This window comes from Schistocerca gregaria, chromosome 1, assembly GCF_023897955.1.
Source record: "Schistocerca gregaria isolate iqSchGreg1 chromosome 1, iqSchGreg1.2, whole genome shotgun sequence".
Taxonomy (NCBI): Eukaryota; Metazoa; Arthropoda; class Insecta; order Orthoptera; family Acrididae; genus Schistocerca; species Schistocerca gregaria.
The window spans coordinates 209,180,740-209,324,918 of NC_064920.1; positions in this window are offsets into that span (position 1 = coordinate 209,180,740).

Sequence of the window (144,179 nt, forward strand, 5' to 3'; positions counted from 1 at the left end):
CTCAAAGCTTTAAATGTAATTTACTGTTTCAGTCAGTGGAAGAGATACCAATTTATCATTTACTTGTTTCTTCAGTCGACCTGTTTTATTATAATAACTCCGAGTTCAAATTCCTCTTCCTTCTTTGACAGATCATTGTATGCACAGCAGTTCTAAAACAGCTGCATTTTAACAACAATTCATTAACATCTGTACCTGAGTTCAACTGATGTTGAATTACGATGGGGGGGAGGGGGTTAGTCAACCATTAACCTCAATTAGGAAGAAGAGTTAGACTGTCTTTAATAAGACTGCAATGAACCAGTGAGAGTAAGTTATCCAGTTTATTATTTGTATTATTTTCCTTGAAATTTGTAGACAAATAAGTAGTATGACTGTGCCGACTCTGGTACACTTTTCACTGTAATGCAGTATAGAACTATGCAATACCACTGATGTAACAATGCCAAATGGCGGTCACTTATTAAGCATAGTGAATTATCTGCTCCCTGTGTCATCGCAAACATGACAGTAATGAGCGGAAATTTAGAAAATGCAAGATGATGACTGTGTGAAAGTTTAAAAAACTGCAAGATTTCTTTGAGCAGCCAATAAAATAAAAAAAGTCAATCATACCTCACTGGTTGACAGTGAGCCGTTAAAACGAAACACTCTCTCGTTGTATAGCCTGAATGCTCAAACGTATCTTAATGTTTTTGCATCATGTTCAAAAGTATTCAATGTTGCCAAAAAATTCCATAATCACAGACAGCATTATGTTCCACATCGATATTTTATCTCTCTCTTTCACTCCCTCTCGCACTCTGCTTTCTGTTTCTCTGCTTCACTATAAAAATGTGCATGTCAAATATTGTACCATCTTGGCATTAAATAACAGCTCACATATTAACAATAGTATTTCCATATATATTTCATTGTCAGTAAATTCATTTATCTGTGTTTTATACTGCCTCATCAGTATGTTTATCTCTCTCCCTCTAATGATAGCTTAAATGAGGCATCAGCAATATAGTATATTACAGAAGGGATTGGAAAAAATCAAACAATAATACTGTAGTTATAAACCCATACATACTATAAAAGTACATGTGTATGGGTGTATGTGTGTTCCACATTTTCTCCTAAAGCACTGGACCAATTTCAACCAAACTTGGTAAACATACACCTTAATATCGGGCAACAATCGTTGTGGGGGTAAGAACCACCTACCTATCAAAGCGATTGGGGTGGTGTTGGCGTGAGAAAGATGTGCTGCCAGTGATGCGTAAATTCCCAGACTTTATTCACCCAGTATTTGATAATCAGAGCAAGCAGCAAATGTAATTACAAACCTATAAGAAACATTTTCTCACTGATAAACCTAGAAGTTAACTAAAGGAAAAATAAATGTCGGTTACTACTTTTCTGCAGTTATTTCAATAAAAGGATCATGTGAGGCATGACAATATAATGTATTACTTCACTACTAGCTGTATTCATGACACATTTGGGGGAAGTATGCACATATAGGACTTATTTAACTGAAAAATTATGTAATTCTACGACAGCTAATTCTCTGAATGTACATACAATATTACATAATTTTACAACACACAGTACAGGAAATATGACGTCATGAACAGTGAAATTCGTGAAAAACAGCAGCATCGTGTTTGACGTTTTAATTAATTACTTCGTTGCTACTAATTCCATTTGCAAAACTTCTTGACACGAAGTATCCACATTTGCCGCTGAAAGTACCTACAAAATGATATCGTCATACAACACATAGTTCAGGACATATGACATCATAAAACGTTAAGCTCAATACTAGAAGCTACGTTGTATGGGTGTGTTCTCACTGTTATAAATAAATACCTGGGCAACTCCTTGTTTGCTATTAGTTTTATTGCAAAGAAGTTTATATTCCAAAGAAAAATTTGATCCTTGACTGCTACAGTTAAAGTCAATCCTGATGTAATAGAATTACAGACACTATACGCTGTAACCTACAATGTATAATGTCGCCATGACGAAGTTTATATATTTTCACACAATCGCTAAATTCAGGCTACAAATCACATTTAACGGTTTCATGCACACATTAAAAGAAGTTTTGCATCACCTAGTTTCGAAGAGTTCCGGAAACTATACAGAAAATTGGAGTAGAGATCAATACAATCAGTATTCCCACCCTTTTTATTGCTCATGAAAACCACACATTGCATGTTGTACCACCATACAACGAGACCTTCAGAGGCGGTGGTCCAGATTGCTGTACACACCGGTACCTCTAATACCCAGTAGCATGTCTTCTTGCATTGAAGCATGCCTGTATTCGTCGTGACATACAATCCACAAGTTCTTCAAGGCACTGTTGGTCCAGATTGTCTCACTCCTCGGCGGCGATTAGATGTAGAACCATCAGAGTAGTTCGTACGTCACGTCATCTATAAACAGGCCTTTACAATCTATCCCAGGCATTTTCGATAGGGTTTATGTCTGGAGAATATACTGACCACTCTAGTCGAGCAATGTCGTTATCCTGAAGGAAGTCATTCACAAGATGTGCTCGATGGAGGCGCGAATTGTCGCCCATGAAGACGAATACCTCGCCAACATGCTGCCGATTTGATTGCACAGGGTGGCATTACGTGTCATACAGCAGTTACGGCGCCTTCCATGATCACCAGTGGCGTAGGTTGGCCCCACATAATAACACCCCAAAACAGCAGGGAACCACCACTTGCTGCAGTCGCTGGACAGTGCGTCTAGGGCATTGAGCCTGACCGGGTTGCCTCCAAACACGTCTCCGACTATTGCCTGAAGGCAAATGCGACACTCATCGGTGAAGAGAATGTGATGCCAATCCTGAGCGGTCCATTCGCCATGTTGTTGGGCCATCTGTACTGCGCTGCATGGTGTCGTTCAAAATGGTTCAAATGGCTCTGAGCACTATGCGACTTAACTTCTGAGGTCATCAGTCGCCTAGAACTTAGAACTAACTAAACCCAACTAATCTAAGGACAGCACACACATCCACGCCCGAGGCAGGATTCGAACCTGCGACCGTAGCAGTCGCCTGGTTCCAGACTGTAGCGCCTCATGGTGTCGTGGTTGCCATGGAAGTCGGGAGTAAAGTTGGGCATCATGCAGCCTATTGCACACAGTTTGAGTCGTAACACCACGTCCTGTGGCTGCACGAAAAACATTATTCAAAAGAGTGGCGTTGCTACCAGGTTTCCTCAGAGCTATAATCCGTAGAGAGCGGTCATCCACTACAGTAATAGCCCTTGGGCGTCCTGCGTGAGGCATGTCATCGAGAGTTCCTGTCTAGAACAACATCACTTTGTTTCACTCAGATCATGATGAGTGATTCATATCAGTTAAATTTTTAAAACTTCTGCAGTAAAATCACACTGAATGTATTTACATATTTCAAGCAGTGGTGACCTTAGGTTCAGGTATTCAAGTCCATTGTAGTTCTTATCAGTTAAATATCTCACATATATATTTAAATCTGCCAGAGATTAAATATTTTCACATTTTTCAGGCAGTAGTGTCCCCAAGCTAACGTATCCTCACCTGTTACTGGAAACTAATATTGGTTGTGTCCACCCTTTGATTTTATGATGGCTTCAGGACACTTTCAATGTTTATGAATATGTGTGGTGGAATGGAATCCCATTCTTCCTCAAGAGAAGAGGTAGTCATATTGGACGCTGTGATCTGGAGCGAACTCGACATTCTACCTTACCCCAATAATGTTTCATTGTGTTCACGTCTTATGGACAGGCTAGTCCATTTTTTTAGTATCATTGTCCACTAACCAGCATTTACCACATAAACTAACACCGTTCCATAACACCACTTCCTCCACATTTCGCTGTTGGCAGTGACAGGTAACGTTACACTGGAAGTCGCCAAATACAAACCCTCCCATCGGAATGACGATAAATAGTGATTCGTCACTGCAGATCACTCACGCACTGTCCAGTGACGTCGTTCTTTACACCATAGCAATAACTGCAGAAAAGTGTGGCTAGTGAGCAGCTGCTCGAGATTAGTATTCCATGCTTTTTAACTCGTTAGTCGCAGTGCTCATAGCACGCTGAAAATCTATTGATTTTATGTACAGTCGAGCTCGAAATTATCCGAACGACCTGAATTGCAATTCACCTGCTTCCTATGCAACCCGCATAACCTATCTGTCTAGCACGTCTAATCCCTCCTTGGTACAGTCGTTTGACTACTGAAAATATTTCCAAGTCGCCACTAGAAAACACTTATCTGTATCGCAATAACTCAAGATGTAAAGTAATAGCACGATACTACAAATATCAGGGAGCACATTTTCACAGATAAGACTGACCTTGAGGCTAGTGAGCTCACATTTATTACAATAACTCACATACCTGAAACATTACCACCCTCGTTATTACGTCAGATAGGTAATGCACGTAGTAAGTTCGTCGTATTCTTGATTTCCTCTTCAAAGTAACATACAAACAACATTAACATTTTAAGTTATTCACGAACAGCTAGTTGAGAATATGTATGAACTTTAAATGACACGATGAACCGTCTCGTTCTGCATATGGATTCAAACCCAGGTCATGCAGACTAAGCAAGGATTTCTTGACTGACGGAAACTAACAGTCATTCCTGACTAGGCACACAGAGAGTGATATACCTCGATTTTAGACGGTGTCAGTTACCAAATATCTATTTTAAACTACATAAAGTAAGCATTTTTAACGGACGTGAATTATTACCTAGCACCTATTGGCCCTGTTAACGAACTACGAGGGATGTTAAATCGGTATTGCTTCTTCCCAAGTAACTAACTTGAAATGACGTGGGATAAAGTTTTGTGTTGGACAGGGATTCTACCCAGAACCTAATCGGATTGATATAGAAGTACAATCAACTGTGACATATCGGATTTTCTCGGCAGTAGCTAGATGTCTGAACTAAAATGACGAGACGATACATTAATTTTTTCATACCCAGTACTCCAACCTGCACCTATCGCCGTTATATTCTAGAGAAAACGAACGTTAAATATCGGTTTGTTACACCAGCAGCGACATGTGAGCATGTTTGAATTAGAAATAATATGACGAAGAGTTAAATACGGACTGGGAATCGAACCCCACACATATCGTTGTTTACTATACACAAAGAGATGTCAGCTACAGAATTTTTCTCCACCAGCACCTCGGAATAACATCCTTGAACTTACAGTGATCTCGCAAATAGTTCTGTGTCTCACTGGGAGTCAAAAACGTCACATACCGTTAGTTTTGACACCAAATGAAAATACATTAAAAATCAGAATTATTATCCACCAGCAGATAGCTGTTCTCATGCTAGAGCTTGAAAATACATAATGAAAATTTTAGTGTTGGGTCAGGATTCGAGCCCAATCACGCGCAATATGTGATGTTGAGGAATCTGCATGTTTGTACAAATAACAAGTTGCAGTCGAGCTGTATTGTCATGAAGGGATCAAATTCCGCGTTAAGGGCGTTGCCTTCCCACTTCATAATCAATTTTATCGACATACGGAAGCTCAAATAAAAGACGGAATAAGCGTTCTGTGACTATACATAGGATTCGTTCCGTCTCTAGAAATAAATAACTAACATAAGAATGGTTATTGGTGATAGAGTATCTACCTGTCGCCACTCCTGACTTTATTGCTGATCAACCTAACGTCTACTTGGTAGAGAAGGAATATGATGTTTAATGTGAATTTCAGACCACAATGCCATTATACCTTCTTCACTTGGCGTAGCCAGAAGATAATCGAATCTATCTTTCCCTATCAAAAATTATCGGCAGAAGTTGGAATCGAAGCCAGACAGTAAGTATATGAATCCATTTTCAATCCACAACACCACCAAATCCTTTTCTTTGTGATTCATTTTTATATCATAACGCCGTTGCGCCACACTGTAGTGGGTTGCAGCATGTTCAGTACATTCATTTACTTGTTTGACCGAGTCGCCGTGAACTAGCTGCCTCGGCTACCCAGTGCATACATTCGACTGCATTTTGTAATCACCGAAATAAAAAAAAACGTAACTGCCACCTACACAGAACTGCCAACGGTGTAGAATGCAGAAATTTAAATAGGAAGTGTTCCTTTCCATTTAGCCTACTCTATTGCGCTATCTGTTTGTTGAAAACGTCGAGCAGTGCAAAAGAAAAGCTGTCAATGTCTGTTTGTCTGAAGTCTAGATTCGGCCATATGCATTCTCTCACAGCACTTGGAATGCCGAAGTTCTGGAGGAATTGTTGATGACTTCTGGAGTTATTGTAGCTACGTGTCATCCATTAGCGTAACGGTAACCATCGTACAGTATAGATTAGACGTCTCGTGTTAGAGTATATTCACTGTTGCATTTTTAAAAGGCAATTCTGCTGTCTGCTGACGTTATCAATCTAATGGGAATTTGAACATAATTCCCTGAACTTCTCAACCCAAAATAGTCGCATGTGGAAAACGGGATAACTTCTACGACATTTTCTTCTTTTCAGGTTTAATAGACGGCCAGGCAGCAGATGTATCTCGAAACTTTTCTGTTGTATATGGGGAGAGTGCATCGTGCCAAAATACGTTGGAAAAGTATTTTTACATTAGCTGCGGTGATACAGTTGCATTTTATTTTTCTTCAAATCTTGTTTAACAGCTTTATCTCAGAACAAGTTTTCTACATGCATGTAATCAATAAACTACATGAGCATTGTCAGATTGTTATAGAGAAGATCAGAAAATTCTCATATGTCGTTGATGATTAATTTCTCACTATGTTGTTTTAACAACACGAAATGAAATCTTACGAAATTTGTGAACTGTATTATAAGAAATGAAATAAAACTACCCATAATAACCTTAAGATGAAAGTCTGTTTTAATAAAGCTGAGTATCTGTACACAAGCATGCCTCTATCGGCACGAATTAGTAAAATACTACTCACTTAGATTTCGATTGGGTCTGTGTTTAATTTGTATGCTGTGTCATACTCAAGAGGTATGCAGATGTGGCATTTCATAAATAAAGTTATGTATTCCAGGAAACCCAAAATTTGCTTGTCAACAGCGGAAAGAGGCGTTACCTGTTGTGCAGCATTGTAAGTTTTTCATTATTGTACTATGAGCTGAAAATATTTTCTTGCGATTTCCTTGTCTATTTTTCATATGACTGCTAGTAACTCTTTCACAGAAGGGATAAAAACTTTACAGTCAGCGAGACTGAAACCGCGAACAGTAACATAAGCTCTTTTTCATTTGAGCACATAACCACACAGCTAGTGAAAAGGTATGAGCCTTAGTGTTCTCTCACGAGGCCAAAAGTGGCTAGAACTCGTAAACCGCCATTTAAAGGACAAGATTAGTTGCGATTTCCACGTGCAACGACCTACCTGGGCTGAAAACCGTAAATTTACAATCTTTTGTTACACATCAAGTGATAATAATTGAGATTATTCAATGGAAATGACAGGACAAATGAAGTGAACTTTTAAGCTTATTTCCGTGGACACCAGGAAGTAACTCGTCGATCACAGAGTTGCCAAACATACGTTGCCTTGTTGCCAAATCTCAGTTACGGTTCCAGATGGAAGAAGACGAGCAATATGATCCTAAAGCAGGCTGGGAACTGACCATAGATGGTGTCTCAAAGACGCAGCTGCTACGGCCTGGAATATGCAATGTGTTTGATTCACATTTCTGTAACTAGGTTTAGGGACTGGAGTGTAGTTACTTATAATAATCAGAACTGACTGCAAACTAAGCATCAAAAATCAGTAACTCTCATAGTTATTTTTATATTTCTTTAGTAAGTGTACTCAGAACTAAGAAACTCATTCACGGACGTTTTTGTGCCTCGCCGATAGTCGAGCACAACAAATAAATAAAAATAAAAAAGAATGTGTGTGTGTGTGTGTGTGTGTGTGTGTGTGTGTGTGTGTGTGTGTGTGTGTGAGTGAGAGAGAGAGAGAGAGAGAGAGAGAGAGAGAGAGAGAGAGAGGGAGGGAGGGAGAGAGATAAAAATAAAAAAGAATGAGAGCGAGAGAAAAAAATTGTTGTAAGGAAATTGAATCATAGTATGTAAAGAAATTTTTCATTACAATGACACCTTACACATCATTACGAAATGTTGTGTTCATGACCTATGGAACAAGTATTAATGTAATCTAATGAAATCTAATTTAATCATAACATATTGCTGACTAGCCTTGAAGGTTCATGAATTACCGAAATTTTCACCAATATCAGTATGCAAATATAAAACTGAAAATAAAAGACGACAGTTTTTGTAATAAACTGAGCTCCTATCAAGACCCTTTCGTCCCTGTTAACCTCTCTGCGTGTGCGATTCCAAATGGCATCTTTAAGTACTCCTGGCTTTTTTGAGCTTCCCATTCCTTCGCTTCAATGATACCTCTTGGCATTACAGGTGGAAACACTAGAGGCCAAAGACACTGCTAGCTAGGGCATAGCCACCTGTGGTAAACTAACATACGCAAACAGCGACAAACGTCGGTAAGCCCCTGCACATCAGCAACACTGACTGGCAACTACCAGCTGCTACTACAGCCGACCAACAGGCCACAGCAGGGACACCGACGAGCTCGCCCACAGGCGCACAAACAAGCTGCCAACATTCCCTCACACTGTGTCTCCTGTATATGACCTATCGGACACAAGATCGATAACAGACCTAACTGTTGCAGGTTGCTGACGATGAACGAGGACTCCGTACCAGCACCCAGCGCCAGCCGCCGAGCAGCACAACGCACAACGCCAATGTATCGACAAGCATGATACCCACTACTAACAAAGCCTATCCTTGCACAACCTATCGTAGGCAGTAAGACAACCGCTACTGCTCTTACCACCCGATCTAACTATCGCAGAGGTTTTTTTCCCTTCGCTCTTGCCCTGGCACTTTTTTTCCTCTGCCCTTAAAACCGCTACCCTTCGTCAGATTTCGACCAATTTATCTCCAGATGAGCGCGTATTAATGGTTAATCCTAACCAGACGTACGCAAACATCGCAGTACCCACATCCTGCGACACCTGACTTTACTGAATACTAACCCTTATGCAGAGATGGCAGTTGACCTTTTGTGTTGGCCATCATGCCGGTGTGGGCGTGGAGGGGCTCCATCTCTTTTTTAAAAATCTTGGTATCGCTTCACATAGTTCCAATTTGGCCAACAGATCACAGTGGCGTTTCCTTTCATGACTCGCCGTTTGTTTGAAGTGCAGAACAGAGAAGTGTCGTGAGTTGTGCTACTGCATTTATGAGTGAACAATAACTGTTGTGTTTAGTTTTATTCTGTGTAAACTGAAATTCTTGGTTATGGTACCAACTTTATGTAGTTCCTCAAGGGCAAGGGAAGGAAATACAGTAAGTTTACAAGTTATGTATGCATTTTGTTGAGTAATTATTATGTAATTTCTAATGATGCCATTTGGGATCATTATATTATTTGTTAACCAATACCTTCAAAAGAGCTTTTGCAATGAATATGGCATATATGCAACATATACAGTAAATATTCATCACAAAAAATATCCCCAATTTTTTTCTAAATGCGATGCACAAAGGGTTAACAAACGACGAAAGTTGTCTGATATACCTCCAATCTGAAATAACAAAGTGTGCATCCATTTAAAGATGAAGCACATGATGTGAAGTTCTGTGACGGAGATACAAACCCAACATGTAATCGGATTGTTAACTAAGTAAAATCTAATGTCACGTATCGGTTTTTCTTACCAGCTGCTAGGTGTTTGAATGTAAAATAAGGATACAAATTTTTGTGCCTGAGCGACAACCGAACCGCACACTTTCCGTCCTTCTTTATCAACCACGAATATAGCTTAAGTATCAATTTCTTACTCACCAACAGTAAGATGTGTGCGTGTTTGACCAGAAATAACGACACCTATTGCGATTGTTGACAACACATGAACAGACATTAAAAATGCACGTTAACTTTCGCTAGCAGGCCGGTGTGCACGTGATAGGGCTTGAAATGAAATTATGAATATTTTTGTACTGGGTCAGGATTCGAACCCACATACTTACCTTTGGAGGAGACCGAGAGAAGTTTGTAGTCTTGGGAAAATAAAATTTTCTGATGTAAGTTACTTTATTGACGACAGTATTTCTGTTTACCATGACTTCTGCCAAACGTCATTTCCCAACGTAAACCAGTTCTGCCCAGTTGTTAATGAAGGAACGTGATGTTAAAGCGGATTCTGGATTATAACGTCTTTCTCTTGATGTTAAAACAGGTAAAGTATATGTGTTTGTGCGTCTTAAAAGTAAATGTTTGAGCCCAACCTGTGATAGTCCGTTCCACCAGACCATTGTGGCCACATTTGCCCGCCCCAGGAACGTGCAATGCATAGCTTACAAAATTAGTCAAGGTGGAAAAAATGCGAGTCTGTTAAATAGTTAAGTAGAAGCATACTTCTGACACGCAGATTACGCTATTCTCATGCCAGCAGGATGTTGAGACTCTTATAGGCATCATACATAGCCTCGATGTGAAGCCATTCTGAAATTTTCACTAAGTCATCAAATTCCTTAATTCGAGAAAATCCAGTGTGAAGTGTGAAGTTATCGGATAATTCGATTATCGGCGCCATTATTACTATCATTTTCTTCATACCGCTGCTGGAACACATGTGCTTGAAGATCATTTAATGCCTTTTCGTCATTATAGAAAAGTTGCCCAAGAGCAGGTTCTTTCCCTGTCTATGGAATCCTTTTCATTTTTATATCAAACATCAGCAATTACTCGCAGATTACGTTAAAACTAAAGTAATTGATGAAGACGTTACTTGATAACAAAAACGCGCTGTCTTTTTTCACTTACTTGCGTCTAGAAATGGTTGTCAACTACTGCAAAACCAAAAGCCAAGGGATCTTGCTGCCTCCTAATATACGTCGCTATGAGTTCTTACATTTCATTTGGTCGACGTGACCTGTTTCAAGTTGTGTATGACAAAGAATGTCTTAGAAAATGTACAATAGTACCCCTTATGAGGAGCAATAACATCTTCAGTAAACCACAGTTTCGATTTTAGACGAGTTTCTTCACTGAAAATAACATTAACATATACAGTCAACAAATACTACGAGAATTAAATTACAGAACAACACTGGTTGGTATTGTCTGTGACTTACATAAGGCATTTAACTTTGTGAGCCACAACATACTCCTGGGTAAACTGAGATTTTATGGAATTGATGGTACAAGTGGCCAATATTGTATCTAATCAGCAACATGAAAATGGAAGATTCTTCTCACTTTTAAGAAGTCATTTATGAGGTTCCACAAGGCTGAGTCTTATATCCCGAGTGTTCCTCAGGTACGAAAACCCCCTTCTGTCTAATGCACAACAGACAGAATTAGCTATTTTTTCAGATGCCACTAGTACTGTAATCAGTCAAAGCATGTATATAGAAACAGATGAAATTGCAAAAAATGTTCTTACAAGTATCATTGAGTGACACCATTCTCACATTCAAAAAGATACAACAACCCGCATACCTAGAGGCATTGCACAAATCATATGTGTAACGCAGGGTGAAGAAATAATGAGTTGGTTGTAAACTTCAAAGTTTTTAGGTGTCCATATTGATGAGAATTTAAACAAGAAAAATTACATTTTCGAACTCTTCAAGGAATTTCTTTCTGTCGCATTTGCTATTAGAATCATTGCAAAATTTTAGGCAGAGACAAATTAATCAGATGACATATTTTGCTTATTTTGAATCAATAATGTCATTTGTAATAATGTTCTGGAGTAATTCATCTTCAAAAAAGAAATTTTTCGTTGCCTCGAAACGTGTTGTAAGAAAAATATGTGGTGTTCACCAACAATCCTCTTGCAGACATCTGTTTAATGAGTTTGGGATTTTAACGGTGCTTCATAGTATACTTATTGCCTCAAATAGTCTGCAATAAAGAATCCACTGCAATTCAAACAGAACAATGATGTGCATAATTATAACGCAACAGGAAAAAATGACATTAATTACAACACACTGATGTTGTCTTTAGCACAAAAAGCGGTGTAAAATGCTGCAATCTGAATTTTTAATCACTTTCCAAGCGATATGAAATGTCTGACCGGCAGCAAAGAAAAATCTGAGAAATGAAAATGTTTCTCTTTGTCAGATTCTTCTACTACGAAGAGGACTTCCAATTTTTTTAATGTGTAAATAGCGATGATTAAGAATTACTAACACATATCCCTATAAAGAGAAACAAAACAAAATACTTTTAAATGGTCAGCACATAGACATACTAACAAACGAATGTATTAAGTGCTCGTTAACGACTCATTCTACATCATTACTATTTAACATACAAGTGATCCATAGATCATGAAGATATTTAACTAACTAGACATACTTCTTCATATCAACATTCAGCATATCTTTATTATAGGGTATGAGTGAATTGTGAAATAAATTCATATAAGATAATTTAAAACATCTTTTGATAATTAACGGTACGAGAATTCAAATGTACAAGATTTCTTTGCACTGACTGGCACCTGTACGTTTTATTTGCCGCTTTATAGTACTGGGTGATCAGAAAGCCTCTATAAATTTGCAAACTGAATAAATCACGGAATAATGTAGATAGAGAGGTACAAATTGACACACATGCTTGGAATGACATGGGGCTTTATTAGAACCAAAAAAAATACAAAAGTTCAAAAAATGTCCGACAGATGGCGCTTCATCTGATCAGAATACCAATCATTAGCATAACAAAGTAAGACAAAGCAAAGATGATGTTCTTTACAGGAAATGCTCAATATGTCCACCATAATTCCTCAGCAATAGCTGTAGTCGAGGAATAATGTTGTGAACAGCACCGTAAAGCCTGTCCGGATTTATGGTGAGGCATTGGCGTCGGATGATGTCTTTCAGCATCCCTAGAGATGTCGGTCGATCACGACACACTTACGACTTCAGGTAACCCCAAAGCCAATAATCGCACGGACTGTGGTCTGGGGACCTGGGAGGCCAAGCATGACCAAAGTGGCGGCTGAGAACACGACCATCACCAAACAACGCGTGCAAGAGATCTTTCACGCGTCTAGTAATATGGGGTGGAGCACCATCGTGCATGAACATCGTACGTTCCAGCAGGTGTTTATCAGCCAGGCTGGGGATGATGCGATTCTGTAACATATCGGCGTACCTCTCATCCGTCACGGTAGCAGTTACAAAACATGCATTTCCTCGACGAAAAAGGGCCAGATAACGGTAGATGTGGTAAATCCAACCCATACCGTGAGTTTCTCGTCGTGAAATGGAGTTTCCACGACAGTTCTAGGATTTTCGGTAGCCCAAATTCTGCAGTTGTGGGCGTTGACAGACCCTCGGAACGTGAAATGAGCTTCGTCGGCCCACAACACGTTACTCAACTAATCGTCATTTTCCGCCATCTTTTGAAACATCCACACCGCAAATGCCCTCCGCTTCACTAAATCGCCATGTAACAGTTCATGATGCCGATGGATTTTGTACGGATAGCATCGGAGGGTACGCCTCAGTGCCAACTAAACAGTAGAGTATAGAAGGGCGGTGAGACGTGCGACTGCACGAGCGCTGACTTCCCCGTGCATAGACGAACCCGCTACAGTCTCCATTTCTTCCTGAACTGTCTCAGCAGCATTACGCCTTGTGCTCGGTCGGCCACTACGGGGTCTATCGTCTAAACAACCTGTGGGTTCGAACTTCGAAATCATTCTCGCCACAGCTGCATTTGTGAACGGGCCGTTACCCGTTCTAATCTCCTTTCCATGACAATAGGATCGTAACACTGAACTAGCACATTCCCTACTCTGATAATACAGCTTCACTAAAAGAGCCTTTTCCGGTAACGTCAACACGCTGCAACTGCTGGCGCCTCTGATTCTCTTTCTCATTACAGCTCCTTTTATACAAGATTGTCATGCGCAGTCACTGACGTTTTGCTGTCCAGTGCGACCTGTCGGACATTTTGTGAACTTTTTTTTATTCTAATAAAACCCCATGTCATTCCAAGCATGTGTGTCAATTTTTACCTCTCTATATGGATTATTCAGTGGTTTATTAAGTTTTCAAATTTGTACTGACTTTTTGATCACCCGATATATTTACGCTAAAAACATTCCTAATGTTCACGTTATACAGTGTTCTCTGATGTACCTGCAGCCGGAATTTCATCTGCTCAGAAATACTGAAAATAAGCATTTATAGACAATTTTAGTGTTCAGCTGTGAATGAGGTTTGAAAGCATAATCAGGTTCACTGTAATATACACAGAAATTCAAGATAACTACCACCATATTCGAAATACAGTTACATTAATGTGAAGAATTTCTATCATTTGAGTAAACATATAAAATACATCTAAAGTTTATTATTTTGTTGTGTAGCTTCAACAGCGAGTGTTTCAGTTTTCTGTGAAGAATTTCTATCATTTGAGTAAACATATAAAATACATCTATAGTTTATTATTTTGTTGTGTAGCTTCAACAGCGAGTGTTTCAGTTTTCTGTAGTGTATTCTGCAAAAAGAACTGAAACATTTACATATAGATTTATGAAACTCATTGAGTCTTGTTACTACAATAACGCAAAATTCTCTACGACCCAATGCACAGACAACACTTGTTCTCCAGCTGCAGTGATAGAAACACCCGGTTCCCTACAGATCTTGTCCAGGGCCAGTGATGCAAGAGAACATGCTGTATTCCTACAATAGTGAGTGCATTAATAATCATCGAATACGAAGTGGACAAAGGATCATATACCAAAAATTTGCCTAAAGTGTGTCCCACGTTTACGAAAGAATTAATCATTCCTTTCCGTGATACACTTGCAAAGCCAAGGGCCCTAGCGGTAGTAGAGGAGTGGTGTTTGATTCGTGGGTAATGATGTCGATCTTTGATGATGCTAGATATTTTCATCAATAGTGTTTAGGCTGCAGGGGGAGTTGAAGCCTGCATGTGGTATTCTTAATCGCCATAGAATGTGAAATTGTAATAATACGCACAGGAAACATTTATGTAGTATCTTCTAACGAAATCAGTCGATAAGAATGTAATTAACTTTAATTGCATGCTCATGCTACTCAGTAGATGTTTTGACTTTGCTTCACTTTGTACCTTTTAGCATCATCTAAGACGAACCTGGCAGTACACTTCAAATGACCTACGTACTTTAAACACTCATACTCAGAAGCACACAGAAGAGGTTTCACTGTTCACTCAGAAACAAGCTATCTTCCAAAGTATTTGGCTGAATTTAATTATCTCTGCACTCCATCCCCCAGCTCCCTGTGGCCTTAATTTTACACCTGAGTATCAATGTTAAACAGGTTTCACGTCTGGCCCAACTGTACAAGTATGAAAACATACGTGGCTACAGCACCAATCATAGCCACAAATTAACGTATATATCTATGCAGAAGAAACCAGTGGCTGATAATCGGACCCTCTCCATTGGGGCCTGCCGGAGTGGCCGAGCTGTTCTAGGCGCTACAGTCTGGAACCGCGCGACCGCTACGGTCGCAGGTTCGAATCCTGCCTCGGGCATGAATGTGTGTGATGTCCTTAGGTTAGTTAGGTTTAAGTAGTTCTAAGCTCTATGGGACTGATGACCACAGCAGTTAAGTCCCATAGTGCTCAGAGCAATTTTTGAACCTCTCCGTTGGAATGTGGAGAGTATCAGACGCCACACAGCGCCGCATGAGGAGCGTAACCCTATTGACTATCATGGCTGTCGTGACGGCGCTCACACGGCGGAGGAACAGGCCCAGCAAAAGGCCAGTTGGCCACCAGCTACAGCGAACAGCCACACAACATACACGGCTGTGAAAGGCAGCATCTCGTGCAAGAAGCCTTTCGTGGCCAGCTGAACGAAGCCGTGGCTCACGGTGATGGCGCTGGGCATGCGGAGGCGAGTGAGCACTGCCAGCGTCAGGGCAGGGCCGGCGTGCTGTTCACAGAGGCGGGCTACGCCGGTTACGCAAACTAAGGACTGCATTTGCCACGTTAGTGAGCAAGTTCTAAAAAGAAAGAGCGTGCTTTTACCTCAGCCACCAAACCAGCCAACTGCACTGTATACCCCAACAAAAGCAATAAACGAAGTAAACAACGACAGAAAAGTAGTAGTGACAAATTTCGTTTTGAGACAAGTCGTCCTATTGTATGATAGTATTGTCTCTACAGTGACAATGAAACGAATAATTTCTCGTATATGTTGTTTTCCTGTAATAAGACACGCAACTACAACTACTATATATTCCGCTAGCCACCAAGCACTGTGTGGCGGAGGGCACAATCCGGGCCAAAGTCATATTTGCACCCCATCTCCCCCCCCCCCCCTCCCTCTTTTCACTGTTCCACTCGAAGATAGCACGAGGGAAAAGCGACTGTCAGAACGCCTCAGTACGAGCTCTAATTTCCTTTCTCTTTGAATGGTAATCATTTCGCGATTTGAAAGTTGGTGGTAATAGTATATGCTCTAAATCCTCGACGAAGATCGGATTTTGGAATTTAGTAAGCAGCCATTCTGTTTTGTGCGTCGTCTATCTGCAAGTGCATCCGACTTCAAACTTTCTTTGAGATTTGTAACGCTCTCGCGATCGATAAATATAGCAGTCACGAATGTTGCCGCTCTTCTTTGGACCTTTTCAATCTCTTGAATGGGACCCAACTGGTAAAGTCCCATACAGAAGAACAATACTCTAAGACTGGACGAATTGACGTTTTTGTAAGCTAGGTTTAGAATTTCGGCCTTCTGTTTGTCAGCATCCGTTACATTACCCGTACTGTCAGCAAGAGAAGGTATTGATTTATTTCTAGCATTCATAGATTTTACGTAAGATAAAAATTTTTTGGGGTTATTTTTAGAATCTGCAGACAAAATATTGCTTTCAAATACGTTAAAAGAATCTGCCATTCACTTTTTGACAGCTGCTATCATTTCGCATAATTTCTGTTCGTCAGGGTGGCAGTGACTACGTTTGAAACGACTGTACAAAGTTTTCTTCTTTCTCAGCAACTTCGTAATATGTTTGTTGCAGCAAGGTGGATCATTTCCTTCAACTACATGTTTGGTAGGCACATACGTCTCTGGCACGTGGTGGACAATACGTTTGAATTCCAACCAAAGATGTCCAATACCTTTGAGTCCCACGGTGAATGCTTTGAGCTGACTATGAAGATATTCATTAATGACACTTTCATTTGCTTTCCCAAAGTGGAAAAGTCTACGCTGTTTCTTGCTTTTTTTTTTTTTTTTTTTTTTGCAATTTCCACTGACGCCGAAGCCACAACGACAGTATGGCGGCTAATACCTTTTTCTATGTTGACTAAGTAAGAAAATCGCTGATTCTATCCGTAGCAATGTCGAGAGTAGGTATACATTAAATTCCAGTGTCGGTAGGGTAACTGAGCAACTCATTATGCAAGTCTGACTTAATGTACAGCACACACCCACTCGTACGATGCACAAAAGCCACACTTAAGATACCATGGTATCAAAAATTCTCCGCATTGTTCCGTTTCTATCAAGACTCTTAAGTGGACTGAGACCATAGGTTTGGCACACCAAACGAAGCGATCTGTTCGCGTTCTCGAAGCTGTATTTATTCATTGCAAATTTCGTGTTGCTAAGATGTATCATTCAGACACAGTCATCCTAAAATGAATAGTTGCCTTTGGTTAAGCACACCGCTAACAACTCCTTACGCTTGATCCCTCCCACCAGCAAGCTTGCTAAACACTGAATACATAATGGCAGTACGGAACACATAACGTCGCATTCCACGTTGTCAACGAGCGAATGACGAGATGTCCTCTCGATGTCCTCTCTTGTCAGTCAAGGAGTCTTCGTGCAAATGACTGCAACTCTTCAAATACAGCATATACTGTTCCAGCTGAGATTAACTTCGTTTTGCTCTAGGCTGGTATTAACCGCTCTAATACTCCATAGCTCATTAATTACGTGTTCATGTAGCGTAGCATGAAATATATTAATTCTATCGAGCCCAGAGATCATCCAGGCGGAGATCAAAATCAAGTAATGAATTAACGTTATCCGCTGTGCTATACTGGGCAGTCTCGGTCGAAATGTGCCAGTTCAGAAATTTCCCAGGCTACTTCCTCATAACCTTTCTGAAGATTATAAACTGACGTTCGGAAGCGAAAAATACACAGACTAAAAATTACAAGGTCACCTAGAGATCTATTTCTTAACTTTTATCTGCTTAAATGAAGTCTCCGTTATGGAATAAGGCAGACTATCTGATCACAAATAAAGTTTTAGACCTGCAGTGAAATATGAATTGTACGTTACCGATTGTGTAATGAAAATGGGATAACACCGCGAAGAACCATATGAGCTCTGTGAGGCTGTAACACACCACAGTTTAAAAATTAAATTGAGTCAACAATTTAGGGCATACTTAACGATGTCGAAGCTGTTACTGAACGGTGTTAAGTATTCTCACAAGATTTTTGATACACAACAGTGGGCAAAACATGAAGCTAGAAAACTTTTCGAAGTCATCACACAAAAAACGAAACAGTTAATAAATGATATGTTCTTCATTAGCTTGTGTCTGGGACATAATGCTTGGGAACGAGGTGGAGTGTAGGCTATTAGCAAAGAGCTCCATTTCCAGACGATTCCGCTCCACAGAGAGAACAATATACATATTGAAGAAGTGTTGACGATTGCTGACGTCATTTTCAAATACATAGAATTAATCCACTAATGCGGTAACATGCTTACGGGCTGCATCGTTGATGAAGAAAAGTCACACATCTTTAGAGCTACACTTTTCCTTACAGCACCTTATCTCCGAACCTCTGAAGGTTAGCAGTATTTTTCAATCATTACTGGAAGTGCACAATGCCCCTTTGTCCTATCACTACGTCACTTGCCACTTTCCTCTCTGACAAATGGAAATTGGTACATATGAACAGCTAATTTTTTCAGTTCTTTTAATGGCACCGAAGATAAATATTTAAGGGTAGTATTTTGGGTTATGTAGAATTTAACTTCACTCTCAAACGCATGTGTCGAGAATGCCTTTGAACCTTCCGTGTGAAAATGTTAATGATCGAATTCCTTATGGTAAAACTCCAATCAGTAGCTATTGCAAGAGACCTGCGTTATTGCAAATCCCTATCCACTTCCCAAGGTAACAGGCCAAAATACGAAAATGGTGTACTTTGATAGTGAGACTACACTAGAAATTGGTGACAGGCGTATCACTGCATCGATTACATCGAAACCTTCAGCTATCAGTCGATGGTCTACTCACAAGATAGCAGTACTTCGAGTGGTGTCCAAACAATGTAAAGTACCACTGTTGTCCAGGAAAATTAACAATGAAATTATCGAATAATCATGAAATTTCGTTTAGTTTTAGCCATATGTTGCATTTGCGGATGTGACTGCATACGATACGCTGGAGATATGTATAAAAATGGCCTTCAGTGACAATTTGTTTGTGGTTTTATTGAATCACATGATGAATTTCAGATCCTGGGAGTATGTACGATAAGCAAGCGTGCGCCTCGAGATGTGTTGTTACAGAATGGATAAACCAACATTTGCCGGCATTAAAACTTTAATTTTCTTCCCGGGTTTTTCAGAACACCGTATCTTACTTGATAGTAGAAGTCGTCATTATATTAAAACTATTTGCACCTGGTGATGTAACCAAGAGTCCGAAAGCCTTCGTGAGTTTCAATAAAACACTAAAGAATATGTCTATAGACCTTATTGCTTCAGTGTCCTTCACCGATAAACTTGAAAAATGTAACTCCCCATCTCTACGTCAGTTACTTCGCAATTACAATGTGATCGTAAGCCTAACTGGAAAAAAAGGCAATCATTTCTGACGCAAAACTGAAACAAGGTGGAGTACTAATCACTAAGTCTGACTTGGTTAGAATGCTCACTAGTGATCAAAATAAAGAAGCTGAAAATAATTATGTCAAAACACTGTCGTTGCTAGCCCAATACCTCCAATTCAGGGGCATAACTTATCGTTGTGTACTACTTTTTACATGGCATGGAAACTTGTATGATTATTTTAAAAAAGAAACTTTTCTTTGTTTGGTGTGACACTCTTTGGTGGTAATTGAAAAATAAAGCCGCGCCGGATTAGCCGAGCGGTCTGAGGCGCTGCAGTCACGGACTGTGCGGCTGGTCCCGGCAGAGGTTCGAGTCCTCCCATGGCCACGGGTATGTGTGTGTTTGTCCTGAGAATGATTTACGTTAAGTAGTGGGTAAGCTTAGGGCGGCGCATGTATAAGCGTATGTCTCTGCCGCCGACCAGCATCTGTGACTCGCATGCGCAGTACCGTGGCGGTGGAGCATATAAGGCCGCGCTTGGTATCTTGTAGACAGTCTTTTTACTCACTCTGAGGATGGGCGGACGATACGCGGCCGAAATATCACTGGAGGAAATTTTATTTGCGTGGCTGCTTGCATAATAATTATAATCCCAAAGGAAGCTGGTGTTGACAGATGTGAAAATTACCGAACCATCAGTTTAATAAGCCACAGCTGCAAAATACTAACACGAATTCTTTACAGACGAATGGAAAAACTACTAGAAGCCGACCTCGGGGAAGATCAGTTTGGATTCCGTAGAAATAATGGAACACGTGAGGAAATACTGCCCTTACGCCTTATCTTAGAAGAAAGAATAAGGAAAGGCAAACCTACGTTTCTAGCATTTGTAGACTTAGAGGAAGCTTTTGACAATGTTGACTGGAATACTCCGTTTCAAATTCTAAAGGTGACAGGGGTAAAATACAGGGAGCGAAAGGCTATTTACACTTTGTACAGAAACCAGATGGCAGTTATAAGAGTCGAGGGGCACGAAAGGGAGGCAGTGGTTGTGAAGGAAGTGAGACAGGGTTGTAGCCTATCCCCGATGTTATTCAATCTGTATATTGAGCAAGCAGTAAAGGAAACAAAACAAAATTTCGGAGTAGGTATTAAAGTCCATGGAGAAGAAATAAAAACTTTGTGGTTCGCCGATGACATTGTAATTCTGTCAGAGACAGCAAAGGACTTGGAAGAGCAGATGAATGGAATGGACAGTGTCTTGAAATGAGGATATAAGATGAACATCAACAAAAGCAAAACGAGGATAATGGAATGTAGTCGAATTAAGTCGGGTGATGCTGAGGGAATTAGATTAGGAAATGAGACACTTAAAGTAGTAAAGGAGTGTTGCTATTTGGGGAGCAAAGTAACTGATGATGGTCGGAGTAGAGAGGATATAAAATGTAGAATGGCAATGGCAAGGAAAGCGTTTCTGAAGAAGAGAAAATTGTTAACATCGAGTATTGATTTAAGTGTGAGGAAGTCATTTCTGAAAGTATTTGTATGGAGTGTTGCTATGTATGGAAGTGAAACATGGACGATAAATAGTTTGGAGAAGAAGAGAATAGAAGCTTTCGAAATGTGGTGCTACAAAAGAATGCTGAAGATTAGATGGGTAGATCACATAACTAATGAGGAAGTATTGAATAGGATTGGGGCACAACTTGACCAGAAGCAGGGATCGGTTGTTAGGACATATTCTGAGGCATCAAGAAATCACCAATTTAGTATTGGAGGCAGCGTGGAGGCTAAAATTCGTAGAGGGAGACCAAGAGATGAGTACACTAACCAGACTCAGATGGATGTAGGGTGCAGAGGGTACTGTGAGATGAAGAAGCTTGCACAGGATAGAGTAGCATGGAGAGCTCCATCAAACCAGTCTCAGGACTGAAGACCACAACAACAACAACAAGCTGTACTACTTCAGAAAACCACCCTTCATGCGAAGTCACGGAGAAAGGTTAGAACTGAATTTCATACTGTAGTTTATGAGGCGCAGATAACATGTATAGTATAATTCAAATCATTTCGTGACAGAGTATCTCTAAAGGTAGAACTTCGCTTCGTCTAATATGATAAAAGCTATTACAGTTTTTCTCAACGTCCCCATGACAAAATTTTCCTCTCAGAATTGCAGCTGTACATTAAAATACTTCATGAGAAGCCACATCAAGGAGTAGACGGTATCGTCTTTGTCCAGCACCCAGTAGTTAGCCACCTCTTACAATGTGTAGCATACTGCCACCCTAATTCATAATACATGGTCAATCGACAGTAATGTGACCACCGCTTATGTTCGACGTCATCTTGCCATAATCACTTACAGACGATATGCGGCAGGACTAACAGTGGAGGGTATATAAAGCGTGTTTGGAGGGACGGGGAAAAGAGTGCAGTTGTCATCGAAATGCAGAAATAGAGTGATTTATCTGACATCCAAAAGTGCGGGATAATTTACTTTCGGGCCAAGGGTTTAACATTTCCAAAATTGCTAAGCCCATGGACTGCCCTTGTGCAATTCTAGTTAAAATAAACAGTGCGCGGCAAAATGGCCCCATTCTACACTGGCGACCACGCGACTGTGTTGCGCCGTGGGCCATAGATGGCAGGTATGACGGGCAGCAGCAGAGATGTGTACTGGCCAGTAGACGTACAACTGTAGAGCAAAGAACCTCCCGTATGAGTCACAGGACTGCGAACGACGTTTCCTCATCAACAGTTCAGTGAATTTTCCTGCTTACGGACCTCCTCAGGTGGCAACTGATTCACGTACGCGTGATGGCCGTTGTTCATCTGTAATGAACGCTGGAATCTGCACGCCAGTATGGCGAGTAGTCGTGCTGGGAGTAAAGGACAGTGGCCTTTCAGATGAATCATGTTTTATCCTCCAGTAGACAGACGGTCAACACACAACAATCGTCGGAAGGGTCCAGGTCAGAGTAGGAAGCGTTATGGTCTTGAGAATTTTTGTGGCATTCCCTGTACAAAAATGCAGTAAATGAAGCAGGCAAATATGAATACAAACATCTGAAAAATGAGATCGACAGGAAGTGTAAAAGCTAAGCAGGGGTGGCTAGAGGACAAATGTAAGCATGTAGAGGCTTATCTCATCAGCGGTAAGATAGATACTGCCTACAGGAAAATTAAAGAGACCTTTGTAGAAAAGAGACCCATTGGTATCAATACCAAGAGCTCAGACAGAAATAAAGTAATAAGCAAAGATGGGAAAGCAGAAAGGTGGAAGGAGTATACAGAGGGTCTGTACAAGGGCGATGTACTTGAGGACAATATTACGGAAATGGAAGGGGATGTGGAAAAGAGGAAATGGGAGATATTATACTGCGTGAAGTGTTTGAAAGAGCACTGAAAGACCTGAGTCGAAACAAGGCCCTGGGAGTAGACAACATTCCATTAGAACTACTGACAGCCTTTCGGAGGCCCAGTCCTGACAAAACTCTACCATGTTGTGAACAAGATGCATGAGACAGGCGAAATACCCTCAGACTTCAAGAAGAATATAATAATTCCAATCGCAAAGAAAGCAGGTGTTAACAGAACCGAAAATTACCGAACTATCAGTTTAACAAGTCACGGCTGCAAAATACTAACGCGAATGAGTTACAGACGAATGAAAAAACTAGTAGAAGCCGACCTTGGGGAAAATCAGTTTGGATTCCGTAGAAATATTGGAACACGTGAGGCAATACTGACCCTACCGAAAGGCAAACCTACGTTTCTAGCGTTAGTAGACTTAGAGACATCTTTTGAAAATGTTGACTGGAATACTCTCTTTCAAATTTTGAAGGTGGCGGGGGTAAAATACAGGGAGCGAAAGGCTATTTATAATTTGTACAGAAAGCAGATGGCATTTGTAAGAGTCGAGGGACATGAAAGGGAAGCAGTGGTTGGGAAGGGAGTGAGACAGGGTTGCAGCCTATCCCCGATGTTATTCAATCTGTATATTGAGCAAGCAGTAAAGGAAACAAAAGAAAAATTCGGAGTAGGTATTAAAATCCATGGAGAAGAAATAAAAGCTTTGAGGTTCGCCCATGACATTGTAATTCTGTCAGAGACAGCAAAGGACTTGGAAGAGCAGTTGAACGGAATGGACAGTGTCTTGAAAGGAGGGTATAAGATGAACATCAACAAAAGCAAAACAACGATAATGGAATGTAGTCGAATTAAGTCAGGTAGTGCTGAGGGAATTAGGTTAGGAAGGAGTTTTGCTATTTGGGGAGCAATATAACTGACGATGGTCGATGTAGAGAGGATACCAAATGTAGACTGGCAATGGCAAGGAAAGCGTTCCTGAAGAAGATGAATTTGTTAACATCAAGTATAGAGTGTCAGGAAGTCGTTCCTGAAAGTATTTGTAAGGAGCGTAGCCATGTATGGAAGTGAAACATGGACAATAACTAGTTTGGACAAGAAGAGAGTAGAAGCTTTCGAAATGTGGTGCTACAGAAGAATGCTGAAGATTAGATGCGTAGATCACATAACTAATGAGGTATTGAATAGGATTGGGGAGAAGAGAAGTTTGTGGCACAACCTGACTAGAAGAAGGATCGGTTGGTAGGACATGTTCTGAGACATCAAGGAATCACCAATTTACTTCGCGTTCACCTTGAACTCAGCTCGCTCCCAAAGGAGAGGACCGTGGATTCGATATACCGCTCGGGGTTTGTCGAACTTCTTTCAAGGCTCGCTAATAACGTCTTTATGAACATAGATGGCTCCAAGACTACTGCTGGCGTCGGATATGCCTTTGTCGTTGGAGGTGATACCTTTCAATACTGGCTCCTTGAACACAGCTCAAGCTTTACAGCTGAGCTTTTTGGTCTCTATCAGGCTGTTCAGTATATCGGCCGCCATCGTCAATCCCCTATGCCATCTGCTCTGATTCCTTGAGCGCCATTCAGAGTCTCCGTGACCCATATACGGACCATCCACTCGTGCAACGAATTCAACAGTACCTTCAGTCACTAGCTGATACCGGTGTTCATGTCGCTTTTTTTGTGGATTCCTGGCCACTTTGGTGCCCCTGGGAGCGACGCTGCTGATGCTGCGGCCAAGGCTGCTGTTCTCCTGCCTCGGACAGCTTCCTTTTGTGTCCCATCAACTGATGCTAGTGGGGTTCTTTGTCGGCGCGTTTTGTGGCATGAGGCTTGGTCCTCTCTCGATGAAAATAATCTTAGGGCCATCAAACCAGTCCCGACGGCTTGGACGACCTCCTCACGCACTTCCCGGCGAGAGGAGGTCATTTTGGCCAGGTTACGGATTGGGCATTGCCGATTTAGCCAACCCCGCCTCGCAGTGCCCCTGTGGTCATCCATTGACGGTTCGCCATGTTTTATTGTCCTGTCCCCGTTTTATTCACTCTCGTGTTCTCCTGTGTCTGACGTCTACCTTACAGGAACTTTCAGCTGATGACGCTCGAGCAGCTGTTCGTGTCCTTCGTTTTATTTCACTGACGGACTTGTCCAAAAAATCAAACTTTATTATTTTTTTTCCCTACGTCTTCGTAAGTCCTTTCTGATGTTGCCCCCTTGAGTTTTTCTACACTATTAGTGCACTTACGTTTGTGACTGGGCGCTAATGACCTTAGTAGTTGAGCGCCCTAAACAAAAAATAAAAATATTAAAAAAATAAACAACAGGCACCACCTTCATATAGATAAGGCGTATTGACCAATGACCTTGTTCAGTGTAGATTCACTCACATTGCTCAAACTCTTATTGGAACGGGTAGATTGACTGCCAAGACTAATGAGTATAGTGGGCAGGGGCACTACCAATGCAGTGTGTGGACAGTAAGTTGGAAAACTGGGTCTCACGGGGATATGCCGGTGATAAGTCCCTGTAGTCGCTTTATCTGCTGTCTCCTCGGTACCTCAGTCGGATACAGCATCTGCCACGCACACAGGAAAAAAATTGTTCAAATGGCTCTGAGCACTATGGGACTCAACAGCTGAGGTCATCAGTCCCCTAGAACGTAGAACTACTTAAACCTAACTAACCTAAGGAGATCACACATATCCATGCCAGAGGCAGGATTCGAACCTGCGACCGTAGCAGTCACGCTGTTCCTGACTGAAGCGCCTAGAACCGCTCGGCCTCCGTAGCCGGCTGTACGCAGGAGATCACGGATTTGAGTCTCAGTCTGGGCACAAATTTCAACTGTCCCCGTTGACATATATCAACGCCTGTAAGCAGATAATGGTCTGAATTTTATTGTAGTTTCATAATGGGCTGTGGTTTCCTGTTATTTGAGAGTTATTAATACTGAGTGGTAGAGGGGGATCACCTTAACAGAGCGAGCATCGCAGCATGAAAGCAGAATTTAAATTCACATTGTACTAACCGATTGTGTGAAAGATGTCAATTTAGAAATCCCTCCAAGTTCCAGCCACGTCATGTGATCTGCTTCATTCTTCGTACCGAAATATGTTACCAAATTGGAATGGTTTACAATGAATGTATTGTGAACAGAACGAGTATGTTTAAGTGGTCTAGTGTCTTTAGTGGAGGTAGAACAAACGTCCATGACTTTCCACTTTTAGTGGTGAGTTGGTGCAGAAAATCGTGGACACTACGGTCGCAGGTTGGAATCCTGCCTCAGGCATGGATGTGTGTGAAGTCCTTAGGTTAGTTAGGTTTAAGTAGTTCTAAGTTCTAGGGGACTGATGACCTTGGAAATTAAGTCCCATAGTGTTCAGAGTCATTTGAACCATTTGTTTGAAAATGGAGGAAGCTGTTTGTGAAGACAGCCGATTGACCGTGGTTGAAACTTCTGCGGTGTTACCACAGCTTCCAGAACTCTCTCATACAATACAGTAACAGAAATAGTGGGATAGCAGAAACTGTGTGCAACATGGATTCCAAAACAACTGATAGAGCATTACATGAAAAACCGGGTCAATAGTGCCCACGAGTTTCTTGAGCGTCTTGAACTGGAAGGTGACGATTGGTTCTGTTGTGACTGGAGGTGAAATGTCGGTGGCCCATTACACTCCTGAGACTAACATAAAGCCTTCATAGTGGGACCACACCGATTCCACATCTGTCAAAAACTGAAAAGCATAATTTCAGGTGAAACCTTCCCGTCTCCTCTATATCTCTTTTGTTACGCAACCTTTCCTTCTACAATAACCTATGAAACCTTCCCTTAGAATTTCTATCTCTTGCTAAATAATAGCAAATGAAATCTTCCCTTTGAAATTTATTCTCTTTCTCAATCGGCGCATACAAATTTAATTGCTGCTTATTGAAAGTGCTTTTCTTGTTATTTATTCGAAACATAGAATGTGTCGTCGTCGTGGCCCTCAGTTGTTATATGCAATAACCCAAAACCTTTTTTCTGTTACTGGATCGCCACCTGACTGCTACATCGAACTACGACATGAATATACTTACTCTTTTTACTATACTTTATTAGCTGCTGGTGGGCTGTCATAAGAAGTGGCTGTATTTATTACCAAAGCTGACGTTAGTCTTTAATAGCAAAGCTGACATTATTCTTAAATTAATTTGACTGAAGTTAAGTAATTCATAGTTAAACTTTTTCTTGACAACAATAAAATTATGCAGAGTTTTACTTTGATGGTTTTTGGGATGGATTATAATCAGTAATGCAATATTGCTGGCCAAAATTAATTATATTCTGAAAGAAATTATTTTAAAACGTTCAAATGAGACTTACTTATTACAATAATCTTGCATCTAGCATTGCGCAAACATACCTTCAGTAGTCTTCAGTTTCTCAAAAAAATAATTCAATAATACTAGTTCCTCTTGTGATAATAGTTTGCTGATGTCTCTGTACATCCGTTTATAATCTCTAGTTCATCATAGCTAGTGGCTGGCAGGCACACCGCTCCTCTCAACCTCTCGCTTCAGACCTGCTACCGACTAGCTTCACTTCTCGCTTACTACTGACTTCCTACGAACGCTGAAGTGCGGTCTCATCCGCCAACAATGCTTTCTGGTGGAGACAATCCCTGCTCCCATTACAGAATGTATCTATGCGCGGTATTTCCCGCTCTTTTCTCAAAATGTATCCATACGGTGTCTCTCGCAGCTCGTGGTCGTGCGGTAGCGTACTCGCTTCCCACGCCCGGGTTTCCGGGTTCGATTCCCGGAGGGGTCAGGGATTTTCTCTGCCTTCGATTCCCGGCGGGGTCAGAGATTTTCTCTGTCACGTGATGACTGGGTGTTGTGTGCTGTCCTTAGGTTAGTTAGGTTTAAGTAGTTCTTAGTTCTAGTGGACTGATGACCACAGATGGAAAGTCCCATAGTGCTCAGAGTCATTTGAACCATTTTTTCTCTCCCGCCCTTTTTAAAAATATATCAATGTGCGGTCTCTCTTACCAACAATACTTGGTGCAGACATTCCCTGTTACCACAATAAATTTCGACATGACAGATATTAATTATTTCTACTTAATCCTATTAATAAAATAAAACATCTTTCATAAATTGTAGTTTGACAATAGACAACAGATATATACACGTCTTCCACAGGCAAAAAATCATGGCTTTGGTGTCTGCGGACTGTAAAGGCATCATTTTTGTAGAATTTCTGCCTCTGGGGGACGATCAACCCACAACGGTATCGTGAGGCCCTAAAAACTTCAAAAGGAGGATTCAGTACAAAGAGTGGGGGCGTACTGACGAGAGGAGGGTACTTGCTGCAGGACGACACACGTAATGGCACAGCCTCATTATTCATTTGGTTGAGGTGTTTCGAACCCCCTCTCCCACCCCCACCCCCACCCCCCACCCCCTCCCAAGCCCCACCCCCGCCCACATATTATCCTTACTTGACGCTCTCAACTCCATGGAGGCACACATGAGTGGAATTACGTTTTCAACAGATGAGCGGGTGCAAAAAGAGGTTTCCAAGTCAGGAAAGGAGGTGGTGGGAGAGTTCTTCAAGGAGGCCATGCCAAACCTTGTGCCACAGCTCACTACATGCACTGGACGAGATGGCTGTTATGTGTGCAAATAGTCAACAAGTGTATCAACAACATCTCGTAATTTTTTAAAGTGTACTTTTTCTAAAATAAACATGAAAATATTACTTTCTGCACATGTCTCGTAAATTGGTTTTCACTTAGATTCATGTGAAATTATCCCGTTTACGTAATATGGCTACGCTTTTGGCGCTTTTCTGCAGTCAAGATGGATGCGATCCTTTACAGAATAGTGCGGCTATAATTTCTACACTACTTTTCTGTTGCTATTCGTTGAATCCTTTACCATGCTGCAGACAGGAGCCGGTCCTACAGCCTGGAGCGCGCATACTGTCGCCACATCCCTACAAGTAACAAACATGGCAGCAAAGTAGCTGTTATTCATCCATTTCCGATTCTCCTAAGGACCGCCTTACTTCACAGCGGAATAACAACAGTAATTTACCATTTGTCTGTGGGCAAGGAGACCCACGTTAGAACCACGTCCTGCACTACAGTCGGAAGAAGACAATTAATAGACCCAAACAATGTTGCACAAAAAACTACCATTTCTATGTTGAAAGAGAGGGAAGAAAGTGTTTAAAGGTCAGAAAATGCGTTCTTCAGGATTGGAACCTCCTCGATGTTAAGGGCTGCTTCATAGTACCACACCTAGTCACAGATGTACGTATTTTGCATTGCGTTTTGAATGGTTTGCAAAATAACGTGGCAAACTGGAGAGACGAGTCCTACGCTGCTAAGAGGTGAGTCACTATGAGAATGGTTTGTGAGGTTTCGCAAATTCATCTGGCCTTAGGCTGCATTTTACCTAACCAACTTTAAAATGTATCTTTCGACATACATTTGTTCAACTTAGGCTGCCTCCACGTGGAAGCGCTGAGAAGCACTTCCGCTGGCAAAGCATTCGTGTAAATGGACGCCTTCATACGTGCAGCTCCAGTGGCCTTCTGTCGCGCTGAGTGACGAAATACCGCCACCAGTGGCGCAGAAGCGAAACAGGGCCACCGTTGGCGTAACGCTTCTCCCAACAGCGGCCTTCACGTGGCGCCACTATGTGGCACCTCTCACAGGGCAAGCAGCAGCTAACGCTACGTGTTAAATGTTGGCTTGTCACATGTTGGGTTTCCCTACCTCTGTCATAACAAGGTCGTGTAGGTCATACTGTCGGCTAGAGATGATAGTCGATGTAGAGAGAAGAAAAACTATTGATGTGCAACAAAGAGAGTCGGGAATATCTAAATAAAATGTAAAAAATTGATGTCGGATTACTATGTGTAACAGCCACATACGTAAGGTGTAAGGCAAATCCAACACCTTCCATGAAAACCCTGACATAATAAGCAAATCTACTAGTATGTCACATAGCTCCGAATAAATCGTGACATTAAATTAACCAAAGTAATACGAGTAACGAGTGAGCAAATGGAATACTACAGACTAACATAAGAGTGCCTAAATGCATGTCGTACCTTCCCACCGTGAGGCAGACGCAGTTCCGAGGGGAGAAATGAGGACAGAAGCCGAGAGCAGAACCGTGTTAAGCTAGAAGGCCTCTACGATAAGGGAGGGGCTGGGCACCCACGCCGCGAGCCTACCTGTACGACTACACAACTCGCACGTTTTAGCGTGAGACTGTTTCGCGTCTCAGGTACGTCAAGGACAACCCCCAGCCCATGTCAAAAGCTAGAGCCCTCCAGAAAAGCAGTATAGGTCTTACGATAACACAAAAAGGACCACTACCACCCGCAAGTTTTAGCGTGAGACTTTTTCCCGTGTCTGTTACATTAGGACAATCATCCAGCCCATGTTAAAAGATAGAGCCCTCCAGAAGAACAGTATAGATCTCACGATAACGCTAAAAGGACCACACCAGCTGCAGGTTTTAGCGTGAGACTTTTTAGCGTCTCTGTTACGTTGCAAACTTTAAAAAACATTGCCCCACCACGAAAAGTATAACGTTTCTCATTGGATAGACAGAATTTTTGTAGGCGGAGCTTCAGGTTAACATTGAGACCCTGATTGGTCAGATGAAAACATAGCCAGATAGTTTTTTTTAACTAACTTCGGTAAATTGCAGTAAGGAGAAGTTAAAGAGTGAGTTCCGAGACGGCGAGCTGGATGGCTGGTGCGCCGGCCGCTGTCGCCCTGACGCTGCCTAAACACCGACAAGGTAATGAACGCACGCGATGCCGCATATTTGAGCGCATAAAGCTTCACTCAGAACTGCAGAAGACTCATCTGTTACACCTCTTTTTTGCGTAATACTAGTGTCGATCGTTAATTAAAACTCATGGTGTTTACATTTGCCACTTGAAGAACAGATCTGAAACGCGATGATTTTTCTTTTATATAGTTATTGAGAAGCCACATCAGCCACTGTAATTTACGACAAGTTAAATAAGTAATTAAAGATAATTGAGGGTCACTGTAGACCATTTTGCTAGTTTTCTCTTTTGTGAAACTTAAATTAAACCTAGATTATAGATGTGATATGGCATAGGTCATCCTTCGATCGATTGTAGAACTTGGAAACCCATTTAGGGAATATTCGTTCACATTTTTGTTGAACGCAGTCGGTTTTTACCATCCTGTATTAAAACATTTCCTTTTATCAATAGAGCAATTTATAAACGATGTTTTGTGAGTAGAATAAAATTTCCAGTGGTAAACTTAACTGCTTTTTCGACGTTATTTTACCAGGTAACTAAAAATAGGAAAGCCTCGAACCCTTTCCACTAAATTTAATTAGTATTAAGATTCTTTTACAGGGAGTGCAGTGGAGCTGACGCAGAGATCATTTAGTATTTGGTTATATCATCGCTAGTCTCACTGAACTCTTCTGAATTCTACACGTCATGTGTGGTCTGGCGTCTCCTTACCAGCAACAGGTCCCAGGTTCAAACTAGTTAATTCCCTAAAAAAACAGGCTCAGAGCGTCGTTGCGCGAAAGTGGTAGGGATACACGATATAGTACAATCAGACACCACCATGAATGTTTAGACACAGTTTGGTAAACTGGTTGCCTTTTTAGAAAACCTTTAACTATTCGTCCTTTAAGAAACAGAGACACAAGGACAAACGTTTAAATTAGTATTTTTGATTTTGTTATTGAGTAAGGGAAGCAAAAGAGAGGCATGCTGCTTATCAGACTCCATGATGGACCGAAACACGGAGTCGCGACAGCAGTGGCAGGTCATTAGCGTATTTAGGCTGTGGGCGCCGCAGAGAACTGCTTTTTGGTGGCTTCCTATGAAGGCAGCTTTAGTTATGTCGGTCTACATAGAAGCAGGATGTAATTTCAGATCGTTGAGTAAGAAATATAGCATTCATACTTATAGAAAGAGGTGTACTTGGCATGTGCCAATGAAATATGCCAACCACCTAGGAATCAAAGTAATCTGTTTTTAACATACGAAGCAGATAAGGGTCGATCTTTTGCGAAACAATTTGTTTTCTATCTGCCTACGTCTTATCACAATTACTTCTTGGGACACAAAACGTTTTAAAAATCATCAATCAGGCAAAAACTTCCACGGGCGAACAAATTCACGGAAAAACTGACATTAGTTACCATCCCCTCTACCTCAGGTCCTGGATAAAGTCTTGCATAGTGGAATCAGGCACAGCAAGAGAGCCCTTTAAACATCCTAGCTGGACGATCACGGACATAGGCAGTCATGACAACCGTTCAAATTATCTCATAAAGAAAATTGTGTGACATACCAAAACGAGCTACAATACGATGTCGTCATGATGTAGTGGTGTAAATTTCGCGGGCGGGTAATATTTAGCAAATCAGTGAACTCCAGGCAATCATCGATAGATTTCGCACATAGGATTTTTAGTTATACATCAGTTCTGATTTTGGCAGACTTAAACTGCCGGTGGCTAAAACAACCTGTATGTTCCGAGCCACGTGGTTGTCACGTAGATCGGACAGATGTGAAAGACTGGGAAAACGCCGAGGTTTGAAAGTAAGTTCCAAATGAGAAATCTGTAGGCACGCAGAGTTTAATAATATATGATGATGCAACGAAACAGCAGGAAAGATAGCAACAAATTTCTCGCAGTGGCTCCTGTCAAACTCACCCGGTGGGAAGATAACAGCGACCAGTGAAGCTGATCCGCAGAGACCGCGGACGCTCATGTCTTGTGACGCGCAGGCCTCGTGGAGACTGTTGCCTGGCAACGGCCCCACTGTCGCAGTCTTCTGTCTCCAGCCGAGAGCGCATTATTGCTGTAAGTAACGACAAAACCTCTACGGAAGAGAAACGTGGGCGATAACGTGTAGAAACATGAAAAGAACAGAAGCTCCTAAAATATGGTGCCCCGGAAGGACACTGTAGATTGGACGGGAAGATCTAATGAGTAGGTACCGAATCAAAACGAAAAGAAAAGAAAATTGTGGTACAAATTAATTTAAAGAGAGGATGGGTTGACAGGACATGTCCAAAGTCATCAAGAAAGAGTCAGACTGGTAATGTGAGGTACGTAAAAATTGCAGAGGGAGGCCAACGGATGAATAGAGTAAGCAGCTTCAAATGGGCGTTAGTTGCAGCAGTTATTCAGAGTTCAAGCTGCTTGCACAGCATAGAAGACCACAACAGCAACAAAAACAAAATGTCGAAGTTATCACGGTTTTTAAAACAACATGCAAATGGTATTCCTAACAGCATTTGTGCCAGTATTTGAAGTCGACGTAAACTACACTGCTCGCCATTAAAATTGCTAGAGCAGGAAGAATAGCAAGAAAAAATATTTACTTATTATGAGTGTAAGTATTGCAGGAACCATAAGTGATTAAAGTTGTAAGTGATTTGTAAAGTTTAGCGTACAAAGCCACCGCCTCCGACAGCAACAACAGCCCTAAGCGCTCTGGATATCGAGTCGAATTAAGCTTCCATGCTACTTGACCTCTGCGTCAGATATCATGAATCGTAAGACTAATAGTTAGCAGTTTTGAAGTGAAGTGAAGTTTAGGATTAAGCATGCATAATTGTAAAGTGTTCTTAAAGCGCTGGAGATACGGTTACACGATAAATCAGTCTAATCTAAAAGCTGTAAATTCAACTAAACACCTAGGTATTACAATTACGAACGACTTAAATTGGAAGGAACACATAGAAAATGTTGTGGGGAAGGGTAACCAAAGACTGCGTTTTACTGGCAGAACGATTAGAAGGTGTAACAGATCTACTAAGGAGACTGCCTATACTACGCTTGTACGTCCTCTTTTAGAATACTGCCCAGATAGGACTGACGGAGTACATCGAAAAAGTTCAAAGAAAAGCAGCACGTTTTGTATTATGCGAAATTTGGGAGAGAGAGTCACACAAATGATACTGGATTTGGGCTTGTCATCATTAAAAGAAAGGCATTTTTCATTGCGACGGAATCTTCTCACGAAATTAAAGTCACCAACTTTCTCCTCAGAATGCAAAAATGTTTTGTTGCCAGCGTACTACATAGGGAGGAACGATCACCACAATAAAATAAGGGAAATCAGGGCTCGTACGGAAAGATATATGTGTTCATTCTTTCCTCGTGCAATACGAGATTGGAATAATACAGAATTGTGTAGGTGGTTCGATGAACTCTCTGCCAAGCACTTAAATGTGATCTGCAGAGTACCCATGCAGGTGTAGATGTGGATGCAGATATATCACTCATGTAAAGATATTCTTTTCTCTAACATTTGAAGAGTGAAGTCATCGTAATACTGCGTTATAAAATCACATTTTACGTATACCGCGTGGTACAAGGGTCTTGTATACATATACACTGAGATGACAAAAGTCGTGGGATAGCGACATCCAATACATACGGATGGAGGCAGGATGCGTACCCAAGGTATAAACGAGTAGTGAACTGGCGGAGCTGTAGTTTGTACTCAGATGATTCATTTGAAAACGTTTCCGACGTGATTATGTCTCCACTATGGGAATTAACAGACTCTGAACGCGGAGTGGTAACTGGAGACGGACGCATGGGATATTTCGTTTCGGAATTCTTTAGGGAATTCAGTATTCCGTGATCGACAGTGCCTACAGTTTGCCGAGGATACCAAATTTCAGGTGTTAACTATCACCACGGACAAAACAGTGCCCGATGGAGATCTCTTAAACACCGGGAGTAGCGGAATTTGCGTAGAGTTGCCAGTGCTAACAGACAAGCTACACTGCGTGAAATAACCGCCGCAATCAACGTCGAACGTACGACGAACGTATCTGTTCGTACTGTGCGAGAAATTTGGCCTTTAATGGGATGTGTCAGCAGAGGACGGACGTGAGTGCCTTTGTTAACAGCACGACATTGACTGCCAGCGCCTCTCCTGAGCTCGTGACCAAAGTGGTTGGACCATAAACCAGTGGAAAACCGTGGCGTGGTCGGGTAAGTCATGATGCAGTTGGTAAGAGCTAACGGTAGGGTTCGAGAGCGGCTCAGGCTCCAAGAAGCAACAGACCCATGTTGTCAAAAAGGCACTCTGCAAGCTGATGGAGGCCCCAAAACGGTGTTGGCTGTGTTTACGTGCAACGGACTGGGTCCTCTAGTCCAGTTGAAACGATCATTGACTGGAAGTGGTTATCTTTGGCCACTTCGAGGCCATTTGCAGCCATTCAGAGACTTAAAGTTCCCAACAACCATGGAGTTTTTATGGATGACAGTGCGATTTGTCACCGGCCCACAATCGTTCGCTTTTGCTTTGAAGAACATTCTGGACTGTTCAAGCGAATGATTTGCTCTCCCAGATCGCCCGACATGATGCACGGGACAACTATGTGACACAATCGAAAAGTCAGTGCGTACCCAGAATTTTGCACCGTCAACAGTTTCACAATTGTGGTGTCTGTAAAGGCCACATGGCTCAATATTTCTTGCTTGTTTCTTATTTTATGATTCTGTGCTACTTCGAGTTGCGGCACTACGCCGGGAAATGAAGGTCCATAACTTCTTCCACGTCCGTGTATTGCTCCGCTTACTTAGGATGCTATGCAATGTTACGATCTTGCTCCACAACTTGTTCGACTGATATTATTTGTTTTGCATTGTAAACAAATTTCGCTTGGAAGTCGCTTGTTGGTACACCTTTGCACCAAAAAATTTAGACCGCTAAGTGAAGCAATACAGTATATTCCAAAAGTCTAGTAAGCTACTCATCTGAGTTAACGTTAGTGTCAATATGGCTCTAGTACTGCTGTTCCTACGATCCTGGTTTACATTCTTTCCAATAACGTTAAGTTCGCCCAGAGTAACTATACCATAGTACAAAGCATTTCTGTGAAATTACCATCCACGTTTCAATGTTAAGCTTGTTCAGATACACCAGTGCGCTGATTCATTCCTGCCAAAGTCTCAGTAGTAGGTTTCACACCTTCACCAAGTACCTCAACGGAGATTAGGCTTCTCCAAGTTGTATGTCGCAATATTTTAGTGCGTTTCTTTGTCGTATGAGTGTGCTGCGAAATCTTGTTTTCTCCAGAGGTATATACATTAGTTTTAAATTACGTTTAACTTAAATTTATAACGTGAGCTGCAATAATTTAGAGACACTTTCAAGACATTCTGCATTTGAAAGTTGGGAAACTTTCGGTTAAGCTTGGCAGCTGTTCTAGTGATGGTTAAAACCTACCACAGTAATTATCTTAGGCATTTAACTTGATGACAAAGGTTGTTAATAACACGCAGGTCACTTACTCTGTATTAGGGTATGCACATCATCAGTAGGTAGTGGCCTAAAATTTTAATTCTGTTTTAGGATGGAAAGAAGTCTTAAAAAGGCTCATTAAATTAACTTTTTGCACTTGTAACAGCGACAACCAAACCGCATATAATGTGAGAGGGTTTTGTGGTTCTCTTCATCACTTACGAGAACATGCTGTGTATCATAAATGCTTTGCTGAATATTTCGAATACGATTACAATGAGATCATTTAAATCTTTGGGCAGGAGTTGGAGTCGAAATCGGTTCCTTTGGTTTTCACATGTGTCCGCTCATACTTATTTTAAAAGTCCGGGGCGTCTCCACACATGACTTTGGTCTGGAATCTTATTGACTGGTGTTGAATTGTCTTCACTCATCAGCACTGAGCCTCGATGACCTACGAGGATGTGTCAGGAGAGGCTCCAGGCAGCGGAATGGTTCCTGCCTGACTGTCGCCCCTACACGACCCGACAATCAAGAGTTTGGTCTGGGGTGACTTTCTTTTCATAACGAGGCCCCTTTGGTTGTCATCTGCGACACCCTTACAGCACAGCACTACGCCGACGACATTTTACGTCTCGGTTTGTTGCCCTTCGTGGCAAGCCATTCTGGCCCTGTATTTCATCGAGAGCAGACGCGGAGAGTCACTCTTGCTTGTCTCCGTGCTTACTGAACCCTTCATCGGCCAGGAGGGTCTTCGAATCTCTCTTCAATTGTGACCGTTTTGTACATTATGGGCAGGGCCCTCCAACCAGTCTGGGATTTTTATGATCTAACGTGCCAGTGTGCCAGAATATGGCACGCTATCTGTCAGTAGGACATGCAAAAACTCTGACAATGAATGACAAACTGAATTATTGCTTGCATAAGGGCTACAGGTTGAGCAACGCTTTATTGACTTGCTCCATTTATGAAGCTGTTTCTCTTGAATAAATCAACTAGTTTCTTTGACACTGTAATTGTTCGTTTGTTTGTGCATGTACATAACTTCGACCGATTCCCCGTTTTGCGTCCCATACGGGTAATTCTTTTCCTGGTGTGTCTTTTTCTTTTTTTCTTTTTCTAGAGTGTATATCAGCGTATTATCTAATGTGGGTACGTTTTTCGATATTCATCGTGTGTGTGTAAAGCGTGACAAGGGAGGAAACGTTTATATATCCCAGCAATACCTAGAACACTGAAAAGGACACTGCGACTGGCCAGCAGAACCGAAGTGGAAAACTCTGACGTAGAACAGCATTTACCTCCACTTTCTGACAGACTTGATAAGTTATTGCAAGGCAGCCTCAGCAGGTTTACACTCTTCTGATTGGTAAAGGACACAAAACACAGTGGTGAGATTTCACTACTTACTTGCCTTAACTGTTGTTTCTGCTTACCATTAAAAGAGTCAACTACATCAGTCAGTCTTAGTACATTGACGAACGTTTTTTTACGTTGTCGGAAAATAGTTCAAAAATCGAAGAGCGTATAGTCTGTAGCTGCTTAAATTAGGGGAATGAAATTATATGAGACATAAAATTTGCATATTATATGGAAGTAATACAATAATTTATAAAGAGGAATACATATTGCCGAAGAGGGGCTTCGAAGTTCTTCTAGAGGCCCTGAGCGTCCTTAAAACGGTTCTGTCATTGTCAGACTTTTTCAGTAAATGAGAGAACTGGAAAACGTACTGACCAAAGCCGCAGTAGAACGCTGTCTATATCGATGTAGGTCAGAACGATTCAAAAAATGGTACAAATATCTCTGAGCACTAGACTTAACATCTATGGTCGTCAGTCCCATAGAACTTAGAACTACTTAAACTTAACTAACCTAAGGACATCACACAACACCCAGTCGTCACGAGGCAGAGAAAATCCCTGACCCCGCCGGGAATCGAACCCGGTAACCCGGGCGCGGGAAGCGAGAACGCTACCGCACGACCACGAGCTGCGGACGGTCAGAACGGTACCAGCAACATGTGGTTTTGGGAAAATCGGAAATTTGTGGTAACGACTCTACTTACGCTAAGGACAACACACACACCCATGCCCGATGGAGGACTGGAACTTCCGCGGGGTAACGGAGAGGGGGAGGGGGGGGGGGGGAGCCGCGCGAAGCGTGGCAAGACGCCTCACACAGCAAAGCTACCCCGCGCGGCATATGGTTTTGCATTACTGATGAAAATAACTTCATGGGAGTATCGAATGAATAGAGCATAGTCACCGACCTTAATCCGTCATAAAGGCAACGCCTGTTGTTCAAATTACCGGTTACGTGAACCTTAAGTGATCGTAATGTTCACCAGTTGGCATCCCATACTAGCATGCTAGGTACTGGGCCACATAACTGTGACGAATGCAGTCTGTTAATGTTCGTTCTCTTCGGATACCCTACAAAGGATATGCCCACATTGATGATGGACGCATAGCGAAAAATCGCCTGAAAAGACGACGTGGTGCCTCTCTTGTGCGCAGTGCTGTCTTCGGCTCAGCAATGTGGCGCTCCTCTGACAGCTGCTGCACCAAGCGAAGTCACAATGGCAGCGGTGCTGACAGTCCGTGGCTTGCCAGACGTCGTAGCACTGGCCCTGTGGATACCTGTGTCGCAGTAATGAAGCCATTCTCCTGACTCAGGCTACTAGCCGTAGCTATACGACCCTGCATAACTGAGTGGACCATACTTGCCCTCTCGGGTGCTAGTCACTAATCACGTGGGACGTCTGAGATCATACATGACGTTGAGTATGGTCCTGCTGAACCGATAGATTTCATATTCGCATGACACTCGTGAAATCCCCACCGACATGTGCAACAATATCGCCGAACAATGAACCGCAGTGTCGATAAGCCACTTTATTGGTTCTGCTGAATTCCGTCAAGCGCTGGTACACATTTTTACTTATACGTGACATAACACAGTTTTCTCAAAAACTACCAAACATTCAAATGCGATTTATGAATGAACAACCTCTTGCGTAATCTTCTTTTGTGTACATAATGTATACCTGCTATGTGCCGTTGCTCTCAAATAGTAAGTTTTGCATCCAGTGTTAATAAGGCCAGTACTGTAACAGACACAGTCCACACGAAAGCTTCTTTTCAACATCGTTTAATTATGTTCATACCGGATATATCTTAGAAAGTAGCAGCTGGATCCAGTCGTTTAATGCAGCCACAGAGGAGACAATGTTTGTTGTGTTTTGGGTGTAGCTTTAGAACTCTGCACTTTTTACTGTCGTATAATTGATAAAGTTACAGTATTACTTTTTAAATACATTCAAAATAACTGAGCTGTCAGTGTTATATTTCTTTTATTTCTGTTATTTAGAGGAGAATAATGGGCTCTTCGGGGGATGCTTCAGGAATGTAAGTACACGAATTCAACGAACGTTTTTAAATAATTTTGCATTAACCTTGTCACACCTTTTTACACTCGAGGAAATATCAAATTCTCATGAAGAAAATCTCTCCTGTATTCTCTGAATAATTCATATTGATTAAACGGTCTTTCAATCCTAATAGAACCTATGAAGATTATTTTTGTAATAGCGAGCAGATGATAGAAGCAATAGCATGTACTTAACAAGTTCCTCAGAGTGGAAAGGGACAAGAGGGGTGAGATAGATATGAGAATCAGTGCTCACAACAGACAGAAATTAAGGTAATTAGGAAACTTCTTTTTAAAAGGTTTTAAAAGTCTACCTTAAAAGCGCCACAAACCAATGCGTATTTTGAACCCAATGAGCAATGCTAGTTCTTTGATTGCAATAGGTACCATGAACATAAGTGGTGAATGCACATTCCATCAAAGTACAGTATAATTAAATATTCGAAAAATGTTAGTACTACGCCGCTACTATGAATTAGAAGGGATTATTAAAAGTTCCTGTGAAGATACTCTTGATAAAGTACAATGAGTTCTCCAACAGAAAAGTCTTTGAGTCAGCCTTAAATTCCACTGAATTAAAGCGAAACCGTTGTTACACTGTGGCAGGCTGTTGAACATATGTGTACCCTTGTATGTGTTTTATTTCTGTTTCAGTGTTAATCACTTCAGGTCTTCGTAGGATTTCTTTTATCCTAGTACTATTTTCACGTTTTGTATTACTACTGGGAGCATCACTGCTTGCACAGTTTACTGCTGCGTAACTGCTTCAGCTTGGCATGTGGACTCGTTAGTTTTGAATCAGCTAGTGTAGATAGTGTTTTCTGTCCAGTCGTTGCTAACCTTAGCGACAAATCAGTGTTTTCTTTTAATCCATGTGTCACTTCTTTCTTCATAGACGCTCGGCTGCGTGAGTAAAATGCAGCTATGGTTCTTGAACTCTATCAGAGAACCGGCTCTTCGTTCCTCCGAACTGTTTCCTTCTCCGTGGCACTCTGAATGCTCAATGGAAGCCGGTCCTCGAACCACAACCGAAATCACTGATGTGCCCCCTCAGCAGTTATACGGCGTCCTGCGAGTGCCAGACCGCCGGGCCAATGACAAAAGTTCCACGAAACTACGCTTTTGCGTCTGCAAAGCTGAGGATGTGGCCCATTATGAAGTGCATTTATCACACGTGTAACGGCTTGTCTCTAGGTTTGCTTTATCGAAGCAACTGTCAGCTCTTTCCAGAATAAGTGTAGTCAGTGAACTCGCGCAACCACGTCTTATACAGGAAAGAAGTAATCTTCCATAATTATTTCCCAGTAAGTATTTGTACACGCCAGTAGATTTCTAGAAACTTCCTCTGAAAATGGTTACTAGAGTCTCAGGTGAGAGACGAGGACATTTTTGTACAGCGCTCTACGTATCACACTATTCCTGGAAGATGAAAATCGAATTCCGGAAACCGTTTTACGCTATAATGTATACACGTTAGTCCTGAGTCTAATTGACTAGCCCGATTAAATACTGGTTTTCCAAGTGCCATTTATTTTACATGAATGATGTCTGTAATTAACTATCGAATTTCGTTCTGCACGAAAAAGTGAAGCTGAGGTAAAATCTGTAACGGTTTTAATACAGGAAGAGAACTATTTCGTGAAGTCGTAAGGAAGAGGAGATTGTATAAGAAGAAACATTTAAAGACCTTACCCACGACCATTAATTTGTTCGAGACCGTTTAATTAACAATCTAAAATTACGAACGTCGAGGGAAAATGTGTGAAGTGCTCACTGATGGAGATTGTTCTGCTCCAGTGTAGCGAAAACTTGGAATGGCTAGAGAACTTTTAAATGAGTAGAAACTCGTTAACTTTCTGCGCACAGAATTAACGAATGTTCTGCCACTACACATTGCGTACTTGACCCTTTGCATCTAAAACAGAGTGTGGATGTAGCAGTCAACAAATTAAGCTGTTATGCAGAAATACGGTTAGTGCCAGTCAGCTGCATTTTTCTCTTGCAGCGCATATATAATCATTTATGTATCCCCTTCCTTGTAGTAAGGACGTGATTTACTTCGGTTACGTAAAAGAAGTGATTACCTTTCTGCTCAGTCAAATACTTGCTCTTTTTCACTCACTCCATAAGAAACCATTTCGTTCACATTTGGCAAGTCTTTTAAAACCGTATATGAAGATAACAACCCAAGTTTTTTAAAAAAAAAACTGTTATACGTTAATATTGCAACTAAAATCAGTGGCTTCAAAGGAAATTCGGCAGGTAGAACCGCATATCCAGAATTAGTATTGGAAGGTTTCCATGCCCGAATCGGTATTAAAAATCGGTTACAGAAACTGTATTTGGGAGCACGTAGTAATGGAGAGTTCAGAAAACAGCCCGAATTACGAGAGATGTACCACATCAAGATCATTTAATATTTTTACAGAACAAAAATGGCATCGTATCAGTTGACAAATCACCATTGATTGATGATGATCTTACACTATAGAAATACTTACATTTTGTGATTGTGATGGTTGAATGAAAAGAGTGTATTTTGTAAGAAATGTGTCTGAAGCATCATGATACTGAGGTGCTTTTGTGGAACGTGCAGTTTAGAGGACTCCTTTTGCCTGCACTGTTTATCGAAGTTACCTTGGTCGGTAGACGAGGCATGTGTGGGGAGAACAAAATTCGCCTTTCTTATGCATTACATACAGTATGTCCTTCATAAGCAGTTACCCTGAAATTAAAAATAACACTTCCGTAATGGATTCTTGAGTGCGTTGGGACGAATGTAGCGCCTGAAATGCATCAAGAAATGCTTCACCACTCATTTCCAGACAAACAAACCGATAAGACAAAAAGTCATTCACTGCTCTTCCACACAGGGTGGGGGGCAATCTGTGGTTCTTTTCTGATGATGCCGTAGTTTACGGCAAGGTATCGAAATTGGGTGTAGGTATGAAGAGTCCATATTGCCTGGAACACTTGTTTCGCATTTTCTGAGACTGTTCAACGTTGTAACCGAAAAGAAGAAGCTATGGTTTGGTGACTGCCGCCTGTAGTCGAGTATCTGGAAAGGAGTAAAATAAATTATGCCGATAGAACGAATAGATAAGTTAATGACCAAAGATATGATTGTTTAAATTTAATTACAATGTTACGAAGACAATGAAACAAAACAATCTATTAAGTTCAAATGGCTCTGAGCACTATGTGACTTAACATCTATGGTCATCAGTCCCCTAGAACTTAGAACGACTTAAACGTAAGTAACCTAAGGACATCACACAACACCGAGCCATCACGAGCCAGAGAAAACCCCTGACCCCGCTGGGAATCGAACCCGGGAACCCGGGCGTGGGAAGCGAGAACGCTTCTGCACGTCTATTAAGTAGAAAGTTCTCTCTAGCAGGACACACGGAACTAGATGTTACTATCGTTTGCTGTATTCGTAAACACTGCAGATTAATTTATCAATCCACTCGTAACTACGTTGTGGGATAGCACTTTCTTCAGCCGAACCTTTCACATGATGCAGCAAAACTGAAATGGAATAAATTATAAGACTTCTGTTTGAAGCACAAAGAGGCCACAGATGGTAAAATTTACCTCAAACAAATGGCTAGTCTGTGCCTTATATCAATTGGCTTTCTCCAGTTCGTTGTGCACTTCTCAGTGCTACCTTTTTATCAGGCGATGTAGTTCCTCGAAACATTCTCGCGACATACGAAAATATTTGAATAACGTATCTTCGTCAGACTCTAGATCAATGCACAGACGATGGTATTCTCCTATGCATCCTCTCTTGCTATTAATGTCGTGCATCCAACATCTCCTCTTCTTGGTGCCATTTCGTATCGCTAGTGCGAGCTATTCCTTCCTGAACAAAAAAAAAAAAAAAAAAAAAAAAAAAAAAAAAAAAAAAAAAAAAAAAATAACTCACACAAAGATAAGGTGTCCCGTGTGAAGCTTCCAAATCGTCTAACGTCAAGACAATCGCGCTACGCATGCAAGCTTAACAACGCAGTTCGGCCCTTTCCACAGTGTAGCAGCTGACCCACCAAGAGCCGCTATGGCCGGCCGGCCGGCCGTTGCCTGTGAGGCGTCCCTGGCCGCTGACGGGTGCTGCCACCCTCTGCGCCGTCTGTCTCAGCGGCAGGCCGGATTCTGCCTGGCCAGGCGTTAAAGATGTTAAATAGTTCAGCATATTCTTCATTATCCGGACTGTATCCCAGAGAAAAAACGACGTTTAACATCACTGGTCAAGAACTTCTCTTTTCGTGAAGGATTGAAGGGCAGAATTTTTGGTTTGTTTTCATCTGATTAGATAGATCCATTAGAAAACTTGTCCTCAAGGAGTAACAGTTTAGGTATTGCATGTCATCTGACATCTAACTGTGATAAAGTTGTTTATACATCTGATATTTACTTCTTCTCATCTTTTTTTCTCATAATGTTTTCATTTGTGTTCTATGTGGCTACTAGCATCTCGAGATTCCACAGAATCCTTGGTCCAACTGTGTCACCAGTTTTCTCGGTTCACCCACGTGAGTTCACGGCATGCCTTCGGCCGCCTTCACAGGGAGCCGCCGAGAAGCGCCTCCTTCCGGCGCACCGAGCCTCAACACGGCACTGCTGGAAACAGAAGCGGTTCCTTTGTCGCCGCTTTGATCTGCCGCTGCTGCCGAGCCACCGTGTTTCCGTTCCGCCGCGGAGTCTGACGAGCAGGATACCTCACTTTGCCGTTCTTACTGGCTACAAAAATCAAACTGTGGTAATTCAAAAATTAATCCTGGGTGCCAATATTTTTCGAAGGAAGAGTAGATGAACGTTCATTAAATTGGCAGCCAATTTACCCAGTTGTGTGGCAGTTACAAACTGTAAACATATACGTGTCATTAAGGCCCCTTTATTACGACAACAAAAACATTTTCTCGATACTGTTGCTGAACATGTGTGATTCCCACCACAGACTCATGTTCATTGACGTTATAGCAAACAGAAGCTCGCCATATTGATTTGCATTTCAGAATTGATTGCTTCATAAGAATAAATTGACAACGAAACTAAATTTACTCGAAGCAGCCAGTTGTATGAAGACTGTGTTTGCTTTGATCTTGTAATTGTTGGTGATTAAGGTTTCGGTGTGTCACCTCACTTACTGCCTCAGTGTGGAGGCAATTTCCTTTCGAAGAGATTTTAGATACCGTCTCTGTAGTGATAGAATATATGTTGAATGTATTTTTGGCATTCTTGCTAAAGAGTTCAGATTTTTGATCCGGCTTCGACTGTATATTTAGAATTAGTTGAAAATATTATAAAAACTTCGTGGTCCAGAAAGACATATATTTCAAGGCACTTTGAGTACATGTGTCTTGCATGACATGTTAACAGACACATCACAAGCGGGAAGAACACAAGACGATCACCAATTGTCGTCTTCGCTGAAGAACGTTTTCCTCCAACGTTCATCGAAAACTTTAATTTTATACGGTGTATCTGAATTTTCCTAAGCTTGTCAATGGATGTTCTTCAGCTTCGCAGATCTTCTGTACTGACCTCCACTTGTAGCCAACAGTATGCCTGCCAAATCACAGTGAGCAGGAGCCCCAATACTTACGGGAGAAACGAACGATAGCGGTCGAATTTAAGCTTGTTATGTGGATCTACGTCATATATTGTCTGACAGTCAATGAATATTCAGTAGTGTCCTGAGTGCTCTGCTGTGATATCGTAACCAATGGTAACGTTAAACGTTTTTGTACCGTGTTATTTTGTGAGTTTTAGTCCATTTGTCGTGAGTTGTCACCGCTGATGGTGGTGTTAATCGACAAATTCTACACAAGCAAAAGAGAGATAATTTCCAGAATACACGATTTTTTCGAGCACAAATCACGTGTAACTGTTTACCGCGACTGTGGCTTGGAATCGGCAACAGTGCAATCGCCATATGTGCCTCGGTATGCGTGTACCCCCACCGTTCGTGAATCGGACTACAGCCGACTGTTAACGTGCGGCGTTATAGTGCGCGGAATAACTTGGCCGGTAGGTGCGCGATTGGCAGGGAATGTGTGGGGTGAGCAGTAATGGTGAGGGTTGTGGGCAGGCGCTGTAGAGGAAATGCTGAACGCTGAAGCCAACGCTCATATATTTTGTAATTATTATATGGAGCCTCTTCACACCCACACTTGCGTGGTGATAATTCAAAATGACTTATCGTCAACTCTTTGGTTAGGCTCTAAAAAAGAATTCCGGTGAAAATGCAAATAAGCTTAGACTCATTTTCATCGACCTAGTTACCATTTACGACTCTCAGAGAAGCGTAATGAGTGGCTAATTTTGAATAAAACCTACATTTCTTTTGTTGCCGTGTGAAAATTTGCCTCTTTTGCCAAAAGACAGCAGAGTTTATACGATGTCACCACACTAACATATTCTGCAGATTCAAACACGAGAAAATCCCTAAACAGTGGTTTATTAAGCCTACTATGTGAGGAACTGAGGAAAAGTAAGATCAAAAATAGTTTCTGAATAAGTACTTCTTCAGTACAAAAATAAACGTATAATGTCTGTACTTCTGTTATTCCGAAATCCACAGCATTTCTCGTTTCGCCGCTATCGATGGTCCTTAAAAAAAATTACATTCTTCCAGCGAAAAAGAGTGTACTGAGTAGTATAACACGGTAGATAACGAAGTCTGGCAAAGAGGCAAAGTACTCTCTTCTTTGTGTGCTATATTTTCCAAAATCTCATTTCGGTATCTCAAACTGTCTATGAAATATGAGGAATATTGAGTGTCTTTCATTGTGGGTTTATCGCTAGCCCGCGTGATCATAAATGAGAGTGCTGCACTAGAACAATTTACTCGAGGTGCGACAGATAGAGACCTCCACTCAGCTTTAAAAAAACTTCAATGGTTTAGCTCAATTTCATAGGCAGCAACATTCTATGTAACATGCACCAAACGCGAATTCACAGCAACCTCTATTTTTCATTGCAAACTCTTTCGACTTTGCTCAGTGTCTTACTTTAATGCAGATATCACAGTAAGTGTTACTATTGAGGAAATGATGGGCTTGTCATTATGAAGCTTACATATAAAGCTGTAAGGAACCATAAAACTACCTTTTCTTTACCGAAGAGTTTCTGTAAAATCGTGTGAGAAATATTATTGACCTGCTCTTTGATTCTGTCATTGCAGCGCATCGCTTTCAGGCCGAAAGCGGACAAACAATGTCTCCCTTCTCTTCCGAACAGACGAATGAAATCGACCAGCGCTCTGGGCAAAAATTAGTCACTGCGCATTGGCTACCGCATCCTGTGATATCGCTGCCTGCTGCTTGGCCGGTAAGCATCGTTATGTGAAGGTCGCTGTTGTAAACGATGTTCTGCCGACAGCAGTCCGTCACTGAGCGACAAAGAAGCGCAGTGGCACTGCACGTCTGAAGGTACCAACGCTTTGTCAGCGGAAGCGTCACTGGAAAGCGCTGCTTGGTCACTTCGTGCGAAGGCGGTCTTTAGCTGCTACCTCTTGCATTGCGAGAATTCAGTGGATTCTCCTCCTTACATTTATTCCACAGCTGGATGCTGAAAGGAGTTGGTTGTGTTTCGTAATAAGGTTTTGCTCTATTCATCTCCATCCTTGAGCTGTTTTGCATCTGTACTCGTATGAGATCTTTTTTTTGCATATCCGTTAAGGATAAAATATTTTTGTCTGGTATTTTAAATATGCTTTGAGGTCCCAAATATAATTTGCTTCTATCCGTATGAATTTATCCTTTAATTTCTAATTACCTCTGTTGCTTGCTACCATATTTCCCTTACAATTCTTCACCTCTCAGTTACAGTACTATTCGAATATACAGAAAGTGAAACACTTTCACACTTATTGAGTGACAGTACCCAAACTACTACTACTCACCTTCAGTAAATGTTCTTTATGCAACATGTGATAGATTTGTGCTCATCCTCTATGTATCTTATATAGAATGATATTGCTACGAATACCAACTATTTACCTCACACATTCCAGAGTATTATTGTAGAACACAATTTTTGCACTTTTATGTCATGATTTTGCTGTATTTTAATTTACTGATCTGATATGCAAACTACAGTTGTGTATCTGTCAATAATACAGTGAAGCTGTTTTTGAGAAACAAACTGATCATTAATCTGAAAAACTATATCTTTCTTTCAATAAAATGAGGCGCATTGATGTACTTTTCGATGAAGCAAGATTCGAACAGGTATCTCGATTTAATGTTTAGGTATTATCATAGACAGTTAGTTTAAATAGAAAAAACATTAACTTTAGGGTCCTTAAGTCAAGCTCATTGATATTTTTTGTGAAAACATGACTTAGTATTATATCAATAGTGTACAGTATATTGCCATCCTTTTCACTCTGGAATGTAATATTGCGCTACAGTGTGGGGAAATTCTAATGACACAGTAATGAAAAGAATGTTAATACCACAACAAAATCAATCCATATGGAAAAGCGATAGTAATAAATTTGTAAAAATTGCTTTAAATATCTTAATATTTTAACTTTTTCTTCATTATATATATTAAGGAGCATTTAGACTGCATTACGCGATCCTGAAAAACTGGATAAAAATGAGACAGCTCATATTCACAAAGCGAAATAGAAAACAGTTGATGTGCTTTCGACACAGGTCGCAAAACGTATGTCGATATTCTCGAATTAAATTATACATGAACTGCCAAGAACCGCACAGAGTCTCGAAACTGATCTTTCCCTGCAAGTCTGAAGAAAAATTTCATAAAGAAAGAATTCTGAAGAATGGCATAGTATGTGGGAAAACAGTAAGCATCCTGTGACCAATGAATTTTTATATATCACATAATAAAATTTCGAATATCATTCTTGTTCAGTTATGATTGTTTAAGTATGTTGTAGCACCTTATTTTTGAACTGTTTGGCAGTTCTCTTATCATAGGTCGCATCATGTAAATCACTGTGTGAGGTAAAACTTCGTGTGTTACATATAAAATAATATGAATACTTCGTAAACTACTGTTTGCATATGTTGTCTACCTTACAGGCATAATGTCTCGTCATTTTTCTGATTACATAAATGTACACAGTGTAATTCATGGGACCAATAAAGTCTCAGCCATAGGCAAAGAAACTTAATAGCATCTTAACTTTTTTGTTGTTTTGCTTAGCAAGTAATAGCCATTACTAAAATTGGTTAATGAGCTTCACCTTATAGTACTAGTGTTTGAAAATTGTCTTGTGATCATCTCTAGAACATTATATATGAAAATATCACATTTACTTCACTGAGAAAATTTTCTTTCATGGTATTTTGAGGAAGTATGTCCTATGTTCTTACACACATTATGCATTTGTGCAGATAAAAAACAGATTTTCGTGCCTACATCTTTTCTCATTTAGAAAACAATGTTGAATCTCAGCTCTAACACGTGGATAGTTTCTATATTTATGTGTTGTCAGCCATAGGGTAATAGTGGGAGAAGCTTTTATGTTGTATTGTAAAGCAACGCCAAATTTATAATACAATAGCTGCTTTATGAATATTGAAAGTATAGTTGTTGACTTATGTTCCCTTTTGGGTAGGTGACTAACATTGACTGTCATTACAACCATTAAGTGATATGTGAAATACTTTTGCTAAGGTGCCAGCAAACAAAACAAGTTTATAAATTAGTTTTACAAGGTTTCCACCGTAGGATTACACATAATCCTCCTCAATGAACTTGCAGATACATATTATGTCAAATGACCATTTTAGCAGTGTTTGTGTTACAAGGATTCAGTTATAATACTAAAAACTGTTACACTAGTACTTTGGGAGCATTTTTAGTGCCGATTTATGTAAGTAGTAGTCAAATGTTTGTCATTCACAATAAACAGCCACTCAGTAAATAAAGCAATAAAACCGTACCATAATGAAGATGGGACAGAGAGACACTTTTAGTTAGGTAAATAAAGAGGCAAATTACAAATTATGTGAGTAAGAATTTTAATGAAAGCACAAATGAAATACAAATAGCAAAAAGTAACTAATAGTGAAGTAGAGTAAATGACTTTTAAGAAATAGCAACAATAACCACTCTACAGTCCACATGTATTTGCAGTTGCATATAACAACATTGTTTGTTTTGTAATTTCCAAATAGCACAATACGGTCAGTCGACTTGTCGATCCACTGCAAGTTTTATAACTTCGACCTGCAAGATAGCAGAGATTTCACAGGGAACTACAATACATATTGGAACACTGCTCAACCATAAGACAATTAAAGGGAGGAAGGCACTTCAAGAGGGATGCTTCAACAACACTCATGTTTCATTTGCACTCGTTAACTGCACTTGTAACTGTACCTACAAGTAATCCACAGAAAGTGAAGCGAAAAATTAAAATTTTCGTGTTTATAATCCCGATACCAAGTAACGGATTTAATGCATCAGTATATTTACATGAAACATACATAGTTATCCATTAAGCAGAAGAAGGTAATTTTAAAGGCAGTTTTATATTGGAATGAGAATTGTCAGGCTATAAGTTGAATTAGTGGCATTTGTAGCACATGAAAAAAGTAAATATACTGTTAATAGATGTAAAATGTTTATTCGACTAGCTCTGCTATAAAAGCAAAAGCACATGGCTGGGCGTTGTGGCCGTAGTGGGCTAGTCGGGACCGCCGACAACCATGTCATCCATGCTCAGTAGTTTCACTGGATGCCCTACGGAGGGTGTGGGGTCAACACACTGCTCTTCCGATCGTTGTCGGTTTTCTTGATCTCGTAACAGCTGCTTCTCACGTAAATAGCTCCACAGTTGCCATCACAAGGTTTAGTGAATCGAGACTGGACCCTCCACACAGCAGCCAGAAACGAGGAACACTGAGCTGTGAAAGCGGACAGGTGTAGTAAAGCAAAACAAATACTCTGCAATGTTCATATTGGTGTGTCAGAAATGAAACAAATTGTGGCTTTCATGGCCAGAAATACACAGGATAAGAATTAGGTAAAATTACTCTGAGTCTAAATACAATATTCCATGCATTCAATTATACACTCCTGGAAATGAAAAAAAAAAAACACATTGACACCGGTGTGTCAGACCCACCATACTTGCTCCGGACACTGCGAGAGGGCTGTACAAGCAATGATCACACACACGGCACAGCGGACACACCAAGAACCGCTGTGTTGGCCGTCGAATGACGCTAGCTGCGCAGCATTTGTGCACCGCCGCCGTCAGTGTCAGCCAGTTTGCCGTGGCATACGGAGCTCCATCGCAGTCTTTAACACTGGTAGCATGCCGCGACAGCGTGGACGTGAACCGTATGTGCAGTTGACGGACTTTGAGCGAGGGCGTATAGTGGGCATGCGGGAGGCCGGGTGGACGTACCGCCGAATTGCTCAACACGTGGGGCGTGAGGTCTCCACAGTACATCGATGGTGTCGCCAGTGGTCGGCGGAAGGTGCACGTGCCCGTCGACCTGGAACCGGACCGCAGCGACGCACGGATGCACGCCAAGACCGTAGGATCCTTCGCAGTGCCGTAGGGGACCGCACCGCCACTTCCCAACAAATTACGGACACTGTTGCTCCTGGGGTATCGGCGAGGACCATTCGCAACCGTCTCCATGAAGCTGGGCTACTGTCCCGCACACCGTTAGGCCGTCTTCCGCTCGCGCCCCAACATCGTGCAGCCCGCCTCCAGTGGTGTCGCGACAGGCGTGAATGGAGGGACGAATGGAGACGTGTTGTCTTCAGCGATGAGAGGCGCTTCTGCCTTGGTGCCAATGATGGTCGTGTGCGTGTTTGGCGCCGTGCAGGTGAGCGCCACAATCAGGACTGCATACGACCGAGGCACACAGGGCCAACACCCGGCATCATGGTGTGGGGAGCGATCTACTACACTGGTCTTACACCTCTGGTGATCGTCGAGGGGACACTGAATAGTGCACGGTACATCCAAACCGTCATCGAACCCATCGTTCTACCATTCCTAGACCGGCACGGGAACTTGCTGTTCCAACAGGACAATGCACGTCCGCATGTATCCAATGCCACCCAACGTGCTCTAGAAGGTGTAAGTCAACTACCCTGGCCAGCAAGATCTCCGGATCTGTCCCCCATTGAGCATGTTTGGGACTGGATTAAGCGTCGTCTCACGCGGTCTGCACGTACAGCACGAACGCTGGTCCAACTGAGGCGCCAGGTGGAAATGGCATGGCAAGCCGTTCCACTGGACTACATCCAGCATCTCTACGATCGTCTCCATGGGAGAATAGCAGCCTGCATTGCTGCGAAAGGTGGATGTACACTGTACTAGTGCCGACATTGTGCATGCTCTGTTGCCTGTGTCTATGTGCCTGTGGTTCTGTCAGTGTGATCATGTGATGTATCTGACCCCAGGAATGTGTCAATAAAGTTTCCCCTTCCTGGGACAATGAATTCACGGTGTTCTTATTTCAATTTCCAGGAGTGTATATAAACTCATCAGTGAAAAATTAGACACCGTTAGAACAATCACTAAGAACATCATTTAACACTGGATAATTAGGCCCCTGGACTTGGTAATCTCCTGGACTTGGTTAGGAAGTAAGTCCGCAAGGTTGTGCAGGAACTTCGCATCCACTCGCTAATGATTTGAGCTCTTATTTACAACGAATTGCGGGGATGCTGAAGTCGGTGTTTTATCTTCTGTTCCAACATGTCCCACAGATTTTCTGCTCGGTTCAAGCCAGGTGATTTTGCAGGCCAGTGGAGATGTAATAGGGTGTGGGGTGTTTAGAAAACCAATCACATATTCTTCCAGCCCTATGAAGTTAGCTGTTTTTACGTGCCTGTGTGAGAAACGGCTTCTTACGAGGTCACCGCTATTTTCTCTAGGTAACAGATGACGATGGACCTCCATTCACTGCCTGCGGAATAGTTGTGGGGTTTGGAAACGATTTTGTTTCACAAGCCACGAAACGCGTCTCCAGTCCCTCTCAGTCAGGATCTCTCTGCGACCACAATCCTGACGTGGCCACGTGTCTTACCATTGCTTGCTCGTTGAACGTTCTACCGCGCAATGCCAAGAATTCAAGCAAATTTACACATCACATAGCTACGGGCACAGTACACACGTCTGCCCCTTTAGGCACTTTATCACGTCCTTATATTTACCGCCGGCCGTGCGGTTCTAGGTACTAAAGTCTGGAACCGAGCGACCGCTACGGTCACAGGTTCGAATCCTGCCTCGGGCATGGATGTGAGTGATGTGTTTCGTTTAGTTAGGATTAAGTATTTCTAAGTTCTAGGGGACTGATGACCTCAGACGTTAAGTCCCATAGTGCTCAGAGCCATTTGAACCTTATATTTACCCATATTTTCATACAATATCTGCTTGAAACATAAATGTCTGAAGGACTGCAACTGGCTTATGTTTGCATAAAGGCAGTGCGCCTCCTGTTGAACATGTGGCTCGATCGCTGTTCCAACTCCAAAGGCATGACGATTCATCTGTCAGTGCGCACTCAGGTAGCTAGTTCTTTTGTCCAGTGAGCTTACGTAACTAACTGAGCTTGCATAATTTCGATCGACGACTGTGGACATAGTGTATTGACAACGTTTCTGAAATTAATGTTTCGAACGAATAATTTAGTGTGTGCAAATACAGATATACTGATGCGTATTTTACTGACTAATATTTAACTTACATGAGTACGGCACGGCCGTTCACTGTGTGGATCCGTCCCTTGGTTCGCCGGCACCGGAAGACTCGTCCCCTGCTGAGCATTTGCAGTCCATCCACTCGCCTGACGTCTGTCTGTCTGGAGACAGACTTGGAGAATCTTCCGATAGCTCCCCTTCTAAATCTTGGTCGTCCCCTAACAAAGTTGTGGAGCTATACCGAGTTTCATCATCTGTTACGAGTTCCTCTGCAGATGCACAAGGCGAACCGCCCGAAAGCACTCCCTCGTCGGAACCATCTTGTCCAGAGCTTTCTACCGGAGATAAGCCACCCGTCAACTCGTCTGACGAGCCGTCCAACCCAACCGCGCCCTCGCAGTCGCTGTCGCTGCAGTCCACGTCTTCGTCGCCAGTGTCGCTCTCCTGATGGAGCCTCTGGGCTTCTAGGTCTCCCACGGCGACGAACTCGTCTGCGCTGTCGCAGCCAGAGTCGCTGGCGCCGTCGTGGTCGTCCAGCAGCTGGTACTCCCCAGTCCTCCGTACCTCCCTGAGGTGGGCGGCCATCTGCAGCAATCCCAGGCGCTCTCCCTCCAACTGTGCGCTGCGGGGCTGCGTCTGCTTACGGATCTGCTCCCTCGTCCACTCCTCCATTACTTCCTGTGAAAAGTGACAGCCTTATCAATTGACCAAAAGAAGGTTACTTACACATGGACGTGTGCACTTTAGTTAGAAGTACCTTAACTGAATGAAACTGATATGATGTTTCAGTGGAATGCTTCTGATACAAAAACACGCAGTATTAAATGCTGCCAACTACGAAATACGAATTATAAGATGGCTCTGAGCACTATGGTACTTAACGTCTGAGGTCATTAGTCCCGTAGAACTTAGAACTACTTAAACCTAACTAACCTAACGACATCACACACATCCATGCCCGAGACACGATTCGAACCTGCGACCGTAGCAGCCGCCTGGTTCCGGACTGAAGTAGCCCGTATTCCACTCAGTGCATAGCATTGGCCTGTATGGCTTGAGTGGTGCCCTCAGAGGATCGCTTGGAAGATGGAATGACACACTGTGGTCTTCAGTAATGAAAACAGGTTGTGTCAGCACGAAAGTGATGTTCATTAGTGTGTACAACGCAGACCTGATGAGCGCTGTCTCGTAGAGTGCAATCATCCAAAACACACTGACCCCACTCCAGACCTCGTGGATTGGGGAGTGATAAGCTACAAAACTCGTTCACGTTTGTTGTTTCTGGAAGGGACGCTAACCAGCGCTCGGTGCACGCAAAATGTTGTTACATCTTTTCTCCGTTTTCAAAGTGATGTGTTCCTAGAATGAAATTTTCACTCTGTAGCGGAGTGTGCGCTGATGAAACTTCCTGGCAGATTAAAACTATCTGCCATGAAGTTTCAGATCAGCGCACACTCCGCTGTAGAGTGAAAATTTCATTCTAAAAAACATCACCCAGGCTGTGGCTAAGTCATGTCTCCGCAATATCCTTTCTTCCAGGAGTGCTAGTCCTCCAAGGTTCGTAGGAGAGCTTCTGTGAAGTTTGGAAGGTAGGAGGCGAGGTACTGCCGGCATTAAGGCTGTGAGGACGCGGCGTGAGTCGTGCTTGGGTAGCTCAGTCGGTAAAGCACTTGCCCGCGAAAGGCAAAGGTCGCGAGTTCGAGTCTCGGTCCGGCACACAGTTTTAATTTGCCAGGAAGTTTCAGTGATGTTTTGTTGCAACAGAATAATGTTTGCCCAAATACTGTCCGTGAAACTCAACTTGCTCTACAAGATGGGCAGCAACTTTCATTGCCAGCACGTTCTCTACACATGTCTCCAATGAAGCACGTGCGTGATATGATGCGATAAGAGCTGATTCGTGCGACTTGTCGACCAACTACTCCTGCAGAACTACGTGAACAGGTCGAGCACGTAGGGAATAACGTAGCCCAGGAGAGTATTCGCCATCTGTACGATCGAATGAATGCCAGACTCAGTGCCTTCATTGCCGCCCGGGGATGCAACACCACGTACTAATGTGAGTGTTTCAGGATGGTTCGATACCTAGTACCTTGCAGCCGCTTGTGCTACTGATCTGCAAATGTAATCATTTCGTGTACTCGATATGCATTGTTGCAACAATAAATGTTGAGTGAACTGGAAACCTCTAAAGATGTGCAACAATTTCTTCCTTCAGTGAATATGGCTAATGAATGTACGAAAAACACAGAAAGAATTGCGAAACATATAATTTAGATCTAATAACTGACTGACATACACTGTCTCCTCGCCAGAAACGTCGCGCTTACACTACGATCTAACTCGGCAACACCCAGGGAAGGTTTTATTGCACTGACAATAGACATAATTTATGTGGAACTTACGGCGTGAAACGAATCAGGAGATTAATTAAAAGGGTCACAGCAACCTCTAATCACAATTTGTAAATAACTGTCGTGTTGGCTTTTTTCCAGTAGACGTTTAAAGACAAATTAAAGTAGAGATAATGGACGATCAACTAACTACACCGAAAGGCGTCTTTTACATGTACGTTCATGAACGTCGGAGCATCGTGCAGCCGCAAACGTTTGAATGAAGAAAGATGGATTTAGATGCAAGATATTCCAACAAATTGTGAAGAGTCATTCACCAAGCAATACCGTAATAAGGTGAATACGTAAAAAGATATTTAAAAAAAAATGTCTAGGGCATCGACAGTCATCAGAACGTTGGTGAGGTTACCTTAAAATTGTATGAAAGTAACGAAGAAAAACCTAGTAAATTGTTTGGGAGTACTGTTAGTGGTAACAACGTACAACACAATATGTTACAGTAGTATAAACCTACAGGGCAACACGATACGTACGAGATTACGGCTTGGAGATCGTACGAAGCCATTCTGCCAGCGTTATTAACAGACACTTTCATAACTGTAACTTTTAAAAAAGCACTCCGTCTTCAGGCCACGAGTGGCCTACCAGGACCATCCGACCGCCGTGTCATCCTCAGTGGAGGATACGGGTAGGAGGGGCGTGGGATCAGCACACCGCTCTCCCGGTCGTTTTGATGGTATTCTTGACCGAAGCCGCTACTATTCGGTCGAGTAGCTCCTCAATTGGCATCATGAGGCTGAGTGCACCTGGAAGAATGGCAACAGCGCGTGGCGGTCTGGATGGTCACCCATCCAAGAGCCGACTACGCCCGACAGCGCTGAATTTCGGTGATCTCACAGGAACCGGTGTATCCACTGCCTCAAGGCCATTGCCCACTGTAACTTTTAGGTAGGGAATAATTATTTTAGTTGTAATACCCGCCCTCTCCTCTCCGCCTACGACTTCACCTCTTGCAACACACACTGTCACTTCTTCACAATAAACTGTTACACCCAATTGACAGGATAATATTGCTGCATAGTATGTTAAAATGAGTAAATTACGTACTTATCAACAGGAGTAGAATGTCACAGAAGATTTGTGTCAGACACTTGCAGGCAATCATCTCAAATCATATGCAATACATGCAAGAATTAATTCACAATATTTCAGAGCCAGTACACTGAATAATTATATTGCATTTTATCTGTTGTGTAAACGATCCCAACATGACCCTTTTGCTGCTTTATTACTTCCTAGAATGACAAACTAAAATGTGTCATTAGAGCACTGAATTACAGTCATTCGTGAGACGTTTAATGTAAATGTGGAAGTTTTTCACTGGCGCAGAAGACAAATACTTCCTGGCGGAATAAGTGAGTTATTCATTATTAATAGTTTTTTTACTAGGTTTTTCTCTAGATAAATTGGGTAAAATGTAATGCCCAGAAAAGGTAGTCCTTAATAGGTCGTAAATTGGTTAGTTACTTGCTCCAAAGATAAAGTTCACGTTAAAAGTTGTGATGTGGTTTGTGTCAACAGAACAAACACGTAACACTTATTTGCTACTTACAACTAAAATATAAATGAAACTTCATATTTACATGTTGGCCATTTACATGCTTTTTAATGATTAACTATTTCTACTCAAGAATTCCCGGGCGCAACGGAGGGATGTCAAGGAGAAACATCTGTAATGGTTCAAATGGCTCTGAGCACTGTGAGACTTCACTTCTGAGGTCATCAGTCCCCTAGAACTTACTACTTAAACCTGACTAACCTAAGGACATCACACACATCCATACCCGAGGCACGATTCGAACCTGCGACCGTAGCGGTTGCGCGTCTCCAGACTGTAGCGCCTAAAATCGCTCAGAAACGTCTTTAATCCCCATTTTAAAACAGCATTGGTAGAAAGGAGTTGCGGCTGCAAAATCAGTTAGCGGGAGAAAAAAAGAACATTGCGAATGAACACACTGTGTAACCAATATAAAAATGGCGAGTACACAATACTGAGTGGAGGAGGAAGGGTTCCACTTATAAGAAGAAGAATACATTAGCTTTCGCCTAAGCAAGGCACTTCAGTAAACTAGTGTTCGTTCATGGAAAGAAAAACTGACGCCATAATAGCTAAAACACGATTATATTTTGGAAATTCGGTACGAAAGTATAAACAGTGGTACTAGAAATCACTAACGTAGTGTGCTGTTTGGGAGCAAAAGCCGGCCGGTGTGGCTGTACGTTTCTAGGCGTTTCGGTTTGGAACACTGTGACCACTACGTTCGCAGGTTCTAATCCTGCCTCGGGCATTGATGTGTCTGATGTTCTTAGGTTTAAGTAGTTCTATGTTCTAGGGAACTGATGACCTCAGATGTTGACTCCCATAGCGCTCAGAGCCATTTGAACCATTTGGGAGCAAAAAATATTTCCAAAAATCCTGTTTCTCAACAAAAAGTATTACACTGTCAGGAGAATATCTGAGGTCAGTCCGACTCTACGAGAGACAAGAAGCACCTGCTTACCTCAACTACCTGTCACCTCGCTGCCTTTGGAGCTGCTGCAGGTGTGCGACATCCGCCGTGCCCACAGACTGAGTGAGGCAAGACTCGACGCGAGTGGAGGGCGGGGGCAGGGGTGGGGGTAGCACCTCCCACCCCTCCCGCTCATTCCCCTCCTCTACTAACATTCTTATCTTCGGATACTCAACGTAGCTGCCGAACTGCTTCATTTGTTAGTGCTTTATCATGAAAGCTAGAAAACAATTAAACCTCGACTTTTCAATAAGAGAGCTATGATAATATTTGATTGTCTTTTGATAAACTTTCGTTACCTTTGCTCGTGAATGGTTATTAACAAATTTACATATGTTTTTGTACATTTCAGGTAGCCATTCGGCCATCCTTCTGGTAGGTGCACTGTACACCACTTCTGCTATATCTTTGGAAATCAATACTTTAATATCATTACAGCAGTCTGTAACTTGGCAGAACCGTTACTGTTGAATCAATCGAAATGGTTTCCAAATACAGGCCAACTAGTCTGTTTGCTTTATTAGTTTTGTTATAATTTCGAACATTACATTTAGCACTACCAGCGTAATACCAAGTAGTCACAAAACTGATACAGTTCGCAGCTCGTGTTCGTGCAGTAGCGGTCTCGCTTCCCACGCCCGGGTTCGCAGGTTCGATTCCCGGCGGGGTCAGGGATTTTCTCTGCCTCGGGATGACTGGGTGTTGTGGCTGTCCTTAGGTTAGATAGGTTTAAGTAGTTGTAAGTTTTAGGGGACTGATGACCATAGATGTTAAGTCCCATAGTGCTCAGAGCCATTTCAACCATTTTTGAACTGATACAGCGATGTGAACTATGGTATTTCCAATATAGACGCTCTAGTGTACATCATCTGTTGAACTCGACGCTGTTGAAACGCAAAGTGTACTCATTATCCAGGGTGTATCGGAAAGAACAATTAGATTTTAAAAACCTAACTAACGTAAGGACATCACTCACATCCATGTCCGAGGCAGGGTTCGAACCTGCGACGGCAGCAGCAGCGCGGTTTCGGACTGAAGTGAGTACAACCGCTCGGCCACAGCGGTCCACAATCCGATTTTAAAAAAATCTAAACTATTATGTTATTTGAGATATGTGCGTGAACAACGTACTGTTGGAAAGAGTAAACTCTCGAGTTTTAGATGCTTCCCGCTAGGAAGCAGCAGTGGGCGCCCTCTTCAGTTAAGAAAGCGTTTTGTGCTCTACTATTTTGAGCATTGTGAAGTAAACAATCTATCTTTTAAAAGCAAGGTGCGATTTATAACAGGGCTCTTTCCAAGAATAGTGAGGCCTTGACTAACATTAGCTGTAACATGGATGTGGATGAATAAATACTAACTCTCTCAGAAGGCCACACTAGAGTCACTGAGAAAACAGGCTAGAGGAATGAACCCTATCTTCTGGCCTCACTGAGCTGCTGTGCACTATCGAAACCAAACTCAATTGACAGATATTTAGTAGAGTTCAAAGCAGGTGAAGATGGTAACAACACTGCACAGTACTTAGAATTAGAGAAAAAATTAGCCCGCGATTAAATCAGATCGGTGCACTCATATCGCTGTCGGTGGAGGCATAGACAGGCTCCCTTGTCTGAGAAGTCACTACAAGTCGCCCTCTCGAGGCCAGAGCGGTTTGTCTGAAGTGGTGATCCACACTTACTTCCTGTGGAGTTCGCTGCGTCGTGAGCTAAGCGCTGCGACCTTTGATAATAGAGTCGAGTTTGAGCATGGTTTGCATCTCATTATAGCCCCTGAGGTAAAGAGTGAACCAAATATTAGATACATAAGTTTGTAGCGTTTTTCTATAAGTTTAAGAAACACAACAGACAGACATAATAAAGACCTTAGCCACCAATAATATATTTTCCATCACTATTTACAACGAGCCAACGGCCTTGCCGCAGTGGTAACACCGATTCCCGTCAGATCACTGAAGTTAGGCCGGTATTACACTATCAAATTTCTTCGTCAAAGATTTGATAAAAGATGTGTTCAAATATTCGTCAAACTTATTTGACAAAGATCTTTGGCGTGGGGCTAAAAAGGGGCATTACACTTTTATCATATTTTTCGTCAAAGTTCAAGATGGCTGACAACAACTTGTTATTAACCGCAGCAGTTGCATTTACCACAATTGCACTGTGTGCACATGCGGAAGAGAAGCGCGGGAAAAACAGGAAACGTACCTGGGTGAAGCCATAGGTTTTATGACGACACGATAAAAGCATTCAACAAAACTTGTTACGTGAGCTTATAATGGAGGACGCGAAGTCGTACATCATTTAATTAAGAATGGATGAGCATAGATTTCTGTATGTGCTCAGTGAAGTGTATCCTCATATCACAAAGCACAATACTCACTCAAGAACTACTATATCTGCAGAAGACAGGCTCACTGTTACACTCCGATTCCTTGCTACAGGAGAATGTTAGGTTAGATTAGGTTAGGTCAGGTCTGGACTCCAATCTTCTTAATATTTTTGTATTCAGGGTGCCTCACTTTGTAAAGCGCCTCATCAGCTTCATACACATCTATTAATTTTGTTGTTGTCGGTACGCACGAATTGTATTTACCAGCAATGTTTATAAAAACACTACTGACGACAGAACGCTGCAGCGCTGCTAGCGCTCCACGTTGTTACATGTCACATTGCATTGAACAGAACACAAGCGACTACTTTGATTAAATCTACAGCGAGGCCTAAACTTGCTCAAATATTTGATGACATTTGACAAACTTCCCTATTACACCATCAAATTTCTTTGACAAAGATATTGGACAAAGAAATTTGATAGTGAAATACCGGCTTTAAGCGCTGTCTGGCTGGGCTAGCACTTGGATGGGTGACCAACCGGTCAGACGAGCGCTGTTGGCAAGCGGTATGCACTCAGTCCTTGTAAGGCAAACTGAGGAGCAACTTGATTGAGAAGTAGCGACTCCAGTTTCGGAAACTGACATATGGCCAAGAGAGTGGTGTGCTGAACACATGCCACTGCATATCCGCATCCAGTGACACCTATGGGCTGAGGATGACACGGTGGCCGATCGGTGTCGTTGGGCCTTCCTGGCATGTTCGGGAGGAGTTTAGTTTTTATAATGATCTGTCAAATCTGGGGTAACTTTTAGATTCCGCAACTGTAGAAGTCACGTAGTTTTGAGCCGAAGAACTCGTCGAACCATGTTCGGGGAGCATTATCATCCAGAAAGGAAGTTCCTTGAAGGCTGTTAGATACACAGCAGAGAAGGTGAAAATCTGATGGCGTAAAATCAGGCGAATAAGGTGGACGTGGAATGACTTTCCAACCCAACTCACGTACAGCGCTTTTTCTCAGTCTGGCAGAATGCGGACGTGTGTTATCGTGGAGTAACATCACTTCACGCAGTCTTCCTGGTCGTTCTTCAGTAACGATACACGACAGGAATGGTCGGTGCTGTTCACGAGACAATTCATGATGACCATGCAGATTTGCACAACAGGCCAACCGCTGATATTTGTGATTTTAGCTTACAGCATATGGTTCCCATACATCCGATTTCTTAACCTTCCGCATTGCATGAAAACGTCGCACGATGGTGCAATGATCACAGTTCGTCACATTCGCCAGTTGTCGAGTACAATGACATGAATCATTGTAGACTAATGCGTTTAAACGACCTTCATCATACCTTACAGGTCCTTGTGAACGTGGAGAGACTCTAACGTCAAAACAATCCTCATTAAAACGAGAAAACTATTTTACTGCCGTATTTAGCTGTGCAATGACATTATCTCCATGCATGGCGCAAAGGTTTCTGGAGCATTATGTGGTTGTTACCCCTCTATCGAAGTCAAACAGAAGTACATGTTAAAAATGTTCCCATTGCCCAATTTGGAATTTCATTTTCTAAAAATGGTCCAAATGGCTCTAAGCACTATGGGACTTAACATCTGAAGTCAAGAGTCGTCTGGACTTAGAACTACTTACACCTAACTAACCTAAGAACATCACAGACATTCATGCCCGAGGCAACATTCGAACCTGCGACCGTAGCAGCAGTGCGGTTCCGGACTGAAGCGCCTAGAACCGCTCGGCCACAGCGGCCGGCTTCAATTTCTACCGTCCATAGCTCTACCCACTATCTCCAATGACGAACTGACAGTATCTAAACTCAAATATCAACACTGGACTACAAAATAAATATTACAATTGGTGAATAAACCCATAGCAACCAGAATAACAAAATGTAAAACAAAAGCGCAACCAACTTATGGAGCAACTTAATATCGTTCACATCGATGGAGACGGCAACGATGGCTCCACCAGATTAGAATACCCTAAATTCGGCCCATAACGTTATGTCACGATCCAGCTAAATAACTGAGTTCCGTTTTTGTCACTTGACCGTACCGTTTGATCCTCCAAACTGGGAACAATTTAGTGGGGTGTCATCAAAAATACGCCAGGTTGGTTTAGTATGGAATTTCAGCTACTAATTCGACACAGTCTGCATTAGTCCCAGCCCATCCTGAATGTGTCTGGTCAGCACCTAACTTACGAAGTATTTGATGGAAGATTACTGTCCAGCATGGTTCTGACTTGCACAGTTGAGCGGAGAGTTTCTGCCCCAATACTGGTGATGGTCGAGTCAACAGAGAGTCAGATGGTATTTAATAACATTCCCAGCATCCAGTCCGAGTATCGAAACTCAGACAGTTTTTCTTTGTAAATTCGCGGCTATGTGTTTCCACACGAAATTTATCCCAAATTTAACTGTAACTTTATAAAAAGGCTACATATTACCAAATTTATGTACCCACAAACTCTTATCCAGTTTTAACTCGTATGCTAAAATTTGACTAAACAGAACCTCATTTGAACTGAACAGTAACTGGTCTGAAAAAGTTTTTCTTTTCATTAAACTCGCAACTGAAGTGAAATATGTATCTGCCCCTAATCAAAATTTCCACTTACCTCGGGTCCTGACAACATTGTTGCTAATTTCTCGAAAGCAGACCGGTAAGCAGCAAACAGACAGCGGCTGAGCTACATTTCTATTTTTAAATTAAATTTTCAAACAGTATTGCTGCATACCATAAGGTGCAATGTGGTAATGCATAAAGTTAAACCGTCCTTCAACAGTGGGATGAGGAGAAGAACTGTCCCCATGAAACGATATTACAAGATAAACATTTTAGCATGAAGTGAGTATTCAGAAAGACAGTGTAAAGCTTTACGTGATTTATGCACATGACATTGATCTAAAAATGCTATGCTTAACAAAGTGAATAATGATTAAAAATAGGGTGTAATGTTAACAGAAAAATTCTATGAAAATCAAACACCTTAATCAGCTGATATGTTACTGCATGACCCGTGGAAGCAGAGTGGTCTTTCTCGCTGCTCTGAGGAAGTGAACAAAGTTAATTAACTGACAACAATGATTTCAACAAAGCAGCTTCGCAGTGCTGCAGTCTTACCTCAGTCTTCTTTTCCTTAGAAGAACTATCATTATTCAAATTTTATTTTCTTTACGCCATTCAGTATGTATATTATATTCATGGTTACCGTCCCTTACAGTACATCTTTCTTCATGTCCTAGATATCCGCCCCTGGTAGCTGAGTGTTGAGCATGACAGAATGCCTTACCTAACTGCTCTGGTTCGATTCCCGGCTGGGTCGGAGAGTTTTTCCGCTCAGGGACTGGGTACTGTGTTGTCCTTATCGACACGCAAGTCGCCGAAGTGGTGTCCACTCGAAACACTTGCACCAGGCGAACCGCCTACCCGACCGGAGGCCGTAGCCACACGGCATTTCCATTTCCATCTCACAGATACAATGACAAGCCAACACATTACTACTGAACACGTGCGTCACCCACTGCACTTCAATGTATCGGACTGCGCAGAGGCAAAGCTTGTGCCACAAAGAGACCAAAAATTGTTTAACCGTAACCTAACTTGCTCTCTCCCCCACGTGCACATCGATAACTTACAAAAATCAAAATGGCATATCCACCTTAGATCACTTGTGAGATAACAGCAGTTCACCAGCTGGACCTACTTACAGACACAGAGGAAATGATTCATATGATACACCAGAGGATGCCAGAGTGGACACGAAGGCATCTCTGACTATTCCCTTTGTCAGCATACAACAGTCTTTACAAGTTCTCTTCATCTTGTATTTTTGGCAAGAAGCGCGAAATCGCTGAAATTTCCTTAGTGAAGGTAAGGTCGTTTCCCTAACCATTCACAAGTCTCGAGGCCAAAACAAGTCCGGACAGGTAAATAGTAAGTCGGAAAAAACCGAAATATTAACTATCGACCAACTATCCTAAACTACAGGAACGTCATGTCAGCATATTTTGTAAATTCACGAGAACTAAAGCATAAATGTAAACATTAGCAGCGTGCACCCTTAAGCAAGGTGCTGTAGAGTGCCTCACTTGTGGTGATGGTTGCGATTACCAAAGTCACGTCAGAAAACTGGAAAAAACAACAGAATTACTAACACTGGCTGTTTCTAGCGAGTTGAGAATCCAAATGAACTGACCGCTTAATCGTTCAGAAGAACAGTGCCTTGTCAAACAATGATCTTCAGTACACCTTTCGGGCCTGGATCGCTGAGATGCGACAGCGTTAGGTTACGATAAACAGAATGAATATCTGTCATGTGACAGCTAATCCGATTGAAAGATGTAGCAGTGAAATAGTGAAGTTGGTAGGAATTCACTGGCCCACGAAACACTAAACGTGTAGAGAAGAACCCAAATGACTACTCACATGAATTTGTAGACACTAATACTGGTTTCGAGAAGGAATACAAAACATTGAAAACATTAAGCCTTTATTAGTTATATGCTCCCTTTAGTATTTGTGGTGGCCGATAGGTTATAAGCGCTTCAGTCTGGAACCGCACGACTGCTACGGTCGCAAGTTCGAATTCTACCTTAGGCATGGATATCTGTTATATCCTTAGGTTACTTAGGTTTAAGTAGCTCTAAGTTCTAGGGGACTGATGACCTCAGAAGTTAAGTCGCATAGTGCTCAGACCTATTTGAACCATTTTAGTATTTGCGTTGACATACACTGAAGAGCCAGATGTTTATAATCGCCGATCTACTATCGATATAAACACGTCCAGGAGAAAGGATCATCACCTGGCGAGGAATGACCGCTAGTCAGACACACGCAAGGTGCAGGTAGTATCAGTGAATGTGGAAATATCAGTTTTCCCTCTAGTGTTGTGCGTATGAACATCACTATTCTTTTCTATTTGAGATGGGTTAATTGTAATGAATTTCATTAGCGAATACATGTACTATGACGGTGCAGTTAAAATAGCTAACTCTTTGAAAAGGTGCCTACATGACGCCCTTAGGTGAACACCACTAATTATTCTCACTGCTCTCTTTTGTGCAATCAGTTATGTCTAGGTGGTAAGTTACTACAGAAAACTATTCCATAAGACATTATTGAGTGGAAATATGCAATGTATGTTAGGAGGCTGATCTGTTTATTACCAAGACAAGCAATCATACGAAGAGTGAAAGAAGCTAAACTTAGTTGTTTGAGAAGCTCAGTAATATGCTTCTTCCAGTTCAAGTTCTCATCACTGAGAACACACCAAAATTTTGAGAAATCTACTCTGAGGCCTGTTCATATGCGACATCAATTGCTGGTATGGCTCTATTCAGAGTACATAGCTGGATATAGTGAGTTTTTGCAAAATTAAGGGAGATTCCATTTTCTGGGAACCACTTAATATTTCTTTGAAAGACATCCTTAACACTATCTTCAGCTGCTTTTTCTGGAATGGGATTTATTATAACACTCATGTCACCTGCAAAAGTACTAGTTCTGCTTGCTGAAAGTTGAGTGGAATGTCATTCACATGAATAAGGAACAGCAGAGGACCTAAAATTGAACCCTGTAGAACTCCCTTTGTGATACCTCCCCATTCACTAGAATTTACCACCCTTCCAACATTATTTGTGCTATTCAGGAGAACTTTTTGCTTTCTGTTCATTAATTATGATTCAAACCAGCTAGGTGTATAGCATTCAGTTCTATAAAATCTGAGTTTTTCTAAGAGTGTGACATGATCCACACAGTGAAATGCCTTGGAGAGATCACAAAAAATGCTAACTGGCGATAATTTGTTATTTAGGACTTGCACTATTTGATGGGTAAATGTGTAGATAGCATTCTCAGTCGAGTAGCCCTCCCAGAATCCGAAGTGTTACATGCTGTGTAAATTAGTTTCACTCAAATGTGAGACTACTCTTGAATACGTAACTTACTCGAATATTTTAGAAAATAAAGTGAGAAGTGAGATTGGTCTATAATTATTTAAGTCACTCTTGTCCCCTTTCTTATGAAGACTTTAACAATTGTGTATTTCAATATACCTGGAAAAATTCCCTGTGCCAGCGAAGCATTACATATATCCCTTTAAGGACTCTACTTATTAAATTGGTATATTTATAATTCCCTTAATTTCAGTTGGGGATTGTGGTGCTAATTCTAAGGACCTAAAGTCATTGGGAATGACATTTTTAACATATTTTTTTGCTTCTTCAACTGAACCCTTTAACCTTATTTTTGCTGCTACATTCAGAAAGTGATTGTTAAAAATACTTCCAACTTGTGAATTATCACTCACAACAACATCATTTAGCTTTATTGCTATGGTATGCTGTGCACTGTCAGGCTGCCTCATCTCCCAATTAACAATATTCCATGTAGTTTTAATCTTCTGAACTCCATTATTAATTTCTGTCAGAACACAAAAGCTTCTCAACTTCTTAATGACTTTCCTTAAAATATTACAGTATCTTTTGTAGTAGGCAAGTAACATCGGATCCTGACTTATTCTGGCTTGTCCATATATTTCCCTCTTCCTTTTATACGATATATTAATTCCCTTAGTAATCCATGTCTTACCTGACTTTGTAATGGCTTTTTTTGATAACGTTTCAGGAAAGCAGGTCTCAAATATTGACATAAATTTATGGTGAATTAACTGAATTTGGTATCAGCATCATTTTCTGTGTATACATCATCCCACTCTACCTCTTCTAAGCTTCACTTACGGCCCTGTATCCTGTTCGCATTAAAAAGCCTTCCTGCCTTGTATGAACCGACCTGGTGCCTGTAAGGTGCTATATGTATTATTTCAATTAACTGTGCATTATGATCAGATAGCCCATTTACAACTGGGTCACATTAATTGTTTCTGCCTGAGCACTGTCTATGAAAATATTATCGACAAGCAACCTGCTATCCTGCTGCATACGAGTTGGAAAATTTACAACGGATACTAGATTGAAACAACAACAAAAAAGTTTCTAGCTCATTTTTCCTACTGTAAGTAGGCTGTTTAGGTTTTTTTATATTGGTAACGCCACATAGCGCTCTGTGTGAAAGTCACTGGCTGTGCAGTGTGCAGTCAGTGGCTGGTTGGCATTGTTGTAATACTCGCCATTGTAGTGTTGGGCAGATGGATGTGAACAGCGCGTAGCGTTGCGCAGTTGGAGGTGAGGCGCCTGCAGTGGTGGATGTGGGGAGAGAAATGGCGGAGTTTTGAGAGCGGATGATCTGGATGTGTGCCCATTAGAGACAGTAAATTTGTAAGACTGGATGTCATGAACTGCTATATATATATATATATATATAATGACTTTTGATGACTATTAAGGTAAATACATTGTTTGTTCTCTATCAAAATCTTTCATTTGCTAACTATGCCTATCAGTAATTACTGCCTTCCGTGGTTTGAATCTTTTACTTAGCTGGCAGTAATGGCGCTCGCTGTATTGTAGTAATTCGAGTGCCCAAGATTTTTGTGAGGTAAGTGATTTGTGAAACGTATAGGTTAATGTTAGTCAGGGCCATTTTTCTGTAGGGATTTTTGAAAGTCAGATTGCGTTGCGCTAAAAATATTGCGTGCCAGTTTATGCACAGTAATTCATTAATTTTTTTAAGGGGACGTTCCATATGTCGACCCTTAGGCGAGGATACCTCACTGGAATCTTCTGATTTTTTCCTTGTAGTTTGTGTAATTAATGTAGCTACTGTTTATTGCTAGCGCGTAATTGTAGTTAGAATCTACTTTGTAGTTGCAGTCTTTCATTGTTGTACAGTAAAACAGTTGTGGCATGCCTGTAGATTTGCACCAAGTATTTCGCAGCTGCCCTTGCAATTAACTAGATATTAATGTCAGTGCTATGTTAATGTGTTCTCTTATTTCTGCTCTTCAAATTGTGCTTTTCTGTGTTATTGTGTGAAATATTGTGACAATAATGGCGTGTGAAAAACGTAACACTAGGCTCCAAAGTAAACTGAGAAATAACAGTGACGACGAGTGCAGCTTATCAGCACCACTGTGTAGTGAATTAACTGACTTTTGAAGTAGCAATTTGGTAATTGTGCATAGGGAAATGGAGCGGGTGGCAAATAATGGTGTAGACAATGAAACAGTTAGTGAACAGGGAACCATTATCGATCGATCGGTCAGCAACAGCTCGCCTCAGGAATCCGGAATGACAGAACACAATATTGCAAATACTGTAGACTTAGGTTTTGGGTACTCACCGTTTTCTCAAATGAGTCAAGACACAAATGTGAATGTTGTCGGTGAAAAGGCACTGCCAAAAAGGATACAGAAACAGATTCTAGACACTAATACCTTATAATTGCAATTAATGCAAGAAATGGAACAAAATCAGAGACAAACGCAGAAAAAGCTTCAAAAGTTAAACACAATGGAACAAAATCAGAGACAAACGCAGCAAAAGCTTCAAAAGTTAGACACCACATTTGAACAAACACGTGAAAATGTAACTACTGAGTTACGTAACATTGAATCAAAATGTCAAAAAGTCTGTAATGACGTAAAAACACAGATTTGTGAGCATTTTCAACCTATTTTTTCGCGGCATGAAAATGCATTACAGAATCACGAAGCAGCCGTAAAAGAACTGCAAACTATTGTTCATGAAAGTGATGAGACCTTGCAAGCAAAAATTTACTCAGTTGCATCTACCGGTTAGGTTACGCAACTTGCAAAAACTCAAGAATACTTAAAGGACACAGTGGACACTCTGAAACGTGGTTCAAAAAAACACACTGAGGAAATAAGTTCACTGTCGGAGAAAGTAGCCGAACTTTCGGAACAGTTCACTAACTTATCTACAAAGGTGGGTGATGATCTGAATGACACAAGACCCGTAGCCTTCGCTGACACAGAAGAGTACGAACAAATTAGGAAATTCGAATAAAATCAGAATCAAATTAATACGCAACACCAAAGAGAAATACGGAAAGTACAAGAATAGCTGACACAGGTAATACAAGAATTACGTGCTTCAAAGGACATTCGCGCTCCAATACGGGAAGAGGGACATAGAAATACGGAACAGTCACAAAATAATAACACAGGGCATTTCGGAAATTATGAAAGAAATTGGCAAGGTACACCGAATTTTGAGATGGAACCGCCGAAACGACGTAACAATGATCGACATGCGACTCGCCGACATGATGATTTTGACAATAAGCTGTTCATTACTACACGTAAATTCAAAACATTTAAGAATTCTGGCAAAGACATTCATCCACAAGCGTGGCTTCATCGGTTCTCTCGTTGTTTCTCTCCCAGCTGGGCATTAGAGCACAGATTAGAATTTATGTGTGGCTATTTAGAGAATGAATCAGCTGTAAGAAAGCGATCGGTCATTCACGATTGCCACAGTGAAGGAGAATTTTGCCATGCCTTCCTCTCAGTACATTGGTCTCAACCCACACAAGACCGAGTAAAACATGGCATCATAATGATGAAACATTTCGAACAATCGAAATTTTCTACTCTTGTCAAATATTTCGAAGAGATATTACATAAGAATCAGTATCTTTCAAATCCATACAGCCCCTCAGAACACTTCCGCATTTCCTTAATCAAATTGTCTGAAATTTACGACACATTATTTTGGTAGGACGTTGCAAAGACGACACTGAAGCTTTTCAGCGACTCTTACAAGAATTGGAAATTGACACTGACAATCGTGGAACGCGAAAACAAAAGCACAACAATTACAGGTCACATCCGTCGCAATTCCGCGATGAAAGAAATAATAACTGGACACGACAAGGCTATTCTTACAACGCAAATCGTGAACAAAACAGACACCACCCATATGACAACCACTGGCAGAGTAATAGTTACAGAGAACGATCGCATTTCTGTAGTAATGAACATTACACAGACAATCATAGAAACAGACAATACGGCAACCAGAACTATTATTATCACAGGAGACAGAATAATTTCAGACGCAAGGGTTATCCACGCAGTGATAATTCAGGGAGAAATTCTCCACCGCTTAACCGACAAGAAAGAAACTACACGAACTACCGACATGACGACAGACGATATAATCATAACGACAGGCCGGAATTTCATCAGAACTGGCGGGATTCAAACAGAGCTAGGCCCTCTCGGGAAAGTGAATTTGTAGAAGTTAGGTCTCCTAATCCCAATAACGACGCACGCCAACAAAGAGATAGCAGACAATGACTCGCACAGCAGACAGCCACGTGCGCCGGCTGGCTCAGAGAAAAATAACATAGACTCTAACCTTGAGAAAACTCCAGAATTCTTTACCGACGTGTACCACATGATAATTGCGTTGAAGTTGAAACTCTGCTTACTAGGAAAAGTAAAGGATTGCACCACCTTTCACATGTAAAACAGTTTATTGAAAGATAATCTGCTTTTTAATTTAGTATTTACCATAAAATTTTTCACTCAAACTGAGAAACTGTTAACATGCAACAATGTTTTGAAGTTAACTATCCAGTCTAGAATATAGGAAACATATTTAGACGGTATTTACGAGTGCATTGTTATAGTGAACAGACTACACAGTGTTTTTGTACGTGTACATTTTTGCTTGTTAGTGGCACGATTACGTAACGACTATAAGACTTACATACTTAGAACATTTACAGGTACTGCTAATCAGATTTTAATGCAACATTCTGGTTTACTTGAAAATACATTCTTTATTTGAAGTACTTTCTGTGGGATTAAAGATGACTTACTATTTGGTTGATTTGACAGCTACACGATTCTATCACGACGCTACTAATGTGTGACACAATTTAGATTGTGGCTTTTGCAGTGTATCTGTTTTTCTGAATTCCTCTGGAAAGTAAAACATGTTTTAGTAGTAACATTTGTGGTATAGCTAGTATGTGACAGCCTTTTTCGTAGCACAACAATACGTTACGCTATAGTACTTTCTTGATCACGGTAATGTACGTAATAACTGCGATATCTATACGCATAACATTTCACTTTTGTTTATCATGAGGTAAGTACATTGAATTTAGCAGAGCTTTGCTTACAGAGGACGATAACTACGACACTTCCACAGAACTATCTTACGGCAAGAAGCACATTTAGCGCTAAATGACACATATTTGAGTGATTAAATTTGTACTTAAAACATTTATTTTTAAAGATTTTTGAATTACAATGTTACAAGGGTTTTCCATGATACATTTCATTCCATTGCTGTAATCTGTATTACCTGAGGGTATAATTACATTAATCCTCAGGGGATACACGCTTACTTTGTGTACCATGTGCGTGGCAAGCACAAGAAGCCATAGCTAATATGGTATTTGCTTATACAACTTTACACATCGGTACTATATTTCTCTAACACAGAATTAACCAGCTATCTGATCATTTAACAGAGAGAGAGAAATATTTATTTTACTACATCAGTGACAGATGTTTACGTAATCACACAATTGGATAACTTCACACTTATGAAATTGTATTTTGTCTGTACTTTCTGAGATGTTCATATTTTTTCGGAACCATTGTGATACTATGAGAGCTTTGAATGACGTATTTGGTATGGGATCATGATTTTTAAAGTACTTTTAAGGTACATGAAACTTTTGACATGAGCAGAGAATTTTTTTTAGGTTTTGAAATTATTCGAGGAAGCTACGACATTTTGAGATTAGGCTAAGGTTTTATGATTTTATGATGACGATGTGTATTACGCGGTTGCGGTATGTTTATGATCAATAAGCTGATGCTATATGAGGAATTTTATTATGCCACGTATTTATTATGATGAAATATTGAAGAAGTGTCTACGAATATGTACACTCCTGGAAACTGAAATAAGAACACCGTGAATTCATTGTCCCAGGAAGGGGAAACTTTGTTGACACATTCCTGGGGTCAGATACATCACATGATCACACTGACAGAACCACAGGCACATAGACACAGGCAACAGAGCATGCACAATGTCGGCACTAGTACAGTATATATCCACCTTTCGCAGCAATGCAGGCTGCTATTCTCCCATGGAGACGATCGTAGAGATGCTGGATGTAGTCCTATGGAACGGCTTGCCATGCCATTTCCACCTGGCGCCTCAGTTGGACCAGCGTTGGTGCTGGACGTGCTGACTGCGTGAGACGACGCTTCATCCAGTCCCAAACATGCTCAATGGGGGACAGATCCGGAGCTCTTGCTGGCCAGGGTAGTTGACTTACACCTTCTAAACACGTTGGGTGGCACGGGATACATGCAGACGTGCATAGTCCTGTTGGATAGCAAGTTCCGTTGCCGGTCTAGGAATGGTAGAACGATGGGTTCGATGATGGCTTCGATGACGGTTTGGATGTACCGTGCACTATTCAGTGTCCCCTCGACGATCACCAGAGTGTACGGCCAGTGTAGTAGATCGCTCCCCACACCATGATGCCAGGTGTTGGCCCTGTGTGCCTCGGTCGTATGCAGTCCTGATTGTGGCGCTCACCTGCACGGCGCCAAACACGCATACGACCATCATTGGCACCAAGGCAGAAGCGACTCTCATCGCTGAAGACGACACGTCTCCATTCGTCCCTCCATCCACGCCTGTCGCGACACCACTGGAGGCGGGCTGCACGATGTTGGGGTGTGAGCGGAAGACGACCTAACGGTGTGCGGGACCGTAGCCCAGCTTCATGGAGACCGTTGCGAATGGTCCTCGCCGATACCCCAGGAGCAACAGTGTCCCTAATTTACTGGGAAGCGGCGGTGCGGTCCCCTACGGCACTGCGTAGGATCCTACGGTCTTGGCATGCATCCGTGCGACGCTGCGGTCCGGTCCTAGGTCGACGGGCACGTGCACCTTCCGCCGACCACTGGCGACAACATCGATGTACTGTGGAGACCTCACGACCCACGTGTTGAGCAATTCGGCGGTACGTCCACCCGGCCTCCCGCATGCCCACTATACGCCCTCGCTCAAAGTCCGTCAACTGCACATACGGTTCACGTCCACGCTGTCGCGGCGTGCTACCAGTGTTAAAGACTGCGATGGAGCTCCGTATGCCACGGCAAACTGGCTGACACTGACGGCGGCAGTGCATAAATGCTGCGCAGCTAGCACCATTCGACGGCCAACACGCGGTTCCTGGTGTGTCCGCTGTGCGGTGCGTGTGATCATTGTTTGTAGAGCCCTCTCGCAGTGTCCGGAGCAAGTATGGTGGGTCTGACACACCGGTGTCAATGTGTTCTTTTTTCCATTTCCAGGAGTGTATATGTGTAATAAAGCAATGAATATTGAGTAGTGGTTAGGGACTCTGGTTTGTGAAAAAGGATGTTGGAAACTGACAATCGTACTTTAGGAGTTACGAAATGTGTGTATATGCGTGAATGTATCACTATGCTGGCGAAATTTTTTTGGACACTGTTATATTTGCAGGATTTTGTTTCTACCGATTTGAAACGCAAATTCTCTACCTGTGAAATTTTTATATGAGACTGTCACTGTAGTGCAAACTGGTGTCGTAAATATTTCGGTAAGGAAGTTAAGTGACCACCTGCACGTAATGAATGATGGGCACCCAGCTGCGCAACAGTCACCTGGAAAAAAGCCATTAGTGTGTGCCTTTCAGAGGCACAGGTTGAGAAAAAGAAAGAAGGCCATTATCCTCGCTATTGACATTCCTTTGTAGAAAGCATCGCAAATACGACACACTCAGACTTGAAAACATATGATTACACTGTGGAGCTCATAATTTATGATATTTACTAAAATGTCTAATGAGATAATGAGAAACATTTTACATCTATTGTCTTTCTAGTTGAGAGATTTTTTTGCCTTTGGAGACGTCATTTGCCTAGTGAATGCCATTTCTTATGTTGCTTTATATATATATTTACTGCACTGCAGCATTGGTTAAAATAAAATTTAATATATGTACTAATATCACTATTCTGTCTACAGACCCAGTAAGGAATAATTTTATGATGTACTTTCGTAGAAAAGAGAGCACAAATAGACATTTCCCTCCAGAGGAATCGCATAAATAATTTTTTTAATGACTTGGTAACTTCCTTGCAGAGTAAGTTTTTGTGATGCATCACTCTAGTGTTAAGATGTGGCATAGGTATTAGAGATTGCCATTCTTAGTGTAATATTTTTTCTGCTTGAGCTTTGTCATGTTTAGGTATAAGTTATGGCATTTGCTGCTGCTGCTTGCTATTATATTTCAGTTTGTATTACTCTGTTAAGCCAGATTTACTACTGATTTATTTTTATTGTTGCTGCAGATTGGCTCATATTAGTGATAATGTTGCATTTGCTATGCTAACTTATATATCTGCTTGCTTTGCCAATTAGCATTGTTTGTCATTGCGGTTTGTGTTAATTCTTTTGTGCTGCTGCATTGCCTCATCCCTTAGTTTAGCATCTGAGCTCACTAGATTTAAGTTAGCTTAAGAGGGGGTAGATTACATAAGAGAATGAGTTGCAGTAAATTGGAAGAAATGCATTGAGAAGTTATACGAAAAAAGTACAGAAAGCAGGTATAGGTAGGATTTTCTTAGAAATAAATGATGAGGTAAGATACTGGAAAATAAATAATGAGGTAAGAAATATGTGAACATATAAATATAGAAAGCATGCTTGGATAGGATTTTTTTTGTGGAAACAAATGTTGAAATAAGACGAAAGATCTATGGAATGAAGTTTTGGGTTGGACTGCAGTACCAAATGTTACACTGAAAGCAAACCCTGTCCTGTATTTTTGTGTTATTACACTATGTGTATTTTTGTTCTTCCTGTCTTTAAGTGTTTAGCTAATACAATTTATGTTGTAGAATTTTTCTACTACTAAGGTACATTCACTATGATGAGGAATACTGTTATCCTCAAATATAATTTGCATTAATAATATGTTATTCATTTTGTAAATATGTTTAGACATTACTAATTCTGCTCTGCTTCAATGCTCAAATGTGAAATTAATGTTTCGAAAACCATTCTCATTATTTTATGTATTTAGTTATGTCATAATTCCTGTAACACTGATGTACATGTTTATTTCTATTCTTTTGTAAAGCCTGTTTCACTACAAATGTTATCTGTATTGTTATGTTCTTTAATGATATATTTTGTACCTTTGTTACTGTATTCTTATGTTTTAAAATTGTAATTGACACCAGTTCATCAAATTAACTAACTTGTAAGTTACATTTCACTGCACACGTTTCTGTTGGTCATAGTATATGGACAATATGTGAGAAGTGGGGACTAATAGTGTTTGCACGTGTGTTAATAATTCAGCAATGGACTGGTTAACAGCACTTCTGGTTCTAAGGACATTTCAGAAAAGTTTTTTTTTATGAGTGCGCAAATGGTGGTTTATGGACTTGCTATATTCTCCGCAAGACTCTTCGATAGTGGTTGTGCACCTGCACAGTCGCAACAGATGGCTGCTGGCTGTCTCTACTTGGACTACAGTGGGTCTGCATCTTTGATGGCCCACCAATACCATTATCTCTACTAGGACTACAGTGGATCTCCTCTGTGATAACCTACCTACCAATATTCTTCAAAACTTCGACTGACTCTGAGGTGACTTTGCTCTGTTGTGGCCTCTTACCTGTCTTTCCGTTGGAAGGACAACACTACTTCTTCAAGGCTGCATCGAAATCCACTACTTCTGTGTGCATTCTCTTTTGCTGCTCAGACTTTGAGAAAAACACTGCAAATTTACTGTGATGAACGATCAGGACTGTCTTTATGGACGGTGAGAAAATTTTAGCTTTTGACCAACATTGTATCAATAAGTGTGTTCATTTGACTTCTTTGTTATTGTAATAATGAAAAATTTTTCAAATCTGTATTGGCCACTGCCCAAAACAATTTGTAAAATTTTTTGTGAGGAGAATGAGGGCTATGTAAGTAGGCTGTTTCGGTTTTTTAATATTTGTAAAGTCACATAGCGTTCTGTATGAAAGTCACTGGCTGTGCTGTGTGCAGTCAGTGGCTAGTTGGCATTGTTGTAATACTCGCCCTTGTAGTGTTGGGCAGATGGATGTGAACAGCGCATAGCGTTGCACAGTTGGAGGTGAGCCGCCAGCAGTGGTGGCTGTGGGGAGAGAAATGGCGGAGTTTTGAAATTTGTAAGACTGTATGTCATGAACTGCTATATATATTACGACTTCTGATGACTATTAAGTTAAATAAATTGTTTGTTCTCTGTCAAAATCTTTCATTTGCTAACTATACCTATCAGTAGTTACTGCCTTCCGTAGTTTGAATCTTTTATTTAGCTGGCAGTAGTGGTGCTCGCTGTATTGTAGTAGTTCGAGTAACCAAGATTTTTGCGAGGTAAGTGATTTGTGAAATGTATAGGTTAATGTTAGTCAGGGCCATTCTTTTGTAGGGATTTTTGAAAGTCAGATTGCGTCGCGATAAAAATATTGTGTGTCAGTTTAAGCACAGTAATTCATTAAATGATCAAAGTGGACATTTCACTATCTGTACCTTTTAAGAAATCTGCATTAAGATCACCACAAACCTCTAACTGGATCTTTTTTTCTGACAGGTAGCTCAATAATGCCTCAAGATTTTTCATGAATAGCTGAAAGGGGATCGGTTGATTGTTACAATTATTATAGAAGTATATTGCAGTAGCAACTCACAAGCACATGCTTCAAGGATCTGATCTACACAAAAACTATTTGTTTCAATATTTTTGACGTTGTGTACAATTTTTGTATAAGTAGCAACTCCTCCTTTTTCTATTTTGACTCCACATGAATAAGATGCTAATTGGTACTCCCTTAAATTTAACTTCTCCATCCCTTCGGTTACGTGTTGTTCAGAGAGAAACAAAACATATATTCGTTCAGAATTTATTCCATTTTCTACCCATACTAGAAGCTCATATATCTTATTTTTTAGTCCTCTAATGTTGTGATGAAACACACTAATTTTATTTCTTTGGATACTTCTACAGACTGTAATCTAAGTCGAACCTAAGAAATGTGTCCCTCTGTCTCCAGTAATCACAGGTATTTTGTCTCTTGAGCTTGCGGCCCACCTTACATTTTTTGCAAGAAGATCAACTAATCTATCCTTCCCCATCCTATTCAGGTGCAGCCCATGACTAGCGTAGCCCCACTTCCCAATTGCATCATCAGGCACAGTACAGATATGAGATTTAGTTTCTGCCAACAGTAACCCCCCCTCCTATCAGCTCTCTGTTAACACGGTTGACAGCCGTATTAACCCAGGGCTGGTCATGGCACTGCAAAACATCCACAAACCTCACACGAGTGTGAGCTGTTGCTGCACCTATTACATGCATGTCACACCTAATACTATAGTCCAAATTGCTACCCAGGCTGTTTCCTGCTCCTCCTACAATAAGAACATGGTCCTCGCCATCAGACTCTTTGCACAAGGCCCCGAAGTTTTCTGTAACTAGGCTAAGTTTAGCACTAGGCTTCACAATGCTTGTGACATGGTACTCGACTCCTAGCCTATCCTGTAGCAACTGGCCTACACCTCTCCCATGGCTGCTACCTAACAGTAGTATTCTTTTCTTCCTGCTTGACTTTACTCTCGACCTAGCATTACTATTGTTACTACAAGTCTGATGTACCCTACTTTGCTCAAAAACTATTCGAGGCTCTCCTACTTCATGTAAGAAATCCAACTCATTACTCAGTGGAATCTGAAAAGTGATTTCGGAGGTTTTCTCCTTCTGACTATGACTTGTTACCTGTTCCCAGTTCCCCTTGTCTCTTTCCCCATTCAACCTGTCTAATTCAAAGTACTCCATTTCTAGTTCAGCCTGAAGGGCACGGCCGGTCGGAGTGGCCGAGAGGTTCTAGGTGCTATAGTCTGGAGCCGCGCGACCTCTACGGCCGCCGGTTCGAATCCTGCCTCGGGCGTGGATGTGTGTGTTGTCCTTAGGTTAGTTAGGTTTAAGTGATTCTATGTTCGAGTGGACTGATGACCTCCAATGTTAAGTCCCATACTGCTCAGAGCCATTTGAATCTGATGGGCATAAATCTTTTTTCCCTGTTCCACGATTTTCTTGTCAGGGCTACATAATCTACAACTTTATTGGCGAGCCTCATTTGGCACTATAACAGCTTCCCAGCTACAATTTCCCCAGTGAAACACCAACCCACAGTCCTGAGATTTCATTCCTGTGCTCACTAATCTACGACAACATCCACATTTGTCACACATGACTGCAGATTAAACAAGGCAAATACACTACAAACAAACAATAAAAATACAAACAATACAATTTACACTACAAACAATTCCTCTACACCAATTAATAATTACCTGAAAGTAACTTAGATTGTGGTGAGATGAGCAGAGAACTTGTGGACGTCAGGCTAATGTAGCAGCAGGCGAATCTAAAGAGTAGATTGTGAAGGCTTGGAGGCTCGGCGCGAGCATTTCGGGAAGTTTATGACTTTTAGTGCTTTCGGGTAGTGCTGTGGTGAGTGTCGTCAACACGTGGTGAAACCAAGGTGAAGCCACGTCCAGACGTCGTGGGGTTGGGCAGCCACCCCTTATTAGAGTTGTCGGACCTCATGTGCTGAGCAGACTTGTAAAACACTGAAGGCTGCGAACTGTCGAGGGACTATCATCAGACTTTAATGCTGGACAGAGTACAAGTGTTGTCGGAAGACACCTTGTCCCAAACAATCTTAATGATGGGCCTTCGCAACTGAAAACATATGCATATGCCTATATTGACACCACACTGTCGAGAATTGTGACTGAAATGGGAAAATTACCATCGATACTGGACGTTGGCACCGTGGTGGAGCGTTGCATCTTCTGATGAATTCCCATACCTTCTTTAACATGCCGGTGGGAGGGCACGAGTCCGTCGTCTTTACAAGGACCGGTCCTTGACACCTGTAAGGCAGGTTGGAGACAACCTGGCGTCAGCTCCATTCTGCTTGTGCGAGGCGGATTCACAAGGAGCGTCGTACACTGGTTGCAGATAACGTACACCCTTTAATGACTGTCATGATATAAGTGACATTTTTCGGCGAGAAAATGCGTCATGTCACAAGGCCAGGAGTGTAATCGAGTGATTCGCGGACCATAGTAACAAGTTCCAGTTGAATACTGGCCCCCCAACTAGCCAGATCTGAAACCAATCGAGCACATCTGAGATGTGACTGAATGTGGCGTAAGCTCTCATTACCCCTCTCTCCGGAACTCACGGGAATTAGGTCGCTTGTGTGTGCAGATGTGATGACAACTCCCTTCAGCGACTTATCAAGGCCTCATTGCTTTCATATCACTATCCGCCGCCACTGTCATCCATGCCAAAGATGGACATACCGGCTATTAAGTAGGTACTGATAATGTTCTAGCTGATCCGGTATGTGTATAATTACAAATTATTGCACGGTATTTAATAAAACCAGATGACTCTGCCCAATGATAAGGCTACCAATGTGGGCTGTCAACATAATTATCTTATGGTTTCGGAACAGAATGCGGACTGCGTTCTGTTTGTTGAAGATTTAAGTTCTTTAAAGGTTGTACAGCCACTGGCTGTTTCACTAGGATGAACAAACAGGATAGAGAGAGCGAATGCCTCTGTCAATGATGCTTTGTCAAAATTCCTAAGAGAACGCAAGTCAGGAGAGAGAGAGAGAGAGAGAGAGAGAGAGAGAGAGAGAGAGAGTAGCCGGAGTATGGACAAATGACCCTGAATGGGTTGGGTAACTAAGGAGGGTGGAAACAGCATGGGGACTTTTCGTCTCTCAGCAGAAGACTCCCTTGAATTGACTGCCATGAGTGACTTGGTGTAACCACTGCACTAACGAAATACTCCTCACCACCTCAGATATTTGCCGAATACATATCGGATCAGATGACGGGTCTGTGATTGAACTCCCCTTCATTCATTTAATCAGTAGACAACAAACGCGACACCCACACACACATAGCTGATATGCACTAAGTACAACGACGTAAGATTGTGTTTGTTAATGCATAAAAATATCTTCATGCATGAAAAATGGAGACTCCAAATACAAGCAATGCGAATTAAAATTTTAAGGAACGGTACATAAATCAACCAGAATGTGTGAGTGAAAAATGGTACGAAGAGAGATGATTATGGAATAACCAGGAACCCGTACAGAAAACAGCAGGTCCTAGCAGACTTTGAAAGAAGAAACGAGATGAATGTTGGTTATCAATATGCAGGAACGATTCACAGCAAGCGCGACAACAGATCGACAGGCCAGTGGATGGTGTCTGGTTTCTCTTTCATTTCAGCCAGCGACTCCCACGATTATAGGAAAGGATAGTTTGTAGAGAAAGGAAAGGCAGTTCCCCTATTCTCCGAGAGACGTTCTGTCTGAGAGCTCCTGCTTAAATAGTACAGTGTAAGAAGAGACTTTTACTCACCAGTGTCAGAAAGAGAGAAAGGAGGGAAACTGAAAAGCGAATTCAACAGTGTTTGTCTGTTTGTCAACAGGAGGGGTAAAACCCAGGAAATCAATTAATTAAGCATTAATATTTGTGAAGTGTTAAAGGAAACCATATTGTCTTTAAAGTTGGATGTACGAATGACACAAACTGAAAGAGATCAAAATGCTCAAGAATTATGAAAGACACCCCTGAGAAAGAAAGGCAGCCTCATGAAGCGTTTGTTTACCGTTCCATAGGTGACTCTGAGCTCTATGGGACTTAACATCTGAGCTCATCAGTCCCCTAGAACTTAAACGTATGGACATCACATACATCCATGTCCAAGGCAGGATTCGAACCTTCCACTGTAGCGCTCCCGCGGTTCCAGACTGAAGCACATAGAACCGCTCGGCAACCACGGCCGGCGTTTAGTCGGTATTATAATGTATAATTTATTCAATGTACATATATGAAAAACCAGGAGTCTGAGAGGTCTGCTTCCAAGTGAGCCACTATACATTCTTCGTCCCTGGCAGCTCCGACAAGTCTGTAAAAGTGGCAGTGAAACTGTTCCGGTGTAAAATCAAGCACCGGCACAGAAGGCGGGAACGTTAGAGCAAGAGGGCTGTGAAGAAGGCGTCAACCAATTTGCACGCAGGCCGACCTCTCTCTAGGACGAAAACCCGACGGCAGCTCCCTCGATACGAAGAAGAGATAAGCGCTGCCCCCTGACAGCAGCCCAGTTGAAGACTAGCAGTTCGCTGACTTCGACAATGGTATCAAGAATAGGCACTTGTTTAACATCGACTTAGGAATAGTATTACTTCTCTTGTATTACGAATTGTATACACTGAAGAGATTGCCTAAGTTGCATGTTGGTTGGTTGGTTGGTTTGGGGAAGGAGACCAGACAGCGAGGTCATCGGTCTCATCGGATTAGGGAAGGAAGTCGGCCGTGCCCTTTGAAAGGAATCATCCCGGAATTTGCCTGGAGAGATTTAGGAAAATCACGGAAAACCTAAATCAGGATGGCCAGACGCGGGAATGAACCGTCGTCCTCCCGAATGCGAGTCCAGTGTCTAACCACTGCGCCACCTCGCTCGGTCTTAAGTTGCATGTCACCCTTTGCTTGCGACAGATCATTGTAAACTTCTCAAAGTTAAGTATTGTCATTTATCTTTTGTAAATAAATTTCCTTAACACAATTTGCTTGAACTGTTGTCTAGCACATTTCCTACGCACCCCATACTCGACGAGTAGGCAGGATACAACAGAAACTACAGTGATAGTAGCAGAGAGCTAACGTTAACAGTTCATAGTGGAGACAACTTGGTGTGAGGTGGATGCTACTCAGGGACCAAGGAGTCTATGGACTGATGGACTGGTAACTGCGGCGCTGGAGTGTTGCTACATTTACTTTGGCTATGGACGAGGGTCAAAGAGAAGCCAGCTGTGACCAGCTGACTCCATAACAGGCTACTGTTCACCCTCAACCTTCTCCCTGCTACCACCTGTACACACAAGTCAGCGTGTCTCAGATGTTGTCGTTTTAGCCACCCATTCACTTAACAGACTGGCTGCACCCCCCCCCCCCCCTCCTCTCCTTCTGAGATGGTACCACAACGGGTTGCGCTCTACCCCTTTCCATAACCAGTGAGGTCACTGAGAGTCTTTAGGCAAACATGAAAGATGACTGGCAAATATTTTCCCATCACTAAGTGACCATATGAGTAAATCTGAAGTGCAGATGAAAACCCATTAGAATAACGATAGGTGTTTGATAAATCTCCAGGAAAATCAAATGTTCCTTTCACGTTTATTAATAATTGTGCACATTGTTTCTCTGCTCTCTAGAAGATCCTTCGTGGGTGAATACTCCTAGTGCACTGACAGTCATCAGCATTTGAAATGACATTCTTTCAGTCTTAATCCAAGTGTTTAAATAACATGTCAAGAAATTTTGCCTGTAAAACTTAAATTTTAGTTTTTAAACTGAGAAAAGAAAAAAGAATTCCAAAGCGGTATTTAGGCTAGTTCTTTTTCTTCCATGCTTGTATAAGTATTGTTTCTTATTTGCGTGGCTGGACAGATTGGCCGAGCGGTTCTAGGCGCTACAGTCTGGAACCGCGCCACCGCTACGGTCGCAGGTTTGAATCCTGCCTCGGGCATGGATGTGTGTGATGTCCTTAGGTTAGTTGGGTTTAAGTAGTTCTAAGTTATAGGGGACTGATGACCTCAGAAGTTATGACCCCTAGCGCTCAGAGCCATTTGAAACATTTATTTGCGTGTATTCTGTGTAGATAAGCTTTTTAAATTTTGTTTCAGTTTGTGTCTAAAGGATAGGGGAAATTTTATTTCCCAAAAGAGTAACTGTTCATGAATCAGAGTCCTTGGATGGGGCAAGTTGTAACCTGGAAACGTTTAGTGCATGTGGCAAAGTCCTACCTCAGTCTCCTAACAAAGTGCGTGAATTAAATAAAACAACTACATTTCCAATCACAGATTTACACAACTCATGCAGTTAGGATTTCAGTTGCGGGAAGCACGGGTTTGTAAATCAATTGTTTAAAATTTTAATGATCTGAATCTGTTTATTTGTACATTAAAAGTAATTTTCAATACTCAAGTGAAATCAACAACACCCTATGTGAGTAGAGGACTATCCAAGGGTGAAGGTGGATGAATTTTCATATTAACCGATTAATTAACACGTAAAACACACAAGATGGCGTGTATATGAAGAAGTTTCAGGGGCCATTAATTTCAAATTCAAGCCCAGCCAATCCTGGTGCATAGGGATACTTACCCTCCCATGGTGAGAATACTAATGCCATTTTACTATGGTATATTGATAATTTTTACTTTTTGGACCGTGTGACAAGAGCTCAATGAAACACAATTGTCGTGCCATACGCGTTTATTCTCTGCAAGGCATCTTCAATGGCCTGGAATAAGTACATATTTTTACTATTTAGTTTACATTTTGGGCAATGTACCTATAGGCTATAAACAGTTGAGGTGGGTGGTCTTTGATATTATGCAGTAAAATTTTCAATTCTACTTACAGGTTAGTGGGACGACTTTCTACATATTACACATCTGTTCCATTTTTTGTGCTGTTCCTATTCTTACAAATGCCACTTGAGATTCTTTTCCCACACTTCATAGCACTAGGAACTGAGCTCTTGTTTTGATGCAAAGTTTTTGTTTTGTGATGTCTGATGATATTGCCAAAGATCGAATGTTGTTGCCAACTTTCGAGTGTAATTTTTTGAGGTATTTGTGATCTGTTTGTGTATGTATTTCTTGTGTGTGTGTGTGTGTGTGTGTGTGTGTGTGTGTGTGTGTGTGTGTGTCCAGAAGGCAAAGGCGAGGGAGAGACCTTTTTCTTTTGCTTGTGTGAGAGGGACGACATTTATTATATCATTTCTCTTATTAAGTGTAGTAGGGAGCCTGTGCTGATATGTGTTTGTTCATTTATCACATGTTTGTTTTCAGCAATGGCTTTCTTAATGTGGTAGTTCTCTTGTGTTTATATGTCATAGTTGCTGATTTTCATTTCTTGTTCCATGTTCCTAGGATGTGTTTTAAAAGTTCTGCAAATGTGGAATGGTTTGTTTCGTATTTCCAACACCTGATATGTTGTTTGTATCAAGTTTTAAAATTTCTGAATGTCATGACTATGTATACTGCATCACAACTTTGGCATTATATATTCCTGATCTCTGGTATTCATCCCTCTTGTTAGCTCTTTGGCATAAGTGTGATTGGAGGGTTTGCCCAGTCTTATATGCTGTTCAGAAGCCCTGTCTCTTTAGGATCTTTGCAACTCTGTGTACAAATTTGTGTGTGTTGGTCATGGTGTACCATCTGGTTCTTTTCTGTGTGGTGTTGTCATTGTTTGTGTTTGAGTGTGGTTAAGTTTGCAGCTTGTGAGTTCTCTTGTATTCTGAAAGTGTCGTGTTTGCTTCGTATTTGTGTTTTTATTTTTTTATGGAGCCTGTGTACTATGTGTATCATACCCATTGTTCCTAGCTATTTGTGTGATTTTACTGATTGCTTTTTCATAGTTTCTTTTGTTGAGTGAGGTACTGTTTAGTCTATGTAACACATATCTTAGTGGTGCTAGCTTCAGGTTGTAGGGATGGTTCGATGTGGAATGTATTATTGTGTCTGTGGCTGTTGTGTTACTAAATATGTTAAATGCATGTTTGCTATTTTCTTTTTTTTATTGTTATGCCAAGAAAATGTATTTGATTTTCTTTTTCAAGTGTGAATTTTAGGTTCTGATGAGTTTTGTTGATTTCTGTGTGGAGTTTATCTATTTTTCCATTTGGCTCATCTACCAGACAAATAATGTCATCCACATATCTGTACCAATGTATGATTTTGAAAATTTCTTCAGTGGTTATCTTTTCAAATATCTAATTTCCTACATGACTGATGAAAATGTTTCCTAATGTTCCTGATATTGCAGACCCCAAGGGCAGTACATTATTTAGTAGATAATATTCATTCTTGAACTGAATTGATCTTCGTCAGTCTGAACATATTTGTTATTTCTTTTATTGTTTCTGTGGGGGGTTGCTGTAGGATGAGAGATTTTGTTCTATGATTTCTGTTGTTTCTGTGATGGGGATGGAGGTACACATATTTTCTATGTTAAGTGAAATCAGTGATGATGTGTGTGGTACCTGTATCTTCTGGATGTGTTCTATTGGGTTTCCTGTGTTTATCACTGTTCTGTTGTTTTCTACTTCACTGTGTTTTGTAGTTAACTTTAGGAGGTATTTGGCTGTGTGGTACCTTGCGGCTTTCGTCAAGTTAATAACGACTCTCATTGGCATTCCATCTTTATTTACCTTTGATTGGTTGCAATGTTCAGGTGCTTGTGGGTTTTTCTGTGTTATGTATTATTTCTGTTTGTCTGTGAGTGTGAGTTCAATGTTTTTCGATCTTCGTTTCAGATTTGCCTGGAATCATGTAGTTGGATCTCACATCAGGATTTGTATGGCGTTGGTATTTGTGTATTCCTGGGTTTTTGTGATGTATTGCTCTTTCTCGATGAGTAATATTCCATTTATACTGTCTGTTCTTTTCATTAATATGTTGTTGTTTATTAACTTTTGCTTTAACATTTTCATGGTGTCTGCTTTTGTTTGGTTGTTCTTATTGTGTGTCTGCTGTGTTTGTTAGTTGACTTGTCAGTCCTATGTATATTTCACAATTATTTTGTTGTTCTTTACGTGTAAGGATATGTTCAGTTTCTACTATGAGATTTTCTGTGTATTGGTTGTTTACTTTGCTATTGGTACAGTGTTTCAGCCCATTTTCCAAGAGCATTTTTTCTTTTACGTGTAGTTCTATCTCTGTCAGCTTAACTAAACGTGGATGGAATGTGTGTTGGTGTTCTTGTGGTTTCACGTTTAAAATGTAAATGTATTTTTGTGTCTTTGTTACTGTTAGGTCCATTATCTTCTATTTACACTTGTTTTGTAAATGTTTCACTGCTGTGTATGTGTTGTGTTCAGTTTTTTCTATTAGTGCCTAGAGAACTGTGGAGTTTCGTATGTTTTGTTCCAGTTGTAGATGAATCCCATTGAGCATTATGTTTAGGTACTGTTATTTCCAATATGGCATCTTAATTTGATTTAGTAACCAATATCGATCTGCAATTTATTTCGAAATTTGTGACATTGTAGAACTGTTTTTAACCTTTACATTAATATAACTTGGAATTAAATTGTCCTGTTTGCATGTTTTGTAGAATTTGATGTGCTGTATCGTCTTATGGAGTCTCAGATGTATTTTCTTGAACCTTTTGCACACATTGACAGGGATTGCTTGATCTGTACTCTGGGTGGACCGAACTGCCCCTCAGCATACAGCCATACCAACCCCAGTCAATTTGGCAACATCAATCATTTTCTGTCGGAGAAAACACACTGCAGTGCAGCGTCTGAGGACCGAAGTTTCTGAGATGCACTTTCCCAATTTCAGTCTCTTGCAGTTATTGACAGTCACCACTTCGTGACTAGTAATGGTGCGGAAGTTGCCACCTTATTTTTCAGTACATGGGTTGGTTTCCTCCACCTTAGAAGCAAACGGGCACTGTTATTTTCACCTTTTGTTGTTCATCCATAGGAGAACATTGTAGGAAATACGTCTGTATTACGATGCAAATATGTCATTTGCACCTCGAGAAATCAGCACTACGGTTCCATCAACGTTAGAACGGTAAGCTTTATCACGTTGCTTCTGTTTGCGTAATGATTACTAATGGCTCATTGCTTAAAATCTCGATTCAAATTCCTGAGGTTTCTTGGGCAACACTTTCTCCAGGGACTCAACAAGTTATCATTATTTCTTATATCTGTCTACGTTTCTTCGCTTACATATGGCTCTAGCCACAGCAACAACATGGAGATCAACATACTCTCCAAACTTTTGGGCTGGCAAAGAACCACTTTTTGTAACTAGACTACCTCGCACTACTGTGTCTTATGGAGAACATAACTGATTTAATTACAGTTATCTCTATGTTACTAGCCTGCAGTCTTTTCCTTGTTTATTTATTAATCAAGTTACGACCAGGATAGACAACGACATTTTGCGGATGCTGAGGAAGCAGGGGCTGTTGCACTGTAGGCTCAAATGGAGACGCAAAAATGACGACAAACGAAGGTTAGCAGAGATTCGTGCGTCTATGAAAAGATCTATGTGTGAAGCATACAACAGTTGCCACCGCCACACCTTAGCAAATGGTCTAGCAGAGAACCCGAGAAAATTCTGGTCATGTGTAAAATCGCTAAGTCGGTCAAGGCTTCCATTCAGTCCCTTATGGACTAGTCTGATGTGGCAGTTGGAGATAGCAAAACAAAAACCGAAGTTTTAATTTCACGTTCAAGAAGTCATTCACAATGGGGAACCGTACAAACATATGGGCAAACCACCGTATGGACAGCATAGAAATAAGATACCTGGCGTAGAGAAACAACTGAAAGACTTGAAAACAAATAAATCTGGCATTTATCGAGAATCTCTCGCCCATCCCGAGTGACTGGAAAAAAGCGCAGTATATAAGAAAGGTAAAAGAAGGACACCCACAATTACAGACCAATATTCCTGACTTCCGTTCCCAGCAGAATCCTTGAACTTATTTTCAATTGGAATATAATAAACGTTCTTGAGAGAAAGAAGCTTATGTCCACAAATCATAATGGTTTTAGAAAGCATCGCTCGTGCGAAAATCAGCTTGCCACTTTCTCACATGATATACTGAGAAGTATAGATGAAGCGCACAGGCAGATCCCATATTTCTAGATTTCCGGAAAGCATTCGACACGTCCCATGTTGTAGGCTGTTAACGAAGAAACGAGCATGTGGAAAAGTTCATTGGTGTGTGAGTGGCTCCAAGACTTTTAAGAAATTTTATTCAGTATGTTGTCCTCGGCGGCGAGTGTTCATAAGAGACAAGGGTATCGTCAGAAGTGCCCCAGGCAAGTGTGGTAGGACCACTGTCTAAATCGTCTTGAGTCTTCCTACAGTCATTCAACTTCGACACCTTGCCGCACACAACGACATCATCACCAAAGAATCTCAGATTGCTGCCCACCCAATCAGCCAAATCATTAATGTTATAGAGAACGGCAAAGTTTTCAGTTGGTATGATGACTGGTAGATAGCGCCAAGAGTGGAAAAACGTAAGTCAATGCGGATGAGTAGGAAGATCAAACCGGTAATGTTCGGATACAGTATTACTAGTGCCCTGTGTGACACAATCAAGTCGTTTAAATACCTAGGCGTAACGATGCAAAGCGGTATGAGGTGGAAGGCAAATGATGGACTTGGGTTTATTGGGAGAATTTTAGGGAAGAGTGGTTCACCTGTAAAGTTTGATGATGGAGAGGGTTGTATGGTCGCACGACGGCAAGGTCTTCAGCGCCCGCTCAGTAGCAGATTGAGACGGGTGACAAGAAAATAAACAGAACAGTAAGATAAAACAGAACCTAAAACACAGGTAACAAGCTTGGAAAAATATCTGCCTACCCACAACGAAGCGTCAGACGAAGCATGCCGTCAGCAGTAAAACATGAACAACACAGGAAGAAAGTGGTAGAGGGAGCTAAAACAATATAGCAGATGGAAGTGGCTGTCTGACCGCAAGGAAAAAAAGGAGGAGCCAGCCACTTTGCAATACACTAAAACCTCCAGCCTAAAAGCTTAGGCCAGAGACCAAACACTGTAAAGGGACTACACATAGGACGCTAGTGGGAGTTGTTCTTGAGTACTGTTCGAGTTTTCGGTACCCACAAAGGGTCGGAATGAAGACATCGAATCAAATCAGAGGCGGGCTGCCGAATTCGTTATCAGTAGGCTCCAATGACAATTATGTGTTACAGAAATGCTTCGGCGACTCAAATGGGAATACCTGGATCGAGGTGAAGTTCTTTTAGTAAAACGATATTTAGAAAACTTAGAGAACCAACATTTTAAGCTAACTGGCGAATTATTCTACTGCCGCCACAACACACTGCGCGTAAGAAACGCGAAGATAAGATATGAGAAATTGGGGCTCACATATAAGAGTACAGACAGTCATTTTCCCTCACTCCATATGCGAGTGGAACAGATGGGGAAATGGCAGCTAGTGGTACAGGGTACCCTCTGCCACGCAACGCACTGCTGCTTGCGGAGTATCTATGCAGATGTACATGTACTTATCTGAGTAATCGAATTCTTTGGTGTAAGAGAAATTATCGACCTCTCCACTGTCCAGGGAGCATAATATTCACAGGTGAGGCCATTTTAATCTGATGGCTGGGGGACGAAGACGGCCAGAACTCCTCGCATCTCTCAGTATGCCAACATACCACTGCATCTATGATTGGCTACTTAGAAAAGCTGTACACTCGACAGCTTGTCACCAGATCACGTTCTGCAGGTACCAATAGCAACGATCCTACTAGGTATGTTCGTCATAATGATTTGTATTTGAACTTTACAGGAGAATATGAAAAGAAAAATTAAAATTAAAACATTTTTTTAAATACCAGTCAGACTGACTAGTTGACCTGGACATTACTTTCACCAGATACCACCATTCCAAGACAAGTTGTCTTTAGTACAGGGTTTCTACAGGTCAGGTGGGACAAAAGGCTTTTCTTAAAATGTGTGTTTTTTATTTCTTTTTCTCAGAAACTACTTGTCCATTAGAGTCAAATCCCAGCAACGCGAAGGACACACACCGGCAATGAGGCTATCTCGCAGTTTCATACTGACTTGACAGTCAGTTCTGATTCAAAGCTGTGAGCGGAAATGTAGACTAGTAACAACAGCAGTACGTTTGTGAACGTACTTACTGTTTCGCAAATTAGAAGTAGGTTGTCACAGATGGTTGTATTCTTTTCACGTTTTTTTCAAAATGTTACCTACCTCTAGCTATGATGAAACAAGGTGTACTGGGTAATGCACTTTGCTCTTCCTCCAAACTTAGCTACAGTCCAGCAAATATCACATTTGTGGTCACTCAGGGGTACTTATAAAGTTGTAGTTATCATCTAGAAAAAATAATGCTGCACAATTAATTTCCTGGAGGTACATGTATGTGACCTTGAAGGAACTGAAACCAGCGTGGCACTGTGTTATTGCACACTGCTGGCGGAGCCAAAACAGATTGGCGTGGCTTATTGAGCAAACTTCCCAAACCAGTGTAGAGGGCGCACAGAATACCGCAGCCGGTACAGGCGCAGTCGGCATTGCACCGTGGTGAGAGCGGTAGTGATAGGGTTGCGGGCGGGTGCTCTAGGGAAAATGCAGGGCACGGGATGGGGAAGTTCCATTCTAAACTGAAGCCTATGGCCCCCTTTTACGTAAATGTTAAGTGGAGCGCCTCCACAGCAAAAGTGGCCAGGTGAGCATCCAAAAAGATCTAGTGGCACCTCTGCTTTCGTTACTAACTAAAAGGAATTCCATTGGAAATGCAACAAAAGAGGCGATTTAGTTTCACCTGGCTTCTTAACCATCTGTAACCGTAATAGAATCCTCACGAGTGGTGAATGTTGAGTAGAACCGAGATTTCTGTTACTGATATTCTTTTGACAGAACAGGGCGAGTTTGTACAATGCTATTTCGGTAAGAAGTTACGCAGACGCAATTGAAAGACAATTCTGAAACAGTGGATCATTAAGTTTATTAAGTAAACGGAGGAAAGGTAAAGTCTGTAAATTATGAAGAAGCACATCCTCGATACAAAATTATAATGGAAATTTATCACCGACAAATTTATGTGTAAAAGTAACTCAGGAAAAAATTAACAACTGTGAAATGTAAAGATTTTGTTCTGTAATTTCTCTGCAGAGTTTCAGTATACAGAATGTAAGAATGATAATAAATCTGAAAGAGGAAAGAAACATTAATAATTAAGAGAACTTCTTTCTTTCGATTAACGTGTTGAACGTCCTCGCACACGGAAAGACAAAATCAATTTTTAGCAAATTATATGTAAATCAGCGCCCGCATTTCCACAGAACTGTAGCACGACAGACCAAAAGGAACATAAGCCAACGAGTTTCGATCGCTGTTACATTAACGATATTAAGTGCAGAGCAGGTAAAATACGTGGCAGTGCACCAAATAACTGTCAAGAGAGAAGAAACGCCTATCTGAGGCAATAGTTAGAGTACAAATGCGTTATCAAGCGAATATTGCTCAGTAGTGAGTAGTCGGTTGCCGCTTTCCAGCACACTGGCCGGACGTGTGTTTGTATGAAGCAAAAGATAGTCTACACATACTTGTATGTAACAGTGCCTCACATGATACATGCTCCTGGAGGTGCGAGAGAATCTACCGTCTTTTAACCAAAAGATGATGAGTGGATACAGATTTACAGTCGCCATCATACAATTCCTTGTTCTGAGCCAAACGTGCGGACTCGCACCAGTGACGTGCTGTCTGAAACGGCGAGGAGCTAAAGGGGCTGCAGGGTGTCTGGCACGCATCGTTGGATCCTGCTGTAGCCTTCTGTGGCTGATTGCAGTGCTTGTTGTTGGAATAGGCGGAACATACAAGGTGATTAAATCGGGACAGCAACCTGACTTCACACTCTTAATCTGCGTTACAAATGTACTCTCATCTTTTCTTGCGTGGCTAGAGCCTGCTGCAATACTGATCACGTGTTTGGTTACTAGACACCGATATCTACTAGAAGCAGTTGATCTTTTGGAACTAGTAGATACATTACTCGCCCGCTGCAAAAACTCTGACGGCATGACAGAATACATCAGAACCCGAAAAATAGCGACCTTGTTAACGGGTATCCTAGTAGTTCTCGCAAGTGCACCCATCCTGTGTACCATCAGTGGCATGTTCAACTATGTTCCGGGGATAAGTGAGTTTCTTACACTCCAAGTATTTTCCACCTTTTGGCACGTTCAGTTCATCAGCATCGTGCTGGCGGTTCGGGACCGGCTGGGAGGTGTGAACGTGCAGCCACTGAGGAGTGTTCGCCCTCCAGTGGACAGCGAGGCGGACCTGGAGGCGATGGTGATGCGCGCAGGGCTTGCGGGGACGGCGGGGGCGCTGGACGCTCAGCTGCGGCGGCTGCAGCGCGCCAGGCTGGCCCTGCACCGCAGCGCCCGCCTCTGCCGACAGCACTTTGGCCCGGCGCTGCTCCTGAACGTCATCGCCACCTTCGTCTTGGCTGTCACACTGTCGTAACAGGCAATGTTGGTGCCACACAACGAACTCCTCTCTCCCTTTGTTAAATGTTTCACCTTGGCCATTATTTCCTTGTGGATACTTGTCATCCTGTGTCAGTTCCGCTTTACCTGCTGGTTATGCTCTTCGACAGCAGACCGTGCTGTCAGATCGGACCTCCTAATGACCAGGATTAGAGTATTGTTGCGAAGCTGGGAGACACGGGATGTTCTCTGCTTGCCTATGGATAGACTCCATTTTTCTGCGTTTGATTTCTTCGATATCTCTTTGTCTCTCTTTGTTTCTTTCATCGGTGCTGTCATGTGCCATTTTATAATACTTTTACAGTTTTCACCATGAAACCTCATTAGTACTAAGCTGGGTGCTAGGAGCAAGATAACTGGTTTGAAGAACATTACAGATCCATACATCCCGTATCTAGTAAACTGCCCTTCTGCACAGCTAGATTTCAGAGCTACACAGCTGAAAAAGGAGTGCGTTCTAGGAGAACCATAGAAACCATTATAAAGGTTTTTTGGTACAATTAGGTCTCGTAAATACTGTTCAAATAAGATTGAGTATGATTAGAAAGATCCATAGATTCGACATCGATTGTCATAGCCTTCATTTCAATGAACCTTGAGATACTTCTGTTTACACTTCTAACAACCCTATCACAACAAACGTCAAAATTTAATGATTGTGGTGGTGCTGACGATGTTAAATACTGCATTTTCGGGCAACAACAAAGTTATTATGTGGCAGGTGTCATTAGAGCACAGTCATTAAAGTCATTTCATGTAATAATGAATAAACTAGGCACTCATCTTTTCGTGTTCCCAACGCTGGTCTCGTTGTAAAGTCATGGCTCAATCGTCGGAATCTAGGTGGTGATGATTCCAAGCTCGGATGCAAAGAGACCTAGGTTTTATTCTGCTATATTCAAATTGTAAGTTAACAGATACTTTGCTTCTCTAAAGAAACCAACCATATAGGAATTCCTTGGTACTATTGCAATGTTTACTCTTTGGAAAAGACTTGCTAATAGGTTAGAACTGAGTGCCATGCCTGGATTTGAGTCTTTTGCAGAAAGTGTGCAACTATTTATGCCATTACAGCGTATTTTACTAATTGACTAAAATGTTTACCTGCCACGCGCTCACCTCCTTAATAGTTGTTTCTAAGATTTTAAACGAACCTGATGTTCCATTTCATTGCAAATATATTGAATGTTCAACCAAGGCCAGCGTTTTGATGTAATCAGACCAGAAAATGTACCAGATCTGTGAACCAATATCCAATGCACCGTGTTTTATGGACAATACCATTGTTAGGTTGTTGTAGAAAAGACTGGATTCCCAATTGTTGCTTCAATATCTTTAGCAAACTATCGTCTGCAGTGTTTCCTTTACCATCTCAATCCATGTTGTGCTCGGCAAAAAATCAGTAACGCAGCACAACACAGGTAAATCATCTCTAAACTTACAGTGAACATCGATAAAATTTTCCTGTCGTCATATCATACTCAGACATCCATACTTCGCGAGTCATTCACCACCTTTACACACATCGATGCGAGATTTCTACCATGTACTGGGATGCATTACTTCGTAAGACCCATTACTATTGATTTATTGACCTTCACTCTATCTCGTATCTGGCATTGGTTCCTATGGTCAGAGACTACGTGGTGGCAGCACAACAATGAAACCCTTCAATCAACCGTTTCTTCATTGGTCTCTACACCTTAGTGGTAACAAGAATTCTCTGCAGTTCTTGGAATGCGTGTTGTAAGGTTTCTCGCTAGCATTGTCGATCGAACTCATGCTATGGGAGCAATTCCTCATCAACAAGCTAATACAGTAGCACAAGTTATAAAAGTTTGGTGTACCGCATACCAGAATTACGGAACAAGGTATGAATTTCTGATGAGCTTTAATGAAACAAATGTGTCACTTGCTTCGCATTCAGAAACCTCGAGCAAGTCATTTTCATCCACAGGCAAATGAGCGAACAGAAATCGTACTTGTAACCATATATTTCTATAATAATAAGCCACTGAATAAACAGTGAAAACAACAACTGGGACACTACTTTGAATTCATAGTCTTGGCGTATGACAACAAATAAAGGGTGACAATTTATGAAGTATATGAAATAAAATCGTCATAACTTCTGAACAGTTTGCGTTAGGACGTTCAAACTGCACGATTGGCCGAGTGGCATGATGGAAATTAAATGCACATGCATGGTTTTGTTTAGCTACTAGCACACATTTTATTTGGGTGGGTCAGTTAGTAAGCAAAATTGGCGCATTTCGGGACTGAGTATCCGCATTTCGCTATCGAGAAGTCTCTTCGTCCTCATCGAGTGACTGTGCGGTGTCCAATATCCAATAGCGAGATAACTGGTGCGATATTCCTTGATGGCATGGTGACTACTGAACGGTAAGTGACGGTTTTGGAAGATGTTTTCATCCCTATTACCCAAAGTGACCACGATATCGACAATATGTGGCTCATGCAAGACGGAGCTCGACCCTATCGAGGCAGGAGACTGATGATCGCGAGGAACACCTCGGTGTCAGCATTCTGGCTCTGTGGCACCCAGAGGCCATTGGAATGGGCCTAGATTGGCCATCATATTCTCCGGATCTCAACACATGCGACTTCTTTTGGTGGCGCTATATTAAAGACGAGGTGTAAAGCAGTAACCCCCAAACCATAGCTGAACTGGAAACAGCCATTCAGGACGTCATCGACAGCATTGGTGCCCCGACACTTTAGCGGGTCATGCAGAATTTCGCTATTCGTCTGCGCCACATCATTGTCAATGATGGTACGCATACCTAACATGTCATAACCTAGATCCACATATCTGTAGTGACGTTTACATGCTGAATAAGGTGTGTGCACGCAGCAGTTTGTAACTTTGTATGTTTTTTCATGTCGTTCAATAATTGTCACCTTGAAGATAGCAATACAGGCCTTTCGCCATACGAGGTGACGTGCTGCAAGAGATGGCGTCTCTTTCGGCGTAATGAAACCTAAACTTCAAGCTAAGAGAGAGTCAGTCAAGGAAATTGCGGAACGATTGTGTGAAGTTAGGGAAAATCTTAAATAAGCCAACATGAAAATTTGAATGCATCAGGAATTGTTGGGACAATTTTCAAGGAAATTAACGTAGTACAGAACTTATCAGTGGGTATTAGTAACCAACCCATAGATACCTAGAGTTAGAACTATGAAATTTTAACCTAAGTACCATGATCTATACCAAGATACTGAAATGACTTCTCCAGTAAAGGCTAAGTTACAGTTACCAACTAAAACGGCTTGAGTAGGGTCAATTCAGTTTATAGGAAATGTGGATGCATTGCCGCAGTCACAGCAGCCAAAAAAAAAAAAAAATTCTAAGAAAGTCATGAAGCGATTAGTTAATGATGATCAGGATACACACTGTGTACCTTACTCTCTCAAAGCTTGGGTTAGGCAGTTTTAATCAGGTTTCTATGTTGTTGCTGGGGCTATTGTGCACATTTGTAGTCTCCACTTTAGTACATGAAATGTGTTCGTAGTTGCGAATATCGAGAACTATTAGCAATTAAGAGGGGGCTGCTAGATTTGTTTCCGGTAGGCTCAAATAACACGTAAGACCTACGGAGGTGCTTCGGGAACTCAAATGGAAATCCCTGGAGTGAAGGCGACGTTCTTTTCGAGAAACACTACTGAGAAAATTTAGAGAACCAGCATTTTGTGCTGACTGCCAAACAATTCTACTGCCGCCAACATGCATTGCGCTCATACGTTTTTTCCTCCCTTTATTTGCGAGTGGAACAGGTAAGGAAACGACATGTAGTGATAAAAGATTCCCTCCTCACCCAACATACGGTCACTTGCGGAGTATTTATGTAGATGTAGAACGACGACAGTCAAAATTTGTGCCGCCCCGGCAATCGAACCCGGATTTCCCGCTTATCGCGAGCGATCGCCTATCGTTTGGCTGTCCATGCATGACTCATGGCCGGACACAAACTTACATATGTTGTCAAACATCTGTGTGCAGCCTGTACTCGTATATACATTATGTATATACCCATACAAGGGAGACATTTTACTTGAAAGTCTCTTGCCCGGTGTCGGCAGACAAATACGACATTGCAGTGCCTGTGTTATTCCGAATACGATGCTAAGTTCCTTCGAAAATGCATGGATGTTCCTGTCCAGCACAAATTTTTAATATCGATTTCATTACACAGCTGATGGCGCTGCATCGTATTCAGAATAAAACAGGCACTGAAATTTCGTCCATCTTTCATGTTATTTTGAATATATTTTTGCGGTATGTGAAACATCCCTTTAGAAAAATTAATGAATTACTCTGCTGATAAAACTCTCTACGTTATTTGATCTTCAAACAGCTGAGCAAAACTGAACTTACTCAGATATTACTCTCTTTACTTATTCTAATCAACACTAAATTGACACAAAATATTTTTAGCGCAACGCAATCTAACTTTAAAAAATCCCTACAAAAGAATAGCCCTGATTAACAATAACCTATACCTTTCGTGAATCACTTACCTCACAAAAATCTTCGTTACTCGAACTACTGCAATACAGCGAGCGCCACTACTGCCAGCTAAAGAAAAGATTCTAACAATTGAAGGCACTAACCACTGATAGGAATAGTCAGCAAATGAAAGATTTTGAAACAATTTATTTACCTTAATAATTTTCAAAAGTTATATCAGTACATGGTATCCGGTATTACAAATTTACTCTTTGTGGCGGACACACGTCCAGATCGTCTGCTCTTAAAATTCTGCCATCTCTCTTCTCACATCCACCACTGCTGGCGGCTCACCTCCAACTGCGCAACGCTACGCGCTGTTCACATGCAACTGCCAAACACTACAATAGCGAATATTCCAACAATGCCAACCAGCCACAGTCTGCACACAGCACAGCCAGTGATTTTCATACAGAGCACTACGTGGCATTACCAACTTAAAAATCTAAACAGCCTACTTACATATGGTCATGGGTCACGGGAGCGTTTTCTACCCATTTTTTTCCCTCGAGTCTACGAATTTTAGGAAGCAGGAATGAACTGATAAACTTTCCTTTCTCTTAGGCTACAAACGTGCACATCCGGGAGGACTGGCGTAGTCCAGATGTTGCTACACTTTGTCAGAGAAGGAAAACTGACTACAGTTCACAATCTAAATTCTGAATTATTTTTCTCGAGACAACATGATGTGTCACTGACTGGCCATTGGTGACACCGAGGTTGGCTTTCGACATATGGGAAATAGAGATCGAGGTTTGCAGGTTAGGTGATGCATTCTTGGAATTACATAAGGAGTGCAGCACAGTACACGCAGCACACACAGTAAGTTCTATCTGACATACAGGATACGTATTAAGAGTTGAGATTATTGTACAGAAAACTGAAAACGCAGCTAAAGCAAATAACAAACGTGGTACCACAGTCGCTACAGTTGGTGTCACGAAATTAAGACACCTAAAGGTCACACCCGCTCCCTGCAGTTCACGGCGGCAAGCGCTGTGATAGACTTGTACACTGTTAACGGTGCAGCTCACCAGCAGCTGAATGTTTCGTGTTTCCATGCTATTCCGTGTGTTCGCATGTGGTTTCTGTCCTCCATGGATAGGCGCACTGACGGGTGTGTGGTAGTGAGCAAAGTGCAGAAGCGAGAGCTACTCAAGTCGGTGTGAATAAAGCACGGATAGACGTTCGAAAACGATCTACAACTGTCATATTGAACGTACATAACCTTTTTTAGTGATCTGACCAACAGCGAAGAAACCAGGAAAAATATGAATAGCGTGCAAATTCATGAAATGTATTTCCGAATCGACCGTATTCCATATTAACCGTGCAATAAAATCAACAGTGCAATAACATCGCAGAATCTCTAGATGAGAGCATGCGTTTTGCTTCTCCAAGAAAGACGTATAAATCACAAGGTAATTTGACGAATTTGCAAAAGTCAGTGTGTGGCAGTCAAGTTCAATGATACGAAAGGGGAGAACATCCGACGGTCAAAAAAATACAGAGAGATCTCCGCGAAAAAATTAACTATTCTGTTTCAAGGACCTCCGTTTCTTACGTACCTTCTCTGCTCACTTGGATTTTGATTCATAATGTGTACTGAAGGACAAAAATTTTTAACGGAATGCGGACACGTTGCTGCAATAAGAACGACGTTTTGTTTAAAAGCACTTACTGCAAGCTGAAGACAATAGTCTTGTATTATATTTCGATAAAACTTGGCTTCACAAAAACACTCGCATAAAAATGTATTTCACTCTTCTCCAAAAGAAATATTGGCGTCAAAGTACCTACAAATACTTCATTGTACAGATAATATATCGGTGATTTTGGTGATGTATTCTGTGACGAAGGGTCAGTAAGAACTGTAAATAAGAAATTTTGTTTAGGTAAGGAATATTGTCAGTCATATTAAACCGAGCCGTTGGAACTAAAACCCTGGCGGCAGCATGAAAGTACTCACGCGTTTTCGCTCACGGAGTCTCTCGTAAATAAAATGCGTTCAAACATGACACAATACAGTAATTATGTCTCAGACACAACCAAAATTAATTTCACATTTTTCTTAACGATCTTCTCGCTGGAAATCTCTTACAAGTTCCCACAGAACTTAGTTTTACCAGGGACGACATTTTCCGTTACACTGGTGGCACAGTTTCACATTTCTTACTGTATTTTATTTCTGGCCTTGCATTTCTTTTATGTTTTGACAATGAAACGTGTATCAAATGCATCTATAAACTTTGAGAATGTTCACATATTATTTTTAACCCAAAATATGTTAGTGGTTCTGCTTTTTTCACAGGTTGAAGTAAAAAAAAAATCCTTCAAAATTTATTTTAACGTTAGTTTTTTTTTGTGTAGCAGTTGTGAAGAATTTTCTTTTAGAAGGTACTCCATCACATTCAACACTAAAAATATAGATTAGAGTATTTTTCCGGGATATTTACTAACATTTCAAATTATCAGTCACTGGAAATACTGTAGAACAGTGAGATGACCACAAGGTGCCTATTTTCGTCACAGCCTTTATAGTTCACAGAAAAAGAGGATGGTTAGACATAGGAGGAATGTTGCAGTTTGCTGAAGACATTGTCTGGTACAGCGGACAGCGTAGACAAATATAACTTGAATATCATAGTGGGGCACGTACATGAAACAGCAGACACAGCTAAAACCACAGTAGAACGTCATATGGATAGTCTCAACGACCCAAGAATGGTAGTACCAATGCTGCATTAAGCAATTCTGCACTGTTGTCTCCACAACAATACTTGCACGATTACGCCAGGCACAAAGGGAGCTCCCGCGGAACTACAACATGTGGTAGAACTAATTGAGAACTTGGAGCTGTTCATACGTAAAAATCCGATGTATGATAGTGTGCGTGAATTTACAATCGACCACATCCAATAAAGTGGAGAACTAAAGGCAAGTGGATAGAAATACGATCTTGGGAATTGTTGATAATCTCGGAACAGGAATAAAATTTCATTCTCATGTCACTAAATGACGCGGGAATGTCTGAAAGAAACAATTACAATTTGTCCAGCCAGAGTAGTACTTTTCAATGCAGAAGCATGTGAAGTATAAGTGAAAACAGAAGCGACAGCCTCAGTTTCAGAGAGAGGGAGCACATTGGATTTATTCCGTTTTCTCGGCAGTCGTAGAAATTACGAATTGTGAAGATGACCTAAAATCCGAGGGATGACGGACATAGTTACAGAAGAGTGACATAAGATAAAAGGTCCGACTTGCGATGTAGCAGGACTACAGTGGCGCGATCCCGCTTAAGTCACTGATACAACTATAATAAAATTACTACACCGTGATTTGTATTGATCGAAAAAAACCGTTAGTAATTGTATTACTTCAAAATAACATGAATAGGGTTTCTACACATAATCTGCCCTGTGATATTCATTCAACCACATATGTACAGCTGTGTCGTTGAAATTGATAACTGCAGCGGTAAAAGCTCTCTATGCCTTCGCACAAAGTAATATTTAATTCACGGAATGTAGTAGCACTTCAATGTTCCCTGCCCACAAAGTGCCGACACTCAATGTATGGTGTCGACTTCACTACCAATACATACACTGAGTATACTGCCGTCTGTAGATATTGTGTAAGCAATCAACTATTATGCACATAAATGGCGTGTAGGTGGCCTGCATGTGTCTGGTCTATATTACTGCTTTTTGGCATGGTACACTTTTCCATTATGTATGTACATCCACCAATACGCAGAGTCTCATCTGGCTGACTTATAGATCAGTGGTGTACATTCAGAGGAAGCATCTGAAGCACTGCTTCGTTAACAACAACTGATGATAATTATAGCCACAAATTTATTCAACAATATCTATGTAAAATCATTAAATTTCTTCAAAACATGTACCTAATATGATGAAATGGTTCAAATGGCTCTGAGAACTATGGGACTTAACATCTGAGTTCATCGGTCCCCTACTTAAATCTAACTAACCTACGGACATCACACACATCCATGCCCGAGGCAGGATTCGAACCTGCGACCGTAGCAGTCGCACGGTTCCGGACTGCGCGCCTAGAACCGCGAGACCACCGCGGCCGGCTATTGACAGAGCGTTGCTAGCTGAGCTAAACTAATATCTGTGTAGCTTAGCTTAGCAGCGAGAGGGCTGTGCGAGAAGGCATGTCAGTCATGCACAGTGTGCCCGTTTTCCTGTCACAACAAAAGCTATAGTTGATAACTAGGCCTGGCACTGTGTGGTAACACCTCAGCGTTGGTCACAGCTTTATTGGCAGTTATTGTTTTGGCCTGTAGCCGTTAGCGTTTCACAGATATAAGCTGACAACAGTGCTGCGAGCTATCAGGGTTCTTCTTACGGGTCTCGACTTTATGAGAGACTTTCACCTCCTCTCTGTTGGCCACTGTCCAACTGTGTGTTCATCAGCCTCAAACGATATCAGTTTTGGACGGCATACAAAATAAATGTACCAAGAATAGTACACTATTGCAAAAACCCAGATTGTTAGTTTCCTGAATGTGTATGAAAGTGTGTAGAGGTGCTAGGGTGCCAGCCAGTATCTAGCAATCGGAACTCTATGCAGCTACATCAAGGCAAAGAGGAGTTTAACACTGTTATCAAAAATCCCGTAACGTTCCTTGCCAATTACTTCAAAATTTCACCTAATAATGTAATAAATGTTCACAGGGACATAGACTACACATTTTTAAACATATATGATCCACAAAAACCTACATTAGTGGTGCTATACAGAGTGTTAAAAAAAGGTACGGCCAAACTTTCAGGAAACATCCCTCACACACAAATAAAGAAAAGATGACATGTGTCCGAAAACACTTAATTTCCATGTTAGAGCTCAATTTAGTTTCGTCAGTATGTACTGTACTTCCTCGATTCACCGATAGTTGGCCCAATTGAAGGAAGGTAATTTTGACTTCGGTGTTTGTGTTGACATGCGACACATTTCTCTACAGTACTAGCATCAAGCACATCAGTACGTAGCATCAACAGGTTAGTGTTCATCACGAACGTAGTTTTGCAGTCAGTGCAATGTTTACAAATGCGGAGTTGGCAGATGCCCATTTGATGTATGGATTAGCACGGGGCAACAGCCGTGCCGCGGTACGTTTGTATTGAGACAGATTTCCAGAACGAAGATGTCCCGACAGGAAGAAGTTCGAAGCAATTGGTCGGCGTCTTAGGGAGCACGGAACATTCCAGACTATGACTCGCGACTGGGGAAGACCTAGAACGACGAGGACACCTGCAAGGGACGAGGCAATTCTTCGTGCAATTGACGCTAACCCTCATATCTGCGTCAGAGAATTTGCTGTTGTTCAAGGTAACGTTGACCACGTCACTGCATGGAGAGTGCTACGGGAGAACCAGTTGTTTCCGTACCATGTACAGCGTGTGCAGGCACTGTCAGCAGCTGATTGGCCTCCACGGGTACACGTCTGCGAATGGTTCCTGCAACAATGTATCAATCCTCATTTCAGTGCAAATGTTCTCTTTACGGATGAGGCTTCATTCCAACGCGATCAAATTGTAAATTTTCACAATCAACATGCGTGGTCTGACGAGAATCCTCACACAACTGTGCAATCACGTCATCAAGACAGATTTTCTGTGAACGTTTGGGCAGGCATTGTTAGTGATGTTTGATTGGGCCCCATGTTCTTCCACCTACGCTCAATGGAGCACGTTGTCATGATTTCATACGGGATACTCTACCTGTGCTGGTAGAACATGTGCCTTTACAAGTAAGACACAACATGTGGCTCATGCACGATGGAGCTCCTGCACATTCCAGTCGAAGTGTTCGTACGCTTCGCAACAGATTCGGTGACCGACGCATTGGTAGAGGCGGACCAATTCCGTGGCCTCCACGCTCTCCTGAGCTCAACCCTCTTGACATTCCTTTATGGTGGCATTTGAAAGCTCTTGTCAACGCAATCCCGGTACCAAATGTAGAGACTCTTCGTGCTCGTATTGTGGACGGCTGTGATACAATACGCCATTCTCCAATATGCATCAGCGCATCAGGGATTCCGTGCGACGGAGGGTGGATGCATGTATCCTCGCTGACGGAGGATATTTTGGACATTTCCTGTAACAAAGTGTTTGAAGTCACGCTGGTACGTTCTGGTGCTGTGTGTTTCCATTCCATGATTAATGTGATTTGAAGAGAAGTAATAAAATAGGCTCTAACATGGAAAGTAAGCGTTTCCGGACACATGTCCACATAACATATTTTCTTTATTTGTGTGTGAGGAATGTTTCCTGAAAGTTTGGCCGTACCTTTTTTGTAACACCCTGTATAAGAATAAGTCATTTTTTAACATTGAAACCAAAATTCTTGAAGAGGTCTTGATCAATTTACTATAAATTTTTACACAATGCTCAAATATATATTCCACTGGAGAGTATTTATTTATGTTCTATATAAGGTACCGGTTTTAAACTACGGAAACTTGGCGCCACGCGCTCCGATTGGCCGCAGGAGTGCCCTGTTGCCAGATACTCTGGACAACGGATGACCGTCAATGCTTTGAATGTCGGAGATAGCGACGTATCCGAGGCGGCCCGCACGCTCGATGGTAGCGCATCAGCCTTCCACTTTGTGGGCCTGGGAGCGAATCCACCGGCGTCCTGACACATCCGTTGTAGTTTCAAGATGAGACGTTGCGGCAAGAAACCCGTCAATGGCTGTTAGTTCGCATACAGGAAGTCTTCTAAACCTGTTTCGGCCCTGAAAAGGGTCTCTTTTGTAGCTAGAGCATTGCTTACTTAAAGCAGGTTCTCGAACTGGCGACCCGCTCACGCGACACAAGCTTGGCAACGTCGAGCGGTGTTTGCCGAACTCTTTCAAAGATTTCTGCCTGATGTGATCGGCGGCACGTTGAATGCGAACTATTAATTCCTCTTCGTTTCTTATATGATTCACATCTTGGTGGGTGAACTAGAACCCAGAAGAATTGTCACAGGAATAAGTCTCATGGCGTCAGGTCTCGTAATCGCCGGGGCCATGTCCAACGAACACCTCTGCCAATTACCTGGCCGTCGAAGAGTTGTTTTAAATATCGGAGCACAGCACGACTGTTATGTGCGGGCTACCCTTCATGCTGCAACCATATGCCTAGTCGTATGTCCAGGGTAATATCTTCCAGCAGGCGGGGTAGAGTTTCTTGCCAGAAGTGATGGTAATTTGCCATGGTAATTCGAGGTGGTTCGCCGACCGGCCAAATCAGATGGTCATCCACAACGTCTGCCCTAATGCTCAGGGAAAATGGTTTCTGGTGTCCGTGGATGTACGTACGTGAAGACTTCTCCTTGCCCAGTCATGAACATTTCGAGTGTTTAAAGGCCATTCCGGTTGAGGGCGCTCTCGTCGGTAAACAACACAATGTCAGGGAAGTCGGGGTGTCGTGCAACAATTTGCAGAAGCCACCTCCAAAATCTTAGCTTGTCTTCATGGTCCGCCACAGGATTTAGATCTTGGACAGGGTGGAAACTAAATGGGTGCTGTCGGTTATCCCTCAAAACCACCCAGATTAACCGATGAGTGACCCACATGTCCAACCGCTCGAGTACTTGTCGTAGTTGCTTCCACGAAGCGTTCGAGAACAGTCTCTCCAAATGCAGCATCCCCTCGTGTTTGAGGTTTTCCAGCGTCACCATGATATCCCGCTAACGAATCGCTTGTGAACTGCTGTAAATGTTTGTGCGTTGTGGGTGGCGTCTTGCTGCATACCGTTCCTCATTCAATCTTCGAGCTTCATGCTCGTCACCATCGACTCGTCTATAAACAAAAACCATATCTCGTTGTTCTTCAAACGAATACACTGTCGCCATGCTTACGGTATGGATAATAGCAGTTGACGTGTATGTGCTCCCATGCTAATCTTACATGTGAATGCCTCTGACGTGAGATGGAGACAAACAGAAAGACCTGTTTGACACGTTGGGGCAGTGACGGGGCGAGGGACGTTTTTACGTGTGCACCGACTACCACAGCGCTGCCTGTCAACCGACGGACGGCGATAGGGCAATCCCATGGACAATCGGAGCGCGTGGCGCCATGTACCCGTAACTTAAAAATGGTGCGTTTTCGACCTACACAACATCAGTAATTTTGGTTCCTATTGGCATCAGCTATCCAAGGTTAAAATATCGTGACCCTCAATATATGCACTTATTGTATAAAGTAAACTCATTGATCATTCTAACAAAATCTCAGAATGTACTTGATCGATTTACTTCAAATTTTTGCATGATGCACTAAGAAAGATACAGACAGACACAGGCTACAGATTTTTAAATACTTACAGTACGTAAATAAAAAAATGGCTCTAAGCACTATGCGACTTAACATCTGAGGTCATCTACTTAAACCTTACTAGCCTAAGGACATCACACACATCCACGCCCGAGGCAGGATTCGAACATCCAGACGTACAAGCGGCACCGTTCCGGACTGAAGCGCCTAGAACTACTCGGTCACATCGCCCAGGAGTAAGTAAATATTTATATACAGTATCTTTACTTCTTCATGAAGACAAGTCATGCCCTAATTTTTTTTCTAAAAATCTCGAAAACTTCATGACTGATTAACTTCAATTTGTATATGATTAATAAACATTCAGACAGACAAAGGCTAAAAATTATGGAATATATTTAGCATATAAGTATACATAAAATATATAAATGGGAAAGATTCTTAACAAGGATATAAATTTACAATTTTTATGCTATTCTGCAATAAACCATAAGATGGACTTACACTACATACTTTTTGAGTATATGTGGTCTACAAACATATACCTAATGTGTAAAGGAGAAATGTTGTCACTTCTGGATCGATTTAATTGAAAGTTTTACATGTGCCCTAATGTACTTTTAGGTGGGCATAGGCTGCTTATTTCTTAAATGCATTTGGTAAATAGCTGTATGACTTATTAACTTTATGTTTTTACACAATACTTAAATAAACATTCAGACAGACAAGGGTTACAGATAATTTAAATATATGTGGTGTATAAGTATTATTAAACTTTACAAATGGGAATGTTTATTAGTATATATTGCTAAAAGCCTTAAAATTGTTACATGATACTCCATGAACATTGAGGCAGAACTAGGATATCGATTTTTTAAAACAATGTGCATATTTTCTGTTAAAACCACCTGCGAAAATGGAAATGCTGTACTATGAAAATATTTCTTTTCGTTTTCTTTTTCATTGTCAATTTTAACTTAGATATCAGGGCATTTAGACCATCAGACAAACTGTTTCTTCCACATATATACTTTAGCTAACACTTGGTTCAAGAACCATAAAAGAAGGCTGTATACATGGAAGAAGCATGGAGATACTGACAGGTTTCAGATAGATTATATAATGGTAAGACAGAGATTTAGGAACCAGGTTTTAAATTGTAAGACATTTCCAGGGGCAGACGTGGACTCTGACCACCATCTATTGGTAATGACCTGAAGATTAAAAACTAAAAAAAATTTAAGGAGATGGGACCTGGATAAACTGAAAGAACCAGAGGCTGTACAGAGTTTCAGGGAGAGTATAAGGGAGCAATTGACAGGAATGGGGGAAAGAAATACGGTAGAAGAAGAATGGGTAGCTTTGAGGGATGAAGTAGTGAAGGCAGCAGAGGATCAAATAGGTAAAAAGATGAAGGCTAGTAGAAATCCTTGGGTAACAGAAGAAATATTGAATTTAATTGATGAAAGGAGAAAATATAAAAATGCAGTAAATGAAGCAGGCAAAAAGGAATACAGACGTCTCAAAAATGAGATCGACAGGAAGTGCAAAATGGTTAAGTGGGGGTGGCTAGAGGACAAATGTAAGGATGTAGAGGCTTATCTCACTAGGGGTAAGATAGATACTGCCTACAGGAAAATTAAAGAGACCTTTGGAGAAAAGAGAACCACTTGTAAGAATATCAAGAGCGCAGATGGAAACCCAGTTCTAAGGAAAGAAGGGAAAGCAGAAAGGTGGAAGGAGTATATAGAGGGTCTATACAAGGGCGATGTACTTGAGGACAATATTATGGAAATGGAAGAGAATGTAGATGAAGATGAAATGGGAGATAAGGTACAGCGTTAAGAGTTTGACAGAGCACTGAAAGACCTGAGTCGAAACAAGGCCCCCGGAGTAGACAACATTCCATTGGAACTACTGACGGCCTTTGGAGAGCCAGTCCTGACAAAACTCTACCATCTGGTGAGCAAGATGTATGAGAAAGGCGAAATACCCTCAGACTTCAAGAAGAATATAATAATTCCAGTCCCAAAGAAAGCAGGTTTTGACAGATGTAAAAATTACCGAACTATCAGTTTAATAAGTCAATGCTGCAAATTACTAACGCGAATTCTTTACAGACGAATGGAAAAACTAGTAGAAGCCGACATCGGTGAAGATCAGTTTGGATTTCGTAGAAATGTTGGAACACGTGAGGCAATACTGTTCCTACGACTTACCTTAGAAGCTTGATTAAGGAAAGGCAAACCTACGTTTCTAGCAATTGTAGACTTAGAGAAAGCTTTTGACAATGTTGATTGGAATACTCTCTATCAAATTCTGAAGGTAGAAGGGGTAAAATACAGGGAGCGAAAGGCTAGTTACAATTTGTACAGAAACCAGATGGCAGTTATAAGAGTCGAGGGACATAAAAGGGAAGCAGTGGTTGGGAAGGGAGTGAGACAGGGTTGCAGTCTCTCTCCGATGTTATTCAATCTGTATATTGAGCAAACAGTGAAGGAAACAAAAGAAAAATTTGGAGTAGGTATTAAAGTCCATGGAGAAGAAATAAAAACTTTGAGGTTCGACGATGACATTGTGGTTCTGTCGGAGACAGCAAAGGACTTGGAAGAGCAGTTGAACGGAATGGATAGTGTCTTGAAAGGAGGATATAAGATGAACATCAACAAAAGCAAAACGAGGATAATGGAATGTAGTCGAATAAAGTCGGGTGAGGCTGAGGGAATCAGATTAGGAAATGAGACAATTACAGTAGTAAAGGAATTTTGCTATTTGGGGAGCAAAATAACTGTGATGGTCGAAGTAGAGAGGATATAAAATGTAGACTGGCAATGGCAAGGAAAGCGTTTCTGAAGAAGAGAAATTTGTTAACATCGAGTACAGATTTAAGTGTCAGGAAGTCATTTCTGAAAGTATTTGTATGGAGTGTAGCCATGTATGGAAGTGAAACATGGACGATAACTAGTTTGGACAAGAAGAGAATAGAAGCTTTCGAAATGTGGTGCTACAGAAGAATGCTGAAGATTAAATGGGTAGATCACATAACTAATGAGGAAGTATTGAATAGGATTGGAGAGAAGAGAAGTTTGTGCCACAACTTGACAAGAAGAAGGGATCGGTTGGTAGGACATGTTCTGAGGCACCAAGGGATTACCAATTTAGTATTAGAGGGCAGCGTGGAGGGTAAAAATCCTAGAGGGAGACCAAGAGATGACTACACTAAGCAGATTCAGAAGGATGTAGGTTGCAGTAGGTACTGGGGGATGAAGAAGCTTGCACGAGATAGAGTAGCATGGAGAGCTGCGTCAAACCAGTCTCAGGACTGAAGACCACAAAACAACAACAACAACAACATATACTTTCTCCATTTCACATAATTTCAAGCAAACGTTTTATAGACAACAGCGTGCTATTTTCGTTTCTTCATCGTATTTAAGATGAAATAGGAATGTTGTAGCTGAGGCTTACCGACTTCCAATTAGACTACTACTGTGGAATCTGTATCATCCAAAATAAAACCAGACAATCCTAAATGTTCACAGATTAAAACTATGAGAAGTAATGTCACTGAAGCTACTATACTCCCAGATTTAGGAGCTGGAAAAGTCTCTCTTGCACTCTTTATATTAATGATCCCAATCGTTTTACCCATTAATTTTAAGTGACTTCATTTCCCAATCTCAGTTCAGTTTACAATAATAATAAAACAATATTAAAGTTGAGAGAGAGAGAGAGAGAGAGAGAGAGAGAGAGAGAGAGAGAGAGAGAGAGAGAGAGAGAGATGAGAAGAGAAGAGGAGATAGAAAGAGATTTGGAGGGGATCGACGGAGGGGGAAGATGGAGATCGACAGAGAGAAGGGTGAGAACTAGAGAGAGAGTGAGGGGGGGCGGGGGGGGAGAGAAGACCAACCAAGAGAGTGGGAAAGAGGAGTAGATGGACCAAGAGAGGGGCAGAGGGAGATTTTGACATATGTGCAATTCGCGTAGGAGGAAGACCCCGCGAAAATGTGGTCATTAGAGACAGAGCACAAGTTTGGATAAGGGAAGGACGGAGAAGGAAAACGGCTGTGCCCCGTCAGGGGAATCGTCCTAGCATCTGTCTCTACCGATCAGGGAAATCACGGAAACTCTATGTCAGGATGAGCAGACGTTGGTTTGAATCATAGTCCGCCAGAATGTGACTCCATTGTGCGAAGCACTGCGCTACCGCACTCGGTATACGGTTCGCACACATATTTAGAAACTGCGAGACACTGAAGGGTTTTATAGTAAAGACAAAACGTTGTTAAAAAAACTGGAAAATTTTTTGAGCAATTTAGTTCAAATTGTGGCCATTACAATTGCTACACCAAGAAGAAATGCAAATGATAAACAGGTATTCATTGGACAAGTATATTATACTACAACTGACATCTAATTACATTTTCACGCAATTTGGGTGCATAGATCCTGAGAAATCAGTTCCTAGAAAAAACACCTCTGGACGTAATAACGGCCTTGGTATGCATGGGCATTGAGTTAAACAGAGCTTAGATGGCTTGTACAGGCACAGCTCCAAATGCAGCATCGACACGATACCACAGTTTATCACGAGTAGTGACTGGCATATTGGGGCATGCCAGTTGCTCGGCCACCGTTGACCAGACGTTTTCAGTTGGTGAGAGATCTGGAGAATGTGCAGGCCAGCGCAGCTGTCGAACATTTTCTGTATCCAGAAAGGACCGTACAGGACCTGCAACATGCGGTCGTGCATTATCCTGCTAAAATGTAGGGTTTCGCAGAGGCCGAACTAAGGCTAAAGCCACGGGTCGTATCACATCTGGTCCGCAGCTCGTGGTCGTGCGGTAGCGTTCTCGCTTCCCACGCCATGGTTCCCGGGTTCGATTCCCGGCGGGGTCAGGGATTTTCTGTGCCTCGTGATGACTGGGTGTTGTGTGATGTCCTTAGGTTAGTTAGGTTTAAGTAGTTCTAAGGTCTAGGGGACTGATGAGCATAGCTGTTACGTCCCATAGTGCTCAGAGCCATTTGAACCATTTTTTGTAACACATCTGAAATGTAACGTCCACTGTTCAAAGTGCCGTCAGTGCGAACAAGAGGTCACCGAGACGTGTTACCAATGGCACCCTATACCATCACGCCGGGTGACACACCAGTATGGCGATGACGAATACACGCTTCCAATGTGCGTTCACCGCGATGTCGCCATACATGGATGCGACCAGCGTGATGCTGTAAACAGAACCTGGATTTATCGAAAAAAAGTGACGTTTTGCCATTTGTGCATCCAGGTTCGTCGATCAGTACACCATCGCAGGCGCTCCTGTGTGTGATGCAGCGTCAAGGGTAACCGCAGCCATGGTCTCCGAGCTGATAGTCCATGCTGCGGCAAACGTCGTCGAACTGTTCGTGCAGAGGGTTGTTGTCTTGTAAACGTCCCCGTCTGTTGACTCAGGGATCGAGACGTGGATGCACGATCCGTTACAGCCACGCGGATAAGATGCCTGTCATCTCGGCTGCTAGTTAGAGGAGTCCGTTGGGATCCAGCACGGCGTTCCGTGTTGCCCTCCTGAACCCACCGTTCCATATTTTGCTAACAGTCATTGGACCTCGGCCAACGCGAGCAGCAATGTCGCAATACGGTTAACCGCAATCGCAATAGGCCACAATCCGACCTTTACCAAAGTCGGCAACGTGATGGTACGCATTTCTCCTGCTTACACGAGGCATCACAACAACGTTTCACCAGGCAACGCCGATCAGCTGGTGTTTGTGTATGAGAAATCGGTTGGAAACTTTCCTCATGTCAGCACGTTTAGGTGTCGCCACCTGCGCCAACCTTATGTGAATCCTCTGAAAAGCTAATATTTGCAAATGGCAGCATCTTTTTCCTGTCGGTTAAATTTCGCGTCTGTAGCACGTCATCTTCGTGGTGCAGTAACTTAGATGGCCAATAGTGTAGATATGAAGACTACATAAGAATATGACGTTTTGCAATTCGTGCACTCAGGTTCGTCATATGAAAATAGCCTTTCTAACTCAGCTGAACACCTAATAAAGCATAGAAATGGATCAACTAACATAGAAAAGGACCTGAAATTTTTAACGTGAATAAAATCAACAGAGAACTCCATTACATAAAAACTTTCACCTACAGACAGTTCCCTGTAATGAACAAGAACTTGATAAATAACCTAAACATTGTAACTACTCATTTATCATATTAGCTAGTAAAACAATAACAATCAGAGATGTACAACACACCCAGACTAAACTGAAAAAGAATATATATATATATATATATATATATATATATATATATATATATATATATATATATATATATATATATGTGTGTGTGTGTGTGTGTGTGTGTTTATAGAATATAAAACTCAGTACTCAGTACAACACCACAACACAAACAAAAGTTAAAAAAATTACAGAGCAATGGAACGTGCAGTAAACAGATCCAGTGATGGGTCAGAGTGATGTGTTAAGTCGTAATGTGTTCATACAACGGCGAAATCGGACATTCTGTTTGCAGAAGCCTAGAACAACTCCAGGGCAACAGCATATATACAATCGTAAGATCAAATGTCATATGTAGAAACTAATATTATTTTAGTATCACGAAACTTATCCAACAAAAGGCTGTTTCTGGTCTAGCTACAAAAGAATGACAAAAATTATAATATTGTAAGTAATGTGCAATTGTTACACAACATGAACTTTATACAAAAAGAGATTGTGTTACAGGCCACAGAAGGTGTGTCCCAAGTAAAGAGAAATTAAACGGTTATGGCACATTGAAAACAGTCTTTAATTTAGGTGCCATAGATGAACAATATCCTAAGAACATAGAAGGAATTAAGAAACGTCGGGAAACTTTAAAAGTTACGAAATTCACAAAATTTAATGGGTAAATGAAACAGAACAAGATGTTGACAGGAGGCAGAACAAATATATAAAACATGAGACACACAAGAACGACACAGCCACTAACTGAAAAGAAATAAGTAAGCACTTTAAATGTTTATGGGCAGCTAATGAAGAACCAGAGCCTGCCAATGGCTCTGTACATCTGGTAGCAATCGAAGAAGGGTAAAAACTAATCCAAGATAATGTAGTCATAGAACTGATTAAATATCTGTCTTATCATTTACTGCATAGAATTTTAGATTTTATGTACATTTTCAGGCTGAAACACCATGTGACAGATGAATGGAATGAAGGTTTGGTATGTCCTATTTACAAGAAGAGAATCACAATGGAAAACTACCGAGGAATACATCTGCCAGATTTATGTTACATGCTGCTAAAATTATTTATAATACACTACAACCAACAGTGGAATCTATTTTTTCGGAAGTACAACTTAGTTTTAGAAGAAGTGGATCTGTGATTGTATTTTCACTTTGATATATGTAACTGAGAAGGTAAAACAGAAAATTTTATCGAAATTACTACAGGAAAAGAAGGTTCCAGCACATCTGATTATGACAATTCAGTAATTATATAAAACAATAAGTATCCCTAAGGTAAGGAATGGGACAGAAAACGCAAATGTTAGTCAAGGAGCTAGACAAACCTTCCTCTTGTACCTAAACTTTTGTTTGTTTTGACGTTTTCATTCGTAAAAGGTTAATTATATTAAATGACACATCAAGAAATGAGAATTAAAACGTCATGAAGCTGCTTTTTACTGATGATGAGCTTACAATAGAAGAATCTGAAGAAAAGCTTCATATGACAGTTATTGAGTCAAACTACCACTAAATTCGAAATGAGAATATCAAATTAGAAACCTAAGAGTTGACATTTGTAGGACTAGAACCTATAAGTGCCAAAATTATGATAGTGGACTAGTAACTAAATAACTGTACATTAAAATATCAGTTCACAAAAAAGCCGTTACTTAAATTTTACATAGTATAAGCTTTTCCTTTCGAATGATGTAACGCAACAACAATACGATTACCATAAATCGATTCATTAGATATAAGTTACTGTGATTTGTAGTGAAATATACCATAAAATAAACACCAATTTCAGACAAGAACTAAATATAGAACACACTACAAATATAACTAAAAAAGCAGACTGAAATGGAAAAATCATGTCGAACATATCTCTGATAACCGGATAACTACAGTTGCAATGCTGCATATCCAAGAAGAAGAGGAAAAAGCGTGACATTCGTTGCAGATGGCGCAAATAATACTGAGGCAGAACAAACCGGAGACGTTAATGATGATGCCAGAAAGAAATCTCAGAATAGGAAAGGATCATTAAAGCAATCACTCGTCAACTACATGACATGCAATTAGAGAATTAGACTGTGAACTATTGTGGCAGGTCGCTCAGGGGACGTACAATCAATACCTCATTAACGGTGTTGTCCCATGTTGGGACGTTTGTTTACCACGTGATCATCAGTCTCTCTAGTGTTCGCTGAGGGGTAGCAAGGCCAGAATCAATAACGTTGTAGGGGGCTAAGGAGTAGTTAAAGCATGCATGTTACTTATCCGATGTACAAAGATATGAGTTACATAATTTAATGTAAGAGATGATGTGGCAGCTATCTTCTAAAAGACAAAGCGCTTGAAGCCTAATTTGATAAATTATTACCAAATGACACAAATTCGTGTATAACAGAGGAAGAGTCACCATGATTCATGTTAGATACTCAAAAACTTTAGTGAGTAGTTACAACTTTTACGCCGCTGTCAGACCATTATGTGTCATGAGCCAGATATTTGGACTCTCATCGCCCTTTAGAAGGGAAGTAAATACCACATCGTGTTTTAAGATGAGGCACATAACCACTATCGGGTGGTTAGTATGCGTTGTCACATGTGGCTCATACTGCAGCTATACTCAGTCTTGCACACCCCCAGTGCCAGAAAGTTATCCTACGTTGAAGATTCCTATGATATTTGTCTCAGTCTTGGTTTGGTTGCAGTCAGTTGCAATGTTAATCACATGTCTTATTACTGGAAACAGGTACCTACGTGAAATTGTTAATTTACTGGAATTAGTAGACATACTACTAGTGCATAACCAATGTACAAGAAGCAAAGCGTTTACAAGAACGCGGGCAGCAACTATTTTCCTCCTTGCATACGTTTTTATGATGTTTAGTGTTTGCATTATATACACTGTAGTCGACACAGTTGAACGAACATGGAGAGAGAAAGTTCTAAATTTCTTTTCCTTATACTCTGGCATTTGGCAGGTTCAGTTCTATGGTATTGTGATGGCAGTGCGGGACCGAATGGGCAGACTCAACAGTCAGCTTCTGAAGAGCGTGCGGCCGCCTCTGCACGGCGAGGCGGATCTGGAGGAGGCGGTGACCTCCGGAAGACAGTGGTGGGTAACGGAGGGCGAGCTGCGGCGGCTGCAGCGAGCCAGGCTGGCCCTGCACCGCGTCGCCCGCCTCTGCGGGCAGCACTTCGGCCCTGCGCTGCTGCTGTCCGTGCTCAACACGCTGATACAGATCGTCTACCTGAGCTACGCACTTGTGCTAAGGGTCAAGTACTGGCGCTGGTTAGAAAACTATGGGCATGGTGACGTGCTAGTGCTCAGTGCACTACTGTTTTATACTACCAGCTGCCTGTTAGCTATTTGTTGGATATGTTCAACAGCAATAGATCGTGCTGGCACTGCGAGAATGTTACTGCAAATGATTCGAATACTTTCGCCGTCAGTAACGAATTCCATCTGTCTTCGTCTTTCTGTGGAGAGCATGCGTTTTTCTGCTATAGGCTTCTTTGATATCGACCTACATCTATTTGTTGCCGCTCTTGGAGCAACCGTCACATATCTCATAATACTTGTTCAGTTTTACTCCTAATTCATAAAGTTTACATATAATAGTGACAAATTTCTGTGCACTTTTCAAGTGAATATTCACACTGCTGCAATAAAACCAGGCTTTGGCTAATATTTCAAATTTAACTAATCAGTCAAGGAGGCTTAGCTGTATTCCATTTCTCTTTTTCTTCATATCATTCCTATTTATCGAGCTCTGTACATAAGTAGTCACTCATCTTATATTTACTTTAATTTCTAAATCCCCATCATATGCTGAAAAATATAACATATTTTCTGCCTTGTGAACTCTTCCTTCTCTAATTTTTACTATGGTGAACCTATTTCTGTTTATTGATACAGCATATGATAGACGACACATGAGTGATATAGCATACATGTTCCAGCTGCCCAGTCTACCTCAAATGTCTCGTAAGCCCTTCCAGACCATCTATCCAGGTTTGACTTACTCATTGTACTAAACAAGCTGATCAAACATGTGTGCACTGAGGGACAGCAAATAGAATCTCAATGCACAGTACTGCAATCCTCTGTAATCGTTAACTGTTCTAGAAAGCAAGACTCTGTGTGTTGATAGTTAACAACTCCTGACAAACAGACTGTGCTGGACTGTCCAGCATTCCCAGTGACTTGTTGTGAATCCCAGTTGCACTTATGCTGGGAACACTAAATTCCGACATCTCTTAGCATTACTTGAGAGGAGTGCACTGAGCGTTTGAATGATGTTTAGCACTCTTACTTTCTATTTTTAGTGTCACAAAAAGCGAGAAAGTAAATTGCAGCAGGTCTTATCGCTCTTACACATAAAAACACCTACACACACTTAACACACTATCAATAGCAGAAGAAGTGGTCGCCGCTAAGTATTACAATATGTGTCACAAACAATAGTGAAAAGTAAAACACATTATTCCAACTGCCTATATATATATATATATATATATATATATATATATATATATATATATATATATATATATATATATATATATATAAGTAATAAAAAGACGAACAAATATGTCTACATCCACAAAAAACCTTTATTCTTTTGCTTAAGTCAAGACACGTCATAGTATTTAGAGAGTCAGTCCACATTAAATTGAAAATTATTAATTGCGAACAAAATATCGTCTTATCGTTACAATGTACAAGCATGAACTCGTACCTAAATCTTTGATGGTAGATTTATATCAGAATATGCAGAGAATATTTTACACAGAGTACGCGAAGGAACTTGCCCCCTTCTTGCAGCGGTGTACCGTAGGTCTCTAGAAGAGCGTAGCGCTCCAGAAGGATTGGAAAAGGGCACAAATCATCTCCGTTTTCAAGAAGGGTCGTCGAACAGATGCGCAGAACTATAGACCTATATCTCTAACGTCGATCAGTTGTAGAATTCTTGAACACGTATTATCTTCGAGTATAATGACTTTTCTGGAGAGTAGAAATCTACTGTGTACGAATCAGTATGGGTTTCGAAAAAGACGGTCGTGTGAAACCCAGGTCGCGCTGTACATCCACGAGACTCAGAGAGACATAGACACGGTTTCCCAGGTAGGGGCCATGTTTCTTTACTTCCGCAAGGCGTTCGATACAGTTCCCCACAGTCGTTTAATGAACAAAGTAAGAGCATATGGACTATCAGACCAATTGTGTGATTGGATTGAAGAGTTCCTACGTAACAGAACGCAGCATGTCATTCTCAATGAAGAGAAGTCTTCCGAAGTAAGAGTGATTTCAGGTGTGCCGCAGGGGAGTGTCATAGGACCGTTGCTATTCACAATATACGTAAATGAGCTTGTGGATGAGATCGGAAGTCCACTGAGACTTTTTGCAGATGATGCTGTGGTGTATCGAGAGGTTGTAACAATGGAAAATTGTACTGAAATGCAAGAGGATCTGCAGCAAATAGACCCATGGTGCAGGGAATGTCAATTGTATCTCAATGTAGACAAGTGTAATGTGCTGCGAATACATAGAAAGACAGTTTCCTTATCATTTAGCTACAAAATAGCAGGTCAGCAACTGGAAGCAGTTAATTCCATAAATTATCTGGGAGTACGCATTAGGAGTGATTTAATATGGAATGATCATATAAAGTTCAACGTCGGCTAAGCAGATGCCAGACTGAGATTCATTGGAAGAATTCTAAGGAAATGCAATCCGAAAACGAAGGAACTAGGTTACAGTACGCTTGTTCGCACACTGCTTGAATACTGCTCAACAGTGTGGGATCCGTACCAGATAGGGTTGATAGAAGAGAGAGAGAAGATCCAACGGAGAGCAGCGAGCTTCGTTACAGGATCTTTTAGTAATCGAGAAAGCGTTACGGTGATGATAGATAGACTACAGTGGAAGACTCTGCAGGAGAGACGCTCAGTAGCTCGGTACGGGCTTTTGTTATAGTTTCGAGAACATACTTTCATCGAAGAGTCAAGCAGTATGTTGCTCTCTCCTACGTATATCTCGGGAAGAGACCATGAGGATAAAATCAGAGAGATTCGAGCCCACACAGAAGCATACCGCCAATCCTTCTTTCCACGAACAGTACAAGAGTGGAATAGAAGGGAGAACCGATAGAGGTACTCAGGGTACCCTCAGCCACACGCCGTCAGGTGGCTTGCGGAGTATGGATGTAGATGTAGATACAGAACTCAAATTTCGTTACGAAAATCGTACAACAAGAGATCTAGGTGGAAATTTCCGTAACTGCACCTGAACAAAAGCTGATATCCATTGCTTCATTTTACCACAGTGAAATAATGATTGTGATGATTGCCTAGTATTCATTTTCATTTTATTTAAATAATGTAAACAATTTCTCAAAGAATAGCAGCCTGACAAATCCATCTGAAATACACCATTTTGTTCTAATATTCCCTTCTTCTCTTCATCGATAGTATTTTTAGTGGAGCAACTAGCTGATAGAATAGCTTGAATCATATAGTTTCCATGCTCAGGATACGAAACTGATATTCCCAAACACAGCAACACAAAACCTAGAACCAACAACAGTTGCAGACTATGTGTCCGTTATATAGGCAATAGAGCATATTGTCTGCAGTATTTGAACACATTACAATTAGTATGAAGATAGCAATGGAGATATTATTCAATTAACCTCTGATAATTACACTGTCTCAAATCTTTATGGTAATGTTATTTTCTTAGGTATCTAATAAGAATTATAAATAATGCAGAATACTACAGTACAACAGTCTGTGATTATTGCTTCTATGATTTTCTTGCATGTCACACAAAATAATAAACTGTAGTACCTCATCAGTGAGTATAATGTATAAGGTTTCCCAAGATGTGAAAATATATCTACACAGTTCATTAAAAGGTTGTATTATCGACTAACATTTTTCACTAAGTAAGAAGTTATTCTTCATGAATATGATTACAACTGAGAAGCCCAATTTTTGTGTCTATACTCATTGAGAAAGCCGAGCTCGAGACTCACCATTTGCATGCCTTGTCATATTGTAGTGTAGCTTATTGACATGTTGGTTCTGAAAAAACAAAACTTGTCAATAACGTTTCCCACAAAAAGAGCCCCTATCGTTTGCAATGTGTCTCTTTTTGTGAAAGTTAGAGAAAATGGAACCTAAATGTTTATTGGTAACTTCCTAGTAATGAAGTTGAACCTTCATTGTAGCTGTGGCCTATCTTACGTTTTATGTCTTTGATTCTGTAATTAATTCCAAGGTCAGAATATCCTTGATTGTGAAATGACTTCTGAAGCTAGTGTCCAGTTTATTAAAAAACTAAATATCAAGAAAGAAGGGAAATTGTGATAAAAAAGAATAAACTGTTGGCAAGTATCACGTAAATTACGTGGAAGAAATGTTCCCATCAAACATTATGGAGATGACCGCAGATAAACACTGCTTCAAGTTCTTCCTTCTCCATTCGTTCTATTTGGCACTCATTTGTTGCAGGTCCAATAAGACTATGATGCTTTCAGGAACATCTGAACAATGAGAATAATTTTCCCCGATAGAGACTCTACAGAACAGAAGTAAAAAGTATTCAAGACTGCTAGTGGGTTCCTCATATAACTGCTGCCAGTTGAAATAATGAAGACGTCGCAGAAATAGTGCATGGAGTGGGAACAGGTGTGAAGATTGTACAAGTTCTCAGCGTAAAACCGCTTTTACACACAACATATAAGTTTATTAAAAAGTGTGAGTGACTGCTGTCTGTTCCTGAACGTCAGGCTGCCAGAGGAATACACAGTAACAAGCCCCACGTAGTACCTTGGCCACCCAAAGACCTTACTGAACATCACATATCCTTATTCAAACCAAAGGTGTCTCATTATTTATTCCCTAAAAATCATACACCTCATTTGGATGTCCTCTGCCACTTATTCTGTCTGTGACACATTAGAGACACACATAAATGCTGTTAGTAGCAGTGATATAGCCGAACTGATTGTGCATTAAGAAGGTCAATTAAGAAAAGTGGATGTCTTTCATGAACTAAAAGGACGCTTGAAACATACTTACCGACATGGATTAGAGACAGCTGTATCTTAAGATTACATTAAAAACCTTACTGTACTTCAGCCAACAGTTTATGCATTATTCTTCCTTGTTCTTCGTCTTTTGTGTGTCACCAGTCTGCAGATATTTTATGTGGCTAGACCGTGAATTCCTCCCCTGTCCCAACTTTTCATCTCAGAGAATTACATTCACACTACATCATGAAATATTTGTTGTGTGTATTCCATTCTGAAGTAATTCTCTGATGTTGCAATGCATGTCTTACAGCCTATCTCTTCTTCATGTCAGTGTTTTCCACATATTCCTATATTCAGCATCTCTGCAGAGTACCGCCTAACCATTTATCTTATAAGTCTGCCTAATTTTCAACATTTTACTTTAGAAGTATATGTGAAATGCCCCAATTCTCTTATTTTCCACATTTAACACAGTCCATGATTCACCACCATACCATATTGTGTTGCAAATGTACAGTCTCAAAAAGAATGTTCCTCAAAATAATTCTGATGCCTGATAATACTTCACTTCTCTTGGCCATGAATGACTTTGTCACCTATGCTAGTCTGATTTTATGTCCTACCTTCATCCATGATGTGTTATATTGCTTCCAAGGTATCAGAATCTTTTAACTACATGTACTTTACTGTCTCCATTTCAGATGTTTCTCACTAATCTCATTTCGACTACTCATTACTAGAGCGATTTATATTTCTTTGATTTACTCTCAATAAATTTTTTTCTGTAGTTATTAAACTCATCATACCACTTGAAATTGATATAACATATCTTCACTTTCACTTATGGTACAATGTCATTGTATGTCATCAGTAATATTCTTTCACACTGATTCTTAATTCCACTCTTGAAACTTTCTATTATTTCTCTCATTGATTTTTTGCTATGCAGATTGAACAGTACGGGCAAAAGACTACTTCTGTGTGTTACACAATTTTCAGTTCGAACACTTTGGTGTTGGTCTTTTTTTCTTATTACCCCCTCTTACTTCTTGGACATATTGTATATTACTTATTTTTCCTCTTAACTTATTCCTATTTTTCTTAGAATCTCGTCTCCATTCACTATTTTATATTTTTGGATGCTTTTGCCACACCAACTAAACCTGTGGACAGTAAGAAGAAGATGTGCATGTGGATGTCAATGAATGTGACAGCAGCTGTGGAGAGGACATGTGAATGAGTAACGTGTTTAGTTCTATGCATCCTTAATGTACCTTGATCTTTTATTCTGTAATATACTGCAGTATCATGAGGCTAATGAACTTTACTTTGCCCACCTATTATATCACTCATGACCCACAACTAAAGAAGTGTCAGTTAACACTGCACTATGGAAACCTTTTCCTTGTAGTTAAGCTGAAATGTAAGGTAGTACAATTATGTAGGAATATTGTAGCTAAGCTTAGGAAGCAATATGAAAAATATAATTGCGCACAAGATGATATTCAGCGACTTACAGTGTTACACCAAACTCCTTGAAAATTAACTTTTATGTAACGAATTCTTCAATTACATTAATTCTGACAATATGTTACTACATCGCATAGGCTCCCACAATTTTTCTTATCTCATAGTGAATTCTTTGTGGCATATGCAGAGTGTTATTTTCTACAAAAGATTATATATTCAAGTATTTATGTACTCTAAGTGATAGTTGTGTTGTAAAGATATACCGATGTTAGAAAATTAGTGAATGAGTTATAAGAAATACTACAAGACCCTGTTTCAAATTGCACAACATATTCAAGTGACAATGATAAGGTTTCTTAAAATTATTTGGTGTATTTATATTACACACTTTTTATGAATGAATATCATTTTATTAACCATAATATAAAAGAATCTAATTTTTCAAAACAAGATTTGATGATCTTCATTAAAATATCACTCATGGTTATTTAAAATAACATACAGGTGCGAATATATCATACCAAATACCACAATCATTAGCAATATCTAGTATATAATTGTTTTATTACACAATCCTGCATTTTGTTGCTTCCCGAAAATATGTTTATGGATGTCTAAGATCTGTTGGGTTTCCTACTACGCTGTAATTTCAGACCAAACTTAAAATTAACCATTAGAATTTCTGTATAATATAGGGAAATACTTTTACCAATAGTAAAACAAACAACAACTTATTGCTTTAGTTAGATAGGGCTTGTTGTTTGAGACATGATTTTTGTAATCAGTTTTCAGTTACTTTTGCTGTTACATTTTATTATCTGTCACTAAATGTCCCATTCCATAGTGAATGTATTACACTATTTGTAAGATCTTTTGTGCTTCATGTAATCATATCTTAAGTGATTCAGAGTTTTATTGAAGGTGCCTACATTGTAAGGATATACTGCTAATAATATAAGTAAGAATATTACTGAGAAAATTATGGTTGTTACTATCAGCCTTTCTTTGCAAACAATCAATTTTTTAAAGTCACAGTATCAGTCACGAGTTCTCACAAAATTATTTGGTATTCTTGAGGATATTATCGTTCTATGGCTGCAGTTAGAAAAAAAAATGAGTGTTTTTTTACCAGACTTGTTTCGCTTTATTCAGGTAAAGCATCATCAGTAGCATGCAATTAAATTATTTACATTTTGATGTACTTTGAGATCGAAAACCAGTTCGTTAACAATATACAGATTTTTACTTACTCTGCTTTCTGCTCGATTTTTCGCCTACATGGGAAAATGCCGTCTCCTAGCAGACATCACAGAGTACTTTCAGTACTGGACTTCAACATGGAGGACAGCAAAAAGGCCCCATTCAGGAGCCGTCGGGTTCGGAAACCTATCACGGACAGGGAGGAGATAAACCGTCTACACGACTACCGACACCAAGTACATCGTGGATGGGCCACTGTAGAATTCAGAGTGGCGCCGAGTACACCCCAGCAGCCAGCGCCACAACCACTTCGTCCTGGGCAACGGCCGGGCCTGCTCGGCGGCAGTCCATCGCAGCTCCAGGGTCACTGACGACATCTCCTGCGTGTGCAGACGTTAAGCTGATTTGACGATTGTCCAGAATCCAGCACGCACCTTAATGAGCTACAACAGAGACTGGTGCGAAAGAACGATGGCGGAAATGTAAATAAATAACTGATTTCAGATAATGTTTTACAAGCGTCGTTGACACTTCAGAGGTTCCCACAGCTAACCCGTCTTCATGCAGAGGTGTCTCCACCCGGCCCACGTTCATAAAAGGTAGTTTAGTACAACTCACATATTCATCTTGGCAAGGCATACTTGAGCACTTGTTGTGGCTGTCATAACAACATCTATGCTACTGTTAGCAACATATTCCTTAGATGAATTGGTAGTCAAACAGGTTATATTGTTTATAAGTGTCTGTACTGACGAATTTCTACTTTCATTAGTTTTGAATTTAACACTGTTTGGAAACTTTATTGAGCTTTTTCCTGTTACTTAATTTTCCTATAACAGTTTCCTGTTTGCAGGAAAATGTCTGCAGTCCAGATACAAAGTGAAAACCTTTTCCCACAGTACGGTAGTACTCACTACACTAGAGGAGCTAAAAACTTGATGCACTCTTTGACAGAACAGTGCACCAGAGGAGTTCGTTTGCTGCTTTTGAAGGATGCCAGTACAGCACCACTCCAAACTCCATTGGCAGAAGAGTACTGCAACACAGCTGAGCCACATATGATGGTCGTGAGGTGGCCCAGTGAGGTCTGACAAGTCGGAATGTAGTGGCTGAGCATCTCTGTGGGAAACTTTTGGAACCGACAGAGAGGTGTAGGACATTATTACTGGCATTTTGATAATCAGGAAATAAGGGTAAAAGCGAAACTCAGTAATGAATCACTTTTGAACAACTTGCACTTCTTTCAGGGCGTGGCATGGATCGTCGCTTGTTGTCTCACTACTGCCTACACGCACCGAAACAGTACGCCGAATGGAGGCAGCAGCGGAAACATTGCAGTTTTACGAGGGCACTCCAAACGACTCTTTTAGACACCTAATCTCTACAGACGAGTACTGAGTGTTTCAGCATGAGCCGGAGATAAAGGGAAAAAAACAGAGGAAACGTATCGATTCGCCACCGACGAAAACAAGACGACCCAGCTGTCATGGGCCAATCTAATGCTTATTGGTACTCGGGAAAAGGAAAAAATAGCGTATATAATTGACACTGATTGCGAGAAGGGATTCACTACTAATTTATCTGGGGGCAAGTGTTGTATAAGGTGTAGGTAATGAGATGGTGGAAAGTTATGGTGTGATAATGAGGTATGCAGAATTATTACAGAAGAGAGTTAGCTTTCAGCCCTTGATATCCGACAGCTTGAAACGGACATTGACCAAAAGCAAGTGAGGTATCATCACGGCCTGAACGGTTGAATGACGTATCCTACAGTCTTTCCGATCAATAGCTAACCACGATATTCAACAACTTGAAAATTGTTCAGGCCGAGAATTTTATCACAGTGAATGCTTGGGTATCTTTTCAAAATGTTCAAGGAGCTCCTTGAAAGACCTCTTTAACAGCAGTTAGTAGTTGCAAGTGAACTGGGAATCATGACGCGCTATTCCAACAACTCGAGCAGTATCTGCAACTGGCCAAAATGCCCAACTTTGTACTGCTAGAGTACGGATGAGGCATAACTCGATGGCTGGTGAAGAAGAGAGCTGAATAAATGAATGTCGTGTGACTAGGGCCTCTCGTCAGGTAGACCATTCGCCTAGTGCAAGTCTTTCGGTTTGACGTCACTTTGGCGACTTGCGCGTCGTTGCAGATGAAATGATGGTCAGTCCCTGACCGGAGAAAATCTCCGACCCACCTGGGAATTGAATCCGGGCCCATAGGAAAGACATTCTGTCGCGCTGACGACTCAGCCACCGGGGGCGGACGAGAAGAGAGCTGAAAAGCGCTTTGTGAGAGATGTAGGAGGTAGACATGCTTCTCTGTATCATTTAATACAACATGCATAGTGTGAATGGACTACGTGGGAATGCATTTCGTAAGTATCGTGCTTCTAGTGCAGCGCTACCTTACACATGGTTTAGTCAAATTAATGTGACCACATGTCTAAAGCCTGGATACCTATCTTTCTGCAGAACAGATGTTCATCAAAAGAGTCAGTGCTGTTCTGGAAAGTACTGATGGTGACGTGGAGCTATGCAAACTCCAGTATTGTGCCCAGCTGCCCTAAGCTTTCAGCTGAGGGTCTTTGACATGAAAAGGCCGATCGAGCAGGTCCCATGGATTCTCGACTATATTTAAATCCATGGAATCTGGTCGCCAGGGAAGTCTGAGAAACTCGTCCTGGTGCTCCTCGAAGCTTGTAGGTGCACATCGAACTGTGTGACAAATTGCACTGTCCTGCTGGTAGATGCCACTGTGCCACAGGAAACACAAACTGCATGTTGTGATGGACATGGTCCCATGAATAGATGCGTACTTTTGTCGATGTATTGTGTTGTCCAGAATGACATGACGACCCAGGGAATCCCAGTACAACATTCCCCAAACCATATCACTCCATCCACCAATGTGGATTACTATAACAATCTTTAGAGGGACAGTTGCTCTACAGAACATAACATGTGATTCATGTGGAACTGTCACCTGTCGCCACACAGTGAATGTCCAGTTGCGATAATAGTGTGGAAATTTCAGTCTTTGTCTCTGGTGAACAGCAGTCAGTTTTGGTGTATGAACCAGGTTCCAGGTTCCGTGCCCTTACACATCAACATTTGCTGAACGGTCGTTGAGGAAACACTATTGGTAGCTCCTTGGATGGTATCGACGATCACTTGCTCAACAGTTCCACGTATATTTGCCCTTACACATCTGTAGGAACGTCGTTTACCCCTGTCATCTAAGGCCCCTCATGGACCGCAGTTACTTCAGCATCGGTTTTGGACAGTGACATTTTGGACACACGCATTATACTTTAATCTCACCATCATTGGAATATATTTAGGGATTATTGAAATCGTAACATACTTGACGCCGTTGGTTTTTTATCTAGCTTTGTGGAGATCCATTGCAATATACAGAGGCCAAAGACACAGACAGACAAGTTATAATATGGAAACTTGAGTGAAGAAACCAGGAGTCATACTGAAAACAAGTCACAGCATCCCACCCACAAACACAACCCCAACCCAATAAAAAAAGGAGTAATGCTGCAGGCGCTACCACCTTACGCTCGTTTGGGGCATACTGTCACAAGAACATGCTATGGGAATCTTGTGATGCGACTGTGGAAAGGTGCCAACACGAAAGCTCAAGGGATCTGTTTCTATGGCAGTGCTCCAGTTCAAACTACACAGGACACAGTCACACATGCCGCTTCTTTGGGCTGTATGAAATTCTCCTTCACCTCCTCGCTATTTTCCAGTCATGGCACCAATGATTTTTTCCTGTTTCCTCAGAGGAAGAAACCTCTTCGTGGCAGGCATTTACATATTGAAACGAGATGATTTGCTCCATGAAAAGTTCTTCAAAGAGCCAAAATACAGAGTTCTTTGCCAAATAATAAAGCAATTCGAAAAAGTATCGTACTGAAGGTTGAACGTCTAGAGAACGATTGACACCGAGGCAGCTCTCATTGCTGTAGTTTGATCTTTAGAGGTGGTCGTAATCCAAATGGACTTCTGTTATGTAGATGTAATTGCTTATTGATTGTTTCATTTGTCGTCACTGTTAATTTATTCTGCACAGCCCAAATCCTAAACATTCTTGAGGATTTCATTTACCTTCATTTTTATGAGTTCTGTTGTTTCAGTAGCGACTATAGTTTTGCTGTGATAAGCAGAGGTAACTTCCTCACTGTAATACACAGTCCAGAAAGTCATTGATATCTATTAAGAACAGAGTATTACCTGACACACTACCCTGAGGTACACCTTTGTTTGTATCTTTCATATCTGACAGTCTTTTCGCTAAAGCTTTATCGTTAGCTGACATGTGAACTATCTCAACCTTTTGTGCACTGTTTTGGATGTAAGACAGGAACCAGTCGTTTCTGTTCCTCTACCATCTTCTGAGTTTGGTTGTTTAATATTATTTTATGATCAACAGTGTGAAAAGCGTATGACAAGTCTAAGGATATCAGTATATGATTTTGCCCACCTCAAGGGTTTGAAGCACCACTTCTGTTACCCTGGTATGACCTACATCACGCTTCTCCCTCAGAAAATGATACGTTGTTAGAAAGGTTATATTTACTCACTTAACTCATTAGGTTATCTTTCATGATTGGGTATATTACTTTTTAGAATACTGGCAGTAGTCAAAAAGGCATGAAATTTCTATAAACATTTCGTTAGTCTTCTTTAGTAAGGACAGAACTTGTTACCTGAACTGAAGAATGCATTTGTTATGTTTGTTAAGAAGATCTGTATGCTGTATATGCCAGCTTTCAGAAAAGAGACTGGAACCTAATCCTCTGTGGCTTCTTGTTTTTCAATTTTTGTATTATCCCCTTCCTCACTTGAAATTCTGTTTTGAATAACAGTATCAAAATAATTCATTGTCGACGCTTTAGGAAGTTTTTATCGCAACTTCTCTGTATGAGCAGAATAACCCTCCTACAAAATTTACCGCTTCTTGAGGATCTTGTGTAAAATGTACTACCATATTTGGTACGTATGTTAGTACCTTTTCCAGTTCCATGTTGTATGCAATCACACAAAGCTTTGTTTTCATTTTCTATGTTTTGAATTGTTTAAATTTTAGTCTTTAGGGCCCACAGAGCAAAATATTTGCTCAAGCAATTTGTTCCTATACATCCAGCAGTAAACAATGCTAACAGCCTCAAATACTACATAATAAAGAAATTAAACAATAAGAAATTTACAGATACAACGAAAAATATTAAATAATGAACTCTAGAATATTAGCTAAAAAGATCAGTCATAAAAATATCTCCCAATTCTAGATTTCTATCTTTATACAGTACTAACCTATACATGAACATTCCACTACAGGAATCAATAGATATCATAGAACATACCCAAATACAGAAAAACTCAATACAGGGCATTACAGAAATTTTACAACTAAAAATCTTGTCTTACATCAAAATTACTTCAAGTTTGATAACAAAATATATACAGAAAAAGATAGAGTCGCGATGTGATGTAACATTGCTAAAACTGCATTTGACATATCCCTTAACAGCTTGGAAAAAATATTCTTTGAAACAAAAACTGCAATTAATGAAAAAATCATATCTTACTATAGATATGTAGAGGACACTTCAATTTTGTGGAGGGTAATCTTACTAACATAGACGAAATGCATCAAACTGTGTTTTGTCCTCCGAACAAAACTCGTGCACTGGTGGGGAGCGTCAATGATGACCCTGGTTTGAGGAAGTCCGGCGTGTACCAGATTCTGTGTCAGTGTGGCAAGCCGTATATTGGTCAGACGATGCGTACCGTCGATAATCGATGCCGTGGACACCAGAGGCACACTCGACTGATTTATCCTAGCAAGTCGGCGGTCGCTGAACGTTGTTTGTCGGAAAATCACGCTATAGAGTATGAACGCACGAGGATTCTGGTACAGACGTCGAGATACTGGGACAGCGTTGTTAGAGAGGCCACCGAAATTCGCACCAATGACGACTTCATAAACCGTGACTGTAGCTATAATCTTAGCAAAGCTTGGGACCCAGCGATTTAGTTAATCAAGAGTAAATCGAGAAAACGTATAGCTGGGACGACCACGGCGGACAGAGCCATCACTCCGACGTCGTCTCAGACGCAATCTGTTCCACCACGCGACCGTAGCGCGGGGCGCGGACGGCGGAGTGAGCGAGCCGCGGGCGGAGGGTATTTCAATCGGCTGCCGCCGTGACCGCACCCAGTTCCCTCTGAGCAGCCATAGCGTACGGATCACCGTGCCGGCACCTTCACAGGAGCTCAGTCCGTCTGTTCACCTGATGATGATGACATGTATGATCGCCGAAACATTGCGCCCGTCGGACACTGTAGACCGGCAGTACACCCGTGGATATTATGCTTGTCAAATACGCCAGGAGAAACTCAAGAATCACAACTGTGCACGTCATACGTACACCCAGCGTACTACTATGGAAAATAGATTCTCTTTGTACAACCTAATTTTAATTAACTAGATCCTGCTTTGATGTTCCCAGAATAAATATTAGTATCACTTTTCTGAAAGTTACTATGTGTCTACATACAGCACTACAAGCCTTACAGATATGCTTCGCTGGATTTTAAAGACATGGACGATAATTTTTAGTCGTTGTTTGATGCTGTGGTCTTCAGTATGAAGTTTTGTTTCACGCTGTGTTCACTCAAGTCTGACCTGAGAAATCTTCACCTCGACATATTTACAATAATTTACGTCCATTTTAAAGAGCATTCTATAGGCAAGCCGTGATCTACCTCGGCAGTTCTATCCCACACCCACACTTCCTTCCATTACTAATCTGGAGATTGACTGTGGTCTCAAAATATGTTTTCCTTTAACTGATCCCTTCTTTTAGTCAAACTGTGTTACAAATTTCTTTTCTCTTCATTTAGATTTTTTACACTTAGAGCGTTAAATATATTTTAGTCAGATTACGAAAGATGACTGTTAAATCTATCAATAACTCTCGGTAGGTTCTCTGCTGAAAAACGTTTGCCACACAGGTTCATACATTTAATAGGAATCTTGATACTTTATTACGAAGCCAGTACCACAATAAACATTTTAGTTATGTTATTTTGTGTATTCATGAAATTAATGAGTTGCCTCATAATTCACCCATCTGGCATTCTAGACCAGTGGGAAGTTATTTTATCTTGCACACTGTTTGGATTCCCCTCTCCTCCTCCCTGAATGTGTAGCTAGAAGAAACTTTCAGGTACCAACCAAGACTCATCTCGTTACCTTTACCATGATTCATTTCTTTACTGCACAAAATATGCTGGAAATTGTATCCATGCTAGTTTTGCTGACAGTGTCCCACTTCTTTCCATTTCGTGGGCAATAAGCACAAAACTTTCCTGCAAATTCCTTCTACAAAATCTGAGTTCCACGATTGTCACATTGGCGTCATGAGTTTTAGGATACATTTATCGAGCATATCGTAACACAAACATACAAGTAATATTGAACCTCTGTGTTGATGCTATTGCTCGAAACTGTTGTGAGATGTACTTAGTTTTATGAAAATCAACAACTTATTTTACATACAGCCCAGCACCTGAAAACCAAGTAATGCTTAGGAATTATATGACTTCCATTTGAAGACTCGAATTAGTATAACCTGCCCTTATCAGTGAAGATGGAAACTTGTTCTGAAGTTTTGTATCTATCTACTCACATACATCTTCGGTCATTGTGGTGCATTCAGATATTTTTTGCCATTGCTCTTTAACAATATTGTTGTTAATGTCAGTTATTTTGTTATTATTGTTATTGTTGTTGTTGAGGATAGTCTTGTAATACTTTTAGTATGTGTTATTCCTGGTCAGATGTAAGAGAGAGCTTTAAGATCTTAATCTGGTCAGACTACACAAGCAATAAATAAATGAAACCTACTGCTACAAAATTAATGAAAGGAGTTGATACAGCTATCCCGGTCTCCCCTGAAACGTGATGTGCTACAATAAGGGAGTAGCAGGTGCTGGTTCAGTTTAAACGATCGAGAGCTAAAATTGTATGTACTGAAGTAACTGATCATGCATGACTAAATTCGTACAAGGGTCCAACACTATGCTAACTTCGATAGTAGTGTTTCGGTTCATCCTGTCCTAGAGTGGTTGACTTTACGCTGAACCCACGTCGTCGTCCATTAGCGCCATTCTCATTTACTTGAGAAGGCAGACAGGTACCATAATCACTACCAATTCAAAAGCTTTATTGAACTTTGCTATGTTTCGCTCACAGTTATGCACGCAGTAAAACATGGCGAACGGTAAACTGCATGCCATCACATTTGTTTTTTTCAATACAGCATTTGTCGCTTAAATGCACCTGCACGACAAACAGCTACATTTCGGAAAAACCATTAATAATAACTAAAAATAAGCAGTTTATTACAGAGTTGAGATGGTACGCTACCGCGTATAAGAAAATCAGAATTTAACCAAATACATTTTTGAAACTCCTTGGGAAAACGTTAGAACTCATTTAAAATAAATATGAGTAACCAAATCAAGGAACACAACCCACGGTCACTATATTGTGAGCCATTCCTTAACTACTTTCAGACTAGCTTATGGTATATATTTTCAAGAGGCACTTTGAACACTTGAAGGATGCCTGTGACAAACCTCAGGTTTTCTGTTCGAAGTTTGTTTCTTTTTGTTTTCGCTGACTGGCTTCTCCCATTTGCTGCCGTAATACTTCAGGCCACCTTGATTATGCTGCTGCGCTTGGGAGCCACTAATGCAAGCGAAAGTACGTAAGTTGTTAATGTAAAGAATGCACTAGAACATTTATTTCATGCAGCCTCACTGATTTTGGCTTGCCGTTGTCTTAAACCACCAGATTCCAGTCAATAATCCACTGACAAGGCTCCTCCCTTCTTTTGTCTCATTCCCACGACTTTCAAAACAAAACAAATGTATAAACGAAAAACACAGGACTGTAGAGTTCGTACGTTATTAATATTTGAGTTAATCGGGTTTCGGCTGAAAAGTCGGTCATCAGACTGTGATTGTAGTTATCAAAGAGGATACTGTAGTGGTCAACAGTTGTGAAAATATATCACACGAGAGAAATGAGATGCAATAACAGAGTAAATGTGATGCTTAAGCTCAACAGTAAATAAATGTGAAAGAAACACACCACAAAGTGTGTGTGCCCGCTCGAGTGTCTGTCTGCACGCGCGCGCGAGCGTGTGTGTGTGTGTGTGTGAGGGGGGGGGGGGGCAATGAAGCAGAACGAGGGAAAGACCAAAACGAAACTGTACGTAGCCTGAATTTAAATTTGTAACTGCTGTAACTTCCACATAAGAGTCAGATTTACTGTGGGAGGATAAAAGAATTCTTTTCTGCCGAGAAAAATTTACTAGAATAAGTCGCACTGGTATCTCTTGCAGTGTTACCTTTACAGTTTAACTGGAAGTCGCCAGTGCCGTTCTAACAAATGTGCCTTCCATTCGACTCGACTGTAATATGTTTCCCATATTCGCAGCATTTCACATCGCTTCGTTGTTACACTTGTGAGTAATCCGACAATTTCCTGTAATACATCACAATCTGTTAATCTAATATAATCGTGTTCTATATAGGGTGTTCCAAGAGGAATGATCAGTATTCAGGAAAATGAAAGGAACTATCATTCGAAGTAAACAAGTCCAGTAAAAATGGGCTCTAAGGTGCATGAGCACTTGTTTATCTTCGCTTCTCTGGAACACATTTCTTCATCTGAATAAGTGCTCGTAAGTTCTTAAGGTATTTATTCTAGAACTAGTTTATTAAAGTTTCTCTTCGAATGGTCGTTCCTGTCACAAATATTCTAATTCCACCTGGGACACCATGTTTGTGTGTTATTGGTATTGTCTTTCACTTTCCAACATTTGACTGCCATTGACTGCTAATTGCGAAAATCTGGTCCAAGTGCTACTACCTTTTCTTAGAAACAACCAGCGACGATTCTTTGCTGTAGTCACAGCTTCTTCAACAAATATTATGATAGAGTTCCTGAAAATACCTGATCATTCGTTTCTGTAAACAAGCCGGACAAATAATTAATGCCCGATGAGACGCGACGCTGACGCCGTGTAGTAAACTCTCCACAAGAGGTTGTAATGGCCTCCATTCGGCGAGGAAGAGGCTCCACTAGTTTCTTCCGGTATGTTACATACAGTTATAGCAACTCATTGGTGATAAGATCCGCATAGCGCTGATTATTAGTTTCCATCGAGGCACAATCTTAAGACGATGTTGATTGTTAGGTTTCACCTGCTGTTCCAAATACTCACGAAAGTTTTAAGAGTGTGTGATTGAGCTGGTCTGTTGAAACATGATACCGGTGTCTGAGATTTCTTCAAACCAGGAACGTATAAGTGCAGCCAAGTTACGTTTAGTTCTGGCAGTTGTTGCATGATATTTATATCAGACAGTGAGGGTGTTTCATGTAAACAGTGGAGGGTTTATGCAACGTACCACCAGCTAAATGTGTCTACACGTCTGTGCCAACAGACGAAAACAATGATTATATTCAAGTTCCAACTCGGCCAACAGTTATCGTAGAAGGTGGCTGTTCATCTACTTTCCTGCCACTGAGATTTCTTAAAACCAGGATCGAATAGGTGTAGCCAAGTTACGTTTACTTCTGACAGTTGTTGCATGATATTTATGTCAGACAGAGAGGGTGTCTCATGTAAACAATGAAGGGTGGTAACCAGCTAATTGTGTCCACACGTGTGTACAAACAATGATTATATTCAAGTTCCAACTCGGCCAACAGTTATCGCAGAAGCTGACTGTTTATCTACATTCCTGGCACTGAGCAAGAACTGTCGAATAAACATGTGTGACAAAATAGACTGGTTGGAATTTGAAGAATCAATTAGTTTATACCACAGTAAACGTGAACTCTGGAACATTACAGGAAAAAGTTACGTCCGATTCAACAGACGGAATACCTTAACGAAAATGGTGTAGTAACTTCGTAGGTCCGTACAACAGATTCAAGGAAAAATTTATACCTTAATAAATTCGTTTAACAGTGAATTAGAAAAACTGCAAAGAGGAAATCCGGCCAAAGTATACCGAAGTAATGAATGTATCTACATTCCCTATACACTTCACATACTTCTGTACTGTTCTTTCAGTAGTTATTACTGCGTTGTTGTTACAGCAGTAGCAGGCTATCAATCAACAAATCTTCATGTCACCAGCTTCCATATATTATTTCACCTGTTACTAAATCTCTTGATCGAATGTGCCTTTGGGAGCGTATGCACCTGCACAAAAGTTTTCAGACAATCACGAATTATGTAATCTGCAAACGGGCTGTATTACACACTCGCAAAGTTCGAGCAAGTCGTTCTGTTACACTAATAGCTTTTCTCAATTGGTATCTTGCTTTTCTGCACGTTGACAGTCAGGCTATCCGAAATTAATTCATTTTATTCTTTTTCCATTGATCTTAGTCAATACGTAAAGAGTTAAAGAAATTTTCTGTTCAACACTCCAGATATATTTCGGGAGAAAAGTTTTAGATGTAAGACCACCTATATGTAATTGCGAGTATTGGTGCAATCAAGTGATATCATAGCACCCTCAAAATAGTTCTTCGTGCTCTTCCGTCATATTAACGAATTAACGGGCTGTGGGTTTCATACGGGAGAAGTCTTGTGCTTTTTAAATTAATACAGACATAAGGTTCCTCCATGTTTTCAACAGCTTCGAAAATGAGTTATTGTGGACCAACGCATGGCAACAGACTTACAGACAACTTTGTAGATTATATGCAATAACTAATAATAATAGTAATAACAATAGTAAATTCTCAATGCACTTAGTCTCATGTTTTGTTCGTATAATAAAGAGATATTTTACTATCATGTATTACATATTTACAGAACTACATTTGCTGGTAGTACCAGTGGAAACAGGTTTCCTTGGAGATCATGTTGCGGCAACTCTAGCGACGAAACTACCCACTATGGTCACGACTTCCTCCCTACAGTGGCGCTTGATGCTCCTCCTGCTGCCATTCGCCTGTCCTGCGTAGTGTGAACGTCAACATTCTTTCACCTTTGCGTCGCCAAGAACGTTTTTATTTCCAGTCTGGAAACTCTCTCTAGTTTATATTCTCCCATAATTTGTTGCCAAGGCTTCCTGATTAAAAATAATTGCACCACAACCATCTGTTGTTGTATATGTGATTATTAATCCAAGCTTTGTAATTTGTGTCTGACTGTATGACAACCTCCCAAGAGAAAGATAGACAATGATATTAACTTCCACGTTTTCCATGATATCTATTGAAACAGTTTTATCTCGTACCCTTTGAAGACAACATGCCGCGAAAAAGAAGTTATGTTGCAGCAACAGAATATTCTGGTTTGCCACCTTGAGTATTTTTCTGCTCAAGTTGAAGTGATATTTTATAATGTGCGCTAGTGAAAACTCTGGAAAGCAAATATACTGCGTCCTCTAGGGCTTGTTACAGCAGATATACAGAATACAATTTCATAGTAAGTCACGGTAAAAGTGCGAAGCCATAAAGGAGGTTCATATACGACATACATGTGTAAAAACTAATACTAGCTGATCTTAACTGGTGGAACGAGCTATTAGATCGAAAAGTAGTATCGCTCTGTTTCTATTGACTTTGTTCAGTTGCTGTTCGTGGTGACTACATATTTCATTGTAAACATTTAATTCTGCAGAATAAAAGAACTTCTACCGTTCTACATCCAGTATCTGGTACTTTATACTGACATTTACAATAACACGTTTCATCCTGCACTTGTAATACGCCCTCAGTTTGCTGAGAAATTTGTCATCGAAGTATGATAACACGACGTACCCTAATTGTTGCAGTATAGACTTCATCTGAACGATCTTTAAGGACTTGAGTCACATGTGAAATTACCATAACTAGTTAATTGTTCTGATGGTCACAACATATTAACAAAGAAAAAATGTTTTACATATATTTTTGCATGTTTTGGGAATTCCAAATCATATTTGTCTCCTTCTGAAATGAATTCCTCAACATTTATGATTAGCGTTAAACACCGGTATCCATCAGTTCAGAATGACATTCCGGTTTGCATACTCGATCAAAAATAGCAGAAAGTTTCAGCCAAATGTGCACTAGTAATACATTTCAGTGTATCATACAAATGGCAAAACCCAGCATACTTTGGTGCATGTATATCGTTAAATAGTTTATAGGCTATGAAAATAACTGACAAATGAATAACTGTTCAGGCATTAGCATGCTATGTGAACATCTACTATCAAGCTGTAAAAAGTTCATTAGTCGAGTTACAAATATGACTAAAATTTATAGTGAAACACAGTAATCTTCAACCAATATGAAAATCGTAGTCATACCTGTGTAAAGACGGCTTAACCATTTTTCTGCTTTTTAAATGCTTAATAAATCCACACTGAGTGAAGTTCTTTGTGTTAATTGTCATATGAGTCATCATTTTTTTCGTATATTTCTGCGTTGTACCATTATAACTGTGTAACCTGCACTGAGAAACCTGCCTGCAAATGTAGTGGCAATTTTTTCCCATAAGTTCTTGTTCAGTATTTGTTCTAGTTGTGACGACAAGGATTATCCGCTTTCTTTGTTTCAAATAATTACGAAGCCGCGAGGAGTAAGCTGATCTTTGTTATGTAGGAACACTTTATGTAAACTACAGCTGACTGGAGCATCACAATACTTAAATGTACCTTAATGCTTAAAAGGTTAAAAGAAGTGGGTATATGTTCCAACAAATTAAAATATCAGTGGAGACCTATGTTAAAAATCACAGTATCATTACGAAACGGGAATAGATAAGAAGAGTAACAATGTTTTTACTGACATAATGAAACAGACCTGAAGAATATAGCGAACCACCTTGGCTTACAGTTCAACCAGAATACTGTCTAGTTCATATTACTTTCTCAGTACATTTATTACAGGTAGGGGCAAACTCATCACAGTTCAACTCCAAAGCAGTAATATGATCATTATCATCCAATATAAATTAACAGTGGAAATACTGTGAGAATCTGAAGAATAGAACGTTTTGACTTGACAGTTCCACATTAAGAACCAACAGTTATACACGAACAAGAAATTTAAATTACAAAGACAATGTAGATGGAAAAAGGCGACTCGCTTTTAAATAAAAGATAAATAATGCAAGTAATGAGATTTATTACAGCAATAAATATGTCAACAATTAACATAAGCTACAATCATTAAAATAAATAACTAATAATAGTCGACAAATAGTTTATAAAGTCCAACTTCTTACAATAATGACTTTCTAGTGATAAACATCACTATGTTCCTGCATTCATTACAGTTACGTAACAAGTTTGTTTCACTATCACTTTGTCCATAACAAGCTTGCCGGTCATCTTCGGAATCGTCAAACTATTGGAGCAAGATTAAAGAGATTTGTCAGGGACCTGAAACATACCAGAGAAAGAACATTAATGTAGCGTCTTAAAGTAGAGGGAGAATTTATGGGAAGAAAGTGCTGGGAGAATAATGCTTGAGAGCTCATCAAGTATCAGGAGCACGTGTGAAGCGTGCTTCCACAGATTATCATCATCATCAACAACAACAACAACAATAGAATAATTGGATTTGTTTATGTTAAAAATTTGCCTTCGTGAATGGCAGGTACATACACATAACCTTACATTAAACAAACTTAGACAGGATAATACTGTAAAGATGGATTGACATTTGAATGGAAGCTAATAGTAAAATTGAGCTTACAGATAGCTGAATTAATACACTTCCATTGCTTTTAATTGACGGTCTCTTTATTTACGAAGTTTCTATGTTATTAACAAATATCCAGTAGTCACATTCAAATATAACTGCCGAACGAAAAATGAGCCCCTACAAGAATTCTCCGCAATACGCACATGGACTGAGGACGAGAGTTTTTGGTGTTAATTCTGTTGACCGCAAATGGAGTAACAGCAATGCACAAATTTCATTTAGAAGAATGGATCACAAGCCTTAACAGTTAAAATTTTAAAGAGTGGATAGATAAGAACACGACTGAAAAACGAAAAAAAAGGGAATGCAGTGTGTGATATATACTCACAGGGTTTAATGCGAATAAGAGAAATGCTGTCTGTGCCTCAAGTTCTTTACTCACAATCGCAAAATATTTTCATTTGCCGAAATTCACACACTGCTTTGAAGCTGTACTGCGAAATTATGACTGGGCAAAGTTCCGTATCAGTCATATGTCACAGCTGCCTTCAAATTCTGATGGACATCAGGAATTTTTATCGCTCTGTTAGCGTTCAGATATTAATTACACCAAATCTATGCCTCTACGATGGGGAGAAACATTCTGATGACGTGATAGAAGAAAATATTGCATTCGATGTGGAAGATTCAGTGTTAGGGTCAGATTTTAACAGAGTTTAGGAAAACCTGCAATTATATAAGACTGAATGCAAAGATTACACTCCGTTAGAATTTGTAAAATCATCTTTAGAAGTGACACCCAAACGACTATTTAAATTAGGGTAGGCTACAGAACCTGTAAGAAAGGAAGTACACCATCAGATTTCCGAAGGAAACAAGAAATTCCACACAGTTCCGAAGGTGGCAAGGGCAGATAAGGAATAATATATATGAGTGAAAAAATAAATGATAATGTAGTAAATGGACTCAGCTTCGGTACAGAGAAGGTAAATGCACCAGAGTCTCAGTTTTCGCCTTGCGATTGATAATGGAAGCAAAGCTGAAAAGTAATCAAGTCATCTTCATAGGCTTTGTTGACCTAGATATAAAGTGGAACAAGATGTCCGAAATTCTGGGAAGAACTGCAGTATGAAAAGACGTATAATATGCAACATGGACAAAACCAAAGAAGGATCAATGAGAATGTAAGCGCTCGGATTAAAATGGTGTAGGACAGGGATGCACCCTTCCTGCCCTGTTGTTCAGTCTACATGTCCAAGAAATACGGAAATAAAAGAAAGAGTCACAAAGATGATTAAAATTCAGGATTAGGAAATATTGTTAATGAGATTCGCTGATGACATTACTATCATCAGTGCAAAGCACAAACAATTACACGACATGTTAAACGTAATTAAAAATTAAATGTTTGTAAAATATGCAATGTGAATAAATTGAAAAAATAGGAAAGTGAGAAAGAGTAGCAGAAATGAGTGTAGAGATAAACAGAAAATTTGGTGACCATGAAGTAGAGGAAATAAAAGAATTCCGCTACACTGGAAGCAAAATAACACAAAGCAAACTAGCCCTGGTGAAGTGCGCATTCCTGCCAAAGGAAGTGTACTAGTTTTAAAGACAGTGCTTAATCTGAAGAAAAAATTTCTAAGAATGAACGTTTGGAACACAGAGTTATACACGACAGTAACTGATGTACTGTTGGAAAAGCAGAGAACAAGACAATCGAAGCGTTTGAAGTGTGTGTCTACAGAAGGGTGTTGAAAATTGGATGGGCTGACGAGAAATTAGAAGATTCTCTGTAGAATCTACAGGTAAGAAAAAAAATTAAACAAGGGGTTCTGAATAGAAGAATTCCAGTACAGTGGCATCTACAGATTCTCAACAGAAGAAAGCAACACCTGGAAAACACTGACATGAAGAATGATGGGATTATAGAACATAAGTTACAAGATCAGTGGATAACTTTCATGACGCTAGAGGCAGCTGTAGAGGGTAAAAACTGTACTGGAAGACAGGGACTGGAACACGTCCAGCAAATAACTGAGGAAGCACCGTTGTCACACACCTCTATTGGCAAAAATGGGACCTGTAAGTAACTTTAAGTAGCGTCGCAGAGTTTGAATTTTTGTGTCTTATGGCATTAAGGAGAGTTGGTTTTACGTCCAGTTTTTGCCAATAGAAAGCTCTGATGTAAGTGCAGTGTGTCAGCGAAAACGCTGTCATACTCTCCATTCGAAATATCGATATGCGAAAGCTGAGGTTAACAGGTTGAGCAAGACAGGAATTGTAAATAATAGATATCAGATATCAGTCGTTCTTTTAAATTTTATTGGCAATTGTAGGTTTCAGCTAGAAACTAGCCATTCTCAATGCACTATCATTTTTGATCAATGCATGTAATGCCTGTTGGTTGGGCTTCATTCGCAGTTCATTAAATACTACTGTAGTATTCAATTAACTGTGGAAGAAGGCTTACCAACAAGCATTACATGCAATGATCAAAAATAATAGTTCATTCAGAATTGTCAGTTTTTAGCAGAAATCTAGATCTGCCTATAAAATTTGGAGAGGACGACTGATAGCTGATGTCTATTACTTACAAGTCAATATAACAGTCGCTGAGTGCAACAGCCTTCTGAATGGAAGGTAACCCGATGAAGACAGGAATGATTGACATCAGATAATCCGGAAGGCTTATGGCAAAAAGAAGAAAAAAAGAAAATGTTGCTTGCAGTGGCTGTTGCTCACCTCCTGGGGGTCCTGTACCGCTACTCAGTGGATGGATCCGTCCCTTGGTTCATGGCCACCAGAAGACTCGTTCCCCGGCGAGCAGCTGAAGTCCGGCAACGCGTCTGACGTCCGTTTCTCTGGAGGCAGACTTTCTGAAAGTTCAGGCAGCTCCTCTCCCGAGACTTGTCTGTCCTCTGCGATGTAGCCTGCCTCTTCATCAGTCAAGGCCTCCTCGGAGGAGGCACAAGACGAGCCGTCTGAGAGCCCCTCCTCCTCAGAACTGGTGGGGCTGCCAACTCCAGACGAGGAGCTGCAGTCCGTCCACTCGTCAGAAGAACCGCCGCCCTCAGCGTCATCCTCGCAGTCGTCGCCATCGATATCCTCGTCTTCACCGTCGACCTCCAGGTTGTGCCACAGCGCTTCTAAGCCGCCCACCTGGACTTCTTCTCCGTTGTCGTAACCAGGACCAAACTCCTCTTCATAATCATCAACATCGTCCTCTTGTAGAGAGTACTGTTCCGCCTTCAGCATGGCGCTGTTGTGGACGGCTATCCTCAGCAGACTCCGTCGCTCTCTCTCCAACTGGATGCTGCGGTGTCGCATCTCCATACGCTTCTGTTCCAGCGCCCATCTGTCGCCCATTGTATCCTGCAACAAGTAGCAGACTGTTAGCATCTAACTAAATACACAAGAATTTGGATGTAATGTCTTAAGCAAACTGAACAAACGTAGTCTTTCTATTGAATTAAGCCGTGGCAACCACACAGTTTAATTACAAATGAAAGCACTCATACCACACAGGAGCTAGAGACTAGGCACTATCACAAATCAGCAAATGGAAGTACACATCAAGAATAAATGTATCATCTACAGCTAAATAAACATGAAAAATGATGTTTACACAAATATCAAACCGTGGGAGTAAAATAAAACTTCAGGAAGCCGTGATCTATAATCTAAATTTACGAGCCATTACAATAAAAAGTTCCTTTCTATTTCATGTACATACATCCAAACACTGTGCGGATTAGACTCCATCGGAAGAAACACAGTTCTTTTAAAAAAATGAACATAATGCATGTAACTAAAATTTCGAAAGAAGAACGAGGACAAGAGCGGCTGACTGTGAACCTCAACGATTTTGAAACACCATAAGAAAATATGTGAAAGAATATGAGAGACGGCCCGTAAACTCACACTGAGGTAAAGTGAAATACGTTGAAGCAATGCAGAGTCGCATAGAAAATAAAATCACCTAAGGTTTCTACTTTATACAATATTGTACGCGACCACAAGAGTATTAGCAGCAGTCAGAATTAGTATGATGCAAACAGCAACTGCTTACCTTGAGTATTTGGCAGCTCTCTCCGTGTCTTGCAGCAGCCGGCGTACGAAGACCTCGGTGTCCACACACAGACTGGGAGCGAGCAGGACACACTGTGGGGTGACAGGCAGGGGGTGAGTGGTGGGGGTAACACTTTCGCAACCTCCCTCTCTCCATGCGTCATTAATGGATCCGCCACGTGTCCATCGGAGCGGTACCGTTATTACCATGCGCTGTGTTTGGCACAGAAAAACAAGTTCAAGGTTCTAAATACATGAATTGCGGTAGTGTGGTATCCGCATCTGATTCTCTCGTTTTTTATCCTAATCGATAGTTATTATGAGTCTTATTTTCAAGTGCTCGGAACACCCTCAATATAGGTCATCAGTCATTACATCCCTTCTGCTCTCTCTTCGAAAAGTAGTACTTTATTACTATTACCGACTGTTCAGTCTATATCAGGGGTTTCCAAACTTTTTAGTCCGAGGGCCACATTGACTCCTCCACGAAGTCATAAGGGCAAGATCTACCTAGTGGGATTAAAGCACTCCATGTTCACCGTAATTTAAGGCTAAAGGAAAGATGAAATCGCAAAAATCTAAGGTTTTGGGAATAGCTAGCACTGAAACGAACTACAATTTCTCTTTAATTACATAGTTTTGATTGGTAGACGTGCCTGACCGAAATTCTGGCGTATTTTACTCTGGCGAATTTCACCGACAAAAAAGTATGTCACTACACATTCTGTATGCATTTTACAACGTAATCAAAAGAAAGTGACACCTCGCTTAAGAAGCATCTCCCATAACAATTGATTACTAAGGCTAGTCGCCGAAGTGGCGTCCATTTGAAAGAGTTGCACCAGACTCGTGAGTAGAATAAAATGCAAAGATTTTTTTTTACTTAAAATGTTTCCGCCAAACTAGTCTGTTAACCGTTCTTTTTTTTCACTATCGCACGAATAATGGTCTGTCTGTTTATTGTGGATAGCCACAAGTTTAACCATGACCTTCCGCTTTGTAAAGATAGAGTTCCGACAATGTCGCGGTGTATGGGTCGTGATAGACCTCGAAACTCAATTTTTGGCAGTATAGGTACCACTTCAAATATTTGGCGGGCCGGGTACCGGGGATGTCCGGCCAGCTAACGCGGGCCGGTTTGCCGGCCCTCGCGGGCCGGTTTCGGTCCGTGGGCCGCAATTTGGAGACCCCTGGTCTATATCATGTCTTAACTTTCACATTTCGACCACTCGAATTACTTTCCATTTAAAGTATAAACTGCCATTTTGCGTTTGGCTCTTCATTACTATCACCAAATTCAAGTTTATCGTCAGAAACTGAATCCTATAACATTTATCAACTCAGCTGCAAAGGGAATCTGACACAGTAATATGAACTGCGAACATTCATAATGTTCTCTCAACATCGTCGCCCACGTCATATGATGTAATCACAGTGCCGATACATAAAGTCAATTCGCTACACTGTCCTCATTTGACAAGAGGACCTAATCCTCTTGAGGAAGTAGAGCAAGTAATGCCTTCTGAAAAACGTCATCTGCACTAAACTTTTTACAAGAATACTGTAGCTATTTAGAAATTTCTGTTTTACCACTTTCTTGCCCATCATTTACAGTTGATGTGTCGCCTACAGTTTCCACTTAGTACTGAAAGAATTTTTCCATATCCAACTGAAACGTATATTTTCCAGTCTTCTTTTCATGATTCACTTTTTCTTCATAGAAGATATTATTGTAGACAATGTGACATTTATTATTTGAGTCGTATATCGCATAGGAGTTGACTACTTCTTGAATATCAATCCATTTCAGAATTCACTGAGAGTGGTTTAATGATAATGGATATACACCACCCTTCCTTTGCTTGTCACTTCATTCTCCATGCGTAAAAGCAAAGGTTACTATCATCCTGTCAGATATATAGCCTTCTTCGTCTCTAGCGCAGCATTAAGAATAATAATTGTCTGCTTTGTGTATGCGCTATTGAAACCCATATCATGTTTCTACTGAAAGAGTGGTAACCATTTACACTATAATTTATCCTCTATTAACTTCCGTATAAAGTTGTAACACATTTTTTTCAGACGACTAAATTTTATTGAGGAACGTACACTTTAGCTGCTGAAAAAGCATTAGCAATAAAACTGAAAACGTTACCACACTACTGTAAATAAGTCACTAACTTTCATAACATTTTGACCCGTGGTTTTTAGGTTTTCGACAGTTGGTTCCTTGCAGAGGCGTGACGTAGTAGATGTTCGTCTGCAGTTACGTAATTCTGACCTAAACTAGGTAGCGGTGAGCAAATATCAAGGAACGGAAATAAAATTTATCTGCCTTTCACTTTTCGAACCGTTTTCTCGTATATTAAATCCACATTGTGCTAATTTTGTACACTTAGGTACATGTCATTGTCTCGGATGATAAATTTAGTTCAGCAAATCGTAACCGAAATTTGTTATAGGATAATAGCTTCTCTTAAGTGTTATA